Genomic DNA, 144,179 nt, shown 5'->3' on the forward strand with positions numbered 1-144,179 from the left:
CTCCTGCCGTAGACCCGGTCTAGCAGCTAAGACCTTTACGACCTGACCAGCTCGACCAGTAGTGCTGCTGAACTATCTCTTGATGGTGGACACTGAAATCCCCCACCCAGAGTACATTTTGTGCTCCACTCTCCCTCAGTGCTTCATCCAAGTGTTGATTAACATGGAGGAGTACTGATTCTTCAGCCGAGGGAGGATGGTATATGGTAATTTACAGGTGGTTTCCTTACTCGTGTTTAATCAAAAGCCATGGGGTCCAGAGTAATGTTGGGAATTCACAGGGCACTCTCTCCCAACCCATACCAAAATGCCACCACTTCTGCTGGGTCTGTCCAGCTGGTGGGACAAAGATGGTGATGGTGGTGTATGGGACATTGCCTATAATATATGAGTTAATGAGTATTTCATTGTCAGCCTATTGCTGGACTAGTCTGAGGGACAGCTCTCCCAAGTTAGGTACGAGACCCCAGGTTTTAGTAAGGAGAACATTACGGGATCTACCTTTCTCTTTTCCCCTGCCTAGGTAGATGTCAGGTTGTTCATGTGGGATCCATGGTGAGTTGGTAAGTTGGAAATGAAATTATCTTGGTCATAGAAGAGAATTATTGTGAAGGGGCATTTTTTTGACTGGTTGTCTGTGACCAGCAGTGTTCTGCAAGGGTCTATACTAGGACCTCTGTTGTTTGTAATATATATGAATGATTTGAATGAAAATATAGGTAGTCTGATTTGAAGGTTTGTAGGCAACCTGAATATTGGTGGATTTGTGGATAGTGTGGATGACACAGTACTATATAGATCAGTTGGAAATTTGGGCAGAGAAGTGGCAGTTGGAGTTTATTCCAGACAGATGTGAGGTGATGTATTTTGGGGGGGGGGAGGGGTCCAATGCAAAACAAAAGTATACATTAAATGGTGGGCACTATGAGATACAGAGGGATCTTGGGGTCCAAGTCCATAGCTCTCCAAACTTGGAACGCTTTCATTTGAGTGTCAGTATAGAAGTATATAAAATTATGAGAGGCATAGATAGGGTGGATAGTCACACTTTAACATTCAATGGCATTACGATCACTGAATCCCCTACTACCAATGCTCAGGAGACTACCACTGACCAGTAACTTAACTCAACTGATGAAATACTGTGGCTACAAAAGCTGGTCAGAGACTAGGAATACTGCAGCAAGTAACTGACCTCCTGAATCCACAACACCTATTCACCACAACTCAGGAATGTGGTGAAATACTGCCCACTAGTTTGATGAGTGCAGCTCTAATAACACTCAAGAAGCTTCAGACCAGGTCAAAGCAGCCCGCTTGATTGGCACCACATTCACAAACATCCACGACCATCAGCACCAACGCTCAGTCGCAGCAGTGTGTACTACCTGCTAGATACACAGCAGAAATTTGCCAAAGGTCCTTAGACAGCATCTTCCAAACCCAAGGCCACTTCCACCTAGAAAAACAAGGGCAGCAGAAACATGGGAACATCATCATCACCAATTTCCCCTCCAAGCTACTCACCATCCTAACTTGAGTTTCTGAGTTTGAGTTTGATTCATTGTTGTCACACATACTGAGATATAATGAAAATGTGAAGAGTGTGGTGCTGGAAAAGCACAACTGGTCAGGCAGCATCCAAGGAGCAGAAGAATTGAATTGAATTGAATTTATTGTCACGTGCACTGAGGCGCAGTGAAAAGCTTTGTCTTGCAAGCAATACAGGCAGATCACATAGTTAAACAGCAAAGACAAGTAAATAATAGGTAAACAGTGGCAAAACAAAAAAACACACAGTTACAAGCAAATGCTAAGAGTTTGTGAGTCCATTCAGTATTCTAACAAAATTAGGATAGAAACTGTTTTGAAACTGGCTGGCGCATGTGTTCGGGCTTCTGTGCCTTCTCCCCGATGGTAGAGGTTGTAGAAAAATTGCCAGGGTGGGATAGATCTTTGAGAATACTGGCGACCTTTCCCTGACAACGGGCCTGGTAGATGGTTTCTATAGATGGGATGTTGGCCTTTGTGATTGTCCGGGCCAAGTTCACCACTCACTGTAACTGTCTCTGATCTTGAATGGTACAGTTGCCATACCAGGTAGTGATACGTCCAGACAGAATGCTCTTGATGGCATACCTATAAAAGTTCACAAGAGTATTCGCCGTCATGCCAAATTTTCTCAGCTGCCTGAGGAAGAAGAGACATTGTTGGGCCTTTGTAATCAATGTGTCCACATGAAGAGTCTAAGAAAGCTTGTTGTGGATGACCACTTCCAGGAGCTTGACACTCTCCACTCATTCCACCTTTGTGCTGTTAATGTGTAGGGGGCATGAGTAATATCCCGCTGAAAGTCAATAATGAGTTCCTTGGTTTTGTGGGCATTGAGAGCTAGGTTATTCTCAGTGCACCATTTTTCCAGGTCTCCCTCTTCCCACCTGTGGTCTGTTTCATTGCCATCTGAGATTCGACCAACTATGGTGGTGTCATCAGCGAACTTGTAAATGGCATTAGTCTGGCATTTGGCGATGCAGTCATGGGTATACAGTGAGTACAGCAGGGGCTGAGTACTCACCCCTGGGGGGCTCCAGTGTTGAGTGTTAGTGAGGATGAAATATTGTCCCCAATCTTCACTGATTGTGGCCTGTTGATTTGGAAATTGAGGATCCAGTTTTGAGCATAAGCTCCTCATTAGGAATTAATTGACTCTCCTGTTCCTCGGATGCTGCCTGACTGGCTGTGCTTTTCCAGCACCACATGCTTCGACTCTGAAATACTGCCCACTAGCTTCACAAGTGCAGCTGTAATAACACTCAAGAAGCTTCAGACCAGGACAAAGCTGCCCGCTTGATTGGCACCACATTCACAAACATCTACTACCATCAGCATCAACGCTCAATCACAGCAGTGTGTACTACCTGCTAGGTTCACTGCAGAAATTTGCCAAAGGTCCTTAGACAGCATCTTTCAAACCCAAGGCCACTTCCACCTAGAAAAAAAAGACAGCAGAAACATGGCGACATTGAGGCAAGGCAGAGAGAATTATAGATGCAGTCAATGGATGAAAGGCTAGTTTGAGTAATGGACTGGGATGCATTAATCTCTCTGTTGTTTTTTTGTGGTCTTGGGAAGAGCAGTTGCCACACCACTCTGTGATGAATCCGGATTGGAGGTTTTCTATGGTGCATCTATATTGGCAGCACAGTGGCTTAGTTGTCAGCACTGCTGCCTCATAGTGCCAGGGACCCGGGTTTGATTCTAGCCTTGGTCTACTGTCTGTGTGGAGTTTGCACATTCCCCCTGAGTCTGTGGGTTTCCTCCTGGTGCTCTAGTTTTCTCCCATAGTCCTGAGATGTATGGGCTAGGTGGATTAGCCATGGTAAATGTGGGGTGACAGGGATGGGGTGGGTCAGGATGGGATGCTCTTCAGAGGGTTGATGTGGACTCAATGGGCCAAATGGCCTGCTTCCATGTTGTAGAGATCTGATGATTAAAAATTGATAAGGGTTGTTGTGCACTTGGAAATATATCACTGTTCCTTCAGTGTTGCTTGGTCAAAGTCCTGGAATTATCCTCCTTAATTCCATCATGGTGTACCTGCAACATGTGGACTGTAACAGTTGAAGAAGGCAACTGATCACCATCTTCTCAAGAGTAGCTAGGGAGGGGCAATAAATGCTGGCCGGCCAGCAATGCCCATGTCTCACGAGTGAATAAAGAAAATGCAAATTATTCTGTGATATGAGATTTCATAACATCACTTCACTTCAGAAAAGGATTATCTTACTGTTACCTTTGGCTACCCTCTTCTCCAAATCCCCAGGAGGTTCGATGAGTGAGCAATGGGTGATAGGCTTTTATTTACTTATCCTGCTGCTTTTAACTTATGGCACATTATGTTAGGTCACAAGTTATGTAGAGTGTTCATTTCCACCTGTTTTCAAATTCACAAATGGTAGCAAAAGCAATTTTCTGTAACACATTGCTAATAATGTGATGGAAACACAGACACATCATTCACCAACTGCATAAAATTTAAATAAGCTATTTCTGAAACACTAAATTTTCTTGAGAGAACAAAAATTATTGCTGGGAATAATAGGAACATTTCTAACTAATACATCTAGAAAACAAAATGAGAGCTTGCTGATTCTGCTACATTTATTCTGATGATGATCCAAAATCCTATGAAAAGAGATAAAATAGAAACCCACCCTCTTAAAAATTTACATATATGTATTTCTCATAACTAAAATCCTCTGTGGGCAGATTAAAACACTTGTTCATGTTTTGTGTGTTATGCAAATACAAATGCAGTGCTATGTTTTCACTGTGGGAGAGGCATTATGATTCGTGCTTTGTAGCTGGTGTGTGTAGGAAGGTGAGGTTCATACTCATCTGATTGAACATTACCAGGCTTTATTAAACATAACTGCACTCATGCCTAGGTAAGAGAAGACTTCTTACTTGGAGCACTACAGATCTCGGTTCCAGTCTCCGTGTATTCTGATACCACGACAGAAAGACAGAAGCATAGCAAATAGGAGCAAGAGTTGGCCATTCGGCTCTTCATCATTCATTATGACCATGGCTAATCAATAGTTTGCTCCCTCTTTTCCCCAATATCCTCTGATCCTTTTAGCCCAAGTGCTACAGTGAACTCTTTCTTGAAATTATAGAATGTTGTGGCTCAAAGGCTCCAAGTGCTCACCATTCTCTGTATAAGGAAATTTCTCGTCACCTCAGTCATCTCTGTGACTACTGATTCTGGACTACCCAATAACCAGGAACATTCTTCCCTATTTATCCTATCTTGTCCTGTTGGAGTTTAATAGGTTTCCATGATATTCTTGCGTCTTTCCTCTGAAGTCCAGGTGAATACAATCCTAATTGATTCAATCTTTCCCGATATCAATCCTGCCATCCCAAAAATCAGTCCCGTAAACCCTCACTATAGTCCCTCTAAAACAAGAACATCCTTCGTCAGATAAGAACAAAACTGCACACAATCTTCTAAGTGTGCCCTGCATAATTGCAGCCAGAGATTCCTGTTGCTGTACTTGAATCCTCTCACTATGAAGGCTAACATACCGTTTGGCTTCTTGACCACCTGCTACCCTGTGTGGTCACTGTCAATGACTGGTACACGAGGACACCCAGGTCTAATTGCACATTCCACTCCGTCAATTGATAGCCATTCAGATAATAATCTATTTTTCTATTTTTGCTTCCAAAATGGATATTAGAATTAGGCTTTATCGTCACACATTCTCAAGTACAGGGTTACAGGAATGCAGTCAGAAGTGTACAAAGCACCATGCCTGGTGCCATTCCAGGTACAAAGGTACCTAGGTATAGATTCTTAGGTATTGCGGAATCCCTAGTGGGAAGAGGCCACTTGGTCCACACCGACCCTCCGAAGAGTAACCCACCCAGACCCATTCTCCTATCCTATTACTCTATATTCACCCCTGCCTAATGCACTTAGCCTACACATCCCTGAACACTATGGGCAATTTAGCATGGCCAACTCGCTTAACCTGCACAACTTTGGATTGTGGGAAGAAACCAGAGCACCTGGAGGAAAGCCACGCAGACACGGGGAGAATGTGCAGCCTCCACACAGACAGTCGCCCAAGGCTGGAATCAAATCCAGGTCCCTGGCGCTGTGAGGCAGAAGTGATAACCACTGAGCCACCAGGCTACACAAGAGAAGTATAGAAATAAAAGTTGCAAGTTCAAAATTACTGTCTGTCTTAACTGCTAAGCCATGGGCTTGAATCGAGTCCAATACCAGTAGTTCTTCTTGTTCCAAGCAGGGCTGTATCCACACTGGGCTCGATCTCCCCCTGTGCTGGACTAGCTCTCCCCCTGCTCTGCGCTCGCTCTCCCCCTGCTCTGGGTTCACACTCCCCTGTGCTGGGCTTGTTCTCCCCCTGCTCTCAGCCCACTCTCCCCATGCTAGACTCCTTCTCCACTGGGCTCAATCTCCTCCGTGCAGGCGTGAACTCGCCCTCGCGAGATATATTTATACTGTGACTGCCATGCAATTACCGACTCATTCAGCTTATCCAAAGCACGCTGCAACATCTCTGCATCCTCCTCACAGCTCATCCTCCCACCCAAATTTGTGTCATCTACATGTTTGGAAATGTTACATTTAGTTTCCTCATCTAAATCCGATATTTTGAATACCTGGGTTTCTAGTACTGTTCCCTGCAGTCCCCACGAATCACTGCCTGCCACTCCGAAACGGATTAATTTCTTTCACCTTTTTTATTCCTGTCTGCCAACAGGCTGACATTGCTTCTTTTGTATGTGCTCAGTAGCTAAACCTTGAATAAATGTACAATAACCTTAAATCTACAGTGTTTAAAAGTATCTGTTTTATTCAATGTGGGAATTAATCAATAAATTGTATTTAATACATTTGGATGCACTTTGTGCATATTCACGAGTGTTCCAATCTGCACCAATAACTATCCAGAAGTAGGGTCACTGAATTTGTAACATTAACTCTGATTTCTGTTCACAGATGCTGCCAGATCTGCTGACATTTTCCAGCAATTTCTGTTTTATGTTTACTCAGATGTATTTAGCTTCAAGCGCAAATGAATGAAAACAAGTAATGACAATTGTATTCTGATTGTCTTTTTAAAATGTGCATAATCTGAGTTAGGTTTATTGTGATCCTACTAAAAACTGATAAATTTTAAAATCCAGCTAGATCTAGCATTAATTAATAGGGAATAAATATATCATACAAGAAGGTACAAATGTAAATAAAACTGTTCCTGCTGGAAATAAAAGCAGAAAATGCTGGAGAAAATTAACAGATCTAATAGCAGTGGTGGATAGCTGTCCAAAGCAGACAGCACACACTGTTTGTGTTTTCTATTTACGTGATTGCTACATCATTAAGCACGCTGCACCATCACAGCAGAGCAGCAGTTCAATATTGTGACAGTGTAAGTTAAATGGCCTTAATCAAACAAAACAGAAATGACTGGAGCAGCTGAAGTCATTCTGGAATGTTGCCTGACCTGGGAGAGAAGGGCTGTTGTGGTGCACTGGAAGTGTCCCTACCTGTGCACCAGAAGACCTACATTCAATTCCCACCTGTTCCAGAGATGCCTCATTACATCTTTGAGTAGGTTGTTGTGGAAATTGCCAACCTGGGAGAGACACAGAAGTGTCTGCCACAACCTGACCGAGATTAGGCTCTAATGTTCTCTAACACAGCTCCGGAAGCCTTAGTGTGGATGGTGGACAGGAGGAGACAGAGAGAGATTCTTTGTCTATTGTGGACTACAAGGTTCTCCAGGCAGACACAGCATGGTGTAAGTCTTTAGATCAGCTCAATGATGGCAAAAATATTTAACATACTGTGGGCAATCTTGTGCTTGCTACTTAGCTAGATCGAGGCTAGAGAGATGTGTTTCTTTCTGCTTCAAACACTTGCAATAACTTTTTATGGGCCTAGCAAGACATGAACTGGGACTATTTACCTTTAAGAAAGCTTTGGATAATAAACTATTTAATTGTTTCTTTCCATTGATCATTTCTTTTTTATGAACTTTGTAAAAATTGGCTTAAGGTGGGAAAAGCCACAAGATGGAGAAAGGGCAAAGACAAATGGAATGGTCTCGCAAGAGCTCCAGATGAAAAGAAAATGGATAAATATATAATAAAGGCAAACTAAAGGCAAAGTAACAGAAATGCAGAGTACTGTGCTAACGGTAAGATTCTTGGTAGTGTAGTTGAACAGAGAGATCTTGGCGCTCACGTACATAGAGCCTTGAAAGTTGCCATCCAGGTTGACAGGTTTGTTAAGAAAGCATATAGTGTGTTAACTTTTATTGGTAGAGTGATTGAGTTTCGGAACCATGAGGTCATGCTGAAGCTGTACAAAACTCTGGTGCGGCTACATTTGAAGTATTGTGTACAGTTCTGGTCACTGCATTATAGGATGGATGTGGAAGCTTTGGAAAGGGTTCAGAGGAGATTTACTAGGATGTTGGCTGGTATGGAGAGAAGGTTCTATGAGGAAAGGCTGAGGGACTTGAGGCTGTTTTTCTTCGAAAGAAGAAGGTTGAAAGATGACTTAATTGAGACATATAAGATAATTAGAGGGTTAGATAGGTTGGACAGTGAGAGCCTTTTTCCTCAGATGGTGATGGCTAGCACAGACATAGCTTTAAACTGAGGGGTGATAGATATAGGACAGATGTCAGAGATAGTTTCTTTATTCAGAGAGTAGTAGGGGCATGGAATGCCCTGCTTGTAACAGTAGTAGACTCGCCAACTTTAAGGGCATTTAAATGGTCATTGGATTGGCATATGGACAAGAATGAAGTTGTGTAGATTAGATTGGTTTCACAGGTTGCTGCAACATTGAGGGCCAAAGGGCCAATGCTCTGCAGTAATGTTCTACATTCTGCTGTGCTTGATGGAAATCTGAAACAAACACAGACTGCTGGAGAAACTCAGGAGGTCTTGCAGCATCTGTGGGGAGAGAAACAGAGTTAACAGAGTCCAAGATGACTCTTCAGAACTGAAAGGTGTTGGAAAGATTTTTAATACTTTTGACAGGGGCAGAGGCCCAGTACAAAAGAAAAAAGGGGTCTTGGCGGAAGAGAAAAGAAGATATGGAAGATGGATGTAAATTAGAATCTGAAAGGGAGAGAATTGATTTTCTGTACTAAGTGTAATCAACTTTTTCAATATTTTTATTTATGTGGGCTATCACTGTCTGACCTACTGAAGAAGATATGAATATCAGTATGAATGGCATATTGCACAATACAACATCAGGGCAATGGTTAAGGAGGAGTTATCAGGTCAACCACTGGAATTGGGAAAAGGCCCCAGTGCATTAGTGCATTGCACTAGCTCTTGCATAATGAAAACTCACGTCTTGTAATTACTCAGTAAAGAAGCTCGATCACACTACACATTTGTTATGTGATGTTGTGTACCCAACGATGTCCAGGACCTGGGTCATATAGACCAGGCAAAATAAGACTCACAGAAACATTAGTTGGAGCAGCTAATGATTGGCTCAGTTGGGGTGAAGGCAGGTAGGTAGGCCATCCTAAAATTGTTAGACAGGGTGCTTGTGGGAGGGTGGTGGGAAGGCCACTCACAGACCTTTATGTATTCTCACCTTCTGCAAATCCAGTAGCTGGGGTCTGTCAAATTCTGCTTCCAGATTATAGGACAGAAGAAGTTATTTAGCCCATTGTGTCTGTACCAGCTGAAAATAAGTAGGGAAAGAAAAACTGGAGCCTAATCTCACCTTCCAGCTTTTGGTTCACAGCCCTATGAAAGCAGCTTTGCAACTGCATATTGAAGTACAACTTAAAAGTAGAGAAGGAGCCTGTCTCAATCATCCATTCAGGCCATGATGTTCAGGCCCTCACTACAATTTGGGTGACATTATTTCCATCTAATCATGAATTAATTACTTTCAATGTATACCAGGTGATTGTTGAGCTCTCCACTAATGGTTTTTAAAATATGCATGCATCCCATGGCTGGATATCTCTTTTGCTGAGATCGCCACAATTTGATTTCTCTTGGCAGCTCAAATACTAAGGGAAGAGCAAACGCCATCCCTCATTTAAACCTGCCCCTTTAATTCCAATACCAGCTTTTGAAGAAGTATTTAGCAGGGTCTTAATAGATTGTGAAGGGCACCTACCTAAAACCAGAGAGGACAATCAGTATCCTGGATATTTCCACAACATTTCCTGAATCAGCATCTTTAGGACTAATTATTCCAAAAGTGATAGTGGAAAAGTTAGTTCAATGCTTTTTACTAGTATGGATTATCTAAAGAAATACAATCAACACTCAAAATTTATGTCACAAATATTCAAAAAAAATTATGATGACCTTGGTAATAAACCAATTTCCATCTTTTGGTTACAACCTACAATTTTAAGGTGTGTTGGAAAGCTGCTATCAAACCTGAAGATCTTGATTGAGGCTTATTGCTAAGACTATCCTAATGATTGAGAGAAGAAAATTAATTTGTTACTTTTTGCCATCAGTGTAGTTCCAAATGAGTTAACAGAATTTAATCTTTGTGAACACTGTACCAACATTAGGCGAGAAGACCTCTTAAATTAATTAAAAAGAAATTAATAAAAGCTCAGAGTCTATGCTTCCAAACTATGTTTTAAGTTTTAAAGGGAAACTGACCAATATCTATGACATGGCTAAAGTTGCTCATAAAACAATGAAAACTGGACATAATAAAAAGGCAAAAGTTAGCATAATGGATGCAGCAAAGACATTTTAGATTACTTACAGATTAGATTAGATTACTTACAGTGTGGAAACAGGCCCTTCGGCCCAACAAGTCCACACCGTCCCACTGAAGCGCAACCCACCCATACCCCTACATTTACCCCTTACCTAACACTACAGGCAATTTAGAATGGCCAATTCACCTGACCTGCACATCTTTGGACTGTGGGAGGAAACCACAGATACGGGGAGAACATGCAAACTCCACAGAGACAGTCACCTGAGGTGGGAATTGAACCCAGGTCTCTGGCGCTGTGAGGCAGCAGTGCTAACCACTGTGCCACCGTGCTTTTGTGTTGTTAGCACCTATCTCTGGGGAACTGTTAAAAGTTAGGTTTTATGGTCTTTATTAAATCAAAAAGGAACTCAATATTGTGAATAGTCAAGACTCCTATTGGAGAAGCAATCAATAAGTGTGTCATGTTAACATGTAAAAATGATATTATGACAGAGATGATAATCAGGAAAAAAGCCACCATTATGGTCATGAAAGAAGTAGGAAGTGAAACAGAAACACCAGGACAGCTGGAGAATGAATCTGAAAAGTCAAAGGCCTTCCAACAGTCAGATTGCAAGATACTCAGGGCCTTAAAAGATTAGATAGCATCATGTTTTATCTTCCAGAAAACCATACAAGTCTCTTACAATGTCTATTCCTGTATTATAAACCAATTTGTAGGCATAGGTTAGGGAAAATGGTTTTGGCTGTTCATAATGCAAATGTGGAAGCATTACCTATAAACAGCACCCTTATAAACTCAATCCAGCAAAATACGTTCAAATAAAAGTTAATTTCATGATGAACATTAACATTATTAATTTAAATTATGGTAGCTTGAGCTCATCGGGAATCATAATTATTCCATATATTAAACAACATGGTAACAAAAAGACTCCATTTCTATTCCTCGACTGGGGAATTATATTGAAAGAATTGCAAATGCATGATTTGTTACAAAAATCAATTTGTTAAGAGGATATTGCAATGTTAAAGTAATATTAAAGCTAAAGTATTGACTTTTGTAACATTGGATGGACTTTATCACTGCAAAATCACACATTTGGAATGAAAAATACACCAGCAATGTTCTAACAACTAAGCTGTAAAACCATTGAAACACTAAGATTGTGTTGCTTACATCACTAATTTGATTACTTTTAGCCAAAACTGGGAATAACTTTTTTTGACAACCATTTGATTGGTACAGAAAGCTAATTCGGTTATAAATCTGGCTAAAATGGAAGTTGCCAAAGCAAAGGATACTGTTTTTGGCTACACTGTGGGACAAGGCCAAATAGCATCCAGAGAGATGAGAGTAGAGGTATTTTTCTGCAAGGTATCCATGCTGAGGATAAAATGTGAAATTTTGCAATATGTTGGCATGAGAAAATTTTATTACAAGTTTGTTCTGAACCTTGGCATTATTGTCGCACCTTCTTCAAATTTGTTGAAAAAAGGCATAAAATGTGCATGCAAGAGTGTCAAAGTGCCTTTGAAAATGTGAAAGCTGTGTGAGCAATTGAACTGGTTTCAGCCATGCTCAACTATACAAAGCCATTCAAACTGGGTGTTGATGCCAGTGACATCAATGTGGGGGCTTTTCTGCAAAATGGAGATTGAACAGCTGGTCAGTTATTTTTCAAAGAAACTCACCAAATGCCAGTAACGATATTCTACAGTAGAAATTGAAACTTTTGAGTCTTGTGATAGCTGTATATCATTTTGAGATTTACATCACCAACAACATTGAAAAAAAACTATTATTTCTCAGGATCATTATACTTTGATTTTTGTCGAAACATTTCAGGATAGAAACTTATGATTGCTTTGTGAGTTTTAATTCTCCAACAATATAATTTGAAAACTCTACATGTGGCTGTAAAATAAAGTGTTACACCAGACATTTTGTTGAGAGCATGATTGGAGGTTATTGAGCAATGTGTTACCCATTATCTTAGTTAAAATATGGTTGCTGTGTAACTCGCGTTATGTTTAACGTCAACATGTTATCACAGTTAGTGTGATATGGAAGTCTCTTGAATATAATTTTTCACAAGTAATGAAAATGTCTCTTAAAGATCATCTTTTCAAATAGTTTGAGAGGGATAAAGTCTCCAAGAAATAAGGGAACTAACATTTTGTTTACATAACAAAGACCTGAGATTGCACAAGATCAGAAACAAAAAAAGCAAATACTCAAAAACCTCAGTACGTCTGACAACATCTGCAGTGAGAAAAGTAGAGTTAATGTTTCAAGCCCAACGACCCTTCATCAGAACTTTTTGTTTATATTGGCAGAGTTTAAGCAAATAAATGACAAATCATGGTACATTACAACCGATGGAAAGTTCTAGACGTTTTTTTAAGAGTTGGGGGAAAAAACACATAACGTAACTTTCAGTTTAAGTGTCAGTTTGGGGCAGTTTTGCAGGATTCTTGGCCAAAGATGGATACATAAAGCAGTCCCTCCTGAGAAAGAGAATTTGTGAAAAAATACATTACTCCGGAGTAAGGAGTTGAGTAATAGTTCCAGACCAGATGTGAAGATTCTATTAGATTCTTTGGACTGGGCTTTGAATTCAGTTAAATTAAACCAGTAGAGAAGGAGATTCTCTTTGGTGTGAGTGTTATAAAAGTGTGATTTAGGATCAGTATGGGTGTGTTTTTGGGACTACTTGAGATTACATTTTTAATATGTTGCAAAATCTTTAAATTTGTTTAATATATTAATAGATTGGTTTATTCTGTTTCATCTTCATTTTGTGCAAAATAAACTCCTGTTTTATTGTTAAACTTAAATCTGTAATATTGAATGTTTATGTTTCAGTAAGAAACCACCTTGTCCCAATCAAACACAAAACAAAGTATGATCCATCAAGCCAGATGTTTATCTGCTACCTGACTAGCCCAGTAATAAAATCAGCTGGGATCAGAACAATGACAGCAATAATTACACTTTACAAGTACTTGATTAACAGTAAAGCTCTTCGAGGTATCTAGCAGTCATGAGAAATGCTACATAAATGCAAGTCTTTTTTTAAAAATTTCATTATATTCATAACCGGTTTGCTTAATCAAATATATTTTCTCTTTATTTTTGATGTTAAGAAATGATTGTTGACTAAAATTGACTTGCAGACATGTTTTAAAATAGAGATTTAAAATGTTTTTATGATATCAATACATCAGCTACCCATCTGATGCATGCAACTGAGTCACAACTGCTCAACTAAGCTGTTTGATTTATACATTGTTTTACAATAATTGAGGAGATTCTAGAGGATTCCCACTATGCTCTTTGTAAACATCAACAACCTCCTTCTCTCATCCCACTTTTGCTGATGATTCCAATCTACATTTATTAACTTGCATCAAATTGCATACTGTCATTTCTCATTGATACCATGTCTTTTATAGTACAGTAATTATAAGGACTGTTAGGTACAGGAGGTTGGGATCAAGTTACAGCTGGGTCAGAAATGTGCAGTAACATCTCTGATCAAATTCATTAGAAAATATCTGCACTAAAGGTATTGAATCACTATGCCATAATATTCTCGATTCCATTTTTTAGTTTATTCTCTTACGGGATGTGGGCATTGCTAACTTAGCCAGCATTTATTGTCAATCCCTGGTCACCCTTGAAATGTGGTGATGACCCGTTTTACTGAACAGCCACAGTGCATTTGCTGTAGGCAGACCCGGAATGTTATGATGGACGGAATTCTGGGATTTTGACCCAGTGACGTTTCCAAATCAGGATGGTGAGCGGCTTGGAGGGCAATTTGAAGGTGGTGGTATTCTCATGCATCTGTTGCCCTTGTCCTTCAGTGTCAAACACACTGTCTAAGAACCTTTGGTGAGTTTTTGCAATGCATTTTGCAGATAGTATATATTGCTGATACCAAGTTTAGGTGATGGAAGGAATGGATGCTTATGGATTGTGATACCAATTAAATGGGCTGCTTTGTCCTGGATGATACCAAACTTCTTGAGCATTGTTGTAGCTGTATTATCAAGCAAGTGGAGAGTATTTCACCAACTCCTGACTTATAGTGGACAGGTTCTGGGGACTCAGAAGAGGCACTACTTGCTGCAGTATTCCTAGCCTCTGTCATCGTCTTGTAGCTTTGTGTTTATATGATGAGTCCAGGTGTGATTCCAGAACATTGGTAGTCAGGGATTCAGTGATGGTAACACCATTGAATGTTAAGGGATGGTGGTTAGATTGTCTCTTACTGAAAATAGTCATTATCTGGCGCTTGTGTGGCACGAATGTTACTTGTCAGCCCAAGGTAGGATATTGTCCAGATCTTGTTGCACATGAACATGGTCTACTTCAGTATCTGAGAAGTTATGAATGGTGCTGAACATTGTACAATCATTAGTGAACATCCCCACCTTATGATTGAGGGAAGGTCATTGAAACAGCTGAAGGAACTCCTGTAGAGATATTCTGGAACTGAGATGGTTGACCTCCAACAACCAAAGCTATTTTCCTATGCGTCAGGTATGACTCTAACCAGTGGAAATTTTCCCCTGACACCCATTGATTCCAGTTTTGCCAGGGATCCTTGATGCCACAGTCAGTTGAGTGCAGCCTTGATGTCAAGGGCTGTCTCTCTCATCTCACCTCTGGAATTCAGCTCTTTCGTCCATTTTTGAACCAAGGCTGTAATGAGGTCAAGAGCTAAGTGGCCCTGGCAGAACCCAAACTGCACGTCACTGAGCAGGTTATTGCTGGGCAGATGCTGCTTGATAACACTGTTGATGATATCTTGCATCACTTTACTGATGATCAAGAGTAGACTGATGGGGCAATAGTTGTCTAGGTTGGATTTGACTTGCTTTTTGTGTAAAGGACATACCTGGGCAATTTTCCATATTGTCCATGGGACTAGTGTTGTAACTGTACTGGAGGAGTTTGGCTAATGGACCAGCAAGTTCTGGAACACAAGTCTTCAATACTATTGCTGAAATGTTGTCAGGGCCAATAGTCTTTGCAGTATCCAGTGTCTCCAACTGTTTCTTGATATTGCATGAACTGAATTGAATTGACTGATGACTGGTATCTGTAATGCTGAGGACTACTGGAGGAAGCAGAGAAGGATCATTTACTTGGTACTTCTTGCTGAAGATTGCTGCTAATGCTTCAACCATTTGCATTAATGTGTTGGGCTCTTCCAACAGTGAAGTTTGGAACATTTGTGGAGTCTCCTCCTTCAGTGAGTTCTTTAAATGTGCACCGCTATTTACAAATGGATGTGAGAGGTCTGCAGAGATTAGGTCTGATCCATTGGTTGTGGGATCATTTAGCTCTGTCTATCACTTGCTACCAGTACTGTTTGGCATGCAAGCAGTCATGGTAGCTTCACCAGATTCACACTTCATTTTTAAGTATGCTTGGTGCTGCTCCTGATACGCCTTCCTGCACTCTTCATTGATCCACTGGCTTGGTAGCAGTGGTTGACTGGGGATATGCCAGGGTATGAGGTTTCAGATTTTCTGGGTAGGATGTTATTCAGAGGGTCAGTGTCGACTCAATGGGCTGAATGCGCTTTTCCTGCACTGTAAGGTTTCTATGATTCTAAGCAAAGAGCAACCATGGGAAAGATTAGGAGCTAACATAAAAGGAAATCCTAGTCTTCTATATGCATGCAAGCAGGAAGAGAGTGATTAAAGAATGGGAGGGCTGATCAAAGACTAAAAAGGGAATGGCTGTGTTTGCTGACACTGATGCATTACACGATGCACATCATAGTGAGGTCTTTAAAATTAGGAATGGTTTTGATATCGAGAAAAGCATGGGAAAAAAACATAAGTAGAAACTATCAATATAAGATAGTCACAAAGGAACTGTATAATAGCTCAGTGTAGATGGGGTTGATTGGATTGTGAAAATGATACTGGTTAATGTTCTGTGGCATGGTTTTGAATCCCATAATGGCAGATGGTGAATTTTGAATAGAACCTGGAGTTACAAATGGTGATATCGCCATCATTGATTATCATAAAAATCCATCTGGTATGCAAATGTCCTACTTGTAACTGCAAACCAACAACAATGTGGTTGACCTTTAGCTGCCCTCTGAGATGACTTAGAAAGGGGCAACTAGGGTTGGCCAACAAATGCCAACACTTGCTAGTAACATTGAGAGAATTCAGAAGAAACATCTTTAGCCATTGAGTTGTTGAAGTGAATAGTATAGATGTATTTTAAGTGGTAACTATACAAGCAAATGAGGGAGAAGGGAATAGTTTATGAAGATACATTTACATGAGAGAAAACTGCGGGAAGATGCTAGTGGAATCTAATCACACACATGGACTAAATGGGCCAAATGGCTTGCCATGAATGCTAACTTATGTAATTTATCCAGTTTGTACTAGCACGTTGCCATTCTCTTGTTTCAAAAGAAAATGTATATATTTTTCTTTTAAAAGCTAAGGGAATTTCTGCCATCATTTATTCCAATAAAATTAACTTCTGTCATGTTCTGCAAGGACTGCACATTTGTCTTTGGCCGCTGTTCCTTTTTGCTTTCTGTTCAGGTAAGGTTTAACACCAGTTGTTAAAAACACTTCGTTGGTCCTAATTATGAGACGAGAGAGGTTTAAAATGAATAGAGCATGTTCTGTTGGAATGAACTAATGTTACTACCTTCCCTCATTTGGATGGTACACAGAGAATGCACAATGGTGATAAAATATTTAATCATTTGTATCACTTTACCTATTACTAATATAAAGGCAGCTATGATGTAATGTTATGCATTATTAAAGTAAGACTCCATGAGAATTAGTGCTGACTTGTTGCCCTTCACACTCTTAAATTTTGATGGTACTGCAATATATATGAAATATCTACGTACATAAGTAGGAAGGTTTTATATTCAATTTGAACAGGCTGCAGAAGGATTTTTGTGAAAAGACAATGTGAAATTCACTCTCCAATGGAGAAAACTAGACTCATCGGCTTAGTGAAGACAGACGGGGAGCGACAACAGAAAAAAGTCAGGTTTCGAGTATCTTCTGCAAACAGTGGACGAGTGCTGAAAGAAGTGTATACCGATGGAAACCTGGTGAACTCCCAAGTGTCAGAATGTGCCAGCAATTCTGAGACAGAGCAATGCAGTAGCCACAGTGAAGTGAATGGATATAATGGGCAGCATTTCGCTTTGGAAACTGATGGCAGTGAAAGTGAATGTGATGACTTGCTTCTGTTAGCAAGTGCCACCAAAGACAGAGGAATCTTTAGAAAGAGAATTAATATCTTAAGTAAAAATGGTACAGTGAGAGGGGTCAAACATAAAGTCAGTGCTGGGCAAGCACTTTTCGGTAATTTATCAAATGGTGCTGTTCAGGTATGTCAAAAATATAAAGATTTTCCCAATAAGCATTCCATTTCTGGTATTGGTAATTAACACTGTGAGCTTCTGATTTTTCTTCATATTTGCTGTATCAAAATATCTGCTGTCATGCAATAGTGTTTCAGAAGTCGGAAAATCAATATGAAAATTGAGGTGATGTTCACATCTTATTCAAATTTTAAATTAAATTTGAATTGCAGTTATCCTGTGGCCCTATTATAATTAAGTATATTGGATTTTTGTTTGCAATTTACTTCTCCCTAGAATGCTTGTGTTTGGTAGGAATCTAATTTTATTCACAATCAAGTGCATAAATAGATGACTCTCACCACAGTTTGGATGATCTTGTTTCTTTCTTGTTGCAGCAAACAATGATGCAACATTGTCAAAGGTCCTCTGTTGCCAGTCCATAGTCTTGACCATACAGGTATTAAGGAAATTAATGTTGGCAACTGATGCACTTGTGAATTTCCACTTAATGAATTATGTAAAGGTTGACATTTATATCCTTTCCTTTGTAAGTAGACTGTACATTTTCAATTGCAATAACTTAGTTTCTTATGGTCTGAAAGTACTCATTATACTAAATCGTCTGACCACATCTGATCACATCTTTAATATTTTATTCATCTGGATAGGCCTTTGTGAGCTGTAGGATTAATATAAGTCAGGCTGGCCTAGGATGAAATTCACTTTTCGAAGTTAAATTTAATTAAAGGCTTCTTTTATTTCATAAACATGACCTTTGATTCTGTAATTTCAAATTTGTATGAACCCACTTTGTAAACGTGCTTTGTAATTATTTCCCAGTTTGCTTTGCATCATAGCTCCTCTGTCAAAATGCAAACATCTGAAATATGCTATCCCTTACTAAATACGTTCCATCATTTATAGCCTCATTACATATGTGTAGCACATTCCTTCTGTTTCATTTGGGCATTTTGTTAGATGTACAGATCAGGGATACTATATGAAAGGTTTTTTTAAGCTGAATTCCTGAATAATGTCCAGCTTTATAACTTGTGAGCATGACATAGGTACACTGGGTGGTGTAAAATATTACATTGAATTACGTAGGTTTAATAGTGTACCACATCTTGTCAATGCATGTGTTTATGTTGGACATGACCCTCATAATATCTGCCTTCATCTCATCCTATTAGCAAATCTTTTTATTCTTTTCACCCTTATCTATTTATCTGGTTTCTCTTCACATGCGTTATTCACCTCAACTATGGTGGGAATTCCACATGCTCACTCATTATTTGTTTTAATTCCCTCCCATGAGAAGTAACCCTAAATCTGCACTTTTCATGGTTTCATTAACTAGATTTGCTACTTTAAATTATTTGCGTCACAGTGTCACAAGATTCCTTTGCACTCTTACTTTTCAAGGTGCTTCCTTCTTCTTCCTGCAAACACAATTAAACTCAGTCCTTAAGTATAATATTGCTTCCAGATAGCAATTCATGAATGGTGACCATGAAGCTGCCAGTCTTACCGTCACTACAACAAAAGCATCAGCAGATGACTTTAAATCTGAGATGAACAATTTCTTTGACTTAAATTCTATGGACCCTTTTAACACTTTGTTTGTAACTGCTACTATTTTTTGCTCAAGAATGACTCTTGGATATTTTTGTGTTTATCCTCTTGTTTAACAATGTAGACTTAATTTGTTAATATCTTTATTTTCTTAATACCAGTTGCATTATGTTACATGTCCCAGTGTTGAATTTTATTTGCAATATATCTGCCCACTGGCAAACTCTTCAGAGATGTGTTTGAATATTTGTATTTTCTGGGTACTTTCTGCTTTTGGCTATAAAATTGTATATTTTGTTGTATAAATGCTCCTCTTGAAGATTATTTGAAAGTAATGTGATCAACAATGGTCTATTAATTCTTGCCATTTATGTTTATTGGAATACAATTGTTAGTCACTATCTGTTGCTATGTATTTTTTAGTCAGTTATCCAATTTGACCTAAAAATGTACCATCTCATGAATGACTTTCTCAACAGTCAACTGAAGAACAGGAACATTCAGTGTACTCTCTGGTGATGAAGAACATACCAGATTATCAAATCACAGGATGCACTTTATAGAGTTATGGATTACCATCCCAGACCAAAACATCTGTCAGTACTGCACTGACCTGTAGTAGTAAATTGTGGGCATTCTGCCCATGTCAGGAAGGAGATCCTAGGCAATAGAGGGCTGCTAGCTGATTAGTTCAGTCACAGCAGGGCCAGAATTGAGTAGTGACCACAGCGAGGATGACCAGCAATCCATGAAGCAGAAGATAGCTCTGGATCTCCAATTTCAGGGATTTTGCTTGGGCCCGTTTGACAGACCTCAGTGCATGAAGAAAGTAAGGTGTGAGTGGTGAGGGTTGAGGCAACAGAGCACAGTGAACCAGGGGTAAACAGCAACATGAGCTACCAGATAAATTCTGAGGAGTGAGGTCAGTTGGAGTGGGACTGAGGACTGTCAGAGCTTCGGCAATGGGAATGGAGCTAAATCCAGAGGCAGAGTTCCGGAGGTGACATCACAATGTAAAAAGTGATGTAAGCTTAGCTGCTTAGGAACCAGGTTGACAGACTGAGTGAGTAGTGCTTGGGGAGAGTTAGAGTATAAAGTACTGGCTTTTGTCGTTTGTAGTTTGTTAGGAACTGAGTGTAAGAGTGAGAAATTTGATTTTTGTGTGCAGTGGGTTATGGTGTGTAATTGGTTCCTAGATTATTGTCTGTACTTGGAAAGGATCACAATGACAGGAGAACTCAGTCCTGTGGAATGGTCTTCCTACAATATTTCGGAAATCAGGAACATTTCCAGTCTCCATGGTAACCAATGTATGCAGGATGGGTGTTCAGCTGCAGGTCCTGATGGATCTCACGGATCTGGGATGGACTCATTATGGAGCATCCATAATGCTGAGGATAGCACATTTGGTGAATTGGTCACACCACCAGTAAGGGCGACTCAAACACAGAAGAATTGGGTGACCACCAGGAAGTCCAGTGAGGTGGGTAGGCAGTGCAGGAGTCCACTGTCTCCATTACCTTCTCAGACAAATTACCATTTTAAATACTGTTGGCCTCTCAGGGGAAGGCAGCAGCAGCAGCCAGAGCAGTGGCACCACAAATGGCTCTGTTGTACAGCTGGGAGGGCCAAAGTGTAGGTGAGCAATAATGATGTAGGACTCTATAGTCAGGGGCATAGACAGGCATTTTTGTGGCTGCAAGCAAGACTCCAGGACTGTGTGTTAACTTCCTGGTGCCAAGGTATCTCTAAGGAGGCACAGTATATTCTGAAGTGGGAGGGTGAGCAGCCAGAGTTTGTGCCCCATATTGGTTCTAATGACATAGGAAGAAAGAGAGACGAGGTCCTGCAAAGGGAATTTAGGGAGTGAGGTAGGAAGTTGTAAAGCAGGATCACTAGGGTTGTAATCTTGGGAATATTCCCTGTGCCACATACTAGTTAGGCCAGAAATAAAATGATAATACAGTTGTAAGTGTGGCTAAAGAACTGGGGTAGAAGGGAGGGATTCAGCAATCTGGATCATTAGAATCAATTCCAGGTCAGGTGGGACTTGTACAAGAAGGATGGAGGAGCGCCAATACGCTGGCAGGAAGGTTTGCTAGTGCCACTCGGGAGGGTTTAACTAGTGTGGCAGGTGGGTGGGAACTAGAGCAGTATGTCAGCATGTGAAGTGTTTGAAGAGAAGAGAAATGTTCAGTCAAATAAGTCTAACAAGGAAGAACAGGCAGGGCCAGGTTAATAAACATAGTGGAACTAGTGGCCTGAAGCAAATTCATTTTAAAGCAAGGAGTATAACAAATAAGGCAGATAAGCGTAGAGCCTGGATTAGTACATGGGACTATGATGTAGAAGCCATTACCGAAACTTAGTTGAGAGAAGGGTAGGACTGGCAGCTCAACATTTCAGGGTTTAGATGTTTCAGATTGAGAAAGAGAGGGATGCAAAAGTGGGGGAGGAGTTTCATTACTAATTTTGGAAAACAGTTGCACTAGGAGAGAGGACATCTTGGGTGGTTTATCCAGTGAGCCATTATGGGTAGAACTCAGGATTAAGAAAGGTGCAATCGTTATGATGGGGTTACACTATAAACCTCCAAAAAGCCAGCAGGAGATAGAGAAATAGATATGTTAGCGGTTCATACAAAATGTAAAATAAAAAAACAAGGTTGTGCTAGTGGGTGATTTTAATTTCCCCAACACTCACTGGGACTTCCGTAGGACTAAGGACTTGGATAGGGCTGAATTTGTGAGGTTCATGCAGGAGAGTTTCCTGAAACAATATGTAGCTCATCCAACTGGGAAAGGGACTGTATTAGACCTTGTATTGGGAAATGAACCTGGCCAGGGGATCAAATTTTCAGTGGGGGAGTATTCTGGGGACAGTGATCATAATTCTGTAAGCTTTAAGGTTGTCATGGAAAAGGATAAGACTGGTCTTCGGGTGAAAGTGCTAAATTGGGCGAAGGCTAATTCCAACAGTATTAGGCAGGAACTGGAAATGAAATTGGACTGGGGGCAGCTGTTTGAAGATAAATCAACATCTGACATGTGGGCCAGTTGATCAGAGTTCAGGACCAGCATGTTCTTGTGAGGATGAAGGATAAGGATGACAAGATTCAGGAACCTTGGATGACAACAGATATTGAACTTCCAGTCAAAAGGAAAAAGAAAGATTTGTAAGACTTACAAAACAGATATCAAACAAAGCCCTTGAGGTGTATAAAGGAAGCAGAAAAGAATTTAAACAAGAAATTCCGAGGTCTAGAAGGAACTATGAAATGTCATTGCCATTTGAGATTAAGGAGAATCCCTAGGCATTTTACATGGACATTAGGAGCAAGAGGGTAACTAGAGAAAAGATCATCCACTCATTTCAAAGGAGGCAATTTTTGAGTGGAGCCAGAGGAAGTGGGTGAGGTCTATAATGAGTATTTCACATTGGTATTCACCAAGAAGGAGGACATGGATGATGATTAGTCTAGAGAGGGGTTGTTTTGATACTCTAAGGCATATCGATACTAAGGAAGGGGAGGTTTTGGGTGTCTTGAAATACATTAAGGTAGACAAGTCTCCAGGGCTTTATTGGATCTATCCCAGGATACTGAAGGAGGCAAGGGAGGAGATTACTGGAGCCTTGACAGAAATCTTTTTATCCTCTTTAGATGTAGGTAAGGTTTCTGAAGACTGGAGAATAACGAATGTTGTTCCTATAATAAAGTTGGGCAACAGTAATTATCCAGGAAATTATAGGCCAGTGAGCCTTCTGTTAGTGGTAGAGAAATTACTGGAGAAAATTCTTCGGTACAGGATTTACTTGCATTTGGAGAAGCAGGGATTATTAGAGATTTTTAGGGATAGTCAATTTGATTTTATGCTGGGAAAGTCTTGTGTCCCAAATTTGATTGAGATTTTTGAGAAAGTAATGAAGATGATTGATGAGGGTAGGGCAGTAGATGTTGTCTACATTGACTTCACTAAAGCATTTAGCAAAGTCCCCTATGGTAGGCTAGTCCAGAAGATCAAATCACATGGAATCCATGATGAGTGGCAAGTTGGATATAAAATTGGCTTGGTCATAGAAGACAGAGGATAGTTGCGAAGTGGTGTTTTTCTATCTGGAAGTCTGTGACTAGTAACATTCTGCAAAGACCAGTGCAGGGACCTCTGTAATATACATAAATAATTTGGATAGAAATGTCAGCAATCTGATTAGCAAGTTTGCTGATGACATGAAAATCCGTGTTGTGAATAATGTAGAAGGATATCAAAGGATGCAGTAGGAAATATATCAGCTGGAAAGTTGGGCAGAGAAATCGAAGATGGACTTTAAACTGGGTAAGTGTGAGATGATGCATTTTTAGGAGGTCAAGTGCAAGAGGAAAGTGTTCTGTAAATGGCTGGATTCTTAACACCATTGATATACAAAGGGATCTTGGAGTGCAAACCCAAAAGCCCCCAGAAAGTGGCAATATAAGTGGATAAGGTGGTAAAGAAGAGATACAGCATGCTTGTCTTCATCAGCTGGGGCATTGAGTATGAAAGTTGGCAAGTAATGTTGCAACTGTGTCAAACTGCCACATTCAGAATATGTGCACATTCTGGTAATCACACTATAGGAAGGATGCATAGGCTTTGGAGATGGTGCAGAAGAGGTGTACCAGGATGTTGCCTGGATTGCAGTGTATTAGCTATAAGTAGAGTTTGGCCAAACTTGGCTTGTTTTCACTAGAGTGTTGGAGGCTGAGGAATGACCTGATAGAACATAGAACATAGAACATAGAACAGTACAGCACAGAACAAGCCCTTCAGCCCACGATGTTGTGCCGACCATTGATCCTCATGTATGCACCCTCAAATTTCTGTGACCATATGCATGTCCAACAGTTTCTTAAATGTCCCCAATGACCTTGTTTCCACAACTGCTGCTGGCAACGCATTCCATGCTCTCACAACTCTCTGTGTAAAGAACCCGCCTCTGACATCCCCTCTATACTTTCCTCCAACCAGCTTACAACTATGACCCCTCGTGTTAGTCATTTCTGCCCTGGGAAATAGTCTCTGGCTATCAACTCTATCTATGCCTGTCACTATCTTGTACACCTCAATTAGGTCCCCTCCCCTCCTCCTTTTTTCCAATGAAAAATATCCGAGCTCAGTCAACCTCTCTTCATAAGATAAGCCCTCCAGTCCAGGCAGCATCCTGGTAAACCTCCTCTAAACCCTCTCCAAAGCATCCACATCTTTCCTATAATAGGGCGACCAGAACTGGACGCAGTATTCCAAGTGTGGTCTAACCAAAGTTTTATAGAGCTGCAACAAGATCTCACGACTCTTAAACTCAATTCCCCTGTTAATGAAAGCCAAAAACACCATATGCTTTCTTAACAACCCTGTTCACTTGGGTGGCCATTTTAAAGGATCTATGTACCTGCACACCAAGATCCCTCTGTTCCTCCACACTGCCAAGAATCCTATCCTTAATCCTGTACTCAGCTTTCAAATTCGACCTTCCAAAATGCATCACCTCGCATTTATCCAGGTTGAACTCCATCTGCCATCTCTCAGCCCATCTCTGCATCTTGTCAATGTCCCGCTGCAGCCTACAACAGCCCTCTAAACTATCAATGACATCGCCAACCTTTGTGTCATCTGCAAACTTGCTGACCCATCCTTTAATCTCCTCATCCAAATTATTAATGAAAATTACAATCAGTAGAGGCCCAAGGACATAACCCTGTGGAACATCACTCACCACTGACTTTCAGGCAGAATATTTTCCTTCTACTACCACTCGCTGTCTTCTGTTGGCCAGCCAATTCTGTATCCAGACAGCTAAGTTCCCCTGATCCCATTCCTCCTGACGTTCTGAATGAAACTACCATGGGGAACCTTATCAAATGCCTTGCTGTGGCGAAGGAGAGGATTAGGCAAAATGGGAGGATATTTAATTGGGGAAGAGGAAACTATGATGCGATTAGACATGAGTTAGGAAGCATGGACTGGGAGCAATTGTTCCATGGTAAAGGCACTATAGACATGTGGAGACTGTTTAAGGAACATTAGTGATGAATAAATATGTCCGTCTGAGACAGGTAAGAAGTGGTAAGATAAAGGAACCTTGGATGACGAGAGCGGTGGAGCTTCTCGTCAAAAGGAAAAAGGTAGCTTACATAAGGTGGAGGTAGCTAGGGTCAAGCTCAGCTCTAGAGGATTACAGGCAGGTGGGGAAGGAGCTCAAAAATGGTCTGAGGAGAGCCAGGAGGAGGCATGAGAAAGGCTTGGCAGAACGGATTAGGGAGAACACAAAGGCATTTTACACCATGAGAATGGTCAAAGAAAGAGTAGGGGTGATCAGGGATAGCATAGGGAATTTGTGTGTGGCCTCTGAGGAGGTAGGGGAAGCCCTAAATGAGTTTTTTGCTTCTGTCTTTATGAAAGAAACGAACTTTGTAGTGAATGAAATCTTTGAAGAGGAGGTGTGCATGCTGGAATGGATAGAGATAGAGGAAGCTGATGTGCTGAAAATTTTGTCAAACATTAAGATTGACAAGTCGCCAGGCCCAGACCAGATTTGTCCTCGGCTGCTTTGGGAAACGAGAAATGCAATTGCTTTGCCACTTGCGAAGATCTTTGCAGCCTCGGTCTCCACTGGAGTCGCACCTGAGGACTGGAGAGAGGCAAATGTAATTCCTCTCTTCAAGAAAGGAAATAGGGAAATCCCCGGCAATTACAGACCAGTAAGTCTCACGCCTGTCGTCTGCAAGGTATTGGAAAGGATTCTGAGGGATAGGATTTATAACCATCTGGAAAAGCATGGCTTGATTAAATGCAGTCAACACGGCTTTGTGAGGGGCAGATCATGCCTCACAAACCTTATCGAGTTCTTTGAGGATGTGAGTATATAAATTAATGAGAGGCATAGATAGGGTCAATAGTTGGAGTCTTTCTTCCAGGGTAGAAATGTAAAATAGCAGGGGGCATTGGTTTAAGGTGAGAGGAGGAAAGTTTAAAGGAGATATGCAGGGACAGTATTTTACACAGAAGGTAGTAAGTGCCCGAAATGATCTGCTAGGGAAGTGGTAGAAGTAGATATGTTAGCAACGTTGCAGATGCTTTTAGACAGACAGACAGGCAGGGAATAGACAGATATAGACCATGTGTAGGCAGATGGGATTAGCATAGCACCATGGTTAGCACAAGCATGATGGGCTGAAGGGCCTATTTCTGTTCTGTATTGTTCAATGCTCTATGCCCTATGAGTTGCCTCGATGGGCGCAGCAGATTTCTAAAGGATTAACCGATTTTCCTGCCCAGTGAATTGGGTGTTTCCCAAATTGCCACTACTTTCCCCTTCAGATGGAAAATTGTATTGCAGAGAGAATGAAAAATTTAAGTGGCTATTATTTGTGCAGTTAAGGACTTATGGTTGGGATGGCTTTTAGATGCTTTATTTGATTTAACTTAATATGGGAGACAGCTTGAAATGGTCTGGAAGCTGGGGCAGGGCACTTACTTTATGAACTCTCTCACCTGGCCTGGTGGTTTATTAGTTCTCATCTCTCACTAGATTAATTACATCATCAAATTAAAATATCTCAGGCATAGCATTAATTTCATGTGCAAAAACATAACTTCCTGTAAAGAAAGTTAATGTCAGAGTTTGGAATTGTAAACATCCATGTGACAATACTTTATGGGAAAAGCCTACCTAAACTTGGAAATATATATGATGAAAAATGTAAATATCTTGACATTTGATTATGGAAAATTGGCAAATAGACATTGCACCATGTGGTTTGTTAATGAACCCATTTAATCTGTTTGTGGAAAGCATGTCCAAAGTATAGTTTCAGTAAAATATTTGTTTTAGGAAATTTTACTGCACGCTCTCAGAATCAAAAACGTGGTCTGTGTCTGCATATATTTAGCTCACTGCATTCAACAATATATGCTTTTTGAATGTGCAGCTTGTAATCAGCATTGACAGAGGCTGAAAGGTTGGAGCATGTGATCCTTTAACATTTGAAGAGCTGAAACTTCTGTTGCTTTTTCCAGAAAACAATTGAGAGAGTCTGGAGTTTCAAAAAAGTCAGTCACTAATTCATGATGGTATTAACAAAATGGCTTACTCACAGACAGGAAACACCTAGAGTAGGTTTCTGTCAGCGTAACATCCTTTATAAACTGAGTGGGAACAAGGTGACCTCAGTGCACTTTCCATAACCTCTCCCATGTGCTATATGCTGGTGCTGGGGTATCCTGCTGACTCATTAATGCACTGGGACACATCAGGCACTGTTGGTACTGTTTCAATGGGCAGAAATGGATAATTTGGTCCTTAAAGGTAGCAGCACTATTAAAGGGGCAGGCACACAAAAGCCATGAGAAAAAACTGGACTTTGTTGTTGTGGAAACAGGCCAGGATTTTTTTTTACCAGTATATATCATGATTATTGGTCATATTTTTAAAAGTTAATCTATTATGGTGTTATTTGAATATCAATAACCTTCACAATAATTTTCTTCACCCATGAATGTGTTCATGCTATCGTCCTAAAGATGGAATGTTGGCAAGGGTGTGCCAAGCAACAGTCCTAGCGCCCCTGCACTCTGCCTTATACTGGTGGGTCAAGGTCAGCATTCTGTAAAGAGCAGGAGATGGAGAAGTAGGGAAAAAAAGGGGAGTGTGTGAAGAATGCTGTTAAGGGAATAATAGTTGGTTTGATTGTGAGAGTTCTCAAGCACGGAAGTCACTCCTAATCTATGAAAGTTTTGCGTGCCTTTATTAGCTGAGGTATAGAGTTTGAGAGCAAGGATGTGTAGCTGGAACTGTACAAAACTGTATGACGCATAGCTAGAGATTTGTGCGTAGTTGTGGAATCCGCATTATCAGATGGATGTGACTGCAATGGAGGTTATGCCGAGAAGATTTATCAGAATATTGCCTGGCCTAGAGAATTTTAGTTTTGAAAAGAGATTTTTAGATTAGATTAGATTAGATTACTTACAGCGTGGAAACAGGCCCTTCGGCCCAACAAGTCCACACCGCCCCGCCGAAGCACAACCCACCCATACCCCTACATCTACCCCTTACCTAATACTACGGGCAATTTAGCATGGCCAATTCACTTGACCTGCACATTTTTGGACTGTGGGAGGAAACCGGAGCACCCAGAGGAAACCCACGCAGACATGGGGAGAATGTGCAAACTCCACACAGTCAGTCGCCTGAGGCGGGAATTGAACCCGGGTCTCTGGCGCTGTGAGGCAGCAGTGCTAACCACTGTGCCACCGTGCCGTGATTGGATGGACTGGGATTGTTTTCCTTGGAGCAGAGGGGAGACATGACTGAGATGTACAAAATTATGAGGGGCATAAATAGGGTAGACGTGAGGAACTTTTCCCCTTGGTGGTGAGACAAATCACCAGGGGCATTGTTGTAAGGTAAGGGGCAGAAGGTTTAGAGTGACATGAGGCAGGATTTCTCAGTCAGAGTGTAGTGAGAGTCTGAACACACTACCTGTAAGGATGCTAATGGCTGAAAACCTCATAGTATTTAAGAACTACTGATAATGGCAGCTTTTACAGCAGCTGGTGCAGAGTTTTTAAAAAATAATTTCTGGAATGTGAGAGTCACTATCTGGCCAACATTTATTGCCCATCCCTCGTTGCCCTTGAGAAGATGATAGTGAGCTGCCTTCTTGAACTGCTGCAGTCCATGTTCTGTAGGTGACCCATAAAGACCTTAGGGAGGGAATTCAAGGATTTTGACCCAGCAACAGTGAAGGAATAGTGATATATTTCTAAGTCAGGATGGTGAGTGGCTTGGATGGATACTTGCAGGTGGTGGTTCTCCCATCATCTTCTGCTCTTCCAGATTGAAGTGGCTGTGAGTTTAGAAGGAGCTGCCTGAGCATCTTTGGTAAATTTCTGCAGTGCATCTTGTACATGTATACACTGCTGCTGTGTTGCTGGAGTTGTACTCATCCAGGAAAGTGAGGAGTATTCCATCACACTCCTGACTTGTGCCATGTGGATAGTGGATAGGCTTTGGTTAACAGTCAGACTTTGTTTAAATTTTAATCAGGTGGGTTGGCTGTCAAGTTCGACGACTGTGTATGTGAGAGAAGATCATTGATGTAACATTGCAAGAACCTCACCAGAAAGTGATCTGAACTTAACTTGTTAGTAATGATTCAAAGTGAATTTTTATTTCTCATGTCGTATCTATATAGAAAATGTTCGTTTGATGCACACATTTTCAATATCTGTGCCCCCTGAGCTTCCATGTGTCATGTGAAAATGTCATGTAAGTGATAAATTAACTGGATAAATACGTCTACATATGTTGGACATCCTCTATTGGCATAGGCACAAGTGACACTGGATGAACCACATCTCATTCATGCATCTTTTTTCTAGTTTGCACCATTGATGTTGGAAACTCACAGTTATTTAACTTTCACAGCAACATATCATTTGCACAGTTCATTATCTGCTGTTGAAGATGATTAATTTCCTCATCCACTTAGTCTTGAGAATAGTCTTATGTCATTCTTTAAAAATAAAATATGGTGTCATAACTTCAGCAGCATCAGCCTAAATTTTTAACTTCCTGACTCTGGAAAGTAAAAGGCACTTCAAATGTGGCAGATAGAAAAGAGCTCAAGCAGAGATTGCATTATGAAGGCAGGTTAATGGTAAAGCAATGTGCCGGAACCATGATATTAATTCGTATTCTTGTACATTCATATTATGCACTTAGGTTATTAAAAAGCCAGACAACTAAAAATATCTACACATCCTGTTTTAAGATGTCAAAATGTCTGATTAGAATAAAAATATGGCCCTTGAGATGCCGTTTCCCAAATTTCTAATGCAAGTGCTCTGTAATAGGATGTTCAAAATGCTGAACATGCAATCTTGAATAGCTTGAAGGTGACTTTGTAGACAGGTCTACAGAAACTCTGAAAACCCCCTGGTGTAAGGAGGTTGGTATAAGTCCCAGAGAGCTATATGTCTGTGGCCTCCTGTTAATTCCACCAAACTTGTGGGGATTGGGATAGTCCTTGCTTTGCACAGTCACGGTCTGCTGTACTGAAGTGCACCAAGCATACCTGTCACACTCAGGAAGCTGCAAAATGCATACAATGAGTACCATTTTCAGAAGTGCATTGTGCAGTCCTGCAATGGATGGAATTCTGCTTCCCAAGAAAAACAACCTTTTTGTGAAAGGCAGCTGGAGGATTTATCTCTTGCGATGTGAATTGCAAATGCCTCTCTCCAGATCCCCGTCAAGGTTTCAACTCTTCTGGTTTACACCGATGGTAATTTTTATGGGACCGGATTTTCAAATCCAGAAAGCATTCAGGTATTTTCTGAAATTGGACTACTCCTCAAACTGCACTGTTGATCTACCTATACCAGATGGACTGAAATAGTTCAAAAACACACATCATCACTCAGTTGAGATGGGCGATAAATGCTGGGCTAGCCAGCAACGAAATGTGCCATGAAAGAATTTGAAAAATTAACCTTGATTTAGAAATAAAAAATAATATTTTATTGATGTTTAATTGACATAACACTTGCATTCAAAAGAATTTCTTTAAAAATGCGACGGTGAGAGTCAAACAATTTTAGATCATCTTTGCAGAGTATTAAGTATTAATACTCTGCAAAGAGTTAAAATAGCTAATTAATTCTTAAATAAATCTACTTGTCCAGGAATAGCAGTGGCAATCTTTAATCTTATAATGTGATGGTTATATGGTAGCGGTCATAGGAATGGTTAAACATTACCTGATGTAGCTCATGAGTACTATTCTGCCATGGTCATCTATGTATCTGCAGCAGAGGAGGACAGTGGACTGAGAAGCTCCTTGATTCTCTGGTATCAGTTTTCCATCAGCCTTTTCTCTTGGCCAGATGAACTTTTCATTTCTCTCACTTCTTCCAATGCCCCTCCAGGCACTCAGTCTCCAGAGCTCATGGCTGTCATCAATTATCTCCCAGTTTTAGGAGGAACATCCACCATGATCATACCTACTTGCTGGTTTCCTGACAACAGAGGAATGGACATTCAGGAGTTTGTGACCTATTGATTAGTTAACTGAATAGGAAGGTCTTTGGGTATGTGGCAATTATCCAATTGATGAATGCAGTTGAGCCAGTGCAGATATCATCCGTGCTGCAATCTGTGTATGCTGATGGAATTAGCATACACCAGCACCTCTGAATTGATGACTTTTTCCTATCAAGTAAAACCACAAATACATCTATATCAGTAAATATGGAAATTCATCAATCTTTAATTCTGTAAATAACATTAGTACCTCATAACTTCCAGGGAATGACCATCTCCAACAAGAGAGAATTTCAACATCATGATTTTATATTCAGCGGTATCACCTTATTATATCTGCCAATACCAACATACTGAGAGTTATCATTGACCTGAAACTGAAATGAACCAGCCATATATATGCAATGGTTGCAAGAACAGTTCAAAGGCTGGGTATTTTGTGGCAAGTATCTCACCTTCTGTTATTCTAAATCTTGTCCACCATTTACGTTTATGATGAGGGGGATTGAATATAAAATGTAGAGGTTATGACTCAGTTATAGCAGTGAGAAAACATCTGAAGCATTGTCGAGCCCACTCCTATTCCTGAAAGGAGATGATGGGTTGGAAGAGGCTTACAGAAGGTTTCCCAGACTAATACTTGGAATGGGTGAGTTTTCTTAAAAAGAAAAATTGTTAAGGTTAGATATGAATCTGCTGGAGTTTAGAAAATGAAAGGTGACTTAACTGAAAAATATAAGATCTTGAGGAATCGTGACAGGGTAGAATGGAAAGAATGTTTCTTCTTCAGTTTCAGAACTAGGGATCACTGTTTAAAGGTAAGAAATCATTCATTTAAAACAGAGATAAGCCAAAATAAATCAATAAAGGTGAGTTTTTGGAATTAACTTCCTGAAAAGGCAGTGGGAGCAGGTTATTGATATGCAAGGTGGTGAAAGCTTATTGAAGGTAGATGGGACTGTGGAGTTTTGTTTGTGATTAGATGAGTCATGAATTTTTATGAATGATGGAGCAGACTCAACAGGCTGAAGGTCTGACTCCTGCATTTTGTTTGTATGCTCTTATAAGGCACAATGTAATGGAATAGTTTCTACTTGCCTGGATAAGTGCAGCTCCAACAACACTCAAGAAAGTCAACATCATTTGAGGAAAAGGCAGCCCACTTGATTAGAACCCAAACACCTACCTTCAACACTCCTTCCCTTCACCGCAGGTGCATAGGGCAGTTATAAACACTACCAGAAGTTGCATTGCAGTAACTCACCCAGCCTCTCCAACTGCACCTTCCAAGCACATGTTATCTTCCATTTAAAAGGAGTAGGGCAATAGCTATTTAGGAACACCATCAATTGTGAGTTACGCTCCACGTCACACCATTCTGACTTGAAATTATAATGCCTTTCTTTCAGTGTTGCTGGGTCAAGATCCTGGCACACCCTCGCTAACAGCACTGTGTGTGCTTCAACATCTCAAGGAATACAACATGTTTAAGAAGACAGCTCACCTCTGTCTTTTGAAGGCCAATTGGTGATGGTCAATAAATATTAGCCTAGTTAGTGATGATGACATTCCATGAATAAATAAAAATCTGATTTTTAATAACTGAAAATTTCTTTCAAATATAGCTTGCTGAACCATATACTAGTTAGTTTAGTGTTCAGAAGCTAATTTCTCATTTGTAGGTTAATTGATGTTCCGAAGCCATTTCCTCAGTAAATTAAAACAAAATTGTATTTCAAAGCTTGCATATAAGTGTCTAAACCAGAAAATATAGTTCATTTTTAAAGACCTACAAATGAATGCAGTTAGCAGAAATTTGCATAGTTGTATTGGCTAGTTTCTAGAGAGATATGTTCAAAATATCAGAAAAAAAAATCACAGAAATATGTTTGTGCTTGATATTTCATCTGCTTAAAATTCAGGAATACTATGTTGGTTTTGGCGATTTTGGGTAAGTTAAGCTTTATAGACTGCACAACACATTGCAGAAACTCCAGACATAATTAAACTAATACAACACAGTATTGTGAGATTAATGCATAACTGAAGGTTGAATCTGTTGGATGAACATTGAAGTGATTTTTCAGATCCCATGACAGTATTTGAAGTATAGCCCAAGAAGTGCTGATGGTGTCCTGGCCAATCAACCAATGTTACTGGAACTGGTTGCCTGGGCTTTTATCTTATTGTTGTGGGTGGAATTTAGTGCACAGTTTGGCTGCTGCATTCATCCACCTTACATTATTTATCACTCTCCAAAGCAATCTAACTTTATTTTATACTCTCACATGTATTTGGACAGATACGAAGCCTATAAATATCTACGCAATCTCAATCTTAAGTTATTGAAACATTTGATAAAACTAATCTGCCCACTGATTTTTTAATCCATTAAGATGTCCTGCAGATGTTATAAGCGTTTTCCTATCTTTTAAACTTTCCTTTCACAACCCTAAACTTTTGCTGTATTGCCATGATGTAGCCGGTGTGAGTATTTTGGGTTTGTTTTCATTGCTTTACTAAATATTGCAGAACTATCTCTTTGTAATGAGACCTTGAACAAGCAAAATCATTCTTTATTATTTATTGCTCTGACATAGAAGTCCAATTTTGACCTGGTGCCTGAATTAGGTCAAAACCTGATGTGTGCTGAATGTGGCATTCCTGAGGCACATTGAGAGCCCCCTACTCCCCATAACAATGAAGATCTTGGAGCTGTGCCACAGTTTTACTTTTACATATTCAAAATACTTTGCTGGGCATCTCCATATTGGAATGGCCTCATGTTTCCCCAGTTACAGCTCCAGCACCTATCTTTCTCAATGAGATCTGCCACCAGCCGAAGACTTGGGTGCTCTCGATGTTTTTCCCATTTGTGGAGTTCACATACAGTTCTTAACTGGGTTGGGCACTTAAAGACAATCACTGAGAATGTTGGGTGAGTGGATGAACCTTGAACATCAGCACCTGGAAATCTTTTAGGCTGGCATTATGAAAATGAAGGTGATAGAATTCTGTGTTATGTGTGGGCTGGTTAATAGACCACGCATCTTTAACATGATCTCTGCAGCTTGAATTCAGTTGATTTGGCATTTTCCTGCAACATTCTATTTTCTTAGTTTATTGTCTCATTGTCAAGCCTGATGAATGACAAAGTCAGCTAACACTCTGGCCTCTTATTAGCCAAATAAAATTTCACCTACTTTATTTCAAATACAAAGTAACTCATCTTAGTTCAATTAAAACATTCTTTGCCACTGATAAATTGAGTTGCAAATCCTGCTGAGATCTTTCTGTAAGGTCTTGACTGTTTTTGTTTGAGTTCAGTATTCACTCTTATTTGATGTCCACACTGAACCTGCTTCTTGCTTAAGATATCCTGTCAATTTTACATGTTGGGTCCAGCAAGCAGCTCTGGAGCACTCCACTTAACACCTCCATCTTTGAAAGATACCATGATGATAAACCTTTGATAACACGATGGGAAAACTTTGCATACGAATTTCTTCATAGTCCAGAGGAAATCATAAATATTTCAGTTTCACCAACGGTTAGCCTGAAATATTCACTCCCTCAAATTGTGGAATTAATTACTCACTTGGTGACATGCTGTAAAATGAGTTGTGTATATAGTTTATGTTAGCTGTCTGGCTAAATATCTAAGGAACAGATGATGAGTCCCATGGTGGTTTTCTTTCACCCGTCCTTTCACCAATTGCTCGTAGAACACAATGTGAGATAGTGGAATAATCTAATCATTTACTGTCTCTCCAAGGGAGAGGGCCCAAATTAGTGTTGTGGTTTTGATTTTTTCTGTCTCATTGTGAGAAATTACAATTCTAGTAATATTTAAATAGATATTTGTTGGTTACAATTTCAACTGTTCTGAATAGTTGACAGTTGTATGTCTTAGCTGTTTTGTATCCAGATCACTGATTTTCTTGTTTGTAACATCTAGTCAATCTCAGAAGCATGTGTAGTTTGTCAAAATTCACAGCAGACACGAAGGTGAATGAAAGAGCAAAGTGTGCAAGGGTCACAAAGTCTGCAGAGGGATATAGATACATTAAGTGAGTGGGCAAGGGTCAGGCAGATGGAGTACAATGTTGCTAAATGTGAGGTCATCAATTTTGGTAGAAATAACAGTAAAATGGATGATTATTAAATGGTGAAAAATTGCAGCATGCTGCTATGCTGAAGGACCTTGTCCTTGTTCGTAAATCACACAAGGTTGGTTTTCAGGTGCAATACTTAATTAAGAAGGCAAATGAAATATTGTCCTTTGTTGCTAGAGAAATGGAGTTTTAAAATAGGGAGGTTATGCTGCAGGTGCTGAGGCCATACCTACAGTACTGTGTACAGGTTTGGTCTCCTTACTTGAGAAGGGATGTACTGGCACTAGCAGGGGGTGCAGAATCGGTTCACTAGGTTGATTCTGGAGCTGAGAGAGTTGGATTATGAGGAGAGACTGAATAGACTGGGATTATACTGATTGGAATTGAGAAGAATGAGGGGGGATCTTATCAAAATATAAAATTAAGAAGGGAATAGATAGGGTAGAAGCAGGGATGTTGTTTGCACTGACAAGTGGAACTAGAACTGGAGAGGCATAGACTCAAAATAAAGGAGAGCAGATTTGGGACTGAGTTGAGGAGGAACTTCTCCCAAAGAACTGTGAATTTGTGCAATTCCCTGCCCAGTGAAACACTTGAAGCTATCTCGTTGCCTGTTATTGAGGCAAAGATAAATTTTTGATCAGTAAAGGAATGAAGAGTTATGGTAAGTGGGTAGGTAAGTGGAATCCACAAATAGATCAATCATGATCTTATTGAATTGTGGAGGAGGCTCAACGGGCCAGATGGCCTACTCCTTTTCCTATTTCTTATGTTCGTATGTTCAGGAAGATTAATAGCATATGGCAGTATTCTTTTTCTGAAAATGAATGTTCCATTCTGGTGGAGGGGAAGCAACAGCAATATTTGGGTGCATAAGAAATGGCTGTTACAAGGACGCCAGAAAAAAAGAAAAAGATGTCAAAGGTCATTGTCCTAATGTGAACATGTAAAATCAGAATTAATGTCTAAGGAAATGTTCAGCTCCAGGTAGTCTGTTCACGGTTCAGTGTCACCTCTTAAGGCTGCAGCACCTTGATTATTCCACACTCTCTCCGGTTGTATACAAGCTTGCCCTGTCAGAAAACTGAGGTTAGTGTGTGCCTTTAAAGTGGTTATAGTGGGGTTTTAGGCAGATTAGTACCCTGCATTCTGTGCATACAGAGCAAAAGAAGCAAGTGTGCACAAGAAGGAGACATTGTTTGGCAAAAGTGTAAGCATTATGCAGGATGAAAGGAATGTACAGAAAATTGTTTGCACTGCTTCTGAGTTGAGTACAAGGTAGCCATGATGACGAGGTGCAGGTGTTGGACCGGGGTGGACAAAGTTAAAGATCACACACCAGGTTACAGTCCACCAGGTTTGTTTGGAAGTACTAGCTTGCAGAGTGCTGCTCCTTCATCAGGTAGCTAGTGGGGCAGGATCTTAAAACACAGAATTTATAACATAAGGTCATTATGTCATGCAACTGATATGATATATTGAACAAACCTAGATTGCTGTCAAGACTTTCATCCTTCAGGACAACATCGACCACAACACCGTAAAACCCTGTCATGGCAACCACTGCAAGACGTGTCAGAGTGTCGACACAGATACAACCATTACATGTGGGGACACCACCCACCATGTGTGCAGTAGATACTCATGTGACTCAGCTAATGTTGCCTATCTCATATGCTGCAGGCAATGATGCCCCGAGGTATAGTACATTGGCGAGACTAAGCAAATTTTGACAATGGATGAACAGACAACGCACAACAATCACCAGAGAGAGGTGTTCCCTCCCAATCTGGGAGCACTTTAGTGGTCAGGAACATTCGACCTTGGACCTTTGGGTAACAGCCCTCCAAGGTGGATTTTCGGATACACAATAATGCAGAGTGGCTGAGCACAGGTTGATAGCCAAGTTCAATACCCATGAGGATGGCCACAACCAGGAACTGGGGTTCATGTTACACGACAAGTGACCTCACTACACTATACACTCTCTCACACACACATATCTTTACATACTCATGCAGACCCTCTCTCCTACACACATGCTCTCTCAGATACACCCACATATACCCCCCAAACTCACACCCACGTGCACACACTGTTACAGGCTTATACACCGTCACGTTCAAGCACACACTATACCAAGCACGCCCGTACATACCCAATACACATTCCCAAACACACACACATCCACACACAAACAATTTCTCACTCTCTCTCTCTCCCTCTCCATGTCCCTCTCCCCCTCTCCCACTCCCTCTCCCTTTTCCTCTCTCCTCCTCCTCTCTCTCTCCCTTACATGCGTGCGCACACACACACCAATAAGTCTTTGGGGTGAATTTGCATTTGCAGAATTGTATTTGCAGATACATTCCGTTTTGCTTAAAAAGCACACAATCTGTAGGCAGTCAATCCATGTGACATTTTACAAATTCCTACTTTGGAAGTAGAACCAGTCTGACTCAAGGTTGGAAAACAGACAGACTCTAACCTCACACCTTTAATGCATTGTCTGAGCTGAGATAGCACCTTCTTTTTTATAAAACCTTAAGTTATCTCGGGAATGCGACTTGAAAGAAATTCTAGGAATTGCATATTAATTAATCGAAACCTATAACCCCTTTCTAAGAGATGAATAACTTAACAGCAATCTAGGTTTATTCAATATATTGTATCAGTTGCATGACACTATGATCTTTAACTATAAATTCTGTGTCTTATGATTCTGTCGCATTAGTGACCTGGTGAAGGAGCAGTGCTTCGAAAGCTTGTACTTCCCAATAAAGCTATTGAACTATAACATGGTGTTGTGTAAATTTAAACATGCTACTAGGTAAGCAGAGAGATGTGTATGGAAGTTGCCTATGTGTTTTGAGGAATGACTCATACGTTGCTGAGCAATGGATAGCGTGTTTAAGGAGGTGGTGAGTTGTATGAGCACGCAATGCCAACCATTGCTAACATATGAACATAAAATAAAAGCAAAACACTGCTGATGCTGGAAATTTGAAATAACACAGTTAGTCCTGGAGAAAAGCAATAGGTCTGACAGCATCTGTGGAGAGAGAAACAGAGTTAATGTTTGGAGTCCAATATGTCCAAAGCTGATGTTTTTTTCTATCCTTGACAGAAGGGTAGGAGGACTGAATGAAAAAGTTGGTGTGGTTGTCCAGAGCAAAAGACAGGGAGAGTGCTAATGGCACCGTAGGATGATGAAGTGTAAAATAGGTCTAAATGATTGATGTGAAAAGGACAATAAGAGCAAAGCCAGACACAAAAGAAAGGTCGTGAAAGTGAAGGTCAGAAGTCATGCTTGGAAGTTGTTGAATTAAGTATTGGGTCCCAGATGCTGCACAGTGGCTAAGGGGAAAATGATACATTGTTTCGCCAGCTTGTGCTGAGCTTTGCTGAAACACCTGGTCTGAGGGGGTTGAGCATGGGGGTGAGGTGGTCTTATTGAAATGGAAGACAAATGGAAAGTCAGGATCATTTTTAGGGAGACAATGGAGGTGTTCTGCTAAGTTATTACCAATTCAGCATTTGGTCTCACAAATCAGAGAACACACTGTGAGCAGCAAATACTGCAGACTGCAAGGAAAACTAACATTTCACTTGATTTAATTTGATTTATACATGCACCAAGTATTGTGAAAAGTACACTGCTTCACCTGGAAGTTATGTTTGGGACCTTGGAAAGGGAGGGGAGAGGAGGTGACTGGATAAGTGTTACACCTTCTGTGATTGCGTGGGAAGGTGTTATATGGAGATCTAAGATGGTTAGGAACAATGGAGCAGTGGACAAGAATGTCACTTGAGACCGATACCTTCTGGACAATGTCATTACACTGTTATAGGCTGTAACTTCTGTTTATTCTCCCAGTATATGTTCTGGTATAGTAACAGTTGATCCAGTATCTAGCTTAAAAATGATAGGATTTCCATTGACAAAAATTGTTAAAAATGAATTGGTTAGATTACTCATGGAATACATTGAACACTTCTCCTATTGCACCTTGCCATTGAATTCTCATAATGGACCTTTGGTGTTTTTGGTAGAAGCACTGAGGAGCTTGGTTTTCGTACCTGTAGTAGGCCCTCTACTCCATACAACATAAGCTCAATGGCCTCATAGAGTTTGATTTTAGTCATCAGCTTAATGCTAATCTGTTCCCAGGTGCAATCTTAATGTCAGCCAAAGGTAGAATGTGCTTTCTGAGCACTGATGGCTTTTAAGGAACATATTACCAAAATATGAGAAATTTTCTACAACTTGGAGATGGTTGCCATTAATGGCATCTCGCTTCACAGGATGTTGTAGTGCCGGCTGAAGCACAATCTTGGCCTTGGAGATGCTGACTTGGAGATCAAATTTATTGGTGGTACAAAAGGTTGTGTTTGCTGTAGTCTAGATGTCTTCCTGGTTGTGGCAGCTAGTGCCAGTCCTCAACATATGGAAACTTTCTGAAGGCTACCTCTGTCAGATTGATGGAAGCATGCAGTCTGAGAAGATCTTCGCTAAACAGATTTCAGTGTTGATGTCGGCAGGTAAGTCGATGGCTGCCTTAATGTATTGCAGCAAACAATAAATTGAGGAGTTATGGATTCATTATGCATTTTAACCTTATTCTACAAAGGTATTGGACATCTCACAACAGGCACAGATATGTCCAATCATGCCATCATGAAGGTAGGTGCAGGACTTTGACAAAGTTGGTCTGGCATCCAGTCTGAAGGACAAGAGCCAATGACCAGGTCAATTCAAACAGTTAAAAGCTTTAACTAGGTCTACAAATTACGTATGTCAATCAAGCTTCTTGAATCCTTTGAAAACATTTGAAAGTACACAATAGCAAATTTGTGGTTTTCAAAAATGTGAATTCTGAAGCTATTTTTGAAGAAGTGCAATATAAATAACTTTTATAACAAAGGGAGGACTTAGGGACCAGGTAACAGTATCATCGATAAGATAGCTACAAAAGAGTAAACTGAAAATATGAAACTTGTCAGACTGACAGAAAGTGGAAGTGGTGCTTCCAGTGATCCATGTTAGTGCCATCTTTATTATATAAAAATTACTTTACTAAGAGCCATTTCAAAATGCATATCAATTTTTCCAGAGCAGACAATGTCACTGGCTATTACCTGCATGTGCTTCCTCATTTATATCATTGAAGGTTCCCATGTGAGGTGCACAGGTAATGGCCAGCAGCATAGTCTGCCCCTGGAGAAGAAACATCTCTAACCAACTGAATTGTTAACCCATGGTGTCAACATTTACCAGTAATATTAAATTGGATACAATAATCATAATTAAAGTGAAATCTTGCACCAGAATACTGGAAGATGTAAAAAGACAATTGGGACAAAACATTTGTAAATGATATTCAGTAAAGTGAACCATGAGGTGGTTCAGGGGAAGGTAGGAAATCAAACATCAGTATGCTATTCAGCCCGTGAGCCTGCTCCGTCAATCAACTAGATTGTGGCTGATCCTTTAATTCAATACCTGGTAGGGGAGATACCAGGATCATGTGTGGAGCTTTGAGTCATCAGAGTTTGTGGAGATCATTGCTGGATCGTGATTGGAGGTTGGAGGATCGTTTGGTTGTGTTGACCTGCTCTTGGAGGATCTTCATGCTGGCTTCAGCCTAACGTCAATTCAGGGACCAGCCAACCTCGGAGCTATGGCCTCAGCAACAGCCGGCAGCCCAGGCCAGGGCATTCGCAACACAGTCCGAGTGACTGTGAAGAAAGTGGAGGATTGTACACCTGTTGATCAGACGGTGTTTGTTGAGAAGGTTCTGCTGGAGTGCTGTGGGATTGATGCAGCAGACGTGTACTGCCTACAAGGATTTCCCTGGGGCAGGCTATTACGATGTGACCTTCAGAAGTGTGAAGCAGTGCTAGCAGCTCCTGAAGGTCTTCAAGGAGAAGGAAGGAGAGCCTCTGTTCTCCATCTTGTCGGCAGTCCCGTTGTGTGTGCTTCCTGCACAGAGGAGTTGGATGGTTACGATTCATATGTACAATCTCCACGTCCCAGCAGCTGACGTCCTGACCTTCCTGAGAAGGTACGTCCAGGTTGAGGGAGAAAGCACCGATGTGGTTGACCCTTTCGAGATGTGGACCAGCAAATGGCAGGTCAGGGTAACCCTGAGGGTCGATGCCAGTGGGAACGTCCTCCACCCACCCTCCAGCTTTGCAATCAGAGGGAGTCCACGTATGCAGGGCAGCTGAAAGTGTGCCGAAACTGTGGGAGGTCAGGCCACATGGCGGCGGACGGTAAGGTCACCATTTGTCGGAACTGCAAGCAGGAGGGTCACCCAACCAAGGAATGCAAAGAGGCCAAGAACTGCAATCTGTGCGGAGAGGTGGGCCACGTGTACAGGGCCTGCCCAAGACAAGGGCCACCACCTATGCACAGATGGGCGGAGGTGGCAATGTGAGCCATGGACCGCAAAAGGCCAGCAAGGTACCACTAACCAGCAGGGGAACGGTGTCTGGGGGCACCCACAAGGATGGAGCAGAACAGATGGCAGCCAGCGGGGAGGTGCAGCAGCCAATCCAAGCTCCCACAGGACAGACAGAGGAAATGGTGGAGGAGCAAACCAAGGAGACAGAGGACTGGATTCCTGTAATAAACAGGATGAGGAAACCTGGCCAGGTGCCCAAAGCCACCCAGCAAAGGGGGAAATGACACCTGCACAAGGAGGATACAGCCAGCTCTTCAGATGGTGAGACAGGCATAAGGAGGGTCGCCACCAAAGGAAGAGACAGAGTGCCAGGGGGAGAAAGGAGGGCAGCACCCCCCAAACAGGAAATGATGAACCCTTGAGGGGGCTGGTAAAGACCAACCCCTACCCGGTGAGAACCTGGAGGTACCCACTGCCCCACAGCTCCAGGTAACTGGGAGCAGCGATCCTCTGACAGCCCCCCTGTCAGACAGAGAACTGGACTGTGCAAACCCTGGTCCCGACCCAAAGACACCAGAGCAGGGAAATGCCTGCAGCGTGGAGCCAGACAGCTACCCCCCAGCCCTGCGAGGGTCCAGCAGTTCGCATTCACCACAGGAATGCAGGAATGCAGATAGCTACCCCAGAGAGACAGGACCAGCAGCAAATGGACACTGGTAACCTCATAAACTGTTGAAATGGGGATAAAATTTGCCAGTATTAATGTGCGTAGCATTAAACCTGCTACGCGATGTGTCTCTACGTTGGCCTTGCTGGCCTACATTAAAGCCGATGTCCTGTTTCTGCAGGAGTGTGGGATACCGCACCTCAGCAGCTACAGGGGATGGTCATGCTCGTGGGCCCATGGACAGTCAGTTTGGTCGGGGGGCAACTATAGCCGCGCCTCCGGCCTGGGTATCCTGCTGAGGAGGCAACTTCACCATCTCCGAGGTTAAGGAGGTGGTGGACGGGCACCTCCTCATCACAGACGTCATGTATAGAAATACTCCCCTGAGATTGATTAATGTCTACGCCCCAGCGGGTAAGAGTGAACGGTTGGCCGTCCTGCAACAGCTTCCACTGTTATTGGCTACGTCCAGACTTGTCATTCTGGCCGGAGGCTTCAATTGTATCATTGATGCAGGTGGACGATCCGGCACGTCCAGAGTCCTGATGGAAACGGTCAAAGATCCCGAGCTGTATGATGTCTTCAGCACCCCTGCAGACGGAACGCAGTGTAGATACACCTAGTCCCGGATAGACGGGTCTATCCGCTCAAGGATAAATTACCTGTTTGTGTCCCGAACGCTCTCGGTCAGATCCACTAACGTCAAGCTGGTGTTCTTTTCTGAACACTGCCTCCTGCTGGCTGACTGTCACCTACAGGACGAGCAGCTGGCTGGTAAGGGAACATGGAAGCTGAACACCAAACTGTTGACCCCGGCAAACATTGAGGAGCTCAAGAGGGATTACACAGGTTGGAGAACTGTGAAGGCCCTGTTTGAGTCTCCAGCGGACTGATGGGAAACAGTAAAAGGGAACATCAAGAGGTTCTTCATCCTCAAAGGTGTTCAGGAGGTGAGAGAGAGGCGGGGAAAACTGTCCCAACTCCAGGAAAGTATACAGAACCTGCTCCTGCTGCAGACGTTGGGGGTCGATGTCATGGAGGACCTCCAGGTGGTGAAGGGCCAGTAAGCCTCGCTCTTTGCCTTGGAGGCCTCCAAGATAATCTTCCAGTCCAGGGTCCGCTCGGTGGAGCAGGACGAGACGTGCTCACGTTTCATTTTCCAGAAGGTGCACAAAGAGAGCTCCGTGCTCAGCAGCCTGAAGGAAGAAGATGGCTCGATAACGTCATCTCAGGCTGACATCATGAGGTTCGGCAAATCCTTCTATGCCAGTCTGTATGACGCGAAGCCAACTGACAGCATGACTTCCCAGTCATTCCTGTCCTCTATCACGGAGGTCTTAGACGACAGAACACGGGAGAGGCTGGACCAGCCGCTATCTCTGGACGAGCTGACCAAGGCCCTCGAGTCCTTCGAAAAGAATAAAACTCCCAGAAGTGATGGCTTACCGGTCGAGCTCTATTCTGCTCTTTGGGACTTGATTGGCCAGGACCTGCTGGAGGTGTATGTCAGTATGCTACTGGCAGGTACCATGAGTGAATCCATGAGGAAAGGCATCATCACCCTCATCTACAAGTGGAAGGGGGAGAGGGAGGAAATCAGAAATCAGTATTAAATGCAGATTACAAAATCTTGGCAAAGGTCATCGCCAACCAGGTCAGGTCTGCTCTGGGATCGGTGATCCACCCTGACCAAACCTGTGCTGTACCGGGCAGGAAGATTGCTGAGAGTCTCGCACTCCTCAGGGGTACGATCGCCTACGTGCAGGACAAAGGGTTGGATACCTGCCTCAACAGCCTGGACTAGGAGAAAGCCTTTGACAGGATATCACATACGTATATGAGAGATGTTCTCTCCAAAATGGGCTTTGGGGAGGGAATCTGTAATTGGATCAGACTGTTCTACACTAACATTGTCAGTGCACTCTCAATCAATAGGTGGGAATCCGACAGCTTCCCAGTCAGATCTGGAGTCAGGCAGGGCTGCCCTCTCTCTCTTGCCTTGTTTGTGTGCTGCATAGAGCCATTTGCAGAGTCCATCAGGAAGGATGCGAGCCTGAGAGGGGTGACTATTCCTGGCAGTGGGGGCCTACAGGTTCAGGCCTCCCTGTATTTGGATTACGCCGCCGCTTTCTGCTCGGATCCACTGTCCGTGCACAAACTCTTGTGCATATGTGACCAATTCGAACGGGCCTCGGGGGCCAAGGTCAACCGAGGAAAGAGCGAGGCCATGCTCTTCAGGAACTGGGCTGACCATTCCTTCATTCCCTTCACCGTCAGGACTGACCACCTGAAGGTGTTGGGTATTCTGTTCGGAGAGGCTGGGACATGCGCCAAATCTTGGGGGGAGCATATCAAGAAAGTGAGGCAGAAACTGGGCAGATGGAAGCTATGGTCACTTGCCATCATGGGTAAAAACCTGGTCATCAGGTGTGAGGCACTGTCAGTGTTATTATATGTGGCACAGGTCTGGCTTATTCCCAGAACCTGTGCTGTCACAGTCACCTGGGCCATCTTCCATTTTGTATGGAGATCAAAGATGGCCAGGGTCCAAAGGGCCTCGATGTACAAAGCTCTAGGCAACGGGGGAAGAAACACACAAAATGCCACCCTCACCCTAATGGCCACCTTTGTGTGTGGCTGCATCAAGCTGTGCGTGGATCCCCGGTACACAAACACCAAGTGTCACTACGTACTGAGGTTCTACCTGTCCCCGGTGTTGTGAAGGATAGGCCTGGCCTCGCTGCCGCGGAACGCTCCAAGTAGTTCGACCATTCTGTATCACCTGTCCTTCATGGAGAAGTTTATGAAGAGAAACACCTTTGACCACAAGTCCATCAGGAAGTGGTCAGCACGTAGTGTCCTTGAGACCCTTCGGGAAAAGGAGAGGTCGGATCCTATCGAGCGGTTCCCTGAGCTGACTGTCAAAGCCATTTGGCAGAATGCCTCATTGCCAGAACTTTCCAACAAGCACCAAGACATAGCTTGGCTGGTGGTGAGAAGGGCTGTGCCTGTGAGATCCCTTATGCACGCCTGGACTCTCTGCCGCACCGCACACTGCCCTCAAAGTGGCTGCGGAGGGACGAGACTGTCACATACCTCCTTCTGGAATGTACCCACACAGAAGAAGTCTGGAGAGAAATGCAGTGGTGTTTGTCGCGGGTCGTCCCGAGCAGCTCCGCGACGCGGGACTCCGTGCTCTATGGTCTGTTCCTTAGGACGCACACAGAGACGAGCATCAACTGTGCCTGGAGGATCATCAACTCGGTGAAGGACGCTCTTTGGTCTGTCCGAAACCTGTTGATCTTCCAGCTGAAGGAGCTGACCCTGACTGAGTGTTGCGGACTGGCACATTCCAAGAACATAGAAAAATACAGCGCAGTACAGGCCCTTCAGCCCTCGATGTTGCGCCGACCAAAGCCTACCTAACTTACACTAGCCCAATAACCTCCATATGCTTGTCCAATGCCCGCTTAAATGACCATAAAGAGGGAGAGTCCACCACTGATACTGGCAGGGCATTCCATGAACTCACAACCCGCTGAGTAAAAAATCTACCCCGAACATCTGTCCTATACCTACCACCCCTTAATTTAAAGCTGTGTCCCCTAGTAACAGCTGACTCCATACGCGGAAAAAGGTTCTCACTGTCAACCCTATCTAAACCCTTAATCATCTTGTACACCTCTATCAAATCTCCCCTAAACCTTCTTTTCTCCAATGAGAAAAGCCCCAAGTGCCTCAGCCTTTCCTCATACGATCTTCCTACCATACCAGGCAACATCCTGGTAAACCTCCTCTGCACTCGTTCCAATGCCTCCACATCCTTCCTATAATATGGCGACCAAAACTGCATACAATACTCCAGATGAGGCCGCACCAGAGTCTTATACAACTGCAACATGACCTCAGGACTCCGGAACTCAATTCCTCTACCAATAAAGCCCAGTACGCCATATGCCTTCTTCACAGCACTATTTACCTGGGTGGCAACTTTCAAAGATCTGTGTACATGGACACCAAGATCCCTCTGCTCATCCACACTACCAAGTAGTCTACCATTAGCCCAGTAATCCATCTTCTTGTTACTCCTACCAAAGTGAATGACTTCACACTTAGCAACATTGAATTCCATTTGCCATCTTACTGCCCAGCTCTGCAACTTATCTATATCCCACTGTAACCTGCCACATCCTTCTTCGCTGTCCACAACTCCACCGACTTTCGTGTCATCCGCAAACTTGCTCACCCAGCCTTCAAGCCCCTCCTCCAGGTCATTTATAAAAATGACAAACATCAATGGTCCCAAAACAGATCCTTGTGGAACACCGCTAGTAACTGCACTCCAAGATGAATCTATACCATCAACTACTACCCTCTGTCCCCTGCCAGCCAGCCAATTCCTAATCCAAACATTTAAAACACCCTCAATGCCATACCTCCGTAGTTTTTGCATTAGCCTGCCATGGGGTACCTTATCGAACGCCTTGCTAAAATCCATATACACCACATTTACTGCTTTACCCTCGTCCACTTCCTTGGTCACCTTCTCAAAGAATTCAATAAAGTTTGTGAGGCATGACCTGCCCTTCACAAAACCATGCTGACTATCCTTGATCACATTATTCCTATCCAGATGTTCATAAATCCTATCCCTTACAATTCTCTCTAAGACTTTGCCCACAACAGAAGTGAGACTCACTGGCCTATAGTTACTCGGGCTATCCCTGCTCCCCTTCTTGAACAAGGGGACCACATTCGCTATCCTCCAGTCTTCTGGCACTATTCCCGTAGACAACGACGACATAAAAATCAAGGCTAATGGCTCCGCTATCTCCTCCCTAGCTTCCCAGATGATCCTAGGATAAATGCCATCAGGCCCAGGGGACTTATCTATTTTCATCCTTTCCAGAATTTCCAACACCTCTTCCCTACATACCTCAAAGCCATCCATTCTAATTAATTGTGACTCAGTATTCACATCGGCCACAATGTTCTGTTCCTGAGTGAATACTGACGAAAAGCATTGATTTAGTGTCTCACCAATCACCTCCGCCTTCACACACAACTTCCCACTACTATCCTTGACTGGACCGATACCCACCCTAGTCATCCTTTTATTCCTGACATACCTATAGAAAGCCTTTGGGTTTTCCCTAATCCTACCAAATAAGGACTTTTCATGTCCCCTTCTCGCTGCTCTTAGCTCTCTCTTTAGATCTTTCCTGGCTACCTTATAACTCTCAATCGCCCCAACTGAACCTTCACGCCTCATCTTTACATAGGCCGCCCTCTTCCCTTTCACAAGGGATTCCAATTCCTTGTTAAACCACGGCTCCCTCACAAGGTCCAGGTCTACATGTTGAAGGACGCGCTGAAGCTTGGGGCAGCTGCCGCCAAGGCACGGTGGGGAAAGATCACCGTGTAACGTCTGCCTGCTAAAGAACAGGGGACCCACGCAGTAAATGGGCTCCGCTGACACCTCAGCTAAACATACGGATAGTAAACGTACAGACCTGTATATAGGAATGATTACTCGATCTCTGTATGGAAAAAAATGGAATGTTTACGTATGTATGGCATGACCAATTGTACAGATCATCAAAATATTTTTATGAATAAAGTATATTTTTGAAATAAAAAAAATTCTAATTCAATACCATTTTTCCACAGTATCTTCACATTCTTGATATATTTAATATCTTGTGGAGAGATGATGGTGTAATGATAAACATACCAGGCTATTAACCCTGAGGCCCGGGCCTACAAGCTAGTAAAATTTGAATTCAAATAGTAAACCTGGTATTAAAGTGCTAGTTCAATAATAATGACCATGAAACCAGAATCAACTGTTGTAAAATCTCATCTGGTTCACTGATATCCTTTCAGTAAGGAAATCTGTTATAATTACCTGGTCTGTCCTATATGTGATTCCAGAACAAAAATAATATGGTCGACTCTTAATTACCCTCTGAAATAGTCTATAAAGCCACTCAATTCAAATATACATAAAAATGATATCAAATTCTGGCCATGCTGGTGATACTGACAATCCATGGAAGAAAAAAGAAAAAACTCATTGATTTCTGTCTTTAGTATACTCAATGACTGAGCTTCCACAGTTCTTTAAACAAACATACATAATTTTATTTAAGGTATAATTAACACTGTTAAGTCCATATTAAAAAGTACTTTTCTATGTCTCTGAAAAAAAAGATTATTACAGCAAGATAATTATAAAATAATATTGAACATTGATTAAAGCACAGTTATAATAAACAAATTGGAATTGCTCCACTATGTGCTTTTATTGTCCAGTGGTAATTTTAGAATAAACATTGTAAAATTGCGTAATTCATGATGGTATGTTGTTTGTAGGCTAATTGCATTCACTTTGAACTGAAATTACAGCATCACAAGTTATTAAGAATGCAACGTCAAGTTTGGCTTATTGTCTGTTGAGTGTCCATTCATTATGGAACACAAGGAAGTTAACCTTGGCGCCCTGACAAGTACTTATTCCTCTGTCATCATTAAAAAAAACAGAGATTTTCCCATCCCTCGAATGATGTGGATCATGGCAAGAATCACATGAGATGCACAGTGAGGAGCTTCCCATCACCAAGGGCCATTTTCCAACCAAGGTGCTGGGCAACCAGACGGAGTTTCTCAATTTAGTGAGTGGCGAGAGGGCTATTAGCATGTCTAACCTTACCTTATTGATCTCTAGTTTCCTATTCTCCGAACGATTACATAGAAACTAGGCACCATCAATTCCCAACATGAAAGTCAGAGTAGTTACCTGGCAACTCCAGCTTGCCAAATGCAATTCTGAATCTCTGTTTTGGATATTAGGCTCTAATGACTTAACACATGCTCCATGGGCAGTAACTGAAAATGCAGTCCATCCACAGGCCTTGGCATTCAGCACATACCAGCCTCATCATATCATCAAAGCACAGTATGGTTCTGCTCTTCAGTGGTACATTTCAGAGTGCACTGGCATCTTTCATTACAATATTGCTACAAGGATACTGTGCGCATAGAGCTAGGACTTCCCAGTTCATGGGTTGGACCAGGCTGCGTCTCAGGACTCTTCGTTCACTCTCTTAACACTCACACACTTTGTGCATACATTAATGCTCACAGCATACCTGCCTTACCTTACCTTAGCTGGCTGTTTGGCACTTTGATCCCTTAGCCAGGACTTGGAAGCTCACAATGTTGCCTGTCTGATTAGCGCAAACAGGAGGCCAGGCAGCTTATCATGGTTAATGTTTCAGGTCTGGTGACCCTTCCTCAGAACTCAAAACGTTAACTTTGATTTCTCTTCACAGATGCTGCCAGAACTGTTGAACTTTTCTAGCAACTTCTGTTTTGGTTTCTGATTCACAGCATCTGGTTTTTAGTTAGCTTATCGCAGTTGTCATCCATGATCAATTAACAGGGTGGAGGACATGTTACTCCAAGGCACAATGCACCGTAAATGTGATTCCTCAGTATGTATCAGCATACTGATCTCAGTTCAGGGGTTTGGGAACAGTCGGTGGACTGCTTTGCTTTATCACCATAGGTCATGGAGTGGAGTATAATTCTGTACCTTCAATGCAAACAGCGAGTGGATTTGTGATACGTCAGCCAGGAGCTGCACACAGATCAGTCAGGGGTCTGGCCACTTCGCAGTCAGGGCTGCACATCTAAATCTATGGGCAATAGTGCGTCCTGTGGGTCATCTGAATGGAAGTCAATGGGATGATCTCAGGGGATAAAGGGTTAAAGACATTGGGGCAATCAATGCTCAGGATTGGAGGCAGCAGCCTGAGATGCTGAGGGGACATGAATAGTGAAGGGGGAAATTGACACATAAGGTGGGAGGTGATAGTGCATGGGAAGGCAGGAGATAATGTGGTTTGAGGGAATTCAATAACTGTTATCACCACTGTGCCTAGATGGTTGGAATGTGCAGCACAATGGTGAGGAAAGACTAAACTTTAAGGCTCAGTAGGTAATTTGGGGAGCTGAAGTTATAATGCAAAGAGGTGTGTGGAAATGTGTGGACACATGTACTAATGGGCTAGACAGAGAATCCCAGAAGGAAAGGAACATGAAGGTTTAAGGGTAGTTCATGATTATCAAGACTCAATGTGACACAAATGATCTGCACATTCTGTCAATTCAAAATGGAAACTGCAAATAGAAAATGGCTCTTACCGTGCCTGGAATGGGCAGAGTCAGTGTTTTCTTTCAGTGCCAAGACATGGGCTTCACTCAGGAACAATGGGAGGCCCCTTCAAATTAATCAAAACCTTTCATATTAGGGGCTGATACATCTGTAAATATATCATCGTGCATGTCTAGTGTGGGAGAATACAAATCCTGATCATCAGCAAGCTTGACAGTGTCATCAGTCATTTCAGATTGAAGATATTCATCTCTGTGAATTGGAAGTAATCATAAGCAACTTTAAAACCAACAAAAGCACAAAGCTAAAGCAAGATCTCAAAGGCAACTTAGGAATACAGAACTGATTCCCTCTCACTTTGAAGTCTAAGTATTTGTCAACATGCTCTTGTATGCAATGATGCTTTTCTTGGGTGATATGGGACTGGGAAAACAAAGTCTCAGGATTCAGGTAGTACCTACAGTCTCCTGCTTTCTCTTTGTGGCATGACTTATGCTGCATTCATTGGATTAAAGTCCTTTGTCAAAGTTCCTTGTTAAGGAGGAGTGCTTTGTGTCCCTGTACAGTGGAGTGTGCTAAACTGTCATTTCTCAGTGATGTGGATGCTGACTGTCCACAAGGACTTGTTACATATCTTATGTCCCCAATGCAGGTTCTTTGGAAGCATGACTGGTGGATCCAGCCACAGCAAAGATTGCAGTGCTGTGCAATGATGGTGCAGGAGAGATGGAGGGATAACACATGCCCAATGCCAGTACAATCTCCAGTGAATGCTGAACAGCATCCACAGGAAGAGGTCACAGCTGAAGGTCAGTTACCTCAGAGGAGGTACAGAGCCTATTGTTCTCGATATCATTTCCTCCAGATGACAAGGTGCAGTGTTACTGAAGGTGAAGGATATCCTAGGACACTGTCCCAGAATGTCCCAAATGTTGGAATGGGATCTGCAACACAAAGGTGTGGGTAGCCATCCTATCCCAACCGTCACCAAGGTGACAGCTGTACGAAGCTTTTATGTAGCTAGCTCCTTCCAAGGAGCCTCAGGGATCTTTCAATAATCCACCCACATGTTTTTTTCAAGGCTATTACTCATTACATTTGATACCAGATCACACTGATTCACCTTTTCTCCTCATGATAAGATCAGTATAGCAGCCCAGGCAGTACATTTTGGCAATGGAGCCAACTTTGCCCAAATGCAGGAGATGATAGACTGTGCACACATTGTGTTGAGAGAGCTATGTTATGGCACAGCTGAGTCTTGCAATCCATCAATGTACAATGATCTGTGATCTATGGTACATCATGCTTTCCTTATCTGGTCTGGTCTACATATGACTCCAATCCCGCAGCAATGTGGTTGACTTTTAACTGCCCTCACAAATGGCCTAGTAAGCTATTCAGTGGCAAAAAAACTCAAAACAGGAATGAACCAGGATGGACTGCCTGATATTAGTCTAGGTACTAGAAATGAGAACAGCAGAAACAATGTTGTCGATGCTGCAAAGTCCTCCTTACTAATATCTGAGGGCTCATGCTAAAGTTGCGAGTGTGTCTCACAGACTAATCAAGCAACAGTCTGGCATTGTTATACTCACGGAACCATTCCGTACAGACAATGTCCCAGACACCATTACTAACATCCCTGGATGTGCCCTGACCCACCAGCAGGATAGACCCAGCAGTGGGCACAGTGGAATACAGTCGGGAAGTGGATACCCGAGGAATCCTCAACATTTAATCTGGACACAATGAAGTCTCATATCATCTGGTCAAAAAAGGGCAAGGAAACCTCCTGCTGATTCCCAGGTGCCGTCCTCCCTCTGCTGTGTTAAACATGGAGGAAACACTGAGCTTAAACAGGGTTAAGACCATAAGACATAGGAGCAGAAATTAGGTCATTTGGTCCATCAAGTCTGCTCCACCATTCAATCATGGCTGATAAGTTTCTCTAAGATAATGCGATGAGTTCCTATAAGATGTAGAATGCGATGAGTCCATGGGCAGGTGAGCTGTGTGGCTTGCTTCCTAAGCAGTGATTGACATGTAGCCTGGATAGCACTGGCTTGTGGCTGCTCTCCCAGTGAAGGCCAACCCAAGACTGACAATACTTGGCCGAGTACACATTGTCTTCAAGCATAGCATCGGTGCCAGGGATCCTGGGCTGTCCCAGCAGTAGTGAGAATTTTTGCCCATTGTAAGGAGCAGAATACGATGAGAGCAGTATGACAGGCTTGTGCTTCCTAGCTAATGAGGTGAGTTTTGAATGTTAGCGTGAGGAAACCTGCTGGGTCTTGTAGAGAGAAACCCTCCATGAAAGTTGAGGTAAGTAACATGTAGGAGAAAGTGAAGACTGCAGATGCTGGAGATCAGAGCTGAAAAATGTGTTGCTGGAAAAGTGCAGCAGGTCAGGGAGCATCCAAGGAGCAGGAGAATCGACGTTTCGGGCATAAGCCCTTCTTCAGGAAGTGACATGTACCCAATTCCTGGTAAGATTCAGCCCAGATTAAATGGCAATTATCACAGTGATAATTACAGGAGTTTGTTTAGCTATTGACTATTTTATTTCTTAAAACAGTGACTCCACTTTAAAGTAATTCATTGGCTGTAAGAGATGTCTGGTGATCTGAAAAGTGCTTTAAAAAGGAAGTTTTTTCTTGTTGCTTTTGTTTGACTTTTCCTTTATGAAACAAAAACAAAATCAAAATGTTTACCAGAATGTACCACTTTTAAAGTAAAGATCTCAAAAAGTATCCTGAAGCACGTCCTGTGTTACACGTAGAAAGGAGGCAGACAGCATTCAGAATTAATTTCCTGCCTACTTAAATTTACTGATCTTCCATTTCAATTCAAACTGAAGCGAAGGAGATAATTAAAGGCATATCTGTGTTGACAGGCAACTTGGGAAGAATTACTCTCCCGACAGATTGATCCATAAACCTTTAACATTGTGGGAAAGGTCACTTGATTGAAAGCAAACATAAGTATCTCCGAGGCATTGGCATATCACATGTGGGCTTTCATTTTTACTTCATGTCAGTAAAGAAAATCCACACGGGGAAGTAGGAATTCTGGTTGGGAATCTTGAAAGTTATTATTTCCCGAATGTCCCGCTGAAAGTAAACTGAAGTATTTTTGGCTCGAAGTCAGGCTAATAGGCAATATTGGGTGGGAATACAGGTGGGGAAGGTAGGGTTAAGGCATGGGGTGGAGGGCCATCCTGGGGTCAGTCAGAGATCGAGTGGCGGATTTGAACGATTGGGTGATGTGGGCTGGATAATGTGAGGTGAATGAGGCTGAGTTTGCTTGTTGGGATTGGAGGAAACACTCCTGCTCCTCCTGATCCATCAGCAAAGCTGCTGAGACATTCACCTCCTGAATCTGGCGTTTCCTTTTTGTTTTTAACCATTAGATTCCCCGAGCCCTGCAAGACATAACATCCATGAGTTAAAAGTAGAAATCCAATTTTAAAAAGTGGCACAGACAGATCCTTTAACACTACAACTATCAGAACTGCCTCTTAAACTGGATATGGGTGCAGTTAGTAACATAATAAGGAAAGGATAAGACTGTGTTTGAGACCTCTCTTTATTTGTTGCAGCCACCACTAACACTAGAATTTGGAAGAATAGTAATCTACACAACTAGCCTTCGTGTTGTGAGGACAACATTTGACCGCTGTGAGATAGTGAGGAAAATTTTCCAAAATCACAGAGTAAAATTGGAAGAGAAAAATATTGCTTTGAACAGTGATTATGGAAAGGAGCTAGAAGAGCGTTGCAAGAGAGCTAATGAATCACCTTCCTTACCTGTGGTGTTCATCGATGGTCATTACCTTGGGGTAAGTCGAGAAGTTCTGGCCAATTGCCAAAATGTGTTTATTCTTTCATTTCACCTGATTTTTGGGCAACAGGAAAAAGAACAATACATTCTCCACTATTCTAATGAATCCGATTTCACATTTAGTCCTTAATGTGTACATTTACCTATTCAAATAACCAAGATTAAGTCACGCAGTAAACGTTGAGTGATGAGAGATCAGTGAGCGGTCAAATAGATGTGAAATTTAGCTTTGGTAGTGGTCATTCATGAAAAAAGGATTGACTTTTTTTAAAGTTGTATTTTGATTTTAGATCCTGAGTATGAGTGCCTTTCAGATCGAGATTCAGCACAAGCTTGAATTTCTCCCCCACATCTAAACCTACAAAGTATTACTTCCACAGTTGTAGTGCCATGAAAGTTTAGGAGAATGGGTTTTTACAGAAGTTTGATAAAATTGTTCAAGTGAGTAGTATTAAAGGAATGGCACAACATAGACAGAAAGTTGGTTATTGGGCAAGAACTGGTCAACATATTAGGTTCAACTGGGCAAGAAAGGAACTCTCATACCTTGTAATCAATGCTCGTCTCATTTTTAAAATATTACATGATATAGTTTTTTATGATTCGTTCATTAACCGGTTCAAAAATGTTATTACAAACCTCTGGCCAGGTGGGACTTAAACACAGGCTTTCTGGTTCTCCCTGTGCCATGCAAATCCTCACTGTATTGTGTAGGGAATATGAATCAATCTGTTTTGACATCTTATGACACACCTCTGGGGCAGGCTGTACTTGAGTCCAGGCCTTCTGGCCCAGAGGTAGGAACTGCACCCTTCCACCACAACAGCTTCTTGCCCATGTGTCTGTTGTACCAATATAAAGTTAGCACCAGGCAGGAGGTTCGGAGAAATTTATTCACATAACATTTTTTTTGGATACTTTGCTACAGGAATAAGTTACTGAAGCAAAATGTATTGAATCTTTTAAACAAAATAGTGAAGAAATATTTCAGGGAGAAAAAGGAGTAGTGCTATCTGTGTTGTATTTCTCTAGCTATGAGCTAGCACAACCATGATGGACCAAATGGTTGTAAATGGATTGGTACACTCCACTCTCCAATTCCGCCCCATTTACTAAACCCCACACTCTCCATCACGATCACTCATTTGTGACTACCCACTTCTCAGATGACCAAACCACTTGCCTGGTGTGCAACACATACCAACACCTACCTCTGTGTCTTGTCTCTCCACTCTCTTGAGATTACACTCCAAATCATGTTACCTCTTCTCACCTCATCCCAGAGGTACAGGATACTTACCTGTTCTAGAGCTACAGCCTCTTCTAGAGCATTCTCTGGCAAACAAGGAATAAAGCTTGGCATCTGGGTGGGGAACCTATTAAAACAAAATGCATACTGTCAGCTAAAACCAGAACAGTCCACCACTTGGAAATCAAGCCCCAGAAAATATCAGTCTTCAGTGGTTGAACGTAGAGTCTAGTCAGTATATTTTACATCCTCTCCTGGAATCAGTCATCTGAACCTTCTCTGAATTGCTTTTATTGTATTTATAACTATTTTTTCATCAAACTGTTCAGAGATGATATTACACACCTCTGGTACAGGTGGGACTTGAAGCTGGGCCTCCTGGCCCAAAGTTAGGGATACTACCACTGCATTTATTTTCTTTCTTAAAACTGGAGCTCACCTAATGTGGTCTCATCAACATTCTTGTTATGATTGTAGTTAAAATGGATTATCAAAATTCAATTTTCATCATTTGACATCAAGACCCAAGACTTCCAGAGAAAAAAAGTGATTTTAAAAAGAATGCTGCTAGTCTCCCTCCTTGCCTCCCACATTAGTGTGGCTACATTGCATTTGGTTCCAGGCTTTTATCCACTTCCAAGTCTACTAGAAGTATGAATACCTCCTCCCACTCAATGTTAATTTGTTCAAATATATCACAGACCCCCTCCTGATTTCTATACTGACGTTGTCCTTCATTGCAAAGTACTCTAACCATGTATTCTGGTTCTGCAAAGAGATTGTCCTTTTGGACCCTAATGGGCCCCACTCTTTCCTGGGTCATTCTCTTGCCTCTAATATCATTATAAAGTGCCTATGATTTTACATAATGTTACCAGCTGGTGTTTTTTCATGTTCCTCTTTGCTCTCCTCATATCTTTTTAAAATAACTTCCTACACTTTCTATATGCCTCAAGAGTATCGGCTATCTGGAGCATTTGACATCGACCATAGGCTCCTTTTATTTATTGTCCAATTCTGAATATCCTTTGACATCCAGGGTTTTCTGAACTTGTTGGTCTCACCCTGTCCCTTTATAGGAACCTGTTGGCCCTTCACATTCATTACTAACCATTTGGATGTCTCCCATGGCTCTGACGTGGATTTTCCTGCAAGTACCTGCCCACACTTCACTATGGACAGATCCTGTATTTTCTTATTAAAATTGACCTTCACCCAGTTCAGAAATTTTACTTCCAATCTACTTTTGTCTTATCCATAATTACCTTGAATCTTACGGAATTTTGTTCACTCTCTCTGAACTGCTTCCTCACTGACACGCTGACTTGCTCATCTTTGTTGCTCAACATTAGGTCCACCTCTTTTGTAGGACTTTCTACTTGCGGGCTTAAAAAAGCTCTTTTGGATACAACCTAAGAATTCTGCCTCCTCTAAGTTTTTCACTTATTCCAGTTAATACTGGGGAAGTTGAACTACCCTGCTATACCATGCTATTATGTTTACACTTCTCTGAGATGCCTACATATTTGCCTTTCTTCTTTTCCTGATTATTTGGATGTTTATAGTACAGCCTTAGCAAAGTGATAGCCCTATCCCACCTCATTTTTTCCTCTTCGCAAAGTCTTTCAATCAAAACACAATCTGCTCCAGAGTAAATCAATGTGTTCTCTGGTTCTTATCTTCTTCTGTAATCCTGAAGCAAACCTGAATTGCATGAATTGTATCTTCCCGCTCAGCCAGTTTAATTCTATGAATGGAGGATTTGTGATTTTAAGTCTGCTTGGATGTGTAATATCCTTCTCCATTATCATTATATTAATTATTTTTCCTTCACTGATTTAAATTACGTATTTGAAAGCCAAAAGAGAATTTTAATTTTGCTTTGTATATATAATTGCTGTTCAGTGTCTAAATTGTACAATCACTTCAATTGTTTTAAACATTGTTCTCATCAGTAAGTTTGAAAAAAATTATTTAGATTAGATTCCCTACAGTATGGAAACAGGCCCCTCAGCCCAACCCTCCCCCCTCTGACAAATGCACCTAACACTATGGGCAATTCTCCTGGCCTGCAGAGGACCCAGAGGAAACCCTCACAGACACAGGGAGGATGCGCAAACTCCACTCAGACAGTTTGCCCAAGGCAGGGATTGAACCCAGGTGCTGGGAGGCAGCAGTGCTAACCACTGAGCCATTTGCTTGAATCACTAGATCATGAAGATTAATTGTTAATAAGACTCTTTCATTGAGAAGCTTTGTTGTTTTATTAGAGATTTCTAACTTCTATCTTATTTTCTTTTTCAGAAACTTTCTTTCATTTCTGACACGTAAAGTTGGAAATCATCTAAATGGTTTATAATTATCCTCCTACTTTTGCAAAAATATTGTTCATTTAAAAAATTGTCAAAATGCTTTAAAATGAAGAAATACACTCTTTTATTTTTACATTTATATTACTTCTTCTCCTTCTTAATTGTTTCCACACCTTTTTTAATCAATATGGTGAAGTCACACTGTTTCTACTTATTGTCCTTTATATTCATGTCATTATTTTAAACTGAAAAGTGCACAGTATTCCTGATATCGCATCCTTAAGAAAAGTTTCTGTTATATAATAAAATGTTTTTTCCCCTTCAAACCACTGATTTTTTTCAATGAACTCCTCATTTGCCTTTTAATTTCTGACTCTAATTAGTTGAATATGCAGCCATTTTAACGATTTCCTGAAAGAGTGACCTTTTATCAAACTGTTTTCACCGAATTGTCCACTGATTTTCAACAATTTTATAAATAGCTGTTTACTAAACGTAACAATATTCAGTTAACTTCACAGTCTGGAATTCTTCTTCAAATGTAAGAACTTAAACACATGTTGCCAGGGACCTAACTTACTTAGGATGCCTGATATTAATCATTGTATCCCAGGTTTACAAATTGGATTTTTATCTTGTAGCTTTGATAAAACTCTGTGTGGTCTTTGGAGGTCTTCTCGATTATTGCATTATTTCTGTCTGTTTTTATGCTTCTTTAGACAGACTTAGTGCGACTCCAGTTTTTTTTAAAAATTGCTGGCTGCTGTATTCAGAGAGACAAAACAACTGCAGAGCTGGAACCCAAAGTAGACAAACAGGAGGCTGGAAGAACACAGCAAACCAGGTAGCATCAGGAGGTAGAGAAGTCAATGTTTTGGGTATGAAACATTGACTTCTCCACCTCCTGATGCTGCCTGGCTTGCTCCATTCAGAGAAGCTGACTGGCAGTGTGTACTTTTGAGCTACTGAATATTTAAAGATATTCTCACTGTTTTCTGACTGGAATTCTCTCTTCTTTCAGTTGGCTGTGGCATTTGTAGAACTGAATATTTCTTCAGGCTAGCACGATCTGGTCAAAATCTGCAGAGCTGTAAATGACAACAGGTGCCCAGCACTGGTATAGTGCTAGAATAGAAGAAATGCGAATGCTTTCCTGGACCATCTGACATACCTTGGCTGGGGGTGGGGGGATATTGACTTTTACCAATCCTCCTTATTGTTCTTAGTTACTAAAGCCAAGTGGGGAAAGATGTCCAGGCAATGTCTTGAGCAAAAGATAGGCTCAATCTTCAAAACAGTATAGGTTCATTACAAATTACACAATAGTAAACTTCATTACATCAGTAATGCATAATTTGTGAGACATCAGATTCACCTGAAGAGTGTGTATATTACCATAAGCCAAAGCAGCTTAACATCAGAATAACTGGTGCTGCAACACTTTTTTAGACATCATTGGCTTCTGCTAAGATCATTTTTTTACAATCTGATTGGTGGGGTTTTATCTATTAATGCAAACTAACCTTTTTAGGTACTAGCTGTCAAATATGTGTTCATTCACTTAACCTGTCCATATTCATCTCACATGATTGTATTTCCATACTTATTATGGATGTAAAAGGGAATTGGGGAAAAAATGGAGAGAGATTTTCTAGGATTTGGGGAAGGATGTAGAATTAACATAGTTGAGTTCCTGTTAAAGACAATTGATGCAGAAAGAATGAGCCAGATTATATAAACATTGATGATTTTATGATTCTATGACCTCAAGCCAGTAAAAAAGTAGAAAACAATTCAGCGAGGTTGTGTTTTTATCCACCATTATATTTCCAGTAGATATTGCTATTATGTGAAATACATACTGGGAGAATTATTTTGTAAAATCTATTCTTTCCTGCCATCTGAATGCAAATATGCTTAGCCATCAACTTCACAATTAGTGCTGCTGCAAATTCATCACTGGAGTTTTTATTTTCATACACCTTTTGTAATACATTCTATCTTTTGAAATTGTGCAGTTTTTAAAAAAATTATGTATAGCTTCCTGAACAATTGTAACACTCACTCTTGCCGTTTAAGAAAAACAGTAAGGGCAAAAGCTACAAACCTGCAGTTGTTGGACAATTACTGGAAACCAACAGGGACAGAACAAATGATCTCTTGAACTTTTACTGCACAATGCAAGTGTAGATTTGTAAAAGATAGATCAAGTCTAACTCATTTGACTAAATTATCTGAGGTGATCATGAACAAGTTGAACTGATTTTTGATGTTGTCGATACAGACTTTCAAAAGGCAATTGATAAGGTTCTTCACAAGACATTATGAGAGAAAACAAAGTGTGTGGGAACAAAAAGATTGTGGATGAAGTTAAATACGAGAAGTATGACGCCATTCATTTTGGCCTACATGACTCCCTAGTATGTCAACTAAACAATTAAAAAACATAGAGTTGATTTTATGGTAACAAATCAGACAGCTGGCCCTCTGATGCTGCCGTGATATTGTGTGCCATGATGTCAGGTTGGTGCCTGACTGCTCTCATATAGAAGGTGAATGGAAACCTGCCTAGCTTTCAAAAATGATCAATTCAATTGGCTTCAAGACAATCAGTCAATACAATAGAAGGTTGTATTTTACGGGCTGTGCCTGAACTAAATGGGACCGAATCCTACACTGTCACACAGGCCCTAATGTTACAGTGAAGATATTTATAAGATGATAATGTTTAGAGATTGTAACTTTAAATTTAAAGAAAACAGGACATGTGACCCTATGCTGAAGCCTGCTGACACTGAGAGTTGTACTGAAGGTGGTTTCAACTGAGGCATTCCAGAGAGAATTGGATTGTTATCTGAATATGAACACTGTGCAGAGTTGTTGGGAGAAGGTGGGGAAATGGCACTAGATAACTTGTTGTTCAGAGAAGCAGTGCAGACACAATGGGTCAAATAGCCTGCATGTGTGCTGTAACAATTCTTTTCAGCATGACCCGACCAAAGACCTGACACTAAGGATTAGCTACCTGTGTAGATGCAGCTTCAGTTACCTTTATTTTCGTATATCATGATAGTGTTTGTGTCATACATGATTTGTGGATTGGATCCTGCCCTCCAAAACAGAAAGGTGGGGCCATGAAACTGTGATAGATAAGACATACGCCTTTCAACATTTCAGTTGGAATTCAATTCTTACTCGCTTTTCTGTTTGCTAAGGAATCAATTCTCCTTTAAAGAAAACAAATACTTTTTCAACAATTACAAGAATCTGGGAAGGAGCACCAAGTTGTCTGTCTCATCAGAGTACAGCTCATAGTAGTGTTCAACTCTCTGGGATATCAGTTCTCTTCTTTGATGAGCACTTTACCATGTGCTAATTTCATATGGGCAGCTTTGATCACCAAAGGAGCATGTGGCCTCTTGATCCAATCATACATAACACATAGATTACCATTGTCACAGGCAGTTTGGATTTTTAAAAATTCATCTACAGAATATACGCATCGCTAAGTATGTCAGAATTTATTGCTGTTCTCTACTTGTCCTGGAGAAAGTAGAGGTAATCTCCCTTCCTGAATTTCTGCAGTCCTTGCGATGTAGGGCCATCAACAGTGCTATGAGGAAGCGTTCTAGCTCAAGCAACAATTAAGGAATGATGATATAGATGCAACTCAGGATGGTGATGTGCCTTGGAGGGGAATTTGCAAGTGGTGGTATTCCCATGCGTGAGTTGCCCTTGTCCTTCTAGATGGGAGAGATTGTGTTTGTATTTGAAAGACACCATCAATGGAGCTGGGTGTATTACTGTAGTACATCTTGTAGAGATTACCTACTGCTGCCATTGTGTTTTAGTGGTGAAGGAAGTGAATGTTGAAAGATTGGATGGGGTGCCAATCAAATGGCCTGCTTTGTTTAGATGTTGTCAAGTTTTGTGAGTGTTGGTAGAGCTACACCCATTCAGACAAGCGGAAAGTATTGCATCACATTTGTCATTTGTGCTTTCTAAATGATGAATAGGCTTTGGGAGTCAGGCGATGCTGCAGAATTCACAGCCTTTGAGCTGCTTTTGTGGCTAAAGTATTCAAATGGCTGGTCCAGCTCAGTTTCTGGTCAGTTAGGTTTCAGGATGTTGATAGTGGGTAGTGTCCAAGGCCCAGCCATCGTCAACTGCTTCATCAATGATCTTCTCTCTATCATATGGTTGAAGTGGAGATGTCTAACAATGATTGCACAATGCTCAGTACCACTGGAAACTCCTCAGATATTGAAGCAGTCCATGTTCAAAAGTAACAAAACCTGGAAAAGATCCTGAATTGGGCTGACAAGTAGTAAGTAACATTTGTGCCACACAAATGAAAGGGAATGATCATGTCCAATAATAAGAGAATCTGGCTATCACTCCTTGATGTTCAAAGACATCACTGTTACTGAATCATCCACTATTAACATCGAGGGGTCTACCATTAACCAGAAATTGAACTGGACTATCCATATAAATATAGTGGCTACAAGAGATGGTCAGAGGCTAGGACTATTGCAGCGAGTAGCTCATCCCCTGACTCCTAAAGCCTGTCCACTATCTACAAGGTGCAAGTCAAGATTGTGATGAAATACTTCCTGCTTGTAGTTCCAACAAAAGTAAGGAGCTTGACATCATCCACGCTAAAGCAGCCTATTTGATTGTCACCACATCAACAAGCATCCACTCCCTCCATCACTGATGCTCTATAACAGCAATGTGTGCCATCTGGAAGACAGCAGAAGTTCTCCAGACCCCTTGGACAGCAACTTCTAGCCCACAACCACTGCTGGAGTAGGGCAGCAGATAAATGGGAACTCCACAACCTATATGTTCTGCTCCAAGCCACTCACCATCCTGACTTGGAAATATATCGCTACTCCTTCAGTGTTGCTGGGTCAAAGTCCTCAGATTCCCTTCTTAAATGCATTGTAGACAGTGCACTACAGTGTTGGACTGCAGCAGTTCATCGCCACCTAGAATCATAGAATCCCTACAGTGTGGAAACAGGCTATTTGGCCCAACAAGTCAACACTGACCCTCCGAAGAGTATCCCACCCAGACCCATTCCCTTGCCCTTATTACTCTCCATTTTTGCTGACTATTGCACCTAGCCTACACATCCTTGGACACTATTGGCAATTTAGCATGGCCAATTCACCTAATCTGCACATCTTTGGACTGTGGGAGGAAAGCGGAGCACCCAGAGGAATCCCACACAAACACGGGGAGAATGTGCAAACTCCACACAGATAGTCGCTCCAGGCTGGAATCAAACCCAGGACCCTGGTGCTGTGAAGCAGGAGTGCTAAACACTGAGCTATTGTGCCACTACAGGCAATAAATACTGGCCCACCCAGTGATGCCCACATTCCATGAATTATTGCAAAAGAAAATAGATTTGTAGTCGATATTTGGTGAGAACAAAGTAAAGTATGTATCTCCTTCTTGTTGGTTGCCTCACTAAATGCTGCAGACAGAGTCTAGTAGCAATGTTCTGTAGAATTCAACCAGCTTGGTCAGTAATGGTACAACATTGATGTCACTTATCCAGAGTACATTTCTGTGCCCTTGTCCCTCAGTGCTTCCATCAAGTGGTTTTCAATATGAAAAAGTACTAAGTACTAAGTGCATATCTACTCTGTGCCTGCCCTTGTCCTCTCCACAACTTTGCTGGCAATTTTCAGACCTTGGAAAATCTTGGCTATTGGGTCTATCCTGTGAATCAGAAAGTCTTTGCTTTTTGCTTCAATGACAGAGAGACCTGGAGTTGGCATATCGGGAGAATTGGCACTACATTTTGCAGACAGGGCTTTTTGTCTGCACTTCACAGTAAGGCAAGACAGAGGTACCAGAAACGTTTAAGCTCTGGCTGAGAGGGAAAAGCTTAAAAAGACAAAGGAAGGTAGGAATGCTGTAAGAATCCTGTTAGGTGCCAAGTGAATGGACATAACACGAACAAATGAGCAGCCCCGAGATTCTCATTGGTCCAGTCCATGAACTCCATGATGCCTGTCCCTGCATGCAAAGTATCCTTACAGCAACAGTACAATGAAAGATGTTGATGAGGAATCACTGGGCTCGAAACATTGACTCTGCTTTTTCTCCATAGATGCTGCTGACCTGCTGCGTCTCTTCAGTAATTTTGCTCTTTGTTTCAGATTTCCAGCATGCTCAGTTATTTGTTTTATTGTACTGCAATGGAAGATGCTGATGCAGCATCAAAATGCAGAAGTGTACAGTAAGTAGGTCAGGGATATGTCATGATGATATGGCAATGTCAACATCAGCGACTGCTGCCCATGAAGCATGACCTGAGATGTTTAAATTGTTTTGGTTTATTATTGTCAGATGTACTGAGATACAATGAAAAGTGGATTTTTTGTGTGCTAACCAGACAAAGCATACCTTTATATGTGAATGTTGTTGAGGCATTCATGTTCGAGGTTTGGAGAAAGCAGCAAGCACTCTGACTTTGTACTGTGAATTCTTGGAGTTCTATCCTGTGGGTGGGAGAACGGGAGCATCTATGTTAATGGGGTGTAATGAAAGTGATAATGAGCGACTATCTCCATTAATAGGCCTCTAATCTTTCAGTTCAAAGAATCTCATCTTGATATCCAGGACTTGGTTGGAAAATCAACTTGTGAAGGTCCTTGCTCAACATCTCACCCAATTTTCCTAAATTTCTCGCCGATATTGTTTAGGGCCTAGGAAGACTTTGCCCATAAAGTTGACCCTTGTCTGTAATTATGGCATTTAAGATTGTTGCATGAGTGCAAGTCAGGTAAAGATGTTGACAAGTCCTTTAACAGCTGATAAGGCAGAGGGAAGAGCAGTTGTTGGTAGCTAAACTGATTACATCAATCCATTGCTGAATCCAAAGTGTATAACATGTTCACATAGTCTTTTATACACCTGCCATGCCAGTAGAACTTGTACAAAAATAGAACCTGAAAATGTTGAAGAAACTCAGCAGGTCTGGCATCTTCTGTGGAGAGAGAAACAGAGTTAATGTTTTGCGTCCAGTGACCCTTCTTCAGCAATTTCTGTTGTTGCAGATCTTCAGTATCTGTAGTTCTTTGTTTTATTATAGTAGAATTTGTAGGTAGCCTCAAGCATACAGCCTCCATCAAGAAGCATTCCTGACACCAAGCTTACATAGCTCATCGTCAATCAATATTATCTTGCATACTATTATCTTCATAGTAAAAAACAACTACCATTACTCAACTTTCATTATCTGATACAATCATGTACTAAAGCTGTTCCGAAAATGGAAAGATACTGACCTAGATTTGCTGCTGTGATCTCCTGACTGAATTGAGTCAAGTTCATGAAATACATTCATAAACATGAATCAGTCAGAGGGAAAATTAACAATTATACAACAAAGTATTGACTTATGCCTCCTAGTTGATGCACACTTTTCTGGAAATTACACATTGAGATGGAAGGTTGCAGAGTTTCCATCTTGAACAAATAATGAGCAGACTTAGGACATAACAAACAAATCTTTATCGATGCTACCAAGCAGTAATATAGAGACACTATTAACCTGTAAGCAACAACTGGAAAACACTATCTCTATCTGTCTGTCTGTCTGTCTCATCCTGAAAAAATGGTTTCTCATGAAAAAGTAACTCGGAGGAGCAACTATTACTGAGAGCTCAAAATTTACAAATTTTACCATTAATGAAGAAACAAGGAAATTTAGGACTTAGGTCATTTCTCACAACTCAAGTTCTCTAAAAACTTCAACTTGCAACTGGTTGAACCTTCTTGTGCCCCCACTTCTTTTTAAATTTATCTGCTGAGTTTGTGTACATTGGATGCCATGTTTTGAATATTTTCCTTGAAATAAAGTGTCTCTTTCTTTAACTCAAAGAAATCTTTGGCTCAATAATTTTGATGAATTAATTATATTTTAATTGAGTGTGATAGGCAGAGACTAAAAAATAAATAAAAGTACTTGTTGCAACCAGTTGAGTGAGGAGCCTATCACTACACCTAATCAGGTTATAACAATGAGCTTGCTGTACAGAGTATGTCATTGATCCTTCAAGGCACATTGTGATATTGTCTTAATGGAATGAATGAATTATGAAATAATGAGTGTGCATCATCGCTAGAGAAATGCTGTCTTGCAGCATATCATACAATAGTTAAGAATTGTATTAATTCTTGAGTAAGATATATTGAGCTCTACTGTAATGTATGTACTGTATAATATTAGGAACTTGCAATAAAAATAATCCAAGGTTTTAGTACCAATCGTCGGTGTATGATTGGTAGTTTTGAATGAAATATTCAGTAACACGATAATTTCAGCTTCCAAGCTGAAACGCTTATCCTTTTTGTTTGTTTGATATTTACTTTCTATCCATTCATTGCCCAGGAGAAAGGAAGCTATTGACAGGTTGATACCATTGGTCAGGGGTTGCCCAACCTAACAGGGTCCTGGCTTAATACGATACAATTCATTCCACCTCTGGAGGCAACCCCCAGGTGATCATAGAGTCATAGAAAGTCATAGTCATTAAGCATACAAACAGGCCCTTCGACCCACTATGTTACCACAAACTCCAAGCTACACTAATCCCAATTACCTACATTTGATCCATAGTCTACTATGCCTTGCTATTTTAAGTGCTCACCTAGATAGTTTTAAATGCTGTGAGACTATCTGCATTTCCATCCTCTCAAGCAGCACTTTCCATATTTCTACCACTGTATGGGTGAAAGAATTCTTTCTAAGATCTTCTCTAAACCACTTACTCCTCATATTAAACTTGTGTCCTCCAGTCTTACATGCCTGGCATGGAGAAAACATTCTCACAATCTAAAACTACATTCAGCACAATTGATTTGGCCATGCTAAATTGCCTATAGTGTTAGGTACGTTAGTCAGAGGGAAATGGGTTTGGGTGGGTAACTCTTCAGAGGGTCGGTGTGGATTGGTTGGGCCAAAGGGCCTGTTTCCACCTGTAGGGAATCTAATTTAAAGATTCTCACAATTTACCCTGTTGATGCTCTCATAATTTTGAATACTTTATCAGATTTTCTCCCCTGATTATACCCCCCCCCCCCTCCTCCCCCACCTTCCCAGCCTCCTCTGTGCCAGAGAAAACAAACCCAGCCTATCCAGTCTGTCCTCCTAACTGAGATTCTTCATCCCAGGCAACATCCTGGTGAATCTCCTCTGCACCCTCTCCAGTGCAATCACGTCATTCCAGTGGTGTTGTTGATGTCTGCTTTGATCCATAAATCCGGACAACACAAGTTTTCTGTACAACAGCAATAGCTTTATTATCGGACAGCCGGAAAGAGATTCAAAGCGTCTCTAATGTAGCTGAGTGCCTACTTGTAGTGACTCTTCCTCACGAATCTCTGGGTAAAAACAAGGACTGCAGATGCTGGAAACCCAAGTCTGGATTAGAGTGGTGCTGGAAAAGCATAGCAGGTCAGGCAGCATCCGAGGAGCAGGAAAATCCAGACTCATGAATCTCTGCCTTACACCCAGAGACAGTATATTTTATAGAAATTAAACAAAGAGTTATCAGTCACATGGATGACTGTCATCACATAATTTAAAGTAGGTAATTATGAATTTACAAAACTGGATGAATGTCGATGTCCTGTAACAATGTGTGAATGAACTAGAGAAACTGATTATCGTATTTTCCATGATTATGTGTTAATGGGAAGAAATTAAGACAGAAAGGTTTACCTGCTACAAATAGGGAACTCACATACTAATATGGAGGGGAAGTAAGGCAATGTGAGAGGGAGGCAGTTAACTGGGTTGGGGCCAGGGCTATTAGTCCTGTCTGGAAAGGACAAAGGTCTTGCCTAGGCCTACTTGTGTGGAATGGGGGAATCCACATGTGTGGATTGAAAGAGTACAGGCTTTCAGTTGCTGTTGCAGTAAGTCGGATTTTTAACCCTAATGCCCCCATTGTGCTGAAAGAGAAGTAAAGCATGGAATTGACCCCTCTGTGACATTGTAACTTCCTCAGTGTGGCAGCCAGAACAACCACAATATTCCAGCTGTGACCCAGGTGTATAAAATTGGAACAATAGTTGCAACTTCCTATATTCTACCCCGTGACTAATGAAGACAAGCATCCCTGTCACTTCAGGGCTCTTAATTTCAATTACTCAACACTGTTTTACCCCTTCTACACTTAATTTTCACTCACTAAAATTCTATCACCACTCTGTTTACCTCTGTCTCACAGCTCTTCAGTGCAAATGAATTCTTGCAGAATCTAGAAACCAAAGCTTGTAATGTGGCAAATGCAAGTAAATGAAGTCTCCCAGAATTAAATTTGTAATTTCTATGTATGTTGTGCAAGAAGTGTTAACGTGATACTGAAGGGCATGGGAAGAAACAGGAATGATGGGTGAATGGAGCAATGATTGTAGGAGGGAAGCTGGTGAGAATAAAACAAAAAGAAATTGCCTTATACCTTTCCCGAACCACAGGATGCTCCAAATTACTTTACATCCAATGAAAAACAACTTCTGAAATGTAGTCATGATGGTAGACTGTGTCCACCTGAGAGATGGGTTTCAATTTAATATCTCATCTGAAAAGCAGCACCTCTGGCCGTGTGGTATTTCCTCCATACTGCCTTGTAGTGTCAGCCTTGCTCAAACCTCTGGACTATGACCTGAACCCACAATCTCCTAGACATGTGTATTAAATGCTAGGTTTTGTCTGACTGGATATAATGAGGCTGGACCTGTGACTAAAGAGTAATTAAGATTGGAGGCAGGACTTTACTCTTAATAATGTTGTGATTGTAGTTAACATTTTGTGCTCAAACTTCAGATATTGGTTTTCTTAAAATCTCTTCCCATTAGCAGCAAAGATGTCCCCCAGAGGTTCGAAAGGTTGAAGATAAACAGTAAGAATTGGAAATGAACTTACTTGTTGTATTGGACCTCCATTCTGAAAAGCACAAGTTGGACCAGTATGTCTCACTTGCCCATTTTACTGAAATTTCCTTCTCAGTTGCCTGGCAGAGTTTCTGCTCCTTACACCTCTGTATCTCTTCATACAGCATGACATTCACAGGTGGATGATATCTAGTCAGCATTTGGAGGTTTTGCCATGGGTTTTTGCTTGGCAGAACGAACTGAAATTGACCCACAGATCTTTGGGTTCACTAGATGGCCTATTGGTCCATTTGACCGAAATTATGATGTTGATTTTCACATTGAATGAGAGCTAGTCAGTGATTTCTTGATGGGATCTTCATTTACTAGAATCAGTATTCTGTGATGGTAGCCACAGTGAAGGACGGGCCAGTTAAACAAACGTCACGTGGTCCACAGCTGTAACAGGACGATCATGTTGTTGCAGCAACAGCAGTAATGCTCTTCAGTCTCAGGTTGTGGTCACAAATATTCCTTCACCTTAATCTTTCTTCATGGCCATCTGGAAGTAGACTTCAAGTACACTCTACTTTCTTCAAATGTTGATTAATAACAGCTCTCAAAGCGGAGAAACAAATGATGCACCCCTTTTCTAACTTTCTGGAGTTCAATAATTTCAAAATTGTTTGATTTTTGTTTTACTCTCCTCGAACACTTCTGCACTTGACACTGTTCCAAGGAGTGCAGTAATAGCTAATGCAGTGCTAAGAAACTGACACAAAGAAAGTTATATTTATTTGGAGAATTATGGTAGCTACATTTTCCTTTGTCTAATCCAGTGGTTTTTCAACCGGTGTGCAGTGATATAGTGTGAAGTGTGCTCTGAAATTTTTGCATCCAGGCTTCTGATCTCCTCTGGAACCTTCATGTCTATTACTGACATGAATCTGCTGACATTTGTGTGCACAGGAAATGGGAAATCCACACGGTTAGGTAGCATATGTGCCTTGATGTTGAATAGGTTGGGAACCACTGGTGTAGTCAATGTAGGAACCCATAATGATCATTTAATGATCACATTTCCTGTTAGAATGCCCCCAGAATACCCCACCCCTCCAACCATAACAAGGACAGAACCCTCCTGGTGCTCACCTTCCACCCTACCAACCTTCGCATAAACCACATCATCCGATGACATTTCCGCCATCTCCAAACGGACCCCACCACCAGGGATATATATTCCCTCCCCAGCCATTTCCGCCTTCCGCAAAGACCGTTCCCTCCGTGACTACCTGGTCAGGTCCATGCCCCCCCCCCCCAGCAACTCACCCTCCCATCCTGGCACCCTCCCCTACCACTGCAGAAATTGCAAAACCTGTGCCCACACCTCCTGCCTCACCTCCATTCAAGGCCCCAAAGGAGCCTTCCACATCCATCAAAGTTTCACTTGCACATCCACTAATATAATTTATTGTATCCGTTGCTCCCGATGCGGTCTCCTCTTCATTGGGGAGATTGGACACCTCCTAGCAGCGCGCTTTAGGGAATATCTCTGGGACACTTGCACCAATCCACCTCACCGCCCTGTAGCCCAACATTTCAACTCCCCCTCCCACTCTGCCGAGGACATGCAGGTCCTGGGCCTCCTCCACCGCCGCTCCCTCACCACCCAACGCCTGGAGGAAGAACGCCTCATCTTCTGCCTCGGAACACTTCAACCCCATGGCATCAATGTGGATTTCACCAGTTTCCTCATTTCACCTTCCCCCAGCTCACCCCAGTTCCAGCCTTCCAGCTCAGCACTGTCCTCATGACTTGTCCTACCTGCCTATCTTCCTTTCCACCTATCCACACCACCCTCCTCTCACCTATCTCCTCTGACCTATCACCTTCATCCCCACTCCCATTCACCCATTGTACTCTTTGCTACCTTCCCCCATTTTCCTCTCTGACCTATCACCACCATACCCACCCCCATTCACCTATTGTACTCTATGCTACTTTCTACCAACCCCCCCCCCCTCATTTATCTCTCCACCCTGCAGGCACCCTGCCTCTATTCCTGATGAAGGGCTTTTGCCTGAAACATCGATTTTCCTACTCCTCGGATGCTGCCTGACCTGCTGTGCTTTTCCAGCACCACTCTAATCTAGAATCTGGTTTCCAGCATCTGCAGTTCTTGTTTTTACCTTGTATTTCTGTACCTGGCTCTCTCTTAATTCAGATGATTGCGGTAGTTGAATTTTCATTCCAGTAATCTACTCAGGAGGTCATGATAATCATTCATCGATCTGAGCAAAACATTTCACATAGCAACTCATAAGGTTTTGTAGACAGTGCTTCAAAGATTTGGATAATCAATGATCTTCATCACAATCCTAAAGCTACTTCATGATGTCAGCACAATCATGACTGCATTTCAAAAGTAAATTTTTGAGCACTGTAGATTTTTTCCTGTTTCATTTTGATTCCTTATGTGATCCTTTATCTTTCCACCACTGATGCCCTTCCATAGTGTCTGTCAGCTGTGTACAGCTACAGTGTCTCCTCATTCAGAGAAATTGGCTTGTTGTTAATGTAATAGTTTTGAAATAGGAGACACACAGTAGCTGTACACAGCTGACAGACACTAAGGAAAGTCTTCAGTGGTAGAAAGATGTTGAAGTTACACTGTTCCAGCCAATTTGGTGTCTTTGTGTAGTCACATATTGTGTATTCCATATAGCTCTTTGGAATCTTTATTAACTATGTCTGATTAGTAATGTAAACTCTACTTTTTGCTATCATGCAACAAATCACCTTGATAACTAAGCCATGTGCCTCTTCCTTTCATTCATTGGATGAGGGCATCACTGGCTTGGCCAACATTTATTGCCTATCCCTAATTGCTTGGAGGGCATGTGAAAATCAACAATACAGACACAGGAATGTGGGGGCAGTGAATTACTTCAAAAATACCTTTACCCTAGGCCACATCCTGGCAGAGTTGGCAGATACCAGGAAGTGCCAGCAGTGGCCATCAGGGTAAATAACATGGCAGCAGCATTGTGGAGTCAAAGTCCAGACAGAGACACCACCACATGGAGAAAATTTCAGAAGAATAGGAAAAAAGGTTTTGTTTTGAAGAAAAATGAATTTACACTTGAAGTGTACTACTTTGAGAAGGCCCAGACAGTCAGACAGCAGCTAAAATAGTTGAAAAATATGATGCTGGAAAAACACAGCAGGCCAGGTAGCATCCGAGGAGCAGGAGAATCGACATTTCGGGCATAAGCCCTTCTTCAGCTCAGCTAAAATAGGATTACCTACCAAGAAAGACTGCAGTAGCTGTGGAAGCAGCCTCAGGACAAGTGCAGCATTGAAAAGACAAGCCTTCACTAAGAAGCCAATAAGAAGTGCAAGCAAAGGAATATGGGCTCGGGAAAGAGAGAAAGGCCAGCCACATTTAAAATAGGCAGAGCACAAATTTTCCCATTTCCTTTTTAGAAGGACCATGGTGAGCTTGTTAGATGGTGACAGATGCATCCCCCTCCAACACTGGGAAAAAGGGGTTTCAACAAAACCGTTGTTGATGAATTGGTCAAACGTCTGTCAGGCAAACATTTCATTGGACTTTCCAGGCTGAATCCAAAAAGCTGAATAAGAACAATTGAAATTACCTACGATGACACAAAATAAATGGGCTACACTGCTTGGAAACGTGGTGGAGACAGGTTCAATAGAGATATTCAAGAGGATATTGGATGGTTATTTGGATAGAAATGATGTTCAGGAACATTGGAAACATTGGTGAAGGCACAACGGCCAAATGGCCTCTTCCTTTTGTGCTGTTACAATTCTGTGATTCTGTGAAATGTCCCATGTTGCCGAGAAGAACGAGTGGTCAGCAAGCCAAGGGAGGCTCAGCCGAACTTGACAAGAACAAATAAATGATCGAGAATGTGCTACCGATCAGTACAATGCCTTGTGTTGAATGATGGCTAGATCAAAAGTTCAGCAAGTTGGTCAAGAACACATACTTTGAACATGAAAAGCGTTGCACCATCATAGGTGACCTATTCATGTAGGATGGAATATTATTTACTTCAGCTTTCCTTCACAAAGATGTATTGGAAAAGATACGCCAGAGGCAGGTACAATCAGGATTCAGACAGTGGCCAGAGATCTTCAAAGCAATTGAAGATCTTACAGCCGATTGTGAAATTTGTGATTTTATAGGACTGCCAGATCTAGAAAACATTTCTGCCATCACTGATGTCTGGCCAGAATATTAAACCCAGAATTTTTGTGGGAAGAAACAAAGACTGAAAACTTGGCTGCACGGTGGCACAGTGGTTAGCACTGCTGCCTCACAGCGCCAGGAACCCGGGTTCAATTCTCACCTCAGGCAACTAACTGTGTGGAGTTTGCACATTCTCCCCGTGTCTGCGTGGGTTTCCTCCGGGTGCTCCGGTTTCCTCCCACAGTCCAAAGATGTGCAGGTTAGGTGAATTGGCCATGCTAAATTGCCCATAGTGTTAGGTGAAGGGGTAAATGTAGGGGAATGGGTCTGGGTGGGTTGCTCTTCGGAGGGTAGAGGTGGACTTGTTGGGCCGAAGGGCCTGTTTCCACACTGTAAGGAATCTAATCTAAAAAAACAGAACGTGAACCACAGCCCACTTGAGCTCAGTCAGGAGTCCTTCCCTGAAGTTGGTCAGATGGCAGAACATTATGGTGAACAAACTGATAAAACAGGATATGAATACTAGTGCTGAGTGAGTGCAATCATACAGTAACACCAATCATAATATGAACAAGTGTAGTACACCAATCAAACAGTGAAAAAATGGGCTGAAACTTGCATTAGTCTGGCAGTATGTTATTTTCATTGAGTTTCATGGAAGGTTTCTCTCTGCAAGAGCTAGTGCGTTTTCTTCTGTTATTGGTTCAAATGTGCCTCATTAACTAGATGAACACTCCTATGGTGCTCCTGTCATCCATTGTTAGCCCAATTCTCCGACTCACCATAACTGGAGTACTCGCCATGGTTAAGATATCCTGGGATCCCTGGTGCTGAGCCCATACTTAAAACTTGTTATGCATCTCATCAGGTGCTCGTAGTTCCCAGAGTTACCCTGGGACATTAGAATACAACAACATAAGCAATAGGAGCCAGAGTAGGCCATTCAGTCCCTCAAGCCTGCCCTGCCCTAGGCCTCAACTTCTCTTTTGTACCAATTCAGCACTGCTATCAACTCCCTGATAATTCAAAAATCTATCTACCTACTCCTTAAATACTTTCAGTGATCCAGCCTCCACAACTGCCTGGCTTAGCAAATTTTAGACAATCGCCATTGACTGGGAGCAGAAATCCCTTCAGATCTCAGTTTTAAGAGAATATCCCCTGATTCATGGTTCAAGATGTCCCCAGCAGTGGAAACATCTCAAGCCCCCTCACAATCCAATTTGTTTCAATAGGATAATACTCATTTTCTCAATTCTGATCAGTAGAGGGCCTTTTTAGCTATCCTTCATAAGTCAGCTGAGTCATCCCAGGTATCAGCCTCATGAATCTCATTTGAACAGCCTCTATTGCCAGCATATCCTTTAAAAATATGAGTACAGAGACTGTACATAGTGCTCCAGGTTTAGCCACCAACTACCTGTGCACTCTAACAATACTTGGTCAGTTTTAAACTCCAAAACCGAAGCATTAAAGCTCAGAACTCTATTTGTTTTCTTAACTATTTGCTGCATCTGTGTACTATCATTTTGTGTTTCACGCATAAGAGCAGGAAGTGCCTTTTATCAACGTTTTTTTTGAAGCCTTGCTCCTTAGTTTATCTAATAGTCTGCCTTCTTTTATCATCTCTTTGAAATTAACCTTTATTAACTATTCCAAAGTATTCCAGATGCATCTGTTTTATCACAAGAAATGCCTTTATACAAACAGGTCTTCAGACACCTCAGCACCAAATGCACAAGATCAACTCTTGAAGATTAAACTAAAATCAGATCTCCTTCTTCACAACACAAAAAAAAAACAAAATATCAGTGAAACTCAAAGTTGCACTTTGTTCCGAACGTGAGTCGTGTGACAAGTTTTCTTGGGCATGTCACCCTCAATGTAAATCTTCCATCCACATTCTAGCTCCCTATGAATTTGGTCCTTTCAATCTAAGCAAGCCATTTGTGGATGTGCACAGTCGAGCTTCTCTCTATCTCTCTGTCTCCTAAACCCACAGTGCAATGTTATCTTTCAGCCATGCAGCCACTTGATGGTCCTATGCACACCAGTTGGTATGTTGGCACATTGGCTTCCACTTTCAGAAGCTGCTGCCTTGCACAGATCTCAAGGGTCTACCTTGCAGAAAAAAATAATTAGAGGGAACATTGCCTGAGAGACTAACATGTCTGTCACATTCATTGACATTTCAAGAGAATCTATAACCCACTGTCATTTTGTATCTCTCCCTCTGTAACATATCCATCTTGAAGCTAATTATCAAGGCAACATAAATTCGCATTGGCCAAGGCCAATCCCTGTAGAGATGCTAATTAGCTAGTCGTGTGACCCAGTTCTCTTTTATCTTAGAAATAAATAGATAGTTTAAAACATTACAGTTTAGAATTTGATATTCTCAATATTTTGAGCTCTGAAAGCTCAGTTTATCTTCAGAACACAGACTGTTGCCATTGTCTCCAAAAGTATACATCTTCAAGGGAAACAATATGAATATTCTTTCGTCGCTAACAATCAGAACACCCAGGCTTACTGCCACACAGTAAATATAGTACAATACACCACAGGAACAGGCCCTTCAGCCCACTGAGCCTGCACTGCAAGGATTAGACCCCTTGCTTCTTGCCCATATGTGGTTTCTATCCCTCTGTTTGCCTCCCGTTCAAATGTCTATGAAGATATGCCTTTATATGCTGCTAAAGTGTCTGCCACCAGATAAGTAACATGGTACCCTTCAAGTTACCTTATTTTAAAGATACATGATTGTAGTCATATTGAAATGACTTGCCAGAGGTACGGTTTGTTCTGCAGCATTGGTTCTCAGCCCTGCTGATGTGCTGTTGTTAGACCCACAGCCTTTCCAGTTTCCCATATCTTCAGCTGTTTCTTGATATTTTATGGAGTGAATGGAAATGGCTGAAAATTGACTCCCTGTCCTTAGATTTGCTTAACATCTGTTCCATCACTCATTTTCACCAATTCGGGGAGGTGAAAAGTTATAGGTTTGAAATGTCAACTTTATTTGTCTCTCCACTGATGCCATGTGAGCAGCTAAGCAACTACAATGTTTTGTAAAATGACTCAATAAGTTTCAAATTTCCTTATTTTCATTTGCAATATTCCTATAACATTAACTTTGATAGGCCTTTTGCTTTGAGGTAATTGTGATAACATTTTTGTGTTAATCTTGATGCCACTCAGAATTTTTTTAACATAATCCTTTCTCTGTACGTCTTCCTGTCTTCTTCAGCTATATCTTATTTCGATCATAGCATCTTGGATTTACACTACTGTTTTCATTTCTGTGTTCCTTCCTTTTGTTATGTGTTCTTTCTTGCTTCTTTTGTTGACCGTGGTTGTTTTATTTCATGAACTGAACTCTTTCCCATTAGGAGTTTACCTTGGTCCTGCATAAAGCCAGACTCTATTTTGATCAGCTGAAACGTTGATTTTCCTGCTCCTCGGATTCTGCCTGACCTGCTGTGCTTTTCCAGCACCACTCTAATCTAGACTCTATTTTGATCACTGCCCATTGTTCATCTTCAATTTTACACAATTATGGTCGAGACTAGGTTGTTGTCCACATCCCATTAAAATTAATCTTGTCAAAATCCATAAATAATTTAGTTAAAATAACATTAGGAGGGATTTTACCTGATTATTTTTACATTGACCTGAAAGAAACTCAAGGCAATTTTAATACCATTTCTCTGATTATATTGCAATATTTGAGGGAGATGATTTTGAAAAGATATTTGTTAGGGATGTCAAGAAAAGCTTTTAGAAAAACAGTTCACAGTCACTGTTAATAAAGGCCATTTAAAAACTGATGCAATTATTAATTAATTGAGTGGCACGGTGGCTCAGTGGTTAGCACTGCTGCCTCACAGCACCAGGATCCTGGGTTCGATTCCAGCCTCGGGCGACTGTCTGTGTGGAGTTTGCATATTCTCCCCGTATCTGCGTGGGTTTCCTCCGGGTGCTCAGGTTTCCTCCCACAGTCCAAAGATGTGCAGGTCAGGTGAATTGGCCATGTTAAATTGCTCATCGTGTTAGGTGCACTAGTCAGAGGGAAATGGGTCTGGGTGGGTTACTCTTCGGAGGGTTGGTGTGGACTTGTTGGGCTGAAGGGTCTATTTCCACACTGTAGGGAATCTAATCTAGATAAAAATATGCAAATTAGACATTCAATAGATTTTGCAGATTTCTTCAAGCCCAAATGATACAGCATGGATGTGACAGCCACATTTCTGGTTTAACTGTAAGAGTCTTGTTAAGTGAACAATAAGAAGTTGAATGCATTGCTGTAACTAATTAGAGATTGTATAAATATACTGATATTACTATAGAGTCTGTTAAGTGCATAGAAGCCTTGGGTCTCTCCCATATTAGCTCCCACTTTACACTGCTGAAGTTAAAATAAGTATTGACCCTTTCAGAAACATGTACAGCAGAATGTGCTATGGAGTAGTTTCAGATCAACCCATTTTATCTGGATATTGTTCAACCTACATTGAGCTCTGTGAGAAGCTGTTGAGCAGCAGCTACACACTGTCATCTTGTAAAGGCAAAATAATTATGTCCATTGGCACTACATTTGTAAAAGCTGTGTAAAGAAGTTAGCAGTCAGCTATAATGAAACAAGTCAGCAGGAAGTAACAAACTAGAATACTGATCAAGTAGACTTCTGGTGAAGGCTTGGTACATATATTGGGATACAATTTTGTGATTTCATTTGTTTTTAAAATGCCTTCACCAATTGCATTTCACATAATTAACCAATTCTAGATTCTCAGATAAAGAAAGTGACTCAGTCCAACACTGATTGCAACATTGGTAAAAACAAATACATAAAATTGGAGCTGAGGTAGACAATTTGACCTCTTAACCATGTTCTAATATTCAATACAATCATGGCTGGGCTGTTTCAAATTTCATCTTCATATTAATCCAAACATGTTCATCTTTTAGTTTCTTACCTAACAAGAATCAATTTACAACAAAAACAGAAAATCTCAGCAGATCTGACAGTATCTATGGAATGAAAGCAGAGGTAACATTTCAGGTCCAGTAACCCTTTTTCAGAACTGATGGTAGCTAGGAAATAGTTGGCTTTCATGCAGAAGATAGGGACGGGGTAAGGAGTAAACAATAAGTGTAGCTAGAGTGCAAAGAGAGAGAAGAACAGTTGGACAGACAAAGGAGTAGATAACAGTTAATGAATAAAAGGAGAATGAATAACTATTAGTGGCTAATATTTATTTATCTATTTATCTCTTACCTATTTATCTCTGCCTTTAAAATATTTAACGGTTCCTGCCTCCACCACCTTCTGAGGCAGAGATTTCCAATAAGGCTTAACTGTACAATAGAATTAGATGGTTCAGCACAACAGAATTTGCACCCTGTATATTTGAATTTGATTGTAAGTAAACAGTTATGTTGATATTATACTCCATTTGAGATTTTACTATTTAACACACAATGATATTGGATGTGTCAAATGTGTATAATGTCTGTACTATTGTCCTGCAATGTAACTGTCAGCAGCATAAAGAAGGTACCTAACAAAACAAGTAAATTGAAGAAACGCCATTATTCCTGGCAATATACCTGAACAAATGCAAAGTAGAAAATCTGGGCATTATACTCTTTGTTTTGATCCTGACCCTTGTTGTTCCAGTTCAGTGGATGCAAAACAGCAGTTGGAATATGACAAGTGGCCCCACGATCCAGGTATCAAAAAGATACAAAATATTGGATTTGCATTCCACTGACTGCTGCTATAAATCACCAAGTGAAAACAGCATCGCCCTTGACTACTCCCACAGTCAAACAACATGCTTACACATTCCCCAATGGCACCGATTAAGTGGGGTAAAGTACACCAGGACTATATCATCAAACATCATTGCCTTCAGGGGAGGGAAGAATTTGGGGGAAAATGTATGCAACATGTAGTCTAACTATAATGTTCCTTCACTTAGAGATTTGATGTGAAGCTTCTCTTAGTGCTATTATGCATTTATTTGCTAACAGGGTGCAGAGAAAATATTGTCAATGAATGAATCAGGGGAGCTACAAGATCTCTTAACAAAGATTGAGGTAAATATACATTTAAAACAAAAGTAGCATGCCTTAGATTTAGAGAAAGTTCAGCTTTATTTACTTTAACATGTTATTTCCCTAAGTAACAGCTATTGTGAGTTGTTTGCACGAATTGATTTATTTCTGATTTAATTCTCATGTCAATTTACCAGGTTTTTTTGGCTGTATTTGTGATATAATATACACATCATTATTTAACCCATTCATAATTAAGAGCTTATTAGTTTTGTTATACATTTCTTGAGCTTTAATCAATCAAAAACTTTACAACAAGTCATTATAGCTAATCTCCTAATTAGCTATAACATAATTTTAAATGTGTTGCAAGAGATACTAAAATTTGAGGGTTTAATTTATGTGTTGTTACACTTGTGTAGAAATAGTCATCGATTGTAGCAATCAGAAGCATCGATATATATGCAGGGAAGTAGGGAACCACAGTGAAGGATGCAAGCGGCCAGAGAATGTGATGATGCTGGTTAGAGCACATTACAGCTGGGGATTCTTGAGGATGAACCTATCATTCAGGTAGTTTGATCGGCAGGGTGGGAGAGAGAAGTATTTAATGACACAGTTTGGACCTCAGAGCTTCATTGCATGAAAGAGAAAAGACTTTAGATCAGAGCAACGGATGGTTGAAAGAACAAGCTCATGAAGAAGCAAACTGTATATCTGTTTAGATTGCAATTAGGTACAAATGACCTTCCTGGACCACTGTAATCATGTGAACTGTACTGTGAGGTACACACACACTGGAGACAGGTATTTCAGTAAAGACACATTGGAATTCAGACAGGTGTCCTGTGAATATAGACCTTGGTGTGAGAGGTGAAACTGTAAAAACTTACAGTTGTGGCCAGAGGGATTGCTCAGAGTGGTGAAAGTTGCTACAAGCCCTGAAGGAAACTGAAAAGGTCCAAGGATGCAAGCTGAACCATTATGTTAGACATAATGCTTAGAGCTTTTCCTATGCCAGCTTGTGATGAAGTGGAAGCTGATATGCAGCTGAATTAGCAGCTTTTCCAAATGCCATGGCAAAATCATGAAACTGTAACAGATCTGTTTAAAAATCAGATCAGTTAAATATAGTCATGCTCTTCAAACTGTTGTGAAGAGCTTGTTTCAAAGTGTGTTCCATCATACGCCTCTCTGAATGACAGAAAAAACCTGTAGAAAATTCAGAAGCCTTGAAGGTATGCCTTATACTATGAGTGAACATACTTCTGAATGGAATGAATTCAATATTAGGGCCCATAGTTAGGAAGAGCCCAAACAGAGTTCATAGAATGCCAATGTAAAAGAACAATCATGTGCATTTTGGGTTACTTGGATAGCTCAAATTGTATGCTAGGATGTATGCAAATTTTAATTTTTATATTTTGCTTGTTTTGAAATGCAATCATGTACAAATGATTAATTTGGTCTTCCATAGTTATGCGACCTCGACCATAAGGTGAACATAGAGGGGGCAGCCATCCTTCAGGAACTTTAATGAATAAGCTAGCGTTCTGTTGAGTGTAGGAGAAAATCAGAACTGGAGAGGGCTAAGGTTACATCATTAGAGGTTTGGAGAATTTGGGAGCAGGTTTTGCTGATGGGATGATGGAGAACACTGAGGTTGGTATAAGAGGTAGGTTATCCACCATTTGGCATCCGGGTGATGTTTTCTGTGTTTGACAGAAGGAATGTCAAGGTTCTTTGAAGAGCAGGGTGAAACACCCCTGGAAAACCTTTATAATAATTGTTGAATTATATTGTGGGTTCTTGATATTAACTTGCAAATGAATTGTCCTGCTCCTTCATACCAGTATACCACATGGTCCACTGCTGTGAAATGAGTTAGGGATGTGTTACTCATTTCGTTTTTATTCTGATCTGTCCCTTAATATTCTCCCACCTGCTGTTGGCAGGCAGTGGGTGCAGTAGTTACTGTCAGGCAACTCTTTATTTAGTATTTCTATGAAAGTTTCATTAAGAATGTTTACAAAAAATGTTTACCAAAATGGACCCGTTGGTTCTGGCAGCAGACACAGAGGAGTTCATCAGACGAATGAGACTCTGGGAATTCTTTCAAGGTGCCAGCAGTGATCCCACTGATGAACTGGAACAGTCACCACAGGGATCTGTAGAGGAGTGACCAAAGAAGGTGTCAACATGGACCCCACCGGAGGGCCGCTGCCCTGGGCTTGACATATATGCTCAAACTGTCAGGAAATATATAAATGCCAGATTCATCAGCCGTACCCACAAGGTAGAACAAAACATCACCCGTTCACAACGCAATGCCATCCAGGCTCTCAAAACCAATGACAACATTGTCATCAAACCAGCAGATAAAGGAGGAGCCGTTGTCATTCAGAATAGAACAGATTACTGTAAGGAAGTGTACCGACAACTGAACAACCAGGAACACTACAGGCAACTACCAGCTGATCCGACCAAAGAACACACCCGAGAATTAAACACACTGATCAGAACTTTGGATCCAGTCCTTCAGAGCTCCCTACGCGCCCTCATCCCACGTACTTCTCGTGTAGGTGACTTCTACTGCCTTCCAAAGGTACACAAAGCCAACACACCGGGACGTCCCATCATGTCGGGCAATGGGACCCTATGTGAGAATCTCTCCGGTTATGTGGAAGGCATCTTGAAACCTATTGTACAGGGGATCTCCAGCTTCAGTCGCGACACTATGGATTTCTTACAGAAACTCAGCACCCATGGACCAGTCGAACTGGGAACATTCCTCGTCACAATGGACGTTTCCGCACTCTACACCAGCATCCCCCACAAGGATGGCATCGCGGCAACAGCCTCAGTACTCAACACCAACAACTGCCAGTCTCCAAACACCATCCTACAACTCATCCGCTTTATTCTCGATCACAATGTCTTCACCTTTGACAACCAATTCTTCATCCAGACACACGGAACAGCCATGGGGACCAAATTTGCACCCCAATATGCCAACATTTTTATGCACAGGTTCGGACAAGACTTCTTCTCTATGCAGGATCTCCAACCAACATTATACACCAGGTACATTGACGACATTTTCTTCCTCTGGACCCATGGTGAGGAGTCACTGATAAAACTACACAGTGACATCAACAAGTTTCATCCCACCATCAAACTCACCATGGACTACTCTCGACTATCTGTCTCATTCTTGGACACATACGTCTCCATCAAGGATGGACACCTCAGCACCACACTCTACCACAAACCCACAGACAACCTCACAATGCTACACTTCTCCAGCTTCCACCCAAAACATATTAAAACAGCCATTCCCTATGGACAAGCCCAACGCATACACCGGATCTGCTCAGATGAGGAGGAACGTGACAGACACCTGGAAGTACTCAAGGATGCCCTCACAAGAACGGGGTACGATGCTCAACTCATCGACCACCAGTTCTGACGTGCCACAGCAAGGAACCGTAATGACCTCCTCAGGAGATAGACATGTGCTGCAACTGACAGGGTACCCTTCGTTGTTCAGTACTTCCCAGGGGCTGAAAAATTACGCCATGTTCTTCGTGACCTGCAACACATTACCAATGAGGATGAGCACCTCACCAAGACCTTCCCCACACCTCCACTACTTGCCTTTAAACAACCGCCAAACCTCAAACAGATCATTGTTCGGAGCAAACTGCCCGGCTCTCAGGACAGCTCCATACAACCCTGTCACGGTGGATGCTGCAAGACACGTCAGATTGTGGACATAGATACCACTATTACACGTGGGGACACCTCCCACCTTGTACATGGCAGGTACTCAGGTGACTCAGCCAACGTTGTCTATCTTATACGTTGCAGGCAAGGATGCCCGGAGGCATGGTACATTGGGGAAACCGAGCAAAGGCTATGACAACGGATGAATGGGCACCGCACAACAATCAACATACAGGAGGGTTCCCTCCCAGTTGGGGAACACTTCAGTGGTCTAAGACATTCAGCCTCTGACCTTCGGGTGACCATTCTCCAATGTGGACTTTGGGACAGGCAGCAGAGGAAAGTGGCCGAGCAGAGGCTGATAGCTAAGTTCGGTACCCATAGGGAGGGCCTCAACCGGGACCTTGGATTCATGTCACATTACAGGTGATCACCATTGCACTACACACACACTCACACAGATATTCCTATACACACACACTCTCACATACACATGGACACAGGTACACACAGATGCGCACACAGACACCCACACACACCCTTATAGACACACACACTCCCACACTCACACATGCACCCCCTCACAGACTTAAGACACTCTGCACTCACCACACACACACACACACATACACTTTCTCACACTCACAACCCCCAACCCAGACACATACACACACACACACAGACAAAGACCCACATGCACACATATATTTTGTGGGGTGAATTTGTACTTGCAGAGTTACATTGTACTTTGCTCAAAAACTGCATGAATTCATGTAGAACTCTGTTATCTCACTTTTTAGATTAGAATCAATCTAAACATCAGGTCATAGACAGAGAACACAGGGGGCTAACACCTTCAACATATTGTCTAGCTATCACCATTGTTAACAGAGTTAAAAATCACACAACACCAGGTTATAGTCCAACAGGTTTAATTGGAAGCACATGAGCTTTCGGAGCGACGCTCTTTCATCAGGTGATGAAGCGTCGCTCCGAAAGCTAGTGTGCTTCCAATTAAACCTGTTGGACTATAACCTGGTGTTGCGTGACTTTTAACTTTGTACACCCCAGTCCAACACCGGCATCTCCAAATTACAAAAATTCGCAATGTTAATCCTTTCACTAGTGCACAGCAAATCATATAACATATCCTAATGTCAGAATTATTTTAGAAAAAGAAACACATTTGTCTTACCACTTTCAATTAGTTAACACTGAAAAGCAATGAATTATTTTCCAAATGAAAGGAGTTAAAAATGCATAACAGAGACTCTACTGTGTGATCACAATCTGGATAATTGTGGGATATGTTTCAGAGAGACAGAGAGGGAGAGAGTGCAATCAGAAATCCCCATAAACATTGTCACTCCAGTGATATTCAAATTAATGAATTCTTCTTCAAACCCGCAGGTTATGGGATGATATTTACAATGGAAGAGGAAAACAAAGTGTTGTCAGGAAGCCGCTCTCTACCCACACCTTGTTAAAGAAATGTGGTTATTTGTTGACAAAGGCGCAATGCGTCATGTTTTACAAATGGAAAATAATCCAAAACAAATTTGTTTAACCTCAAATCCATGTTGATGGATTCAAACCCTGACAACCCACGCTCTGGGACTCAATAATTGTCCTCAGGATCTGACACCCACTACTCTGACACCCAACCCTCTGTTACTTAGGACCATGACTCCTCTTCCCTTCTCCCTCTTGAACTCGGTACACCCACACACACGGACCCTATACTCTTCAGGGTCCAGAGAACCCCTCTCAGGATATCTGCTCCAAGAGCCGACAAACGCCTGGGAGCCATCTTTCATTCCATTTCTTCCCAGCTGGCACCAAGGCTACCTGGCACCCTAACTCCTCTGCTCACTGAGCACTCTGGCAGCCTACCTGCTTGGCATCCTACTCCTGGCAGGAGAAAGTGAGGACTGCAGATGCTGAAGATCAGAGCTGAAAATGTGTTGCTGGAAAAGCGCAGCAGGTCAGGCAGCATCCAAGGAGCAGGAGAATCGACGTTTCAGGCATGAGCCCGTCTTCAGGAATGGTTATTTGTTGAAGAAGTTTCCTGAAGAAGGGCTCATGCCCAAAATGTCGATTCTCCTGCTCCTTGGATGCTGCCTGACCTGCTGCACTTTTCCAGCAACACATTTTCAGATCCTACTCCTGGCACCCAACCCCCACATGACAGTCAATCCTCCCAGAATACTGATATCACACTTACCTCAAGGACTCACACTTTAACAGCAGTCGTCAAAATGATGGTCGGGGCCGTTACATTTCAGAATACCCGAATGTTCACTCTGGAAAGAGCAAGGCTTGCCATTCTCTGATAGTTCTGTACTACCCAAAGAGCTGTCACAGTGCAAGTGAGGCTCCTCATTCTTGAGGGAGCTCTGAGTGGAATCTCCTTTCACAAATGCAGAGCTCCCTACTTTCATAAAAAAAAGGATCTGCAATCATTGAAAAATCTGGCCCATTTTTCCGATATTTGATCACTGTTCAATTAGACCCATTGGACGATGTGCTTGTGTCAATCTTTGGGAGATTAGTTGTGATGACCAAGCAGTTGAATAGTTTGTTGATGCTCACTGACTACAATTTTTTTATAGGCAAAAGTGAGTACTGCAGATGCTGGAAACCAGATTTTAGATCAGAGTGGTGCTGGAAAAGCACAGCAGGTCAGGCAGCATCCAAGGAGCAGGAAAATTGATGTTTCGGGCAAAAACCTTTAATCAGGAATAGAGGCAGGAAGCCTCCAGGGTGGAGAGATAATCTCTCCACCTTGGAGGCTTCCTGCCTCTATTCCTGATGAAGGGCTTTTGCCCGAAACATCGATTTTCCTGTTCCTCGGATGTTGCTTGACCTGCTGTGCTTTTCCAGCACCACTCTGATCTAAACTACAATTTCTTTTTGTTGAGTTATAGGATGTGGGCATCACCAGCAAGGTAAAAGGGAAAGACAAGGAAAAGACAAACACATAACCTCAACACCAAGGAGAGGGAAGCACTAAAATCACTAAGAAACGATAAGAACATAATTATACTACCAGCAGACAAAGGCAGAATGACGGTCATCCTGGACAAAGCAGAGTACATCCAAAAAGCACAACAACTACTTGCAGATACCAACACCTACCAAATGAGGGAGTTTGACCCCACCCCACAGCTCACCAATAGGATAAAGAACACACTGAGGAACCTACAAAAAAACGGAAGATAACCAGGTTTGACCTACAGAGAATGAAACCTGAAAGCAACAACACCCCCAGATTCTATGGATTACCTAAAGTGCATAAACCAGACATCCCACTCAGACCCATAGTATCACTACCAGGGACACCATCACACAAACTGGCTAAAGAACTACAGCAGAAACTGAAACACCTGATCAGCGGATCCAGACACTCTATACAATCAACACAGGAATTCTTGGACATCATCAGAAATATACACATAGACAAGGAAGAAACCATGGTCTCGTTCGATGTAACGGCACTGTTCACCTCTATCGACAAAACCCTAGCCAGAGAAACAATAGCCAACCTGCTGGACATACAGAACAGACAACAAGACAGGGAACCTATCAACAAAGACTGCATACTCAAACTACTGGACCTGTGCCTCACAACACACTTCACATTCAACAACAAATCAACAGCACACCCATGGGCTCACCCATCTCTGGACTCATAGCAGAAGCGGTAATGCAAAGATTAGAACAAACAGTTTTAGCGCAAATTCAACCCAAACTCTGGGTCAGATATGTTGATGACACCTTTGTAATCATTAAAAACACAGAAATAGAGAACACACACCGGATCATCAATGCCACACTCACAGGAATCCGATTCACTAGAGAGGAAGAAAAGGACAACCAACTCCCATTCCTAGACGTGATGGTACAGAGAACACCGAACGGAGAATTCACCACAAAGGTATACAGGAAAGCCACACACACAGACCAAGTCCTGAACTACGAAAGCAACCACCCCAACACACACAAAAGAAGTTGCATCAAGACACTGTTCAAAAGTGCTTCAACACACTGCAGCACACCAGAACTGCAAAAAGAGGAAAAAGAACACCTCTACAATGTATCCGCCAAAAACGGATACCTGCGAAATTTCATCAACAGATGCCTAAGGGAAAGACAACGGAACGAGGACATGCCGCAACCCAAAGGACTAGCCACATTACCATACATCAGGAGCATTTCCGAACTGACAGCCAGACTACTGCAACCACTAGGACTTATAACAGCACACACACCAACAGCCACTTTCAGACAACAACTCACCAGAACGAATGACCCCGATACCCAGCATGAGCAAAAGCAATGTAGTGTACAAAATCCCATGCAAGGACTGTACAAAACACTACATAGGACAAACAGGAAGACAGCTAACGATCTGCATCCATGAACACCAACTAGCCACGAAACGACACGACCAGCTCTCCTTAGTAGCCATACACGCAGATGACAAGCAACATGAATTCGACTGGGACAACACTACAATTACAGGACAAGCCAAACAGAGAACAGCCAGGGAATTCCTAGAGGCATGGCACTCATCCACAGATTCAATCAATAAGCACATCAACCTGGACCCAATATACCGGCCACTGCAGCGGACAGCTGGAACTGACAACCGGAAGCGGCAGAGACAGGCCACTATAAATGCCAGAGGAAACATCACAGAAGTGCTTCACAGGAGGCTCCCAAGCACTGAGGATGTCACCTAGACAGGGGACGAAACGTCTGCAAAACAAATTCCCAGCTCGGCAAACAGAACCACAACAACGAGCACCCGAGCTACAAATCTTCTCACAAACTTTGAAGGTATAAGTGATTCAGAGAACAGATAGGCTTTGGACAAAATGATACTTGATGCAGTGGTATCCAGAAAATTTATTAAGCAACAAAAGTTACTTAAACAAAAGAAGGATGTCAAAATCTATTTCAAACAATTTGTTCTTTTCACTCACTCCAAAAACTGCGGATGGCTTATGACTTCTTTATTTTCCCTAGTTCGTTTTGAAATTGCTGAGACACCAACCTCTTCCAGTTCACTGTTTTACTTTCTTTAGCCAGAACCATATCATCTGTTGTCCTGTGCTTTGATCTTTTTATTTCATCTGCCAATACCTACATTACTTTATCAATCATCATAATGTCCCATGGTCACAACCAGAACAGGATATCCTTAACACAGAAACAGTCCATTATTAATATTTTCATGTTGGAATATTTTCCAGATGGATGAACCTTATTCCATTTAATTTTGGCCCCAAAGTCCATTGATCTTTTTATATTTCAAGGCACATCCTTTGATCACAACTGATAGCATAATTTGGACATCTGCCCTTTACTTCCCTTTGCCTATTAGCTCATACTATCAATCCCATTTACAATGTCATTCTGATTTAAAGCAAGCTATACAGGCAATATTTCTTTCATGCACCTAAAATTAACCCTTCAGCTGCCAGGCCCTCATACAGATTACACAATGCGTCTAAAACAAAATTCATAGTATACACTAGAAAGATGCAAAGAATATAAAAAGGTTCACATTCCTTACAAAGATCAGCATTTATTGACAATGTAGATGTGAGCCACTTTGTTGAACCAATGCAGTCAATGTGTTGATGGCCCTGCCAGTGTCCTGGAAGGTTAGGAATCGTGAATTAACAAAGATTAAATTCCAATTTCAGGATCATGCACAGCTTAAAGGTGAATGCTCAGGAATTCCCTGTGTCCACATTGCTGGTTCTTTTAGGTGGCAGAGATTACAAGAGGTTTGGATGGTTGTGTTGGAGATGTTGACAAGTTGCTTCAATGCATCTTGCAGCTGGACACACCGATGTCACTGTCCACCAGTAGGAGAAGGACTGAACATTTATAATGGTGGGAGGGATATCAAAGAGGTGGACTTTGTCCTGATGGTTTCAAGCATCTCGAGTGATGTGGAACCATACCCAATCAGATACGTTGAATGAGCACATTGGCTCAGTGATTAGTATTGCTGCCTCGCTGTACCAGGGACCTGGGTTTGGTTCCAGCCATGGGTGACTCTCTGTGTGGAGTTTGCACATTCTCCCTGTGTTTGTGTGGGTTTCTGCTGGGTGCTCCGGTTTCCTTCCACAGTCCAAAGATGTGCAAGTTATGTAAATTGGCCATGTTAAATTACCCATAGTGTTTAGGAATATGGAGGTTAGGTGCATTAGCCATGGGAAATGGAGGGTTACCAGGATAGGGTAGGAGAATGGGCCCGAGTGGGATAGTCTTTGGAGGGTCAGTATGGTCCTTTTGGGCCATTTGGCCTGTTTCCACACTGTGAGGATTCTATGATATTCTATGGTATGGTATTTGAAGGCACTCCTAAGTCATGCATTGTTGATGGTGGGAAGGTCTTTGGGAACCAGGAGGTGGGTCACTCACTGCAGTATTCTCAGTCTCTGATCTGTACTTGTAGCCATAATATTTACAAGACTTGTCTAACTAATTTTCAAGATGTTGGGGAATTCAAGAAAGAATAATCCCAATAAAGCTGTGGAGGAATGGATAGATTATCTGTTGCTTGTTATTGTTGGACAGTTACTTTGTGTTATGTTAACGTTATGGTTCCACCTTCCAAATATTGCCACAAATTGCAGCATGCATACATCGACTACCTCAGTACCTGAGCAGCTTCAACTGGATCGAAACATTTTGTTAACATTAGTGAACTTCTTCACTTCTGACTTTATGATGGTAGGGTGATGGTCATTGAAGAAGAAGCTTTGAGACTTTGGCAACTTTATCTTTACCTTTTCATGGACAATTTTGTCCAATGATAAATGGTTGCCAGTGTTGTGGCTATAATGGTAGAGCTCTGCTGGAAGAGTGGATGGTTCTGAACCACCAATCTTTGGACTTACAGCTAGGACGTTTTTCAGAGTCTATCTGGCATTGCTGCCATTTTTCTTGCTTCTTTGCTTGTGGGGTATCTCAGGAGCAGGCTGAGATGGATTAATAAATTGTCACCTCTGGCTCAAGATGGTAGTAAAAACTTCACACTTTTCATTTACAATTACAATCAAATAGGCTGGGATCCACCATTATTGATCTGGATATTCATGAAGTGTCCTCTTCCAATTGCAGTAGTTGTTTAATTTTCAGCCATGAAAGCTTTGGCTTCATGCTTTAGTTGCAGGATTGTTTTGTCTAATCAATGGAATAACTTAGTGTGAACTTGCCTCTGGATGGAGTATTTACTTGATGTGGCAATGCTTATGTTATCACCCCAATAATAACCTAACTTTGTTTTCTTGGTCGTCACTGCTCTGTCAACAGTTCTGTACTCATAGTAACTGATACTGTTTAAGGAGCTCTTCTTTTGTCCAAAGTCTCTATTGTTCTGGAGGATCATCAATTAGCATTCCAAATGTCTACCACCAAGATATTGGAATCTTTTAGAGATCACCATTGTTACCATGATGTGAGTTTGTCTCCAACAGGTAGTTTTATCTGATATGGTATAGCTTCTGTTATTTCATGTAACAGAAGAAACTGGGCATGAATGTTGTAGTATTGAAGAATCCACACATGTTTCATAAAACTATCTATTATGTTCAAACATTGCAATGCTGAGACACATATGTGTCTGAGCTACGTTAAGCTATCATGTTGCAACAGAGAGGTTTGCGTCCACTAGCGTGTCGTATTTTAAATGAGTATTAGATTAGATTAGATTAGATTAGATTAGATTACTTACAGTGTGGAAACAGGCCCTTCGGCCCAACAAGTCCACACCGCCCCGCCGAAGCGTAACCCACCCATACCCCTACATCTACATCTACATCTACCCCTTACCTAACACTACGGGCAATTTAGCATGGCCAATTCACCTGACTGGCACATCTTTGGACTGTGGGAGGAAACCGGAGCACCCGGAGGAAACCCACGCAGACACGGGGAGAACGTGCAAACTCCACACAGTCAGTCGCCTGAGGTGGGAATTGAACCCGGGTCTCTGGCGCTGTGAGGCAACAGTGTATGAGACCTCTATACCTTCAACGGAAATTATGACACATTGACGATGATGCAACACATTGTAATGTGGTAGTGATGATGTCATGATAATGTGCCTTAAGGACTTTTTGACACCCTTACAGTGAGATGCAACACAATGGAACACTCCTCGCATTATTTAGCACATACATTCTGTTTTGTGGTTTCATCAGGGTGGCACCTTATTTTTAGATACATGTGCATTTTTTTCGCCTATATTTCTCATTGCACCAGGGTCAGTTTTGGTTTGACGGTAGCAGTAAACTGAGGGATATGCTGGGTACAGACTGGTAGAATATTCTCCTGTTGTCCATACACCTCAATATCTCCTGGATGTCCAGTTGTGAGCAATGACATATGTTTTGAATTCATTTAGAATGTTGGTACATTATTTTAATTCCATACTATGATAGCAGTAGTGTGTAATAATGATAAATAATAGAGTGCAACAAAATACACCATCTGAATGCCAAAACATCTATTTGATCAAATGAAACTCATCAATTATGAACATTATGTGCTCCGAGCAATCATACAAACAAAATGAAGTAGACTATGCAACATCAGACTTAGATGTGACAAATGCAGATCCAGCCCAGACTACCCTGCACAGATATCCTTACTAGTGTAATAAGATGAAAAAGGAACTTTATTTCCACAAAGATAGTGTGGTGGTCACTGCCACTACTGTCACAGACAAATTCACCTGCAAGGGCTAGGTGGGTTAGGATGAGGCCAAAGTACGTATTTTCTTTGTGTTGATTCCCTCTTCGCCTTCTGCATGCCTAGTTTGGCAGATATGTCCTTTAGGACTTGGACAACTCCATCAGTTCTGAATGCTACTGAATAACTGTTGGTAAGAAGATAATGGAAACAGCCATCCCATTACCATTTTCAGTGCGTCCTCCAAGGTGAGGGTCAGATGGAGGAGTGCTGAATCATCAGCCCGAGTATGGTGGGAGAGGAGCTGTGGGTGATAATCAGCAGAAGGGTTTCTTGCCCAGATTTTATCTGATCTCATCAGCCTTCACAGGCATAATTCAATGTTGAGAATGCTGGAGCATGTCCACCTGACCGACAATCATAGAGCTGCCATCTCTTGTGTATGTGGGCCGCCAGGAATAATGATAAAGGAGTCTGGCACATGGTAAGGTACAATTCGATGAGTATGACTATATTAGGCTGTTGTTTGACAGTCTGCAGGACAGCTTGTCTCAATCTGAGCACAATGCCATTAATATTACTGAGGAGGATATCACAGGGTTGAGTGTTTTGGGTGTGCCTCTGAGACTAATGCTTGGCTGATCTGTGGTAATCTCTGCAATTTTGTTCTTCTTGTTGCTCACAAAACAGCCCAGTCCTGTTTACAAAGATGGTATTCATCTTAATACATTGAAGCTTTCAGATTAAGGGATAATTGAGAATTTTGTTGCAATCTATTATTAATCTGCTTCTATCTTGCTATGAAGTTAAACATGTAATTTTTAAACATGTTAAACTCTAAAGGATTGTGCTGAGAGCTGGTTCACATAGAAGAAGTTTAGATACTACAGATACCGCATTTGACCAGCACTGATCAATATTTAATCAAGCATATGGAATGTTTTTAATGATGCAACTTGATTTAAGGAGCCTGTAAACTGTGGTGACAGCTCTAGTGCTGCCAGTATATTCGGAAAGAAGCCATATATTCCACGTGAAATTAAAGTAGTGTGTTATTGAACACTCCACAGTTAATTTCAGATTTTGCAAAGAAGCAGAAGGCACATTGAACAAGCATCTCAGAGTCAGGAAATCTCTTTGCGAATTATGTTTGCAAGAGCTTTTTAGATAAACCTCACAACCCAAGATCTCTGGTATAAAATGCAGATGGACAAATATCAAAATATTCAAATAAAGCTAATAAAAGACATTCAAATTATGCAAGTGTTTAAAATTCATATGGTGTATCAGTGCCCTCTTGTAAGACCTTCTTTGGGCTGTTATCTGCTTCATTTGCTCAATGTTTGTTTGGCTGTGCTCACACAGAAGGACTGTGCCATTAAGTGAAAATGTGAAAACACAGTCTAACACATAGACAACAGAGAAAAAAAATCTTTCAATCTATTTGACTAAAGCACATTGAGCAGTAGGTGAGGTATAATTAGCTATAACTGCTATTCAATGAAATTCATCTGTCTCTGATTTCTTCTTACATAATTCTAATCTCATCAGGGCCCTCTTGTGGTGCAGTGATAGTATCCCTACCCCGGACCAAGTGGCTGAGGTTCAAGTCCCACCTGCTCCAGAGCTATGAAATAATGTCTCTGAACAGGTTTATTCAGGAAATGATCTTCTAATGTCATAATGAACATTGAGCTGTTAAGCATTTCTCTTGTAGTGTTACCTATGCAAAGGGAAGTTCTGTCCTTTTCAAGTCACAATGTTCACTATTCCATTGCTGCTCGGTTGCCATTTTAACCACTCTACTCTCTGCCCCAATAGATGCCCAGTTCCTTTGCCCTCATTGCCTCATAGTCCTGCTTCTATTCCAATTGCTGCCTGTTGACTAGCTGTCTCATTGCATTACTCATCGCCAGTCCACTTGGTGCTGTGCTTGCTGTCTTGCTTTTGTTGCCTCATTGATTCCACGTTCAGGTATCAAAGACTGGGGAGAGATTTGCTGGGGAACCTGAAATTGGGGAGACACTCACTGGGCATCTGGGAAAGATTTGCTGAGGATTGGGGAGATACTTCCTGGAAATTGGAGGGAGACCTGCTGGGAATGAGGAAGAGACTTGTTGGGGATCAGGATCTCCATGATTTGTGCACTGACTCTTTTATATATTCATTCAAGGGATGTGGACATCTCTGGCAAGTCTAGCATTATTGCCTTTAAGAAGGTGATGTTGAATGGCCTTCTTGGCAACTGAATGGCTTTCTCGGCCCTTTCAGTGAGCAGTTAAGAGTAAAGAACATTGCTGTGGATCTGGAGTTACTCTGCTGTTGTGTTGGGTAAATAATCCAGCCTTCCATCCCTAAAGAGTCAGATGAACTAGATGGGTTTTTCAGCAATCTGTCAGTGTCCTCATTATCATTATTAACATTTTTCCCAGGTTATTTAATTAGCAGATTTCAAATTCTCTTAAAAACCCCAATGGAACTTAAGCTCATGCCTTCAGGATTCAGTGTTGCCAGTCTAATTACATAACCATGATCCTTCCTAGTGCTGTACGTAGTAATCCCTTAGATGGTGAGTTCTTGACTTCTCCTTTCTTGACTTCTACTCTAATTTTGGCACAATGAATGTTGCTGACTCTTAAGCCCAACCACTTTTCCAGATTTAGACTGATCTGAACATTTCCAGTGGGCTCCCTGGCCAGATTGCACTTTGCTGGGAGATCCTGCATTGGTTCGAAGGTAGTAGTGGGGTTATTAGAGGGGGGATAATTGCTGAGGCAAGAAATCTCCAGGGCAGGTCAATGGGAAGCTAGGCTCTCTTTGAATAGTTTATTAAATGTGAGTTGAATTGATCAGTCCTCTACACTTTAAGCACTCTGTGACAATACAGATGCATTAGCATTTGTGCAATGAATAGGGTTACGAAGATTGCTGGTCATTCAGCACTATTTTTGTCACATACATTAACTCCTGCTTTAGAAGACAGAAACTGACCATGTTGACAATGAGAAACAGTTCTCTAATCCCCATTGGTTTATGTATCTTACGAGACTCTTTCTTCCGTTTTGGTTCTGCCATGAGTCTAGGAAGCCCAAAGAAATCTTATACTGGCTGCCTTTTGACCAGTTGGTCAACAGCAGGTTTTATCTGAGCCAATTTTAAACATGGGCATAGGCTCAAATTTGGCAATATTGAGTGTGAGCCACATACACATTTTCAACCCTTGTGTGCTTGTAACATACATTTAATCTTAGGATTGTTTCACTTGGCCATGTGATTATGTCTTTACGGATTGTAATCTCCAACTCTTTAGGTATGGTATTTGATCTGACAGGATAGCAGAAAATGTCCTTGTATTAAGACTGAAGTAAATGGGGGTTGGAATCTTGTAGGGGTTTGAATGGTTTGGGCCATGGTGAGATCAGTAGCAGAATTGCCAGCGAAGTCTATCTTGACATCAGGTATAACTTGTTCCATTTTAATGCATCTGCTGAATGGTGAGGTGAACACCTTGCGAGGCATGGCGAGTTGAACACAAAGGGGGATTATAGTTTGTTAAATGTTTCATTAAATCATCTGAATTATAGTTAACTGCCTATCTCACCAAATAAGCTAAATGTTGAGGCTTCTCTGGCAACTTCAGTTTGCTACTTGATCTAAAGGAACTTGAATTTGATTTTGAACACCATGCACTGACCTCGAAGTGCATGTTCCATTATCACCAATCTCATGCACATCAGCTTCATGAACATAGGCATTTGGCATGTGCCAGCTTCTAAAGAACTTAGAACATAGAACATAGAAGATAGAAAAATACAGCGCAGTACAGGCCCTTTGGCCCTCGATGTTGCGCTGATCTAAGTCCCTAACCTACACTAGTCCACTATCCTCCATATCGTAAAAAAAATGACTGCAGATGCTGAAAGCCAAATACTGGATTAGTGGTGCTGGAAGAGCACAGCAGTTCAGGCAGCATCCAACGAGCAGTGAAATCGACGTTTCGGGCAAAAGCCCTTATCCTCCATATGCCTATCCAATGCCCGTTTAAATGCCCATAAAGAGGGAGAGTCCACCACTGCTACTGGCAGGGCATTCCATGAACTCATGACTCGCTGAGTAAAGAACCTACCCCTAACATCTGTCCAATACCTACCACCCCTTAATTTAAAGCTGTGCCCCCTCGTAATAGCTGACTCCATACGTGGAAAAAGGTTCTTATGGTCAACCCTATCTAAACCCGTAATCATCTTCTACACCTCTATCAAGTCACCCCAAACCTTCTTTTCTCCAATGAAAACAGCCCCAAGTGCCTCAGCCTTTCCTCATACGATCTTCCTACCATACCAGGCAACATCCTGGTAAACCTCCTCTGCACCCATTCCAGTGCCTCCACATCTTTCCTGTAGTATGGTGACCAAAACTGCACACAATACTCCAGATGCGACCGCACCAGAGTCTTATACAACTGCAACATGACCTCAGGACTCTGGAACTCAATTCCTCTACCAATAAAAGCCAGTACGACATATGCCTTCTTCACCACACTATTTACCTGGGTGGCAACTTTCAGAGATCTGTGTACATGTACACCAAGATCCCTCTGCTCATCCACACTACCAAGTATCTGACCATTAGCCCAGTACCCCATCTTTTTGTTACTCTTACCAAAGTGAATCACCTCACACTTACCTACATTGAACTCCATTTGCCACATTTCTGCCCAGCTCACTACTTATCTATATCCCGCTGTAACCTGACACATCGTTCCTCACTGTCAACAACTCCACCGACTTTCGTATCATCCGCAAACTTGCTCACCCAACCTTCTAGCCCCTCCTCCAGGTCATTTATAAAAATGACAAACAGCAACGGTCCCAAAACATCCTTGCGGAACACTGCTAGTAACTGCACTCCAAGGTGAACCTTTACCGTCAACTACTATCCTCTGTCTTCTTCTTGTGTAGACCATTTCTGATGCTTCTGCCCTGTGCTTCTGTACTTCAATGCTGCATCTCAGGTTGGACTGCCCACTGTCATTGTAATGTTGCTGCAAAGACACTATGTGCTTATGGACATATATCCAGCTCACGGACTGGGCCAGGCTACACTTCTGACTTGTTTGCTTGCGCTTTTATCACTTATTCACTTTGAGCCTGTCTGGATGCTCACAGCATTCTTTCAGTTCCTTGCCTTGAGTCTTTGCACTTTGCTTCCTCAGCCTGAGTTACAATGCTCACAGCACTATTGAATTGCCGTGCTGTTTTCTTCATTCGCTCAGGGAATGTAGGTGTGGCTAGTTGGGCCGGCAATTAATGCCTGTCTCTAGGTGCCTTTGAGAAGGTTCTGGTGAGTATTAGTTGATTGATAGTAATGGAATATAGATGCTGTTACCCTGACAGGGGCAGTTGATTTTCACTTCTTAAAACTTCTGCCAGCCAATGTGTTTATTGTGAAGAAAGCACATTAATGATGTTAACAGTCCATTTGAAAACTGATTGCTGGGCTACTGTGGAAAACATAAGCACTGGAATTATGGCAGTCATTATGGCAACTTTTGGAGCCTGCATAACGTCAAGCATGACCTATATTCAAAACTCCATGCAGCTCTGAGATTTTGAGAAGCTTCTGTGCTTTGTGCTTTTGTTTGTCTGTTTTGTAATGAATGCTGTAGACATCCAAATATAAATTCATTTAGTTCTGTTGTTTTATTATTTTTGCAAACTTTAGGCTTATCTTTGTTTCATTCTCAATTTTGTATTCTTGGTCTTTTCTTGGCATACACTGATAACTATTTACCTTATTGTTACCTTCCTTTGTATCCTGTCCTCTCCCTTTAATTTATCAGACTTCATCACTCAGGATTCCCTCCAACAACTTGTCCACCACCGAGGTCAGGGTCACTGGTCTATAGTGCCCTGGCTTGTCTTTACTGCCCTTCTTAAACAGTGGCACCATGTTTGCCAACCTCCAGTCTTCCGGCACGTCACCTGTGCCTATCGATGATACAAATATCTCAGCAAGACGCCCAGCAATCACTTCTCTAGCTTCCCACAGAGTTCTCAGGTACACCTGATCAGGTCCTGGGGATTTATCCATCTTTGTGCGTTTCAAGACATCCAGCATTTCCTCCTCTGTAATCTGGACATTTTGCAAGATGTCACCATTTATTTTCCTACAGTCTATATCTTCCATATCCTTTTCCACAGTAAATACTGATGCAAAATATTCATTTAGTATCTCCCCCATTTTCTGTGGCTCCACACAAAGGCCACCTTGCTGATCTTTGAGGGGCCCTATTCTCTCCCTAGTTACCCTTTTGTCCTTAATATATTTGTAAAATCCCTTTCGATTCTCCTTAATTCTATTTGCCAAAGCTGTCTCATGTCCCCGTTTTGCCCTCCTGATTTCCCTTTTAAGTATACTCCTACTTTCTTTATACTCTTCTAAGGATTCACTCGATGTATCCTAACTGTACCTGACATATGCTTCCTTCTTTTTCTTAACCAAACCCTCAATTTCTTTCATCATCCAGCATTCCCTATACCTACCAGCTTTCCCTTTCACCTTGACAGGAATATACTTTCTCTGGATTCTTGTTATCTCATTTCTGAAGGCTTCCCATTTTCCAGCCGTCCCTTTACCTGCGAACATCTGCCTCCAATCAGCTTTTGAAAGTTCTTGCCTAATACCGTCAAAATTGGCCTTTCTCCAATTTAGAACTTATTTTATCTACTAAAGCCATGTCTGGTAAAACTCATTTGCAATGTACATGATCCTGATATCCCTTTCACTTCTTCTCTTCAAAGCTAAACTTTTCCACCTTTAATGTGAAAATTTTCGGCCTTGCCCTCAGGGTTCCCTAACACAACTCCACCAGTTCCCAATTTCTCCCACAGGGACTCCTCTCAGGTATCTGTCTGTTCCCAGAACTCTTTTCCTAGCCCATAATGCTCTCTGTGTATCTCTTACCATCTCTGAGGTGGAGGTTTTCTTCTGGTGTGCTGCTTTCATCTTGTTGCTGTTCCTAAGATTGTTATTGACTGTTTGTCAATTTATATATTCCATAATACTGACTGACTGCCTTGTCTTCTTAAAATAGCTATGTTCTTATTAAAGTGGTAAATCCCCTTTCACTAGAACCTTCCCCCCCCCCCCCCCCCATGTCATTTTTTTTCTCTCCACCCATTGTTACCTCTAGGCATTTCAATAGATCACTGATCATCACATCATGTTTGTCTCTGGTCACCAACCAGTCGATGGTTTGTGCTTGTGGTAGGTCACTGATGACTCTAATTATAGAGAATAGAGCTAAAGGATAAACCATTAGAGATTGCTTTCCATAACAAGATGTCGTTGGCTATGAAATCTGGAATTCAGATGTAAAAGCAGTGGCTGGGTTAATAAACCACTAAGCACCAGTTACCCTTCTTGCCTTTTTTTTTGCAAGTTCCAGTCTCCAACTCGTCTTGCATCATGAAGTTAAAAATCCTCCCTCCAAGTATCCAACTGAAGATACTTTACATAACAGCATGAGAGAATACAGACAAGAAGACTATTCGCTCCATCAATCCCATTTAGATTCATAGAGTCATAGAGATGTACAGCACGGAAACAGACCCTTTGGTCCAACTCCTCCAAGCCGACCAAATGTCCCAACCCATTTAGACCCCTCTGCCAGCACCTGGCCCATATCCATCTAAACACTTCCTATTCATATACCCATCCAGATGCCTTTGAAATGTTTGTATTGTACCAGCCTCCACCACTTCCTCTGGCGGCTCATTCCATACTTACCCAACAGTGGTGTTCAATTTTCATTGTTAGCAATTCATCAGCAATAGCTTGCAAACATAATATGTGACCTTCACGTAGACCCGACAGCACATGTCAGGATTATATGTGTGTGATCTCCACATTTTTCTGTTTAATAAAACTAAAGGTAGAAAATTGACCAAGAAAATAAAATCAATACATGCCATTCCTTAGCTTTTAAAGGAAAGAATATTTTATTGAATTGGTTGCTGCTCCAAAATGTATTAAAGGTAAATAGTTGTACAAGTCTGGACATTTCTGAGCCTATAACTGGTCTTTTGACTTATTTCTTGGAACTGCTGGTTAGTGGCTGCCTGGCAACAGGTATTTTGTCCAGAATTTCTTATCTTATTGCATTACGGCATTGTGCCTAATGACATTATAGATGAAGCAATTTATCCAAAATTCACTGTCAGCTTCACTTAAAGTGGTTATTGCAGCATTGTATTGCTCCCACAGGATATCATCAGACTATTGTGCAGACTACTCTTTCAGACTAACTGGCCTGAATTTTTACAGTTCTATAGTTAAGTGTCATTGTGTCCAACCTTTTTTTTTGAGAGTTTTTCATCCTGAGGCCTAGTGGGTTTTCTCACTACATCTTATCAAATGCATCTCATTAATTGCTTAGCCCAACTGTATGGAATCCATCGCACTAATTCTGGCCCCATTTTATTACAAGCTCCATGAATGTTCGCTGAAAGATCAGCAACCCTAGTGCCCATGCCATCTAGAAAAGGCAACTGTGCACCCAGACAAGGGCAGTCCAGCGTTCGCCTGCACTGACAAAGTAACGGCACTGGCAGCCACAAAGCTGACGTATAATTAGCATGGCTGACACACCCTCACAGATCCAAACCAACTCTATCTTCCTAGCCACTGTTTAACTACCAGGCCACACAGTGCACCCATCCTTATCTATATCCTGCCTGAACACTCTCTCCTGCCACCACTATTGTGCCCCCAATACCCTATGTAGACGTGCATCTTCTCATTGTCCAGTCAGGGAATATCACATACAGGGAAGTAATTGGACATTTCTAAATGAGAGTTCTTACTTACACTCAGCAAAAGCAAACACAAAGAAAATGTGTAGTGACTGCTGTTTCCCCCAACAATTGAAAATATTGCTGGCACTACGACCAATGACTATTTTACAGCCCATGATGGTATGCTGCACCCAGCTCCCATTGACTGAAGCTGGGTGTCAATCAGGTCTTGGCTGGGTTGTAGCATCGGCACAGTGGCACTCAGCCACACACCAAGAGAGGGTTTCCTTCTCCCCACTGTTCTCTGGGTCATCCTCAAAAGGTTGTTCCTGTTCTTCCTGGCACATAACCTGCTTTTGCAGATTTCATTAAGTTTCTTTATTTTAACTTATTGGTATGCTTTGTTGTTACTCATTGCCAAAAAATAATTAACAAAGGAAAACAATTTTAATTGAGGAAATCTGTGGAAGCATGTCAATATTTGCAATGGTTCCTGGGAAGTTGGTCAATACTTTCAAAGATCTTTGTGGATACACAAATGTTTTCCTACAAACAGCTATGATGACTGCTCTTGAGGAAGTCTTCCATTCCTGACTGAATATCGGTGAATCATAATATTAATTGCACAACTAGGAAAGAAAAAGTTGCATTTTTTCATGCTTTTCATGACCACCAGACATCTCAAAACATTTACAGGTAATGAAGTTCTTCTGAAGTGTAATCACTGTTATAATTTAAGATGTGCAGTAACCAATTCTTCTATAGCAAGCTCCCATAAGCAATAATGTGGTAATGCCCAGTTAATCTACTGTAATTTACATGATCATACTAAACATGTCTTTGCAATGGTTCATGAACTAACAGATTTGTATCAGCTAATCTTTACTATCTTCTCCCCCATCCCCCCCACCTTTTAGCTTTGAAATGCTTCTAAATTAAAATGTAACCATAAACAAGTTAAAGAATTAATCTGTTACACAATTATTGTGAAAGGTTATTTAAGCAAAACATGATAAAGTTATTAGCTAAAATGCAGATATAAAGATGAAGATGAAAATGAAATCAGCACCTATTATCATTTAAGAATTAGTTTGCTTGAAAATTCAGCCTTGTTAAGTTTGCTCCATTAAATAAATGTTCTTTCTTATATTTATACATATATCTCTATCTCCCCTTTAATGAATAGGTCTATAACTAGCTCTATATGAACTTTTAATGATCACTGATATAAAACCATCTCTGGTCACATGTTTTTAACTCTATGTGATAGCAATGTTTTCTGACTATCCTATCTTATATTTTACTCATTCTTACTGACTCCCTCATACCATTACCTGTTTCATTTCTTCATTCACTCAGCAACTGCCTGGATAAATAAAGAGTCTAGATTAGAGTGCAGCTGGAAAAGCAAAGCAGGTCAGGCAGCATCTGAGGAGCAGGAAAATCAACGTTTCGGCAAAAGCCCTTCATCAGGAATATGAAGGGCTTTTGCCCAAAACGATGATTTTCCTGCTCCGTGGATGCTGCCTGACCTGCTGTGCTTTTCCAGCACCACTCTAATCTAGACTCTGATCTCCAGCATCTGCAGTCCTCACTTTTGCCTGGATAAATAAAGACCAATGCCAAGGAACTGTTGATTTACCTAATTTCAGATAAATAATTCACATTATATTCTGTAGTTAAATGATTTTGTTGAGATCTTCACACATCTGATACAAATGGATTAAACTTTCCTTTAAAATGATTATCAATGATGTGATGTAGGAACCTAGAAACTGCTAAAGGGAAAAGTAGCAAGATTACCTATTTTACCCTCTACCATCCTGGCAGTCATGATACATGATAAGTGGTACTGAGGGAATGAATCATAACAATCAATCTTTATTACCTGATTGCATTCCTGCATCCAATTCTACTATGAAGTGTTCCACAAAGTAACAAAAAATCTAACTTTAAACTTAAGTATACATTTCATGCATAATAAAACTATTTTAGCACAGAAACTGTATGGCATTTGATCTGTATTTCACAGAATATAAATAGCTTTGCTTATAGATAGTAAGCCACAGGTATCAGTTAGGATCTGGTACTTAACATTGTTTCATAGTTTAGGTTTCTGTTATATGCCTTTATAGTTCAAAGCTATGAGAATAATTAAACAAACTGTTCCCTCCACAACTTCAGTCTGTTTATTACAATCTACAAATACAGATGAATAAGAGGCAAAGAAATAATACTTGGTTAGAAATAAATCAAATGTATGTCATTTGAAAAGAATGTAGTTACCGAATTGTAACTGAAGAATTTGAGCCAGCGATCACATTAATGGAGAAATGACTGTTGTGATCTTACTCTACAGACACTTAATGTGTTCAGACACGAGTGAGTTGGGTCAAGATGTAGTAAGTGTATCACAGTTGGAAGGAAATTGATGGGTTTTTTTAAATATTGTGAACTACTTGATAAAGATTGATTGTTATGATTCATTCCCTCAGTATCACTTATCATGTATCATGACTGCCAGGATGGTAGAGGGTAAAATAGGTAATCTTGCTACTTTTCCCTTTAGCAGTTTCTAGGTTCCCTCATCACATCATTGATAATCATTTTAAAGGAGAGTTTAATCCATTTGTTTCAGATGTGTGATGATCTCAACAAAATCATTTAACTACAGAATATAATGTGAATTATTATACACAATTATTGCAAAACAGTAATATCTGGGCTTTAATATCTAATGAGTTTAAGTGGAATTATACTGAACAACAATGCATCAAAATGGAGGGTATTCTGCAGACCAAATCAAATGAAACAAAGTTTAATGTTCTCAGCATCCATTGCACAAGTTGGCACTTTTTTTGTAGAGAGTGAATCTTGTGAAAGCTTTTGGCAGTTTCTTCGCGTTTGGTAAAGTTCAAGATTAATGTAATTTATGGGATCTGCATTAATAGTTCACTAAAGCAATTAAAAGAAGCCAACTGCCAAAGGGCACAAGCAGCAGGGTGGCATCGCAGCACCAGGAACCTGGGTTCGACTCCAGCCTTGAGTAACTGTCTGTGTGGAGTTTGCACATACTCCCTGTGTCTGTGTGGTTTTCTGCTGGATGGTCTGGTTTCCGCCCACAGTCCAAAAATGTGCAGGTTAGGCGGATTGGCTGTGCTAAGTTGCCCCATAGTTTCCAGGGATGTGCAAGCTAGGACTTATATACTTAATGGTAAGGTCCTAGGGAGTGTTGCTGAACAAAGAGACCTTGGTGTGCAGGTTCATAGCTCCTAGAAAGTGGAGTTGCAGGTAGATAGGACAGTGAAGAAGGCGTTTGATATGCTTTCCTTTATTGGTCAGAGTATTGAGTACAGGAGTTGGGAGGTCATGTTGCGGCTGTACAGGACATTGGTTAGGCCACTGTTGGAATATTGTGTACAATTCTGGTCTCCTTCCTATTGGAAAGACGTTGTGAAACTTGAAAGGGTTCAGAAAAGATTTACAAGGAGGTTGCCAGGGTTGGAGGATCTGAGCTACAGTGAGAGGCTGAACAGGCTGGGGCTGTTTTTCCTGGAGCGTCGGAGGCTGAGGGGTGACCTTATAGAGATTTACAAAATTATGAGAGGCAAGGATAGGATAAATAGGCAAAGTCTTTTCCCTGGGGTCGGGGAGTCCAGAACTAGAGAGCATAGGTTTAGGGTGAGAGGGGAAAGATATAAAAGAGACCTAAGGGGCAACGTTTTCACGCAGAGGGTGGTACGTGTATGGAATGAGCTGCCAGAGGATGTGGTGGAGGCTGGTATAATTGCAACAGTTAAGAGGCATTTGGATGGGTATATGAAAAGGAAGGGTTTGGGGGGATATGGGCCGGGTGCTGGCAGGTGGGACTAGATTGGGTTGGGATAGCTGGTCAGCATGGATGGGTTGGACCGAAGGGTCTGTTTCCATGCTGTACATCACAATGACTCTATGACTCTAAGTGCCAGAAAAATAATGTATATTCAGGTTGGAAAACTTCAGGACTTTATTCAAGGGGACAAATTTCAAAGATATGAACGAGTCTAGCAGATGAAGAACATTTGGGTAAGACTCTTGGAAGATCATAATATGGATAATTTGAACCACGATTTCAGTCAGAAGATTTATTAGGGTCCAACCACAGACATTTATTTATAAAAGTTGTGCAAAGAGACACGCATTGTCTTTTGGGATGTGAAAGGCAGAAAATGTTCATTTTGCACATGAAGTGGTAGGAAACCTCCATTTCAGCTCTAAAAGATGGGGGGAAAGCCCAGTAAACAGTATGATGTGCAGTATTAAGATTTAATACCTCCTAAAGCAGGAAACAAGTAATGCAATACAGTTTTGCTAGTTAATTAAAATGTGATTCAAAGGATTTCGTATGACACTGCTAAAGTATAGTATTTAGAAACTTGTGAAGAAAATATTGCAAAATTATTATGACAGATTTCAAACATTTGGAGAAAATTTAAAATAAGATAAATGAAACAGCATTGATTTAATACAAGGACATATAATTGAAGACAGCACATTATAAGCAGCAATGGAACATGGTAGATTTAAACCAACTGTAAAGGAATAAGAATAAATAAACATATTAAGAAAAAAAAAGGAGAAATAATACACTAAAAATAAACATAGTGTCAGAGAATGGCCAGATTCAGTGTAGGATTAGACATCTATTGAAGAGATCACTTTTTAAAATACAAAATTGCTTACAATTTAAATACTAAAATTAAGCTGAACAAGTTAATGCTTTGGGGTTCAAAGAGAAGTATTTTGGACTCAGAACATTAATCTGTCTTTCTCTCTCTCTGTCTGGAGCTACCAGACCAATGAGTTTCTCTAGTACTCCTTCCTTAAAAATTTAGATTTCCATCATTAGAAATTTTGTCATACTAAGTTGGTCTTAAAGCCAATGTAATTAGAAATCTCCAATGTGCCAAATGAGGCATGTATTATGTTTGACAAAGCTTTAGAAACTTCTGGCAAATACTTTCATCTGAGAGCAACTGAAGTTCTCAGATTAGCAAGATTTCACAGAAGAGTCCAACTTCTAGGATAATCCATAATTAATTTCATTAAAGATCTATATAGACTAATAGAAACATGTGATTACTAGGCCATGATTCAAAGGAAAGAAGGACATTTGTCATGATTGTCAGTTGGCCTGAATCAGGTCAAGGAGGATAGTCTTTGGTCAGGGTTTTCTACCACACTAAGTCAAGAATAGCATTCGATACCAGGCCTCGAACCTGGGCACAGTTGGTCATTCACTTTGAGGGGTCAGAAACACGATGTTCCCCAGGTAAAGCAGGTATTAGAGGAACACACTGCAGATGACTCCACTCTCTCTTCAACACACACACACTCTCCCTCCCATACTTTCTCTCTCCCTGCACCCCCTCCAACACACACACACATACACAGACATGCAGCACACACATTCTCTCTCTTGCTCTCTCCCATATATACACACACTTTCTCTCTGCCCCGCATCCTCCCCACCCACACACATACAGTTTCTCTCTCTCCCATACACACACGTATACATTCACACACACACTGTTATACAAACACACTCACACATTCACACAGACCCTCTCTCATATACACACACACTCAATAGACCCTCTCATACATACACTCTCTTTCACACACAAACATCCACTCACATTCGCGTACACGCACACTGTCATATGCACATACCCCCTCACACTTGCACATATTGTCCCTCAAGTACACACACACACACGCACATGCACACACTCACTCAAGCACATACACATACCCACACACTTAATATCTCACACAAACACTCACACTCTGTCACACACACTCACATACACACACACTTTCTCCCACACATTCTCTCTCTCTCACACACACATTCTCTCCCTCTCTCTCTCATACACACACACAGACACATACACTCTCTCTCTATCTCCCCCCAACACACACACACTCTCTCTATCTTCCCCACACAGACACATGCACACACACACCCTCTCTCTCTAGCTTCACCCCTCCCCCTCCCCCCCCCCCCCACACACACACACACACACACAAACACACGCACACACACACACACACACACACACACACATATGTCAATGGTGTGGATTTGCATTTGCATATACATTCTGTTTTGTTCAAAAAGCATACAGTTTGTAGACACTCAGTCAATGTGACATTTATAAATTCCTACTTTGGAAATGAAACCAGTCTGATTCCAGGTTAAGACACAGACAGACTCTAAACAAAACCTTATGCCTAAGGTACATTGTCTGACTGAGCATTCACCTCTTTTATGCTGATAAAACCTTACGTTATCTTGGAGCAGTGACTTGAAAGAAATTCTGGTATTTGCATATTAATGAATTGAAGCTTGCACCTCCATTCTAACTGATTAAAGATTTAATAGCTATCTTAGATATGTTCAGTTCATTTGCATCAGTTGTAGAACCCTTGGATGTTTTACTTGTAAATTCTGTGCCGAAAACCCCCCTCTCTCACTAACACCTGAAGAATGAGTGAGGCTCTGAAAGTTTGTGTTTTCAAATAAACCAAAACACAGTGTTATGTGATTTTTGACCTTGTTCAACCCAGTCCAACATCAACACCTCCACATAAAGTGGATGGCACAGCTGGTACTTTTGGTGTATGTACAGATGGTATTCCGAGAAAGTAAATAAGCAGCAGATAGGGCATGCAGGCTTAATAGTGTCAGGAGTTGAGGGTGGGGAGACAGTGAGCGAGTGAAGACTTTACACACAGTAGTCAGTGTAGAAGAATGTGAGCCTTGGTGTTAGGTGGGTATCATCGCACAAACAAAGTGAATGTGAGGCATCATTGAAAGATGGTGACAGTTATGGTCAAAGAGTGAAGACAGTCATGAACGTTTTCTTCCTGTGTCGGGCATTCCTCTGGATGGCTCAGACTTACGTAAACATGAACGGCAATCTTGGACCAGGTTGATACCATAGTCTGGTGTCATGGCCTCAACACCTTATCCTGGGAGAGGAAGAAGCTTCACATCTACATCACCCCATCCAACAGGACCCGATATCCCCACCTGCAAAGTTGGGTACTGATCTCATAGAATCACAGAGATCAACAGAACAGAAAAAGGCCATTCAGCCCATCATATCTGCGCCAGTCAAAAACAAACACCTAACTATTTTAATCCCATTTTCCAGCACTTGGCCCATAACCTTGTTATGGTATTGCCAGTGTATAACTAAATACTTCTTAAACATTATGAGGTGACTCTGCCACCCTTACAGGTAATGAGTTCTAGATTCCTACAACTCACTGGGGGAAAAGGTTTTTCCTTACATCTTCTGTCCCTTACTTTAAATCTATGTCCCTTGATCATTGATCTCTCCATCAAGGGGAAATGTTTCTTCCTGTTTACCCTATTGATGTCCCTCATAATTTCATTCATCTCAATTTTGACTGCTCTCAATCTGAAATTCTCAAGCCCAGGGAAATCCTGGTAAATCTCGCCTGCACCCTCTCCAGTGCTATCACATCTTGGTTATAATGTGACTCTCGGCTGTGGTCCAAAGCTCAGATAGCTTTTTGCTTTTGGAGCAGTTGTCGACCTTTTCCAGCCTCCTAATGTCAAGATATGAATGTAGACTCAAAAGTGAAGATGTTTGATTATGAACAACACACATGGTTTTCACCCAGTTACATGTGCTGCATTCTAGTGTAACTTGTTCTATTCTTATACCTCTGACAGCTATTCCCCCTTCACTATGTGGATGTTTATCTTTGTAGGCAGTGGCTTCTGGTTCTTCTACTGTGTAATCTGCTCTGGTAGGATAGTTACATTTCTCCTGAATCAAGCACAAAATCAACTTACGTAGACAAGTTCTGTCTCTTCTGGATTTTCTGGATTAGTTAGTTCCCTTAGGAGTGTCTCAGGTGTCTTCTCCTGTAGTAGGATCTCATGAAATGAAAATATCTTTTCTAATGTTCATGGATGTTGTACTTTATCGACCTCTTTATGTGTGACCACATGTATTTTTGCTATTATGAAACTATGTCCTACTTCTGCACATTTTCTTGAAGTGAACTGTAGTTTTCCAAATGTTACATTCATTAGTGATGGCTGTACATTTTCTGTGCCCTTGATGCCTTATTGTTCCATAACACTGACATTAATTCTGAGGATTAGATGTTTGGCCTGATTTATGTAAAGTTTGTTTTACACCTCTTTAGAGTATCTATACCTTATGATGTTAAGCTAAGAGAAGCTGTTACCCTCTTGAGGTAATGTTTGTCTTCTCCTTTCATAATTTGTCTGAGTATTCCTGGCTTTTGCTTCTAGCAAAATGAAAGAGCTCTCTCCAACATAATTCTCATTTAGACTGTAAGAAATATGCCAAGGTTTCATGAAGACTTCAACAACAATTTTTTTTCTCACAGCTTCTAAGATAAAAGCTCAATGTTCACAGTTTTATACTGACAGGAAGATAAGAGAAGGGTGAGGCTAGTTGGGCCTTTCAGCCTGTTTCACCATTCAAGATGATCAGTATCCCGTTCCTCTTTTGACCCCATATTCTTTGATCCCTTTAGCCCTAAGAACCATAATACCTAACTTCATCTTGAAAACATTCCATGTTTTGTTTAAAAACAACCCAGAAATTGCTGGAATGAAATCTGCAGGTTTGACAGTATCTGTGGATTGACTGTAGCGTTAATGTTTCTGGTTCAGCGACGCTTCTTCAGAATTGATCTTTAGTTTTGTTAATCTGCAGAAGTCATTGATGAAATTATCTGTAGATTCTCCTGAATATTTTGACTGTTAATTGTGTCTTCAAAATTGGACCCAGTGAATATCTTGCTCAGCTTTATTCAATGCTGTACCACAAGAGCTTCAGTCATGAGGTGTGGGTGTTTCTGGTTTGGCCAGCATTTATTGCTCTGTCTAATTGTCCTGGAGTAGCTGGCAGTGAGCTATCTTCTTCAACTGCTGCAGTCTTTGGTGCCCAGTGCAACCCTTGTGTACTGTGTGGTCTTTCTCTGATACTGAATCTGTTGAGAAGAATTATAACATTTCAAATTTCTTCTCAATCTCTTTTGTAACCGCAATTAAATCTGTATCATTTCAATATTGCCGAACATTACTCTGTTCTCTAGGCTTAAACTTTTTGAAATAACTCCACAGAGGCTTGTATCCTGTCACCAAGTCACCCTTTGTTTACAGGTGGAAGGTTATTAACTTTGATCCAGGTCTCTCAGAGCCAGCTCTCAGAGTGAACAGAATGTTTGACATTCCTGTTTATATCTGTCATCCAGGGGTCCCTGACTGGATCAGGTTAACAGCCTCAATCACAAAACTCATATTCTATGAGGTCCATCTGGCTGACCTCTTTATAATCACTATATTTGTATTCACCAATGCTGTTTTAAATTGAATTACTGTGAAGCTTTTAGACCCTGTGCAACAGCAATGTTGCAGTTTTTCCTTCATTTGCTAGTCTTTTTTAAAATCTGTATTTCTGTTACACTAGATTGAATTCTTCAGTAAAGCTTTAAATTGAATTACTAGCTGTTCTGTACTAACACACTTCTTATAAGTTTTTAAAATCCATTTCTTCTTTGTTCACTCTTCACTACACAGTGAGGTATTCTGGATGCAGATCACGGGGACCATGTCTGTGTTGGTCAATCATGTTCTTCCTCAGCATCTACAGTTACTTGCTGAAGCTATTGCGCCATCTGAATGACCAGTGAAGGGGGACTGACTGCAGCACAATGCCAGCCTCCCAACCTGTAGCCACTTCAGTTGCTGAACTTGACATTGTGTTCTGTGCAGACAATCATTCCATTGACATTCTTGATGAAGACTCAAACTGGTATCGCCACACAGAACTCCTGGATGATGGTTGAATAAAGGTTGCCTATCAGCAGGTGGCCTTTTGTACCATCACTGCTGCTAACTTCAGCATTATTGAGATGCCCAGCTCAATTTGCAGGTACCAAAGCTATGTAGCAAATTGGCTTTGACCAGCATCTGACCCCTAAGTGCCTTCACTCTGTATGCATATGAAATGAGTGATACAATGTCCAATGTTCCTGTGTTTTGTGAACGACAGCTTCATGTTTTAATTGCTACAATATTGTGATGTCCAGCAAACAGGGATGCCACAATTTCTGCCATCAAACTGACGTGACCTCTGCTCATCCTGAGTGTTGGTCCTGCTATTTTCTATTCGCATTCCACATTGAGAGAAGTATAGCTGATAATATAGTTTCCACTGGACATCTTCAGCACCAGACCTTGCCTAGATCATTGCAGCTTACTTATTCCCTAGCTCCTGCATATGCCCTATTGTCTGACCTTCCTGAACAGCCCATGTTGACTCCTCTTTCCATTATGGAGCCCCATCACATTGAACTTCATCTACAAATATCCTGACTCTGAACCCTGAACCCTGACATTATACTTTGAGAATGCCAACACTACTTCTTTACTCTTCCCTTGTGATGGTCACAGGGAAGGTCACAGTCATTAAGCATACCCTCCATGGCCTACCAAGCCGTCTGATGCTGTTCTGAACTACTCCCATTCAACTTGAGTTTCCCCCATCACCATTTTTATTCCCACCACTATAAATGCCTCTGCTTTCAACCAGGCACAGTCTTGATTTCTCTACCCCTTCTTCCCCGACAGTCCCTCTCCCCTGAACCGTCCAGAAATATTGACGGATAGACACCGGGATGGTTTTTGCCATATATTGACTTCAACAATCAGCCCCTAGACTGACTGACCAGACTCTTGACCATTGTGCTTGCCACTCCATGACTAATGACATGTGATTGTTCTGACTGCTTGTGCTGGCCCTATACGAACATCCCACAGACTGTACTGGGACAGATCACTGACCACGTCAAACACCATGACCTGTGTGCCCCTGACTGATTGCATCTGGAACTGCTGATTGGCAGTGGCCCTGTCATGACCACACTGAAGATCATGGCCCACCAGCTTCTAACATGGCTGTTTTGCACAGTGTGTTTGCTGCATAGGTTGGTATTGCATGCTCTGTGTTAGAGTGTTTCTTTGTGTGTTGTACATCAAGTGGTCCTCCTTCCCCCACCCCACCCTCCAAGGACAGTTCAATACTGAGATGCATAGCAAGTAGCCTGCCTGTGTATCTGCAGTAAGTAGCCCCTTAAAACTGGAGTAGTTAGCTCTGGCAGAAATGCTAATGTACTAACAGGCATAGCACAGCATGGGAAGGCATTGTGGATGGTCTGAGGGTCTTCTGGATTTCTTTTCATGGTGGGGCTCAGACCTGCAACCCATAGCCATGCAGCATTTGCCTAGATGTCCACTGTTGGTACCAGATGATATTTGCCACCTCTACCGGTAGTGGGGATTGGTTGTTCTTTGTTTTATCTTGGGTTGACCTAAAGATTAGAGGATTCCCCCAGTAGATTCTCTGTAGAAGAAGCATGGCACTCATCCACAGACTCTATCAACAAACACATCGACCTGGACCCAATATACTGGCCACTACAGCAGACAGCTGGAACTGACAACCGGAAGCAGCAGAGACAGGCCACTATAAATGCTGGAGGAAACATCACAGAAGTGCTTCACAGGAGGCTCCCAAGCACTGAGGATGTCACCTAGACAGGGGATGAAACGTTTGCAACACAAATTCCCAGCTTGGCGAACAGAACCACAACAATCTGTACCTAAAATGGCACTATAAGTGGCAAATTGTAAATTTTTCACTGTACTCATTTGAGTCTCTGTGACAATAAAGCTAATTCATTCAGAATGTCATTCCTTCAGCCCCTTCAATTCCAATGTGTTCCTCCCTTGCTTGTAGAGGTGAGTTCCAGAAACCCTGGGGAACCTATCCACTTACTCTTGTTTAACTATCTCTTAATAAGTGCTAACATATTTGGAATGAATAACCTGCCTTTACCAATGGGTCCGCACACACATTTGAAGACACCACATTTGAAGTTAGATGCTGATAAGTTGAAGTCCAATTTTCAGCATTCTTTCAATTTCAAAAAAACCCCTTCAAACTAAGCAAGTTAAAATCCCTACTGTAACCTGACTGTATTGTGCCTTGTATGATTTACCATTCAATTACCACAAAGTTGGATTAACATGTGTAAAGGTGTAATATGTACATTTTCCTTCCTTTAGTATATCTCCATGCTGTGAATGTAAATCCAAAAGAAATACGCACTGAGCCAAAACACACAGCCTTCCTGTGCCTTCCTAATGCAAGTGCTCCTGTACATCCTACGAGTGGGGACAAAGTTGCATATCACATACTTTTAAACAATCCTTTATAAAATAGTTTTGAATACTTATGTTGAGATTATGTAGAGCTGAATATGTGTTCCATCACTGATGTTTGTTTCTTCATAATTAAGCAATATCTTTTTTTTATAAAACTTAGAAATATTATAAAAGAAAGGGAAATACTGAATAATGTATTTTTCTCTTTCATTTTTAGAAAGTCCAACACCCACATGCATGTTCAGCCTGTGGTGGATTTGCATTTGTTCCATGCTCAGTGTGCCACGGGAGCAAGATGTCAGTGTTTCGAAACTGCTTCACCGATTCCTTTAAGTCCCTCAAGTGTACTTCTTGCAATGAAAATGGATTGCAGCATTGCACATTCTGCAAAACGAATCCCATACCATCAACGAGAATAACACCAGAGTAATGTTTGTCATGGCTCAACAATAAATGGACTTATAAAAAGTGTGCTTCTCGATCTTATTTCTAGTGCACCAATATGTTGGTTGTTAAAAGTCCCAAATGCCATTCTCCGCTTAACTGGAAGTGCAACATGAATGTTCCATTCCTGAAATTAAATTTCTTGTGATCCTAGAATAAAGTGGGCCAACTCCAGCTTCTCCTGTTGTTTTCTCATTCCACAAAATGTTAAAAGGCACCATTCGTGACCACAAGTTCTATTGAGTGAAGCCAGCAGAATGATGGAAGTATATACACAGATAGAGCAAAGAAACTATAAATAACATGTAATGTCTGACACAATATAAAAATGTGAGTAAAAATATTTCAGTTAGCTGTGACAAGTAGAATGAAGTAAAATATAAACTAAAAATATACTGTTTGCAAAATACAAGTTTCTATTTCTTTCAGTTGACTTGTACTTCTTGAAAATTTGTGAAAGAAATTCTTTCAATATGGCAAGAACTGTTTGGCTTCTCTTAAGTTTTTTTAAAAAAAATCTAAACCTAGCCACGTATTGGTTTGCACACAACACCTAAATTTGGCAGATATATTAACTCCTTTCTACTTGGGTATACCTTATAGTCAGGAAAATAAATATTCAGTTGATGTTAAAAGAATCTCATGCATTTTTTGAGAGCGTAAAGGACAACTTGGATCAATAACATTTTCATTTTGACGTATGAGCTCATGCCTTGACATTACACTGCATTGCTTATATAATAGCAGTACTAAAATGTATTGAATGAAATTTCTCACACCACTACTTTTACGGAGATTGTAATCTATGCCCACACTGCTGAATGGACTAATGCTTCTGGCATATGATATGTGAATCATTTGTTTGCCAATTTTACACAAAGTAATTTTATGCTCTGCCCTTTTTAGATCTAACTTTGAATTGTGTACACAATTATAATTAATCATATTGTATGAAGAAAGCTGTTGCTTTTTATGAAGCCAATTAATTCTATTGACTTCTGCTTTAAGCCTAATGATTAGCTAAATGCAATGTTTAATTATTTAATACAAGCCACTTTCATTATTACCAAGATATTTAAATGCTTTCAGGTCAGCAGTGGTGGCTGTCTCAAATGTTCCTGTGCTTTTTACAACTTGACATAATTTTGCTAATATTTTAAAGTACTGTTTAGAGAAGTAAATAAAATAAGTTAAAGAAAATGTTCATATGTTATTGGTCAAACATGACTTCTTACAAAAAGAACAATTCATTAGCATAAGGTATAATTTTAAACCAACATGCTGGGTGATTTAAATTGCGTAAGTTTTGCACATAACCTTATGGGTTCCCCAAGCCTTATGTAGGTTAAAATCACCTCATGAGCCTTCACATTGCCAGAATAAATTGCTTCTGCTAAACAAAATCAGACAGGTTTCATTATAAAGTCCTGAGCAATCATTTTATACGATAAAGCATTGCCTAAGCAGTATTATAGACTGGAAAAATGTGACAAGAAGGATCTCACACTTATTACAGATTCCTTCAATTTTCCTGCCATTCATTTCACATGGAAAAAAACCCAGCAAGTTCTCTTACTGACGTACAATTGCCGAGCAGACGTTCCTTTCTGACCTCCACTGAGACAATGCATAATGCATGGGAGGAAACATGAAGATTTATCCCAATGTGTTATAATCTCTATTTTAGAATAGAATAATTTTGTTAAATGAATTGTGGAGTAAGTAGCTCAGAAAGCTTGTCATGAGAGGGGAAAGATATAAAAGAGACCTATGGGGCAACTTTTTCACACAGAGGGTGGTACGTGTATGGAATGAGCTGCCAGAGGAAGTGGTGGAGGCTGGTACAATTGCAACATTTAAAAGGCATTTGAATGGGTATCTATGACTATGTAGAAGATCAACTATATGGATTAATTTTAAATGTGGACAATTCATGCCTATTGCTGTAAAGCTTGTGTTTTATGAAAGTTAAGACTAGCCCCCAATAATTCAAGGAAGCCAAACAAAGTGAAGTTAGCTGCTCAATTTACACTGTAGAAAATAGCAATAATGTCATCATGTGATGCTCAATGTGATTTCCATTAAGTTGTTATAATATTACATTCGTAAATATAATTTGGTTAACTTCCGATAGAACACAGCTTATTAAGTTACCACAAAAGTATTCAATAAAAAAAAGGCCATAAGTTTCTAATCCCTAAATAATTGAACCGATTTAAGCATTTAGACAGCTCAGCTTGCTTTTAATTATTTAGATCCCCTGCTCAAGATTGGCAAGACCTGGCATTTTACTGGCATCCAGGCAAGTCTATTGAGGTATGACAAATATTGGAAGGAAGCAACATTTAAAGCGCTTCCTCTTTGCAATTTGTGTTTCCTTTTGTATCTGTTATCGAACTCAATACTTCCTTCAAAATAAAATTTGATATTGAACTCAATACTTCCTTTACAGTAAAATTTAACATTAATTATGAACATGTGAACATTTAAGACATGAGCAGAATTAGACCATTTTGCCCCTTATGCCTTTTTCCCCATTCATTAAGATTATGCCTGGTTTGTTTGTGTTTCAAATTCCACCTTCTTATGACACCAACTCTGAGGCAGAATTCCAAAGATGCATAATCCTCTGAGAGAAAAAAAACGAATCTCCGTTCTGCCCTGAAAAAAAAATCCTAAATTTGAAACAGTCCCTCCAAGTTCTGGACAGACCCATATCCTTTCCATATCCATGTTGTCAAAACCATTCACCACCTTACTTCAATCAAGTCGCTTCACACTCTTCTAACTTCCAGTGGAAATAAGCCTCGCCTGTTGAGCTTGTAAGACAACACATTCATTCCACGTATTGATCTAGTAAACCTCTTTTAAACCACCTCCAATGCATTTCCTTTCTTACAGAAGGAGGGAAAAACTGCAGACCCTATCCGAATCTCACACCGTATCCGAATCTCACACCGTACCCGAATCTCACACCGTACCCGAATCTCACACCGTACCCGAATCTCACACCGTATCCGAATCTCACTAATACCCTATACTTCAAAAGATCAACATGCTTACTTTTATGTTCAGTTCCTCCAGTAATAAAGGATAGCATTCCATTCGCATTCCTGATTACACACTGCATTGTATTCTGTGGTTATTGCATCAGAACACCGAAATCCCGCTTCACCTAGGAAATCTGTAGTTTGTCCATTTAACTAATTGAATTCTTATTCTTCTCACCAAAATGAACAACTTCTCATTTTCCCACATTTTACACCATCTGACAGATTTATGCTCACTCATTTAACCGATCTATATCCATCTGCGACTTTTGTTTTCTTCACCTCATGCTTTCCCACCTGGCTTGTCTTATTCTAGTCTGGAGGTTGACCATGGTCCTACATGTCAACTGCAGGGGTTACAGGATGCTGTGGAGACAGCAGTCTGGGAGATGGGCCAATTTTCGCTCAATGAGACCTTCAAGGGAAGGACTGAATTGGATGTAAGAGCAGATAGTAGTGGCGCATGAATAAGGGAGGCGGTGTATCCAGTGAGTGAGCAGGAAGAGCAGAGAGCAGAGAGGGTTAGTAGTTAGAGAGGATGAGCTGGGTGACAGCTACTCAGTGGAAACTATACATATAACAGTGAGAAGTGTATCCATGATCCTTGAAGAAAGTGTAGGGTTAGAGTGGATGTAAGAGAGGATGGTGGCACCTAGCCTGGTGGAACACAGAAGATCATTAATCATCCCCCTGCATTACTATACATTTTACCTGCACTGACCTTGGTTCCTAACTCAATCCAGGCTGGCTGGGACTGGTAGCATAAACTCCTTTGCTTGGCAGCAGGATACGGTACTGTCCCCCTCTCTACCATCCTGTCCACCAGCACGTCCAAGTCCCTGTGGATGAACCAAGGAGTTAGCTTGCTTGTCTCAGCCAGTTCCTTGGGAATAGTGTGAAGGGCAGTTCATGCCTTGCAGGATGTGGAGTTTGAGTTTAAATACAGTACCAGTGGGATGAACATTGCAAAGGCTCAGCTTTGGCAATACTTGCATCACTCCAGACTTGCCTCACTTTCACAGTTGGGTGCTGGAGAGGTTGGTGTCATAATTAACGAGAGGTGCAGAATAGAGAGTTACATGGAAAATGTTGCCATACAGGGTACCATGGATCTCACTCAACGAAACATTTTGGTTAAAATTGGGAAACTCAGCCACATACTATGATCACAAGACTTCCAACCATGCACTTACTGCTCCTTATGTTTGGGATTTAGTTACTGTGTGTATTATTGATTTTAGAGTAATGCGGAGATAGTTCTGAGCTCAAACAGTTTATTTACATGGTTCAAATCATCTTAGAAGTTTAAAAGAACTTTTAATATAAATGCATAGCTAATAAAATATTAGTTTTATCACTCCTAGCTTGTCTCTAGAGCTTTTCTCACTGAGCATCAGGAGTCCGTCACTTGATTCACTGTCACATTCCACAGCATAAAGCAATCAAATACTGTACAAGAATCTGCAATCAAGCAAGCTTAGTCACACACTCATTGTACTTTTGGCCATTATTGCAAGAGATGTACAGATGACCCTTTCTGGTACCTTGTGGTATTTGCCCCCACTTCAGTGCATTAGACTGAACATGAGTTGTTTGAGTTAGTTTTCTGCTACCAATCCTCTTTTGCCTTTGCTTGAACTGTCTAACGATTATTAGTAAAGATGCACCAATATAGTTTAATCCCTAAGATTCACTGCAAGGCTCCTTTGACAACACCTTTCAAATGCACGACCTCTACCACCTTGAAGGACCAGGCTAGCAGATGCATTAGAACAACACTGCCTGCAAGTTCTCCACCAAGTCATACAGCACCCTGACTTAGAACTGTATCATCATTCCTTCATAGTTGCTGGGTCTCCTTCCTAACAATGTATGAGTGTACCCATATCCCAAGGACTGCATTGGATCAAGAAGGTAGATTACTACCATCTTTTCAAGGGCAATTAGAGATGAGCAATAAATGTTGGCCCAGCTAGCAATGTCCACATCCCATGAATGAATTAAAAAGCGCACTGTTCTCAGATAAAAACGAAAGTTTTTGCGTGGATGCGTTGTTTCAGGAGGCAGTCAGACCTGGCAGATGAAGTAATTCAAATTCAGTGATCAGGGACAACAGGATGTGATTGCAAGTGAGGGTAGAAGGATCCTGAGCTCAGGAGTGGAGGAGCCTCAGCTTTTGACCTTGTCCAACAGGTACGAGGTGCTTGCTCCCTGTGTAGATGAGGAAAAGGGCTGCAAGGAGGATGAACCAGTTGATCACAGCACCATGGCACAGAAGGCCATTCGAGAGGGGGGAGCAAAAAGACAAGAAGTTGCTATAGGGGATTCTATAATTAAGGAGACAGATAGCATCCTTTGCAAGCTGGATTGGGAGTCCCACATGGTGTGTTGCCTCCCCAGGGTCAGAGTGTTGGACATGTGTGACCGGCTTGAAAAGATGTTGGAGCGGGAGGGAGAGGATCCAGTTATTGTGGTGCACATTGGGAAGGTTAGGAAGGACTTATTTGGAGATTATCAAGCACTAGGAACAAAATTAAGGAACAAGTTCTCGAGGGTCATAATCTCCGGATTACTGCCAGAATCATGTGCAAATTGGCTTGGGAATAAAAAAAATTAGGGAAGTAAACACATGGCTAAGGGTGTGGTGTGAGAAATAGGGCCTCCATTTCATGGGGCATTGGTGTCAGTTTTGGAACCGGGGGATCTGTACCGATCTCGAACCAATGTTCTAGCGTAAAGAATAAATGGGTGGTCACTTTAAACGAGTGAGTCGGGGGAAGGGAAAGGGAAAAGGACGAAGAATGGTAAATAAAATGGCAAGCATGTGTGCAGGAGGGTTTATGTTCAAGGCAGACTATGAAAGAAGTAAAATGGAAGGATAACTCAGGAGATTTTATTAGAGATGTTGGAAATCATGAGGGTAAGAAGGTTAGGCACGTTACCTGAATGCTTGTGGCATCCGTAACAAGATTGATGAGTTACCGACACAAATCATCACAAATGAATATGATTTAGTAGCCATTACAGAGACATGGTTACAGGATGGTCATGACTGGGAATTAAATATCCAGGGGTATCAAAAGGACATACCGGAATGTAAGTGAGGTGGTATAGCTTTGATATTCAAAGACAACATCAGGGTGGTGCTCAGAGATGATATAGGTTCAATGGAGAATAAGGTTGAATCCATTTGGATAGAAATAAGAAATTCTAAGAAAAAAACACCACTGATAGGCATAGTCTATAGGCTACCAAATTATAACATCACATTGGCAATTATCATGGTGGTTTTTAATGTACATGTTGCATGGTCGAACCATCTCAGTCAGGGTAGCCTTGAGGAGGAGTTTGTTGAGTGTATCTGTGATAGTTTTCTTGAACAGCATGTAATGGAACCGATGAGGGAGCAAGCTGTCCTAGATCTGGTCCTGTGTGATGAGACAGGAATAATTAATGACCTCATCGTCAGGGATCCTCTTGGAAGGATTGATCACAGTATGGTTAAATGTAAAATACAGCTGGATAGTGTGAAGATAAAATCCAATATCAGTGTGCTGTGCTTAAACAAGGGAGACTACAATAGAATGAGGGAGGACTTGGCTAAAGTAGACTGGAAACAAAGATTTTATGGTGGGAAAGTTGACAAGCAGTGGAGGACTTTCAAAGCAATTTTTCAAAGTGCTCAGCAGAAGTATATTCCAGTGAAAAGGAAGGACTGTAAGAAAAGGGATAATCTGCCATGGGTGTCTAAAGAAATAAGGGAGGCTATCAAATTGAAAGAGAAGGCGTACAAAGTGGCCAAAAACAGGATGAAACTAGAAGATTTGGAAAACTTTAAAGGTCACAAAAAGAGCCATAAAAAAAAGTAAGATAGGTGAGAAAACACTAGCACGAATATAAAGACAGATAGCAAAAGCTTCTATAAGTATTTAAAACGAAGAAGAGGGCTAAAGTAAATGTTAGGTAAAAACAAGGACTACAGATGCTGGAAACCAGAGTCTAGATTAGAGTGGTGCTAGAAAAGCACAGCATCTAAGGAGCATGAAAATCGACGTTTCGGGCAAAAGCCCTTCATCAGGAATAGACGCAGGGAACCTGCAGAGTGGAGAGATTAATGAGAGGAGGGTGGGGGTGGGGAGAAAGTAGCATAGAGTACTATAGGTGAATGGGGGAGGGGATGAAGATGATAGGCCAGAGAGGAAGGTGGAGCGGATAGATGGGAAGGGAGATAGGCAGGTAGGACAGGTCATGGGGACGGTGCTAAGCTGGAAGGTGGAACTGGGGTAAGGTGGGGGAAGGGGAAATGAGGAAAATGATGAAATCCACATTGATGCCCTGGGGTTGAAGTGTTCTGAGGTGGAAGATGAGGCGTTCTTCCTCCAGGCATTGGGTGGTGAGGGAGCGGCAGTGGAGGAGGGGGAGTTGAAATGTTGGGCCACAGGGCGGTGGTGTTGATTGGTGTGGGTGTCCTGGCGATGTTCCCTAAAGCACTCTGCTAGGAGGCGTCCAGTCTCCCCAATGTAGAGGAGACTGCATCGGGAGCAACGGATACAATAAATGATATTGGTGGATGTGCAGGTGAAACGTTGATGGATGTGGAAGGCTCCTTTGGGGCCTTGGATGGAGGTGAGGGAGGAGGTGTGGGCACAGGTTTTGCAATTCCTGCGGTGGCAGGTGAGGGTGCCAGGATGGGAGGGTGGGTTGTTGGGGGGGGGCGTGGCATGGACCTGCATAGGTAGTCACGGAGGGAACAGTCTTTGCGGAAGCCGGAAATGGGTGGGGAGGGAAATATATCCCTGGTGGTGGGGTCCGTTTGGAGGTGGCGGAAATGTCGTCGGATGATATGGTTTATGCGAAGGTTGGTAGGGTGGAAGGTAAATGTTGGTCTTTTAGAGTATGAGAAGGACAGTTAGTTATGGGATATGATGAAATGGCAGAGGCATTGAACAGGTATTGAGGAAGAACTGAATTGAGGAAGAACTGAATTGAGGAAGAACTTGTTCACTCAGAGGGTTGTAAATCTACAGAATTCCCTGCCCAATGAAATATTTGATGCTACTTCAGTAAACGTTTTTAAAGCTAAGGTAGATTTTTTTTGAACAATAAAGGAATTAAGGGATACGGTGAGAGCACAGGTAAGTGAATCAGCACCATCAGAAACACGTACGCTGCCACTGACACCCTCATCTGCCTGGCTGAACTGGTCCTCGTCCTGAACAACTTCTCCTTCCAATCCTCCAACTTGCTCCAAACCAAAGGGTAGCCATGGGCACCCACATGGACCCAGCTGTGCCTGCCTCTTTGTCGGTAGGTAGAACAGTCCATCTTCCACAAGAACACTGCCACCATCCCTCACCTGTTCCTCCGCTATATCGATGACTATATTGGCACCACCTTGTACTCCCACGAGGAGGTTGAACAGTTCATCAACTTCACTAACAAATTTCACCCCAATCTTAAATTCACCTGGACCATCTCAGACACCTCCTTTCCCTTCCTGGATCTCTCCACCTCTGGTGACCGACTAACCACGGACATTTACTTTAAACCCACCGACTCCCACAGCTACCTAGACAACACCTCCTTCCACCCTGCCTCCTGGTCTCCTCTACATTGGGGAGACAGGACGCCTTCTTACAGATCATTTCAGAGAACATCTCTGGGACACCTGCAGCCAACCCCACTGCCCCGTGGCTGAACACTTCAACTGTCCCTCCCACTCAACCAAATACATGCAAATCCTGGGTCTTCTCCATCACCAAACCTTACCACCCGACGCCTGGAAGAAGAAAGTTTCATATTCTGCCTTGGGACCTTGCAACTACAAGGGGTTAATGTGGATTTCACTAGGTTCCTCATTTCCCCTCTCCCTGCCCACATTATCCCAGTTCCAAGCCTCCAACTCGGCAGTATCCTCTTGACCTATCCATAACCTTTCCCATTTATCCGCTCCACCCTCCTCTCTGACCTATCACCTTCTCCCCAAACTTCACCTACCTATTGCTTTCTCAGCTACCTTCCCCCCAGTCCCAGCCCCCTTCCATTTATCTCTCAGCCCCGACCCACAAGTCTCATTCCTGATGAAGGGCTTATATCTGAAACGTTGATTCTCCTACTTCTCGGATGTTGCCTGACCTGCTGTGCTTTTGCAGCACCACACTCTCAACTCTGATCTCCAGTATCTGTGGTCCTCACTTCCTCCTACCTACTTCAGTGTTGTAGAACACACAGTTAATACCATTTCCTTTAGGCTTTTTCCTAGCTGTCAAATCTTATTTCCCCAAATGCTGTTTGCATGACATTTGTTTGGTTCCAGAAAACGTTAACTTGGATAACCATTTTCTTCAAAATTTGCAGCAAAGATCTGGTATATTCTATGCAGAATGATGTTACTCAGTGCTCCAAGTGTTAACCTTTACCAAATAAAAACCAAAAGAACTGCAGATACTGTAAATCAGAAACAAACTCAGAAGTAGCTGGAAAAGCTCAGATGTGTTCTGAGGAAGGGTCACCAGACCAGAAATGTTAACTCTGACTTCTCTTCACAGATGCTGCCAGGCCTGTTGAGTTTTTCCAGCAACTTCTTTACCACCAGTTTTATTGTAATAAATTCATTTCTTAATCTCTTGATGATTTGAATGGTTGTGAGAATTTCCTTTCTTGGGAACTGTCATTGGTCCCCTCTATTGTATGGGCTTAGCCTCCAGAAGGGTGTTTTTTTTGGCTTCTGTAATAAGAATGAGACATTGGTCATGTGGCACTGAAAGATTCAACAGCCGTTTGGTATAGCTCCTGATATATGAATATATGACAGGCACATCAGTGTCTGTGCTAATATTAAGCCCTTCATAGAATCCCTACAATGCAGAAAGAGGCCATTCAGCCCATTGAGTCTGTATCGACCCTCTGAAGGGCATTCAACCCAGATCTGCACATCCTCCCTATCCCAGCATGACCAATCCACCTAACCTGCACATCTTTGGACTGTAGGAAGAAACCGGAGCACCTGGCGGAGAGCCATGCAGACACTGTGTGAACGTGCAAACTCCCCATAGACAATTTGATTACAAATAATGCTACATTTCCATCAGCATCAATTATGATGGTGTCTATAACCTTTATTTCATCCTGTCATAATGCAGTGTTGATATCATTAATGGTGTGCCCCAGACTAACTATGAGACAGAACACATCATCTTCCTTTTTCCAAATAAATGATCTCAAATAGATATACATGGTTGTACATAGACACATATTTTCAATTTGATAAATGTACAAACAAGTAAAACCAGAGTTTACAAGATTGATAATTCAAGCTTCAATGTATTGCTTTGAAAGGGTGACAACTCATCCTGATCTGGTAATCATATACCCATCTGGAGAGGTACCAGTTGACTGACAACTTGGTTGATTTGCTGCTGCTTGCTGTCATACCAGCGCCATTATTAGCCTTTTCATTCTCACTCTCATTATGCCTGAGTGACATTCCATTCATTTTGGTCTGTGTTGGCTTCTGGCCCTTCACAATGCACCATGATCAGGAATGATGTCATATGACATAGGCTGGTTACATATTTTACAAAAATCCGTGGGATCCAAGTATCCATATTTATATTTCTAACTTGTACTCTCTATTTAGTGATAGCTAGGGTAGTTCTCTACCTGTTTGGTCATTTCCCTCTTTAATTCTTCTCTGTATTTGAAGAAGACTGCCCTGTGTCTTGGAATAGCTAGACAACTTCATGTGGTTGCTTCTGAGCATTGTTTCTGCTGGCAATGGCAGTCACTTCTCTATTGGTATTGCACCTGAATACAACAATGAAATTCCAAAGCCTTGTTTCAGTGCTCGATACCTGATTATTCACCTGATAGCATGTACAGTACAATCTATGTGACCAGTTGATTGAGGATAGTAGGATGATGATGTGATACGGTCACTTTCCATTTCACACACATGGTCAAATTGTTCACCTGAGACCTGCGGACTAGATATCAAATAAACTGAAAATGATAGTTTGACATTTCTGAGGCTGTGTAGCAGCTCTCACATTCCTCCTCCTATCTCCCCTGAATCATGCCCCCACCATTGTACATCAAGCCGTTGTGTCCACTACGATCACTAACCTCATTTCATCTGGTGATTTTCTTCCTATTGCCTCCAAGCTGATAGTCTCCCAATCCTGTACAATGTGCTTTTACCTCCTTCCAAAGTCCACAAGCAGGGCTGCCTGGGCAGACCCAATGTTCCTGCCCCACCAAACTCATCTCTTCCTACTGCAGCTCAGTCCTTTCCTTTTCTTGTCCAGTCCTTTCTCATCTACATCTGCGATTCTTCTAATGCTTCAGGTCAGTTTCAGAATGATCAATTTGTGAGCTCCAAGCTGCCTCCTCTTTACCATGGACGTGCAATCCCTTTATACGTCCATCCTCCATCCCGACGGTCTCAGGGCTTTCTGCTTTTTCCTGGAAAAAATGCCTGAACCGTCCACATCCGCCTCGACCCTCATCCATCTGGTTGAAATCATCCTCACTTTGAACCACTGCTCTTTTGACTCCTCCCATTTTCTTCAGGTCAGAGGGCTGGCCATGGGTACCTGCATGGACCCCAGTTATGCCTGTCTCTTTGTGGGGTATGTGGAAAATTCCTTGTTCCAGTTTTATTCCGACCCCCACTCGTAAGTTTTTCTCCTGTGCGTTGATGACATCATCAGTGCTGCTTCCCTCTCTCAACTGAAATTGGAACAATTTATTGATTTTGCTTCAATTTCCAGCCTGCTCTCACCTTCACCTGGTCTATCACTGATTCTATAGATCTTGTTTCAGTGCACTTTTCTGACTATAATAATAGTATTGGCTGCACCTAAAGTATGTCATCGTTATCCTGCTGTGACGCTTTCCTGATTGCTTCTATCTTTCAGCCTGAAGGTTTTATTGGTACAGAGGTGGTTGTTAATTTGATGAGTCTGTTTGAGAGTCCTTCTTCAGTGAAATCACCCTCATGACCTTTGCTGCAGTTCATTCCTAATTGACTAGATGGCAGTTAAGAATCGGCCATATTGTTGTGGGTCTGGAGCTACACGTGAACCAGAGTAGGTAAAGAGGGCAAATTTCCTTCCCAAAAGGACGTTAGTGAATTGGGTGGGTTTTTGCACCCTTTGACAACATTTTCATTGTCCATCATCTGGCTAATTTTCCTTTCATTGAAATTTTTTAAGCAAGTCAGATTTCACCATCTGCTTTAATGGGATTCAGAACATTAGCTAGGGGTTCTGGATTCCTATCCAGTGACATTACCAACATTTTGTCATCTGCCATGTAAATGCATGGGATCACCACAGCTTCTGTATGGTTTTCCCTTGGTAGATTTGTTGTTGTAGAGTCATAGAGATGTACAGCACAGAAACAGACCCTTCGGTCCAACTTGTCCATGCCAACCACATATCCTAAACTAATGCGGCCCTATTTTGCCACACTTAGCACATATCTGTTCCTATTCTATACCCTTCCTATTCATATACCCATCCAGATGCCTTTTAAATGTTGTAGGAGAAACCTGTACCCTGCCACTGACACCCTCATCCACCTGGCTGAACTGGTCCTCATCTTTAACAACTTCTCCTTCCAATTCTCCCACTTGCTCCAAACCAAAGGGTAGCCATGGGCACCCACATGGACCCAGCTGTGCCTGCCTCTTTGTCAGGTAGATAGAACAGTCCATCTTCCACAGCTACATTACCACTATCCCTCACCTGTTCCTCTACTACATCGATGACTGTATCGGCGCCACCTCGTGCTCCCACGAGGAGGTTGAACAGTTCATCAACTTCACTAACACTTTTCACCCCAACCTTAAATTCACTTGGACCATCTCAGACACCTCCCTCCCCTTCCTGGATCTCTCCACCTCCATCTCTGGCGACAGACTAAACACAGACGTATACTACAAGCCCACCGACTCCCACAGCTACCTAGACTACACCTCCTCCCACCCTGCCTCCTGTAAAAACACCATCCCTTACTCCCAAATCCTCCACCTCCGCTGCATTTGTTCTCAGGATGACCAATTCCTTCTTAGAAAATCCCAGATGGCCTCCTTCTTCCAAGATTGCAATTTCCCTTCCCATGTGGTTGATGATGCCTTCCTGTGCATCGCCTCCACTTCCCATACCATCGCCCTTGAACCCCACCCCTCCCAATGCAACAAGGACAGAACCCCTTTGCTCCTCAACTTCCACCCCACCAACTTCCGCATACATTGCATCATCGTCCCCCACTTCCGCCACCTACAAACGGACCCCACCAGCAGAGATATATTTCCCTCCCCACCCCTAACAGCATTCCAGAGAGACCATTCCCTCCATGACTCCCTCATCAGATCTACACCCCCCACCAGTTACAACCCACTCCTGGCACCTTCCCCTGCCACCGCAGGAAGTGCAAAATCTGTGCCCACACCTCCCACCTCACCTCCGTTGAAGGCCCCAAAGGATCCTTCCTCATCCAACAGAAATTTACCTGTCCCTCCATTAATGTCGCCTACTGTATCCGTTGTACCCGATGCGGTCTCCTCTACATCAGGGAGACAGGATGCCAACTTGCGGATCATTTCAGAGAACATCTCTGGGACACCCACACTAACCAACCCCACTGCCCTGTGGCTGAACACTTCAACTCCCCCTCCCACGATGCCTGGAGGAAGAATGTTTCATATTCCGCCTTGGGACCATGCAACCACACGGGATCAATGTGGATTTCATTAGTTGCCACATTTCCCCTCTCCCCCACATTATCCAGTCCGCAGCCTCCAACCCCGCACTGCCCTCCTGACCTATCTATCACCTTACCCATCTATCCACTCCACCCTCCTCTCCTACCTATCACCTTTTCCCATAGGTTCATCAACCTATCACATTCTCAGCTATCTTCCCCCCAACCCCACCCCCTCCCATTTATCTCTCAGCTTCGACCCACAAGCCTCGTTCCTGATGAAGGGCTTACGTCCAAAATGTTGATTCTCCTGCTCCTCGGATGCTGCCTGACCAGCTGTGCTTTTCCAGTATCGCACTCTCACCTTTTAAATGTTGCAATTGTACCAGCTTCCACCACCTGCCCTGGCAGCTCATTCCATACATGCACCGCCCTCTGCATGAAAATGTTGCCGCTTCGATTCCTTTTAAATCTTTCCCCTCTCACCCAAAACCTATGCCCTCTATTTCTCGACGCCCTACCCTGGGGAAAAGACCTTGACTGTTTACTTTATCTATGTCCCTCATGATTTTATAAACATTTATAAGGTCACCATCCAGCCTCTGACACTCCAGGGAAAACAGCCCCAGCTTATTCAGCCTCTCCCTTCAGCTCAAATCCTCCAACCCAGGCCACATCCTTGTAAATCTTCCTGTTTCGCTACATCAATCTTCTGCCTTCCTTCCTAATTAACTGAAGGCTAGCTGTTTGGTTCGTCAGTGTCTTCATCTCTCTAGTTGTGGAATATGCTCTGGTAAGTATCTCCAACTAGTGATATTGTAAGCTTGTGCTTTTTAATTAGTAGTTTTGGTACTCTGGAATGTTCAGAACCACAAATTATTTGATCTCAGCCTTTCAACCGTGTGCTTAAACTTGTCTTTTCTGCACTAAATAGCAATGCAATACAGAAGTCAAATGAGACTAATATCTCTGGTTGAAGAGCCAGAGTAGAGCTGGATAAAGCAGGCAGCATCAGAGGAGAAAGGGAGAGTCAGATTGTAATGTAAGGCAGGGCTGCTGTGAATGTCCAGATAGGGTCAGATGGGGTGACCATTCTGATAGAGAATGAAAAGCCAGAGATGTAGCCTGGGTCAGCCCATGAGCTGGGTGTGTGTCCAAATATGTCCTTGGGGCATAGCAAGGTGCATCATTGAAGTACACAACATACAGTTGGTGATTCAGAAGTGTGCCATTATGATTCTAGAAACTGATACATATCAGATGTCAGTGTCTGTGGACATGGGTTATTTGTGGCCTCACCTCAGACGTTGTGTGGTGAACCAGATGGAGGCTCTTCATGGATAATGGTAAGCTGAAGTCACCATGCACCTGTTTTGAATTCCATATCAACAATTTATGGCATCTAGTTTGCTCATGGCAGGTAGCAATATAGAAAGCTGCATGTTACGAAAGCAAGACCTGCAATTGATTAAAAAAAATTCACCATGCAAAATCCCCCTTGACATGAAACTTGCTGTTGCCAAGCAACAACCTTACTTTCACCCCACACCTTTGCTAAAAGCTGTAGTGAGTTGTTCCCAGGGTCATGAATGACCTTGTGCAATTCTGTCACAGTTTGCACCATAGATACCCACATCATCTGGCCTCTATAAGATTCCACACAGAATCCCTTTAGTGTAGGTTATGAAATCAGCACAGTTCGAAAATTCCCCAGTTTGGATTAGCATTTGGTCTGTCTGCACTCTGTGGTCAGGAAGTGTCCAAGCTCTTTATATATACATAGATTATATATAGTTAGAGTTCAAAGGCTGTAACTATAGATGATTGGATTGTTTTACGGGTCACTACAATGCAACTAACCTTTTGAAACCTTCTGTCGCTGCATAATAAAAATACCAAAATTTTCTGGATGCATAAATATTTTTAATTACAACAATTTATATTTTAGCAGAGCTTTCACAAAGGACACAATATTGAATGCATAGGAGTGAGCTGTTCAGATACAATGGATGATGGATTATTCAAACTGCTTGGTGCTTTGCTGCAATGAGTTTCTAAATGCAGCACCAAGATTGCCAAGTTCGATAAATGAATCACACACTCACCACGAGTTGTAATCAGAATAATGGTCCTTTTCTAACAACCCATCTCATTGATGTATCTCATGATGTCTGCAGGGACAAACTAAAAATGATTCAATTTCATATTTCTTTATAGATCATTAAAGCATCCTGTGGTACACACAGTGATTTCAACTAGTCAGAAGGCAGAGGCTTCAAATTGCTGTGGTCGTGTTAAACCTACACAGTCAAAATGAAATATGTAGGCACCAGTCCATTGGCATTTGTGCAAATTATAAATGGGTTGGTAAAACTCAAATCTCAAGAAAATGCAATTAGAATTCATCAAGCCTTATGGGAAGAGAATACATAAAAGAAAAAAAACAAATAAATCACATCAAGTGGATTTAAAAATCTTGTGCTCTTGTAAGAATAAAAGAAGTCGATGAAATGGAATTTACTTACATAACATGTAGACTGCAGTAATTATAATAATTGAGGTAAATGAAAACAACTGAACATAAACTTAAATCATGCAGATATGGTACTACAAAAATTATTTTTGACAATGCCACAAAAAGCAAATGTTAAATGACAGTGTCAGTAAACAATATTTTCTGTTTCGTAACAATAAAGTAAATAATGCTTTTCTTGCCAATATCTTAATCAACTATTTCCCCTTCATCGAAGCAATAACTAAAGAGCAACACACAGAAGCTTATTATTCCAAGTTATCAGCTTTTCAGATATGATTGAGAGGGAAGATAAAACAGGGGGTGTGGGGGGGGGGGTGCTTACAATATTAGTTTAAGGAATAATTATTGCTGTCAGGAAGAATGACATGTTAGAAGGATCATCAGATAGGGGAGGTGATAATGCAGTGATATCAACACTGGGCTAGTAATCTTCAGACTCCCCAGGTTTGGATCCCAGCATAGCAAAACACAGAAATTAAGTTGAATAAATTCAGGAATGAAATGTCTAATGACGACCATAAAACCATTGTTGCAAAAAGGAAGGAAAATTGCTATCCTTACCTGGTCTGGCCTGCCCTATATGTGGCAATTTTCTTGACTCTTAACTGTTATCTGAAATGGCCAAGCAAGATATTCAGTTGTATCAAACCACAAAAAGTATCGGAAAAGAAATGAAACCAAATAGATTAACTGGCACTAGAAAAGACAATGGAAAATTCAGCCCTGTCAATACTGCAAAGTCCTCCTTACCAACATCTAGTACCAAAACTGGGAGAGCTGACTCACAGACTAATCAAGCAACAGCCTGACAATGTTGTACTCACAAAATTATGCCTTACAACTGTCAGCCACCCTTGGGTATGTCCTGTACCAGCAGCAGGACAGACCCAGCAGTGGTGGTGATGAAGTAGCATTCAATCATGACAGATTGCTCTGGGAGTCCACAATATTGATTCCAGACCCAATGAAGTCTCATAGTATCAGGTTATACATGGGCAAGGAGACTGCCTGCTGATTACCATGTAATGCTCCTCCATGTTGGACACCACTTGCAAGGACACAGACTGTACTCTGGGTGGTGTCTTCAATGTCCATCACCAAGATTAGCTCATCAGCATCACGACTGAATGAGCTGGTTGAGTCTTCAAGAACATAGCTTCTAGGGTGGGACTGTAGTGAATGGTGAAGGAACCAGCAAAAGAAAAAAAATCATCTCTACAAACCTGTCTGCCTCTGACAGTATTAGTAAAATTGGCCACCACAATTTTGTGGAGATAAAGTCTGATCTTCACATTGCAGATACCATCCGTCATTTGTGTGACACTATTACTGTGCTAAATGGGATAGATTTCAAACTAGTCTAACAACTGAAGACTTGGCATGCTTGAAGCTTTGTGTCCTATCAAAAGCAGTAGAATTTTACACAAACAAAAACTATAATCTCAAGGCTCAGCATATGCTCCATTCTGCCATTAACATCAGGCTAGAGAATCAACCCTTTCCGTTCAATGAAGAATGCAGGCAGGCATGCCAACAGCAGCACTAGGTAGACCTAAAAACTCGGTGTATAGTGGTGTACAGTTAAACAACTCACTGGAACTGACAATGCAATATATATCCCCATGTTCAATGATGGAGAGGTCAAACAATCAGTGTAAAAAATAAGGTTGAAGTATTTGTAACAATTTTCAGCCAGAAGTAGTAAATGGATGATCCATCGCAGCTTTGTTGACAGGTCCCCAGCATCACAGATGGCAGTGTTGAACCAATTCAATTCCTCCCCGTGATATCAAAACCAGCCATTGGATGTGTAAAAGGCAATCGGCTCTGACAATAGTCCGTCAAAAGCACTTAAGACATTTTCTCACAACTTGCTGCACCTCTAACCAAAATGTTACAAATAGTTACAACACTGGCATTTTTTTGACAATATGCAAACTTACGGGGGTATGACTTGGATACAAGAAATAAGGCAAATCCAGCCTAGCCAATTACCATCCCATGCACCTCTGATGAAGAGTATCTAGACATGAAACATTAGCTTGCTCTCTCTCCATGAATGCTGCCTGACCAGCTGTGATCACCAGTATTCTGTTTTCAGTACAGATTCCACCATCTGTAGTAAGTTGCTGCCACCATCCCATCAGCCTGGTCTCAGCGATCAGTGAAATGATGGAAGTTATTATCAACAGGACTGTCAAACAACATGGGTTAGCAATAACCTGCTCACTGATGCCCTGTTTGTGCTCCATAAGGGCAACTCAGCTCCTGAGCACATCAGAACCTGGTTTCAAATGGGAACAGAAAAGCTGAATTCTAGAAGTCAGATGAGATTAATTGTCTTTCACATCAGTGCTGCATTTGACTGTGTGTAGTTTCAGTGCATGTGTGAGTGCCTGACACACATCTCCTAACTATAGTTTTAATTAATGCAGATACTTAAACATTTGGGTAAATGAGTTGAATGTTTTCCAGAGCTGAGGAAATAGTTTGGAGGGAGGCAAATATGAGCATTTGGAAAGATACGTGTCAATGATTGACACCTTCCTGTCTCCAAGCACTTATTAGATTAGATTACTTACAGTGTGGAAACAGGCCCTTCGGCCCAACAAGTCCACACTGACCCGCCAAAGCACAACCCACCCATGCCCCTACATCTACCCCTTACCTAACGCTACGGACAATTTAGCATAGCCAATTCACCTGCCCTGCACATCTTTGGACTGTGGGAGGAAACCGGAGCACCCGGAGGAAACCCACGCAGACACGGGGAGAATGTGCAAACTCCACACAGTCAGTCGCCTGAGGCGGGAATTGAACCCGGGTCTCTGGCGCTGTGAGGCAGCAGTGCTAACCACTGTGCCACCGTGCCGCCCACTAAAGCTTGTTTAAGGTGAGAGGGGAAAGATTTAAAAAGGACCTGAGAGGTAACTTTTTATGCAGAGGGTCGTGCACGTATGGAACAAGCTGCCAGAAGAAATGGTGGTGCCAGGTACAATTATAATATTTACAAGTCGTCTGGGTGGGTATATGAATAGGAAGGGTTTAGAGGGATATGGGCCAAATGCTGGAAGCTGGGACTAGATCAGATTGGGATGTCTGGTCAACGTGGTGAGTTGAACTGAAGGGTATTTTCCTAGCATCGGACTCTATGGCTCTACAGTAAATAAGAATCAGGGAACAAACCCTCCACTGATTGGACTTATACTTAACACAAAGGAAGGTGACTGTGGTTGTGGTTGTTGGAGGTCAATCATTGCAGCTCCAGGACATCTCCACAGAGGTTGCCCAGGTTAGTGTCAGAGGCTCAAACACCTTCAGTTGTTTCACTAATGAGCTTCCCTCCATATAAGATCAGAAGTGGGGATGTTTGTTGATGATTGCACATTATTTAGCATCATTTAGATTCCTCAGATACTGAAAATGTTCATGTCAAATACAATATCCCAGTATGGGCTGACAAGTTACAAGTAACATTCACACCACGTAAGTATCAGGCAATAACCATCTCCAGCAATTAAGAACTTTACCATCTCGCCTTGCCATTGGATGGCTCAGTGGTTAGCACTGCTGCGTCACAGTGCTACCAGACCTGGGCTCAATTCCAGCCTTGGGTGACTGTCTGTGTGGAGTTTGCACGTTCTCCCTGTGTCTGCATGGGTCGTCTCTGGGTGCTCCGGTTTCCTCCCACAGTCCAAAGGTGTGCAGGTCAGGTGGATTGGCCATGCTAAATTGCTCATTGCAACCAGGGATGTGATGATGGGCTTATCCCCCGGAACGTCAACTCTCCTGCTCCTCGGATGCTGCCTGACCTGCTGTGCTTTTGCCACAACTTATTGACCCCAGGCATGTGCAGGCGAGGTGGATTAGCCATGGGAAATATAGGGTTACAGGGATGGGGGGTGGGGATCTGTGTGGAATGCTCTTTGGAGGGTCAGTGTAGACTCAATGGGCCAAATGGCCTGTTTCAACACTGTAGGGATTCTATAATTCATTAACATTACCATTACTGAATCCTCCATTGTGAAGGGCTTGTGCCTGAAACGTCGATTTCGAAGCTCCTTGGATGCTGCCTGAACTGCTGTGCTCTTCCAGCACCACTAATCCAGAATCTGGTTTCCAGCATCTGCAGTCATTGTTTTTACCTCAACATTTTAAGACAAACTATTGAACAGAATCTTAGCTGGACTCGCTATATGAATATCTATTCCCTAAAGACTGTCTATTATCTACAAGAGTGTATTAGAATACATCCCACTTGCTTGGATTAATATGGTTCCAACAACACTCAACGTAATGGACATCATCAAGAGTAAAGCAGCCACTTGAATGATACCAAATTCACTAATAAACTTTCCCTGCACCATTGGTTATCGATAGCAGCAGTGTGTACCATCTGTGAGATACACCGCAGAAATTGTCCAAACCCCCATAAACTGCACCTTTCAAACCCATAACCACAACCATCTAGAAGGGCAAGAACAACAGGTACATGGGAAAAACCACCATTTGAACGTGCTCTTTCAGTTCACTCTGTCCACTGACTTGGAAACATATCACCATTCCTTCTGTGTCACTGGTTCAAAATTCTTGAGTTCCCTTCCCCAGGGCCTGGCAAGGTATGTACAGCAAAGGGACTGCAGCACAAACCAGGCAGCTCATCACCACTTTTCAAGAGCAACTCAGGATGGGTAATAATTGCTGGCCAACCAATGATACCCAGACCTCCTGTGAATAAATAAAATAAAATTAAGCCACATGGGTTAAATTGAAGATTGGGAATGTATTTTAGCTAATTATACTTTCAGAGGGAAATAGAGGATCAACTGGGTAGGCCAATCTCGGAGAAGTACAAGAACAATTGATCAGCTTTAGCTGTAGATTCCAACAACACTATTAATTACTGTTGGTGGTCTTGTGGTACGTATATAGTGTGCCTGTGGCTGAGTAGAAGCTTTGGGGTCAAATTCCATTCCAGCACCTGATAACCACAGAAGGTGGGCTCAACATGTCCTGCTTTGCCAACCAGTAAACCCTGTCAATATGCCTTTGGTCTCTTGGTCAGCCAAGCTTTTGACTAGTGAGGGGATTAAGGGTTACAGGGAGAAGGCAGGAGAATTGGTTTGAAAAACATATCAGTCATGATTGAATGGTTGGGCAGACTCAATGGACAGAATGGCCTAAGTCTGTTCTTATATCCTATGGTTTATGGCCTATGTGGAATGGTGCTCCTCAAGCCACAGCTTCAGGTGACACGGTTGCAATCTGTTTGAGGAAACAGACAGAAGGATATGCTTTGCCTGCTTCATGTGCCATAGACCGAGAAAAGATAAGAAGAATGCTAAGTGGGATGAATCTGCGCAAGACAAATAATGATACACATTAGAAAATTACTGCACTGAAACAGTTCCAAGATTAGTAAAATCTTTATTTCAGTTAATCACACTTCATAAAACTTGTACCCTACCTGTTATGAGGTCCCTATATTGATACAACTAATGCACACCCAACTGACCTTTAATTGATATACCCATCATCTATTCCTTTGTTCCATAAAGTCTCCGACATCTGTTCTGAACATTATAGATGATAACAGATCCCAAATTGCCAGCCTCATTCCCAGTGTTTCCTATTTTTAGTGTCACATGATTAGGGTGCAGATATTGAACTCGCACCCTCATTCCAAAGCTGGCCAGTTCTATTGCAAGTGTAGGCATCATCTAGATGCCCATAATGTCCATGGAATCAGGCGTGCTTCTCCATGTCTTGTGATTTATGACCTCTTAGAAGAGTCATCAATCGTAGCCTGGATTCAGGAGCCTTCTGTATGATAAGGTCAGTGCTCTCTAGTTCCCCTCCATGCCAACTCCAGCGTCCCTATCTACCCCAATAACACCTCATATCTTCTGTGCTAACTCACGGCTCTTTCATCTCCATTCACCCAGGATACACACTGTATAGCACCACTGAAGTCTTTCATAACAACAGCAAATGAAGAGAAAAACATTGTTGCTAAAATTCCATAAAAGTCTCAATCAATCAGACATTTAAACATCATCATCGGAAGTTATAAGAACTTGACACTGCTTTATCTTGTACAAATAATCATTCACTAAAGAGATCACGGGAAATGGCTTGTTATGTTATTACAGGACAGTCAATCAGGTGAAGTTTCCCCTTTCCCCAACTGTGTCAAAAATGTAAAAGCTTTTATGGGAATCTGGCTTCAGCTAAGCCACATTGTCCTGTCAATTAGCAGGTAGTGAAACAAATTATCTTTGTGTTTAGTTCATTCAGTAGCTGTATCCCCTCCTCTCTTCCTCTTTCATTGCAACTTTTAACCCAAACTGTTTGAAATTCTTATTAATTTATATCACCATCACCACCACTGTGTATTCACTTACCAAGCCTCACTCTTTCAAATTCATTCCCTAAGTTCTTCCATTATGTCTTCTTCTTCTTTAAAGCTCTCCTTAAAAACTTGTTTCTCTAAATTCACAGATCCATTTTCTACATTTGCCTTCAACTGTTTTTTCTACATTAATAGATGGTGTTGTTATCAGGTCAAGCAAGAAGAAAATATCACTGGTTTTAAAATGGAATTAAGAATTAATTTAAACAGAAACAAAAATTGGAAAGTTTTCAATTCTTCTTCATTGATTGTTCCAGTATGTACTCCAAAGTGTTGTTTGCACTCAAGTGTTAAAAATAAATAAAAGCCCTCAAATAACGTTGCACATTGTCATCTCATTTACAGTTGCCCATTACTTTTAGTGCAGGCTATTTCATCACCTATTGTAAATGATAGCAGAAACGTAGACCAGTGTTAAAAGTGAGCAGAAGACTTACATAACAAATCAACAATGTATTTCCCACTACTGATTGACTGACAATTTGCTGAAAATATAATTACCTTCTCGTATTTTGAAACCTGTGTCAGCTATTACATTCTAAGTTGACATGTTTGTGGCTGAAAGCTGCCTGTCATTATATTAAGAAAGAATTGTTACTGTCTTGTTTGAATAATATTAGTGCCTTTAAAATCCTCCTACATCCGGTTTCGGTTTAATTTTTTTCCCAACAGTGCCCTCAAAAGGCTTGGACTTGATTTACCATATATCAATTACCTGAGACTAATGAAATGATGCCAACGATGATGTCTGCTTGAAACTTTGAATTACCATAACACCAAAAAAAATCACCTAATATTAGGATGTATATTTTATTACTTCAAAACAGAAATAAAAAAAGCCAGAGCACACTTACCTTGGAAGTGATAATCAAACTCCACTTTTGTCATTAATTGCAGGGTAGTGGGCATCGCTGGCTGAGCCAGCATTTATTTTCCAACCCTACTGCCTTTGAAAAGGTGATGGTGAACTGCTACAATCCATTCCTTATGCTGTTTCACTTGTTGACACTCTGAACTAATGAAACTACCTGCACTGTCTCTTAATCCTTTCAATAAAATACTTGCTTTAGTGAAACTCAAAACTAGCACCAATTGGAAGTACAAAAGAATATAGGGTGAGGTCAAAGGTTTTTCAGGGACTGAGTTGTGGAGGATGGGATGTCGCTGGAGGATGAAGCATTTTTATCTGAACAAATTCTAAGTTAAACATGTTTTGAGGTTTGACTTTTGCAGTTTAGATCAATTTGAATTTTGGCCCACAGTACATGGTATGCCTGCATCAATTGGAAGTGTGGTGGGTCAGTCAGAAATATTGATTAGAGTGGTGCTGGAAACAAACAGCAAGTCAGGCAGCATCAGAGGAGCAGGAAAATTGACATTTCAGGCAAAAGCCCTTCATGAGGAATGAGGTTGGGAGCCTCGGCTGTGGAGAGATAAATGAGAAGGGGGTGGGGCTGGGAGGAAGGTAGCTGACAGTGCAATAGAGGTGATAGGTCAGAGAGGAGGGTAGAATGGAGGGGTGGGAAGGAAGATTGACAGGTGGGACAGGTCATGAGGATGGTGTTGAACTGGAAGGTGGAACTGGGATAAGGTGCAGGGAGGGAAAATGAGGAAACTGGTGAAGTCCACATTGATGCCATGGGGTTGAAGGGTCCCAAGGCAGAAGATGAGGTGTTCTTCCTCCAGGCAACGGGTGGTGGGGGAGTGGCAATGGAGGAGGCCCAGAACCTGCATGTCCTCGGCAGAGTGGGAGGGGAAGTTGAAATGTTCAGCCATAGGGTTGATTGGTGCAGGGGTACTGAAGATGTTTTCTGAAGCGTTCTGTGAGAAGGTGCCCAGTCTCCCCAATGTAGAGGAGATCGCATTGGGAGCAACGGATACAATAAATAATGTACATCCATCGCCGTCCAGTCAGAAATATTGTTGACCCACCTTATCCATGACAGTGGACTGGAAAAATATGACTGACAGGTCACTCCAGTAGGCAAAAGTGAGGACTGCAGATGCTGGAGATCAGAGTCAAGATTAGAGTGGTGCTGGAAAAGCACAGCAGGTCAGGCAGTATCCAAGGAGCAGAAAAATCGATGTTTCAAGCAAAAGCCCTTCATTCCTGATGAAGGGCTTTTGCCCGAAAGGTTACTCCTGTACCTATTTCACGTAAACTTTCTCTATGTACTCGAAGGGGCTTAGTATCGTTGGGAAGAGGCCACCTATGCAAAGCAGTCTTCCGTTTTTAAAGGTACAGCTCCTATAAACTAAAAGTTGCTGTATTGAACTACAGGCTGCTGGATAATTGCCACAGACGGATACTGAATAGCTCATCCTGAAAAGGGAGTAATAATGTTCAGCCAGGGCAGCGAATGCCCGGATTGTGGCACCATTCTCCTGGCAGCAGACATTCTAAAAGTTTAATGATCCTCAGACTGAAAGTGAATGCTTCAGCACATCACATTCATAATTGCTACACCACACATCCCTCACACTGTTCACCACATTATAGCCCACCATCTATGAGGAAGTCCTGCAGTGATGTCGTGGAGTTAAAGTGATGACTTTCAATCTTCCTTGGTTTAACAGACCTGCAGAGAGCTTTCCTTTAATGTACAAACTTTAGTTTTCCTCAGGCACTTTGCTGCCACAGCTAATCGATGCCTTGATGCCAAGGGAATTCACTTTCACCTTACATCTGGAGTTCAGCTCTTTTGTCCATATTTGGACCAAGGCTATAATGAGGTCAGGTCCTGTCAGAATCCAAGCTGAGCATGAAGGAGCAGGTTAATGCTAAGCAAGCACTGCTTGGTAGCACTTGATCTTGCCTTTCATCTCTGTACTGATGGTAGACCAGGTTTTGGGGGGGGCGGGGTGTAATTGTCTGGAATGGATTTGACCTGTTTTTATAAACAGCACAAGCCTGGGCAGTCTTCCACATTTTCAGACCAGTATAGCTGGTAGCGGAACATGAATCCCCACCATGGCGCAGTGCATTGACTCACCAGTTGGAACCCATGGTTCACACTGTCGAAGGGGTGAGCATATTGATGGAAACACTGCCAGATTATCCCAACATTGAATATATGGCGTCTGCTCTCTCAGCTTCCACTGCAATACAGATGCAGCCTTGCTGGTCTAAACATGCTGCAGTGGAAGGTGCAGAGAGAGGTCACAAAGACTCCTTACTATTGTAAGGCGGTCTCAGACTGCAGCCATCCAGGCATACAGGTATCATGGATATGGCAGCAGAAGCAGGACACTCAGCCCATTCACTCTACTCTGCCCTTCAATGAATTATGGCTGATCTAATCGTTCTCAACTCAACTTTCCTGACTTTGCCACATAACTCTTGATTCCCTTACTGATTAAAAATCTGGTTATCTCAGTCTCGGATATATTTAATGACACAACCTCTACAGCCCTCTGTAGTAAGAACACTGCAGAATCACTACATTCTGTGAGAAGAAATTTCATGTTTTCAAATTCATTCATTAAATGTGAGCATCACTCCTAGGAATGGAATTTATTGTCCATCCCTAATTGCTAGAGGGCTGTTAAGAGTCAACCACATTGCTGTAGGTTTAGAATCTGTAGGCCAGACCAGGTGAGGACACCAGATTTCTTTTCCTAAAGGATAATAGTGAACCAGCTGTGTTTTGTCCTGACAATAGATTCACTATTAGGTCATCATTAGACTTTTATTTTCAGATTATTATTGATTTCAAATTTTAACCATCTACCAGGATAAGATTTGATCCTGGTCCCCAGAACATCACCGCTGGGACTCTGGTTTAATAGTTTAGCACTACTGCCACTGGGTCATCACCTCCTTTCCCCAGAGCTCAGTAATCAAATAGCCATACAGGGCTTTGTGTCTGCCCATCATTCTGTACTTCGATAGATGATGATGATTGCTGTGTCGCTGTCCCAGTAACATTTTTTTGGCCCTGTAGAATGTGAGCCTGCTGTTGTCTCAGGCTGATAGTATTTATGTTTTCATCAGGGGCCTTCCATAGAATTATAGAAGGTGGAAACAGGAGTAAGTTATTTGACTCCTTGAATTTGGTCTGCCATTCAATATGATCATGGCTGATCATCGAGCTCAATACCCTAATTCTGCCTTCCCCCATACTGTTGGACTTTGGCTCAATCTACCAGCTTACTTTCCTCGATGTGTGAGCCGAGTCCTGCGTGTTCTTTAAATGAAGCAATAGGAGAAGATATTTGGCCTCAACCTCTTAGTTTATTTTAGCAGTAAGTGGATAAAAGATACAGAGCTCTGGGTCTAGGTCTTCCTGTCCCTGACAAACAGCAAAGTGTGTCAGTTCACGAAGTCCAACACATTCCTGTCCCTGACCCAGTCTTTTATACAGTACAGAACGTCATGCAATCACTGAGGTGGGATTGTCTTCTGATTGGCTATTGATCTGACTCCATTCTCCGCCTTCTCGCGTTCCCGGATGTCTGACCCCATGTGACCTCCTCTTGCATACGAACAGTCTCCACGTGACCTCCTCTTGCACGCGAAACAGTCTCCACACATCCCGTATCTGCATGCACAGGGCGGTAACACCCTTGCTGTTTATCTCGTTCCCCCGACTGCAACCGTGGCCACTCCCACCAAGCCATATACCTACAATACCCCTTGATCCCTCTAGCCATAAGAGGTATATCGGTCTCCTTCTTGAATGCACAATGTTTTGGCCTAATCCACTTTCTATGACAATGAACTCCGCAGGCTCACCACTCTCTGGTTTCTCCTCATCTCAATGCTATAAGACTTATCCCTTATCCTTAAACGATGTCCCCTGGTTCTTGACTACCACAACCCCCCCCCCCCCCCACCCCACCCTACCCACCATCAGGAACATCCTTCCTGCATCTAAACCCTCCAGTCCTGTTGGAATTTTTGAATTAGCCTTTATGGTCTCATATAATCAATGAGTAGAGTGAAAGGATCATACATCGCCACTTACAATGTCACTTAGGTATAAAGGTACATAGGAACAGATTCTTCAGTTCCTGGATCTGAGACAATAGAGAAATAGAATGTCCAGCTTTGCAGAAACAAATCTTCAAACCAATGGTCTTCTAATCTAGACCATGCTGGCACCAAGTGTCCAGTCCGTACTAGGTTCTGGCCTCAGACTGCACTGGGCTTACCTTGAGGATCATGAGGCTGGGAGATCACTTCAGACCACCATACTGGGCTGAGAGGATGCCACGCTGGGAGGCCATCCTGGGAGGCTGATACAATAAGCGGGGAGGTCAGTCACCATACCACACTGGGAAGGGTCTAAGGGAGGCTGTTGTGCCAGGCCAGGAGGTCACTATGCCATGCTGGGAGGGCACAGTGCAGGTCCAGGAGGTCACTATGCCATGCTGGGAGGGCACTGTACCAGTCCAGGAGGTCACCATGCTACGCTTGGAGGGCATCATGCCAGTCCGGGAGGTCATCAGTTGTCAGATGCTAGGAGTCGTTGTCAGAGACCAGAAGTTGTTGTCAGCCAGGAGAGAAGGAAGGAAAATGCTAAGAAGAGAAAATAGAAAAGAAGAATGTGCGGAGTGGATGAGCGTTGGCTGGAGCGTCCTACTCTGCTGCCATCTTGGTTTTATAGATTTCTAAGAGCTCCCTCCTTATTCTTCTAAACTCCAGCGATTACAATCCTAACCAACACAATCTCTCCTCAGAGATCAGTCCCGTCATCCCTGGAAATAATTTGGTAAACTTTCGCTGCACTCTCTCTATAGCAAGACCATCCTCCCACAGATAAGGGGACCAGACCTGGTCACAATATTCCAGCTGCGGCCTCACCAATGCCCTGTATAATTACCGTAAGACAGCCTTGTTCCTGTATTTGAATCCTTTCACTATGAAGGCCAACATTCTGTCTTCCTTCTTTCCAACCTGCTGCACCTGCATGAGGACACCCAGATCTCACTGAATATTTTTCTCTCTCTCAATTTACAGACATTCAAATAATAAACTGGCTTCCTATCTTTGCTGCCAAAGTTGATAGCCTCACATTTATCCACATTATAGTGCATCTGCGATGCGTTTGCCCCATTCACTCAACCTGTACAAATCACACTGTGACATCCTCTTCACAGCTCACACTCCCACCCAGCTTTGTGTCAGATATAAATTTTAAGATAATACATTTAGTTTCCTCTTCTAAATCACTAACACCAATCCAATACCAATCCCTGCAGCACCCCAACAATCACTGCTTGCCATTCAGAAAAAGATGCTTTCATTCCTAGACTTTGTTGCTGGTCAGGTAATCAATGTTTTATCTATCCAATCCAATGCACATTAATCTCTTATGTTGGACTTTGTTGAAAATCTTCTGAAAGTCCAAATAAACCACATCCACTGGCTCCCCTTGATCAATTCACGAGTTACATCTTCAAAGAATTCCAGCAGATTTGTCAAGCATGATTTCCCTTTTGTGAAGTGCTCTGTTATAAAATCAATGATAACGGACTCTAGCATCTTCCCCACTACTAACATCAGACTCACTGGTCTATAATTCCATATTTTCTCTCCACCTGTCCTTTTAAATAGTGGGGTTATATTAGCTACCCTCCAATCTGTAAGAGCTGTTCCAGAGTCTAAAAAATCTTGGAAGGTGCTGACCAATACATCCACTATTTCTAGGGCCACTACTTTAAGTACTCTGAGATGCAGGTTACTGCAGGAGAAAAATGTTTCTGTTCTGTTCATGGAGTCTTTTAGCAGGGAGGCTCTTGCAGTGCAGCGAATGCTTTGGGCAAACCAGAGAATTCTCCTCTTTGTACTGCTTGCTATAATCCCTGAGGTGGGACTTGAATCCAGAGCTTCTGGCTCAGAGGAAAGAAAATTACGACCTCCCAAGTCCTCTCTGAGGGAAAAATGAGGAGGCGGGAATCCAAATCCACCAGCTACAATTGAACAGAATGAGAGAGGCTACAATTTGGGGGCTTTGCTTCAGTTACAATGAACTTCCTCCAACACCACGACCTAATGAACAGGGCTCCCAATTCACACTTGGTGATCTCCACTCAGCCAATATCATTCAATAAATGCCAACAGCAGTAGCGTACAGCCAACAACTTTATCCACCACCAAATCCACATTGCAAAATCAGCAGAATTAATCGCTGTTGTTCACCCACTTAGTGTCAAAAAGTGTGGTGCTGGAAAGGCAACATCTTAGGAGCAGGAGAGTCAACACCTCAAGTACAAGCTCTCCAGTACCTGCAGTTCTCACTCTCACATCCTTCACCCACTTAGTGACTGTTTTCCATTTACCTTTGCCTTTCTGAATATTTTTACACTGTGTAAGCACATGAGTGCACCATTGCTGCTGGAATCATAGAATCCCTGCAGATTGCAGACATGGGGAGAGTGCAATCTTCACACAGACAGTCACCTGAGGGTCAAATTGAACCCAAGCCGCTGGTGCTGTGAAGCAGCAGTGCTAACCACTGAGCCACGGTGCTGTTCTGAGAAGGGGCATTTCTCACCCTGTCAGATAACTCCATGGAGATAATTTGATACTGGTAGACTCATGGAGGTATTCAGCAAGCCTACGCGCATCAGGTTTTTACTGCAGCAATCATGTGACTGGGATTGAAATCCACGCCTGCAAAACACAGTAGATTAGTACCCCATCTCCTTAACCTCTCAGCCATCTTACATCACTGAAACTTGCACAAGGTCAGGCTTGAACTCACAAACTCAGCATGTCACACGCTTGCATATTGTCATATAAATACTATGCACTGCCAATCACCCCACTAGAACCACATGCATTGTTAGACCCAGCGTAGCCTGTGTGAAAAGCACCCATCAGATATGATGGAGAGAGAATATTGCACAGTGAGATGGTCATATTTCCCATTAAACACAAATTCAAATATCACATCATACCCAGTAGGTGGAGCTTCTGTTCCATATTCTGCACATTATGGAGGGGAACCATCTGCCTTTGTAATATAGCAAATTTACTGAAACATGATTGACACAGGATAAAAATATAACACACTATTAGTACCAAAAGATGAAAGGTGTTTCTGTTCTAATGCTTGTAAGATAATTTACCCATCATTTTGTAAATCTAGCTCAAACACAGCAATGTTGACACTTACGTGCAAGTCTTGTAAAACCCCCAGGATGAGTGTTTTTTTTGCTCAGCTTCCTTTTTCCCTCCTCAACCTGTCTCCTCCAATTCTCATTCACATGTACAACACAAAGAGA

The 144,179-nt window shown here is 41.8% G+C and overlaps 1 protein-coding gene across 1 annotated transcript; it reads left to right on the top strand.

Annotated features, from left to right (window-relative positions):
• The first annotated feature begins 17,268 nt into the window (after positions 1-17,268).
• Positions 17,269-113,228, top strand: grxcr1a (glutaredoxin and cysteine rich domain containing 1 a). Its single transcript, XM_072571856.1, has 4 exons — positions 17,269-17,679; positions 54,284-54,523; positions 79,250-79,315; positions 113,016-113,228. Exons 1-4 carry the CDS (start codon positions 17,269-17,271, stop codon positions 113,226-113,228), a joined length of 930 nt encoding a protein of 309 aa, XP_072427957.1.
• The last annotated feature ends 30,951 nt before the right edge of the window (positions 113,229-144,179 follow it).

The sequence above is a fragment of the Chiloscyllium punctatum genome, chromosome 1 (assembly GCF_047496795.1).
Source record: "Chiloscyllium punctatum isolate Juve2018m chromosome 1, sChiPun1.3, whole genome shotgun sequence".
NCBI classification, from domain to species: Eukaryota; Metazoa; Chordata; class Chondrichthyes; order Orectolobiformes; family Hemiscylliidae; genus Chiloscyllium; species Chiloscyllium punctatum.

Coding starts and splice junctions, on each gene's coding strand:
- grxcr1a (XM_072571856.1), top strand. CDS start 17,269: ATGGAGAAAACTAGACTCATCGGCTTAGTGAAGACAGACGGGGAGCGA. Junction 17,680..54,283: donor TATCAAATGGTGCTGTTCAG/GTATGTCAAAAA, acceptor TATTTGTTGCAG/CCACCACTAACACTAGAATT. Junction 54,524..79,249: donor TCGATGGTCATTACCTTGGG/GTAAGTCGAGAA, acceptor ATTTGCTAACAG/GGTGCAGAGAAAATATTGTC.